The sequence below is a fragment of the Canis lupus genome, chromosome 1, assembly GCF_011100685.1.
Source record: "Canis lupus familiaris isolate Mischka breed German Shepherd chromosome 1, alternate assembly UU_Cfam_GSD_1.0, whole genome shotgun sequence".
In the NCBI taxonomy this organism is placed as follows: Eukaryota; Metazoa; Chordata; class Mammalia; order Carnivora; family Canidae; genus Canis; species Canis lupus.
In genome coordinates, this window is record NC_049222.1 from 23,294,283 (window position 1) to 23,438,461 (window position 144,179).

General features: G+C 39.2%; 1 pseudogene; it reads left to right on the forward strand.

Annotated features, from left to right (window-relative positions):
* The first annotated feature begins 20,872 nt into the window (after nucleotides 1–20,872).
* On the forward strand, nucleotides 20,873–85,794 carry LOC100683470 (annotated as a pseudogene).
* Nucleotides 85,795–144,179: the final 58,385 nt, after the last annotated feature.

The window sequence follows — 144,179 nt, forward strand, 5'->3', positions numbered from 1 at the left end:
AAGTCCAGACTACATGGTTTCATTGGTTTCTTGTTGCAAACATTAAAAAAAAAAAAAAAAAAAGATAATCTTTATCAAAATCTTACAAGTAATGAAATAGAGGGAACACATTCAAAATCATTCCACGAGGCTGGTAATACCCTTATAACAAAGCAGGATAAAAATAATACAAGAAGAAAAAGGTCTAGTTTGCCCAATATAAGGATTGCTACTCAGACTTTCTTTTGATATCCATTTGCATGATAAATGTTTCTTCACCCCCTTATTTTCAATTCACACATGTCTTTAGGTCTGAAATGAGTCTCTTGTAGGAAATATAAATGGATCCTACTTTTTAAATTATTCTGACACTGTATGCAATTTATTGTATTACTAACATCTACTGGAACTCTTTTTATCCCCCAGGGTTCTATTCCTAGTTATTTTGGCATGTTCATTTTTTCCACACAAACTTTAAAAGTAACTAGTCTAGAAAGAAAAAAAGCTAGTGTTTTACTGAATTCGTGCCAAATTTACATATTAACATAAGGTAAATTTATATTTTTACCATCCTAAGTCCTATTCAAGAATAAGAATTGTCTAAGTATCTACTTTTACGTCTTTCAGGACGCACAGCAAATATCATGTATATAATAAATAACAATGGCAATAATAATAAGCAGTAAATTTCCAAATGCTTACATTGTGACAAGCACTGTCCTAAGTGCTTTACTTATATTACTTTGTGTAAGTCTCACAAAAATACTTTGGGCTTTGTATTATCATCCAGATTTTACCAATAAGAAAACTAGTAATTATAAATTAAATAATATTATACAGAATAGATATGCAAACTAATGATTTTTGAAGCCAAAATACCATTTTAATTAATCTTACTGACAAATATAAAAAGTCTAATAATATACAGTGTTGCTGAACCTATAAGGACCCTGGTAGTCTCAAACATTTTGGGGGAGAGCATTAATTGCTGTAACTCTCTGTTAAAAGCATATATGACTTATAAACTGCGGGGATTTCTGATGGGATTTCTCATATAATATCACACGTATACAATTCTGAAAGTATAAAGGTCTTTATCATTGTATTTTTCTGGGTGTAAAAGACTAAAACAGTATCACTGCCCATCGGGTAAATCAAGTAGGTTACATGCCAACAACGAGACACTTGATAGCCATTATTAACTCTGAGGTCCATCCCAGTTTTACTGATTATAGAAAGATCATTAAGACTTCAAAGGGATAAAGGTGCAGAATTTTGATAACAGTCTTCTCTCACTTACCCTCTTAAAATAAGGCAATGCACTTGCATATGCATGTGAAGTTTCTGGAAGGGATAACAGAATTTTGTCTCTGGAGAAGGGAATAAGGGTCTGAGTTAAGAGAGACATTAACTTTTAATTATGCAGCGATTTTTTTTTTGGCCATATTCAAGTATTACCTTTGAGATTCTAAAAGAAAATACTAGAAATAGAGAAAGAAGTGGTAAGATTTAAAACAAAACCAGGTTCTGGGCCAAGCACCTAACCTAACCAAACGTGGCTGTGTTGAAGGGAAAGCCATACTGCTTCCAAAGTTGAAGTTCTGAGCGTTACAGTTAGAGGATGCACCCTTGACACGAGAAACTTAGGGCCTCTCTACCGACCTCTGCCTCTAGGAATGGTTTCCATGAGAAGTGGGAATTGGTTGAGAGAGTGACAAGCATACTTTATATTTGGTTTTACTTGATAGAAAAATCGGATCCTGTGAGGCAAGCTTCAGAACAGATCATGGCAATTGGAACCACGAGAGTGGTGTTTATAAATTGGAAAATGTTTTGAAGCTCAGGGCTTCCTTTGCAGATGGGGAAGCTTGCTTAGCAGGTGGGACTCCACCAGCTATAGGTTCACTTGCAAAGCTTTCTGCCAAATGCAAAATCCACACAATAAGCAGTTTTCAAACTACATCCCTAGAGACTAAGCTTGTTAAAATTCTTCTTCCCTAAACAAATGTGTATTTGAAAAATAGGAAAATACTTATTTCACAGTTATCTTTCTTTGGCTCTAGGGACAACTCAGAGAGTCTCCTGTTGAACTAGGACCAACCTGAGGGACGTATTAGCTGATGCTGCAGGGGATCAGTCCTGGGCCCTGTGCTGCTTAATGATGTCTTGTCCTCTGCCTGCCAAAGGACAGGCTCATCAAGGGTACAAATGGCACAAGCAGTCAGGAAGGAAGCAACATTTTGGACACAAGAACAGAATTCAAATTATGTTAGTAAATTGGAAAGGTGAAGAAGAAAAACAAACAAAAGGAGGGAAAAATAATAAGTATTTAGGAAGGGAAAAGGAGGGGCGCCTGGGTGGCTCAGTTGGCTACGCAAGTGTCTGACTCTTGATTTCCATTCTGATCATGATCTCAAGGTCATGAGATTGAGCCCTGCTTCGGGCTCCACACTCAGCACAGAATCTGCTGGACTTTTTCTCTTCCTTCTCCCTCTGCCCCTCTCCCACTTCCAAAATAATTAAATAAATCTTAAAAAAAATAATGGTGTGGAAAAGGAAATACCCAGAAGAACTGCTCACAATTAAACCCGAGGGTCAGAATAGGAAATAAGCCCCTGGTCCATGTTTAGCTAGAAAACGTATGCTGTGAATCATAGACAATGGAAGAAAATCATTCTTTTATATCAAGGGCCAGTCAGCCATCATTTTGAGATCTCTTTTTATTTCTGGGTTCTAATGTTTGCCTGGAAGGATATTAAATACATCAGACATGGCAGGATGGCTGAGAAATGGGACCTAAATGGAACTATAGGAACAGCAAGTATCATGTACATAGGTTTCTTAGAAGCATTATGTGAGTGGCTCCAGGAAGGGTGCCTTAACCTCAGAGTAGCTGGAAAGTCTACAAGAAAGGTTTGTGTCAGGGCCCACTAGGTTTTAATGGTGACGAATTAAGCCTCCATTCTAATTCAAATATCTCTGGGAGTGGGTTAAGGCAATGACTGCCTCTGTGTTATAGGCTGCCATGGAGTCGTAGACTTCTTATTCGTAATACTGAAATTGCAAATAATTCTTTCCACAAATATTTGAGCACCTACTGAGTGCCAAGCACTATTCTAGGCACTAAGTATATATAATCCCCTAAAATTCTATTTTCTAACCAGTTCTTTGTAAATGTTCATCTTTCCTTAAAGTAATAAATCTTATACAGCTAGTAAAAGCCAGCTGACACTCTCAATTTTGCCTGGAGATCTCTTTGTGAAAATTCAAAACATCATTAGTTATTTGTTCCATCTTCCAAGTTACCACAGGAGACTTGCTTTCTCAAGTACTTCACAATTGTATAGAATGGCTCCAATTTTTCCAGTTTCCTATAGCAATTTCTTTGACATTTTTTTCAGCCTCTGGCCATGTTTAAAGATGAGGCCACTGATGCATTATAGGTTTTAACACCTCACTCTTGGCATCAACTCCTGTAGAATTTATCTTTTGTCCCCAAAAAGTCACATAACAATCAACTGCAAAGCATAGTTTATTCAAATAGTAAGTAAATGCTCATGAACCTGTAGGACAGATTCACTGATCATGACTAAGCACATCATGTCTATGGTCAGCTGCAGGTTGACTACACATCTTTACTGATCTAGAATGGACTCAGATTAGGTCACTGGAATGACCTGACACTCTACCACATGTCTTTTGTTCTCCCACAACACAACCCAGGGTTATACTAAAGGCAAAGAGAAGTAATAGAACAAGTAGAAGTGAGCAAGATTTCTCTGCTTGCCTCATATTTATCACAGCAAATCATAAAGCTGAACTCACAAAGAGAAGGGAACTCTTCCCCACCTCTGGGTGAAAGCACACCCATGTGAAGGGCGTGGATACAGGGGGTATAAATAATTGGAGATATTAACACAGTAACTCTACAAAAGAGACTATGGTCATAATTCATATAAAAATATGTCTTGATGGCAGTGAAAATGAGGGGAAAAAAGTATGGCTCTTTGCAGAGGTTGAGATGATAGGATAGTCTGACTGACCAGATGGACACGAGAGAAAGAGAAAAATTGATGTTGACAAAATTTTGGGCTGAGTACGTGGGAATATAGACTTGTTAATTAATTGAGGTAGAAAGACTGAACAATAAACAGGTGTGAAAGAGACTATCAGGACCTTCACTTTAGAGACTGTCCCAGTTAAAACAATTGCAAAACACATGACCTCAAAATTGAGTGGCTTATTAATAGCAACCACATTGATATTGCTCACAAATCTGTGGTTTGGGCAGGGCTCAAGAGCAGTAGCTCATCTCTGCCCCATCTGGCTTCAGCTGGAGAGGCTTGAATGCAGGAAGCTGGAATCATCTGAAGGCTTGCTCCCTCATGTGTCTGGCAGTTGATGCTGGGAAGACTCAAACAGCTGGGGCCTAGAAGAGCTGCAGATCCTCAGGCATCTCTATCTTTGTGTGATTTCATCACACCATCTCTATAATATGGTGGCTTCAAGGTAGCCAGACTTCTTACATATTAACTCAGGACTCCCAAGATACAGGTTTTAAGAGAGAAAGTCAGGTAGAAGCTTATTAACATTGTCAGTTTTTCTGAACAAGTCTTAGAAGTCATACACCATCACTTCCACCACATTATATTCATTAGGTAGGACTAAGTCACTGAAGTCAGGTCACTTTCAAGAGAAGGGGATTTAGACTCCCCCTTAGAGGAAGGAATTGTCAAAGCACTTGTGGACATCTTTTTCAAGCCCTCACAAGAATGATAAGCAAGATGTTTATCACACTTCCAAGTAGAAATGACAAGGAGAGGCTCATATTTACCAACCTGGAATTCAGAGCAGAGATCCAAGCTGGTAATATAAATTTAAGAGCCAAAGAAGTGATGCATATACCAAGTCTTAGGACACTGTGAAATTTAAAGGCTGGGGTGAGGAGACGGAAGCAGCAGAGAAGGTGAGAACAAATGGTTAAAAAATCATTCTGTGGATAAAAAACAAGAAGTATGATTTTTCTATAACTATTTTCCAGACAAAATGTAAGCTATGTAATCTCTATAATGGCAGAAACTGTTATCTTTCTCTTGGTGAATTTCCAGAACAATGTCTGTAGAAACTCAAAAATAAATAGTTTGGAAATAAATAGATGTTGGACTATAGAAAGACCCACGGCAGGGGCTCAGTGGCTGGGAGGATAGGAAGGAGCTTACGGTGAGGAGTCTAATTCTTGGAATATACATAAAGCAGGTTAGAAATGCATTTCTGGAACCCTGTAGTAAGTCTGAGTCAACTGGTATGCCACAGAAATGGAATGTGACATATCAGGAGAGGATAAGAGCTCCAAAGAAGGAAGGCAGCAGAGAAATCAATGACACAGTCTTGAAAAATATGACTTCTTGTACTGTTCCCCCTACCCCAAGTTCCAAATAATCTCATTCTCATTTAACTTTCCAGCCTCACCTTTTATCTTCCTTCTATCTTAATTCTTATGTGCCAGTCACAGTAAGTACCCTCTCTTTTCCAAAATGACCTTGTTGATCTGTGGCATAATAGGAACCATTTTTTTGGTGTGGTATGTTTTTTTTTAATCACTATCTGGCATGATTTGCCATATTTCAGGTATGTTTGGTCAATGGCCTTACATGTCCCTGATGTTTGGTCTAGAATAAGGAACAAAATGACAACAAGGGAGAACTGAAGTTAGAGTCTATATCCGTCCATATCAGGACCAGATGGTTAAAAGAGGCAGAATGGGAAAACAGGAAGAGAACATATATTGAATGTGTGTAACATGCACAGTACATGTTACATTACCTAATTCTCACAACAACCATGTGAATTTGGTATTGAATCCTCAAGACAAATTTTAATGTTGACAAAAGTTTGGGCTAAGCATGTGGGACAATAGACTTGGTAGAAGAAAAGAAAACAGAAGATAAATTTCTCTTAGATCCCACAGTTAGTGGTTGGATCTGATACTCTGAAGTACAAATATAATAGGTAAGGGAACTCAGTCACAGGAAGACTGAGGTTCCAGCTCAGGAAAGTCAGCTACCAGCAACCAGTGTTCAAAGCACAGATTAGTCATCAAAATCTAGGACCAGCCCTTGGGATCTCAGAGGGCAAACTAGAATCATGAGGGGAAGTAACTGGGAAAGCAACTAAATTTGAGCAAATGAAATCATAGTTGACGTTTCTAACAGAATTATAGTATCTGCATGACTCCTTTTGAACAGCATCTAGAGATAGCATTTGCATTTCATATGTTTGTGATAATTAGCCATTTTGAAAGGTAGTGTTGGTGGAGATATTTACAGAACTGCACATATATTTATAGTTCCCTATACAATCATAGGTGAGCAGAACACTTCACTGCTCAATTAATGACTGTTTAAATAATAGCCTGAATCACTGGATCAACTCTTGTTGAGATAATATAGCTTTGCAAAATAACAGCGGGAGTACAGAGAAATGCTCTTGGAAACCATGCTATAATGTCTAATAGTAGGAAATTTGGTTCACAATAATGTGACCAGAGGTTAATACACATAAGCACGGGAGGTCTTCCCTTTTATTACAATAGAGGGCTTGAGGATTCAAACAAGTATTTGTTGAGAATTATTATGTGTGAAGTACCGTGGGGATAAAATGATGAAAAGAAATAGGCTTTGTCCTCAAAAAGCTTACAACATGTAACTGGCAGTCTCAGGTAACAAACTTACATGTAAGAGCAGTGTAAAACACATGGTAATTACCCTCTCCAAACTCCCATAAAAGAAAGAAACTACTGTGGATTGGAGGTAGTTTGGGAAGAAGTCCCACAGACTGGGAAGAAACAAATGAGCAAAATTCTAAAGGAGAGAAGGGGCAGAGTGGGTTCAGGGTGTGGTGAGTGGCCCAGTCTAGCTCACAGGGAAGATTAAAACTGCACATCAATAGATTTTAAGATTTGAATGAGAGACTGGGCCTAGCTTTAGAGTTTGAATTCAATCCGTTGAAGAAATTTACGTAGAAATTTATGAAGAAATTTATGTAACATTTTAAGAAGTGTTTTTGGTAAAATATGCAAAAAACGATTTGGTCCTCCTAGTATTTTCTTTACTCTCCCCCTCCCAACTAGAAAAATGATATAACTTTAATTTATGTCCCAATGAAATGATTGTCAGTTTCTGTATAATAAGACTCTTTTGGTTCAGTGACTCTTCAAGATCTAAAAAAGATGTATTTACTAGGTTAGCCATCTTTGCCACATTATGGAATTCTTAACCTCCGTAGTCAATTCTAATTTTATATACCAAATTCATTTGTGTATAATCAAACTGGTCCATCCACTGGCCTTACATTACAAATGATATCAATCCAGGGCATCTGGGTGGTATAGTTGGTTAAGCATCCAACTCTTGGTTTGAGCTCAGGTTATGATCTCAGGGTCCTGAGATAGAACCCCACATCAAGTTCTATACTCAGCAGGGAGTCTGCTTGGGATACTCTCTCTCTGTTCTTCTCCCTACTCTCTAATTAAAATAAATCTTTTTTTAAAAAGTAAAAATGGTATCAATCCTTTGAAAAAACGCTGTGCTTCTATGAAATTTTAGAAAACTGTATAGGTTAAGAAACCCAAAGTTATTTTACAACTTCAGGAACTAGTTCCAGCCATCCATCTATCTTAGGTAAGGATCCATGGATACTGAATTTTTTCTACAGCAGATTCAAATTGGAACTGTATCTAAGGGAATGGGGAAAGTGAATAACAAAAGATGCGTACAAAATATAGAGCCAATTCCTAGCTCATAGCAAGGATTACTGATGCCACCCTGAGCACAAAACTCAGCCTCAACTAGCCAAACAGTTCAAACAGTTCCCTCCTGTGTTGCGAGAACCTAGGACAGTCCTAGATAATCTTCTCATGCATGAGAAGCTCCTAAGAAATGGCCAGGAGTACAGGAAATTGGAATAAGCACACATAGACACACACACACACACACACACACACACACACACACACACGGGAAAAGAGAGTAGAAATAGATAGCTGGGGCACTTCTATAACAATTTGGTCAACAACACATCATTTTTTGGTGATGTGGCCTGCTTCCAAGTTTTGAAAATCTTGTCACATATGTGGTTTGAGTATGAAAAGAAAGTGGAATAACCAGGAGTACCACAAAGTGAAGGTCAAAGCAGGATGCAGTAAACATCAGTTTCTTTGGACACAGGGGGCACGGAGACGTACAGGCTACTTGGGTGTCGTGACTATGAGTGAGGTTATTTTTACTTGTCATGTATGAAGTCTTTAAAAAATTAGCTATTGACATCTGAAGGAAATAAAGGCAAGAGTTACCCAGAAAACACAGGATTTTTTTTTTCTTTTGAAAGTAGATAACTTGACTTTATGATCCTAAACCCTGATGATATCCTTAAATTCTTTCTGAGTAAAACAGAGCAGAAAACAAGAAATAGTCATCAGTTGCTAGCTCAGAATTATGTCAGGCTTCAGACTAACAGTTTTATCAGCTTTTACATAAGACCCTTCTGCCTCAATTCCTGTATAATCATAACCACCACTACACTTCTTCCATATGGCATACATTGTGCAAAGCACTTTATATTATTAACATTATAATTATTATAGTATCGATATTCCCATATTATACTGACTTTCGTTATTTTCATCTTATCATTGAGGCTTAGGTAAAATTAGTGATTCCCAAAGGCACACATGGGGACATGGGGCATCCGACATTCCTATCTCAAATGCAAGCCTAGCTCTTAGAATTACCCAAGTTGTAGATTAAATTGAAAAGATTCCTTGGCTCTACACAGACTTGTTATGCTAAAGATGATCAACTTTGGGTCAAAAATCTACTTGTTTAAAAAAATATTGTTTTCCAGAAAATTAAAATGGAAAGGATTCAAAAATTAGGTTACTTGCTCAGTTAGTAAGTCATGAAGCGAGAGTTTAAGTGCAGGTTTCTCCTTGACAGCCCATATTCTATTTAATGTAGTTCTGTTTATCCTGCTTTCTCTGGTATGTTCTCAAGCCACTCCCATGACTACTTGGACTTTAGATATATTACCTTGGCTCCATTTTGGGCCTCTCATCTTCACTTTTGTAACCTGACCTCAGGAGAGCTATCTGGTCAGTATTCACCTAAAGGCAAACTTGTAGCCTTCTGATCCAGAGACTCCAATTCTCCACGTGACTCTGGGTGACTCCATGTAGTTGGTCACGTGAAGTTAAGCCAAGATGTCTCCATTTGCTCCTTTAAATAACCACCAGTGAAAACATGAGAAGAAAAGAAGGAATCCCACCAGTGAAACATATTTTAAGAATCAAGAAAAAATCTGAAATGGATATAATGTTGAGGCTTATGATGTTCTCATTTCTGCTAACATTTTGGATAAGGGATGTACTGATAACCAGGGAGAAGCAGGAGGCAGGACAAGAGGCTGACACACAGGGCAGTCTAGCCACACTGTGTAGAGGACTCTTCAACACTGGAGAAAGTCTTTTTTTTATTTTATTTATTTTTTTTTTTGGAGAAACTCTTAAAGATGATGCCTGGGGCTTTGTAAACTCAAAGGACACGATCTTATTCCTTCATGAGAATATACACCTGGTCCACATTGCACTTCAGGAGAGAGTAACTATGTGACCAAAAATATCCACAGACTATCAGAGAAGTCAATCACATATACGGGTATATTTTTCAGGAATACAGTTCTTCTAGGGACCCATGGTCTTTATTCGGTAATTCAGAGACTGAGAAAACAGAGTAATTATCTAGGCATCTGCTCTTCTCCTACACTGGGAAATAGAAGCAGCAGCCTTTTATGTGTATTGCCAATGACATTCATCAGAGAACTGGGGGAGATATCTTTTCCAAATTTGCCATTGGCAATGACATTGACTTTGAGCAAAACTTAACAAAGAGTATCAGCACAAGAGGACATGGTAAAGTCCAAAAGAAGAACACAGGAGAGGTGGTGTTAAAAAGTAGTTTGTCAGTCAGCGAAAGACAAATACTGTATGATTTCACTCCTATGTGGAACTTGAGAAATGAAACAGATGAACATAGGGAAAGGGAAGGAAAAATAAAACAAGATGAAAACAGAGAGGGAGGCAAACCATAAGCGATTCTTAACTGTAGGATACAAACTGAGGGTTGCTGGAGGGGAGGTGAGTGGGGGGATGGGGTAACTGGGTGATGGGCATTAAGGAGGGCATGTGACGTAATGAGCACGGGGTGTGATAGGCAACTGATGAATCACTAAATTCTATCCCTGAAACTAATAATATAGTATATGTTACCTAAATTGAACTTAAAAAATATTTTAAGTACTTTAGTCAGTAAGATGGGTATGGAAGCCAGAGGACTGCCAAGAGGAAAGGGTATCTGCAGTCTAGAACAATAGGCAGATGGAACTGAACTGTGAAAAAGACAAGAAGTCTCAAAAGAGCTGTGATTCTCTGAAAGCACTGTTACTGGTTTCATCCAACAACCTCAAGTCCTTCATCTTCCATTTTCTCTCCCACTGATACGTCTTTTGACATCCCTTCTTGTATTTCCAAAGAACACTGGAGGGTATGCTCTATTGTGAATTTTCATAAATAGGCTGTAATGTGAAGCTTTAAAATTGTACAGTGATTAAGAAAAAACTCTTGCAAAAAAGAGCTTTTCCTCACTCGTCTATAGTCGATTGCAAGTAGAAATAACTATCTACATAGCAAGCCTATTTCTCCAAATGCTGTATGAAATTAGACAGCTAAAAATATATCCCATCTTTTTCAAGTATGTCAAGTAGTTACAATATGTCAGGTTGTTACACTGAAAATGATTGTGATATCAAAAATGAAAGATGAGGATTTCAGGTAGGAAAGAGACAGTGATAGCCAGGGGAGATTTTATCTATAAAAGATATTATCTCCATGTTAATAGCCTCAAGAGAGAAAAGGAAGGGAGCCCATGGGCAAAAAAAAAAAAAAAATCACTTGATATGGAAGAGATTATGGTCTGATATCAAGGGCTTTACAGAGTTTTAGATGTCAAGTCAACATCTCTTTAACCCTGAAAAGGTAGAACCACAGTGTAATTGATTAAGTCAAGCAAGGGGGCAGACCCTCCTAGAAGGCCTTTTCTACTAGGCAAAGAGAAGGGAGCCAACATAAACGGGGGAAACATAATGGTATATTTTTCTAAGAATATAATAAAGAGAAATGAAAATTAAGGCACAAAGCATGCTAACAGTCCAAACCACCAAATTCTGTCAGCTTTTCTCCTCCCAAAGGGAAAAAATAAAGGAATCATAATAAACAGAAAGTAGAAAATGCTTACAAGTCGGAATGCAGTATCTTTTGAGATGTAAAGGAAACATTCTCCTTAGAGGAAGAGAATTGCTCCTTTAATACGAACTAAAGATTTTCAAGGGAAATAATCTACCAAGCTTATATTTTTGTATGCCAGGTTCTGGCTTATTTGAGGCAAAATATTTTAGCTGTTGTTGGGTGTTTTTTTTTTTTTTTAATTAATTCTGAGAAACGAAGAAATAAACAGATGTAAAAACTCTGAGTGAGGCATTTTAGATTCAAATACATCAGCTAATAGCTTACACATGAGTCAAGACGGACTACAAAGGAGAAATTTATTAGTTCAAGAATGGACAGCTCTGAAATCCACTGTAATTTGTTGTTAATTTCTGTCGCAGGGTGGCCTGCAATTCACACAACTCTCTATCCTTATCTCCCTGACTGCAAAAGAATAATTTTCTCAACCCCAACCTTATAACCATATAATAAGACTTAATAAGATAATGGTTCTTAAGGGATTTCAATAACCTGAAAGAGAGAAGCAATAAAACATATCTTATTATCATCAACATATGCATTTTAGAATAATTATTTTAATGGCTCAATTTTCTCTCATAATAATGAGGACTACAATCTTGGCTAATTTAACTGAGGAGTGTCTTTCATGCTTGAGTTACTATACATGAGAATCAAATAAAAGGCTTCCCTCCTTCCTTCCTTCTTTCCCTCCCTGTTTCCTTCCCTCTTTCCATTGTTGCTGCTGCTTTTGTTGTTGGGTATTCCCTCTTTGGAGAAAGGGCATTTTCACCTCCTGTAACTCTCTACTTGCTGAAATAACTTTATACTAAACTTTCTCATGTCTTAAGGTCTCAGGTTTCAGCCCTTTGGAGATATCTCTACTGATTATTAGCACTCCAAAAGGCTACCTCTTTTCTCATTTAGCTTCCACATACTATCTATGCTAACAAACACACATTCAGAACAGCATCTGTGGATTGTATTTTTTTTAGCTTGGCTTTGAAGAAAGGGAAGAACACAGTGGTATAAGCCAGAGGGCTAGCTCTGCCAGTCAAACAGCCAGTGCTTTGAAGGACTGAAAATGATGATAGTTTTCAGAAAGGGGTGACAAACGCCCCCAAATATTTTGTAATATTCAGGAGACATGATTACCAACATGAAAAGGAAGTTAATACAAATTTTTGGCATCAATTTATTTCCTTACGATGATGGAGTTGGCTCTGACATTATGGAAACAACTAGACCAAAAAGAAATGGGATGATTAGAGTCAAGGTATATGGTGGTTGGAAAACACTTTGCCCAAAGCTTGAGGAAACTCAAGGATTAGAAGACACGAGTTCCAGTCTCTTCCCTGTTGCTGACTTTCTGGATATTCTTGGACTTTTAGTTCAACAAACATTCATTGAACTTCTTTTATGTGCCAGACAATATGCAAAGTGCTACGAATCTAAAGAACAGAACACATTTCTTTCCTATGCCAGTCACTGGATGTGATTCTGTATGCAATCCTTTTAAAAGATAGCACGTGCATTAATCCAACAAATGATCACCAAGTACTTTTGTAGATCAAGAGATTGTGTTGGACAATTTCAAAAATACAGACTTTTTTGTTTTAATACAATTCATGCACTCAAATCACTCAAATACTGTATACTAGAGTAGAAGATAAGTGCTAGGTGGAAGATGAATAATATAGTAATAATAATTATTATTAAATAATAGTCCAGAGAATAAATAGATGGTTTCCAGCCAAGAAGACTCATACATGTCTCATGAAGAAAGTATAGGTTGTTGACTCTCCATTTAAAGATCGACATGATTGGGCAGCCTGGATGACTCAGCGGTTTAGCACTGCCTTCAGCCCAGGTGTGATCCAGGAGACTCAGGATCAATTCCCACGCTGGGCTCCCTGCATGGAGCCTGCTTCTCCCTCTGCCTGTGTCTCTGCCTCTCTCTCTCTCTCTCTCTCTCTCTCTCTCTCTCTTTCTGTATGTGTGTGTGTGTGTGTGTGTGTGTGTGTGTGTGTGTCTCATGAGTATATAAACAAAATATTTAAAAAATAAAAATAAAGATAGACATGATCATGGGTTCATGGATTACAAAAAGAAATGCTCAGCAAAGATATACATGGGGATACATACAGCAGAAGTCAATAACAGTATATGGGCTATTTGGATTGGTTTATGGGATTTATAAAGAGAGCAATGAAAAACTCTGAAAAATGATGGCTTTATTTTAGACAAGAAATCTCAACTCAATTTAATAGAAAGAAATAGAGTCCCATATCATAGCTGGGTACTTCTCAACTCTTAGGTCTCTCCTCAGATATCACCACCTTCAGTCACAGTTATTCTCTATTATTCTACTCTATTTTGTCTTTCATTGTCCTTACTAAATTAAAATTAATAATTTTATTATTATTTTTTTTTACTTTTCATTGCCTGCCTCTAGAGACAATGCTTCTTTTGCTTATCATCCCATAACAGTACATAACATGGTACCTAGAAGCACATGTAGGACACTTAATAAATATACCTTGAATATATACTGAAGAAAAAAAAATCCCTGAATGAAATATTGCCATTTGCAATAACATAAACAGACCCACAGTGTATAATGCTAAGTGAAATAAGTTGGAGAAAGAAAAATACTGTATGATCTCACTTATATGTAGAATCTAAAAAAACAAATGAACAAACAAACAAAAAACAGGAACAGACTCATAAATACAGAGAACTAGTGTTGCCGGAGGGGAGCTGGGTCAGGAAACGGGTGAAGTAGGTGAAGGGAAGTAAGAGTAATTTACAGTTGTAAATGAATTAGTCATGGGGATGTACAGTATAGCAGAGGGGATGTAGTCCATGGTAATAACTTTGTATGGTAGATGGTTACTACACTTACCATTGCGAGCACTAATTAACGTAGAGAAGTGTCAAATCACTATGATAAACCTGAAACCAATACAACCCTGAATGTCAACCAGACTTCAGTTAAAAAGAAGTCCTCCAAAGTGGTGTTTTAGGAACTTCTTCATGGCCATCAGGTAGACTCGATGAGAGGAAAGAGCCTGAGGCCAGGCAGGCACACAAGTTGTAGTCCCACATAGTATCAAGTGTTCAGAGCCATAATTAGGAAACTGAAGTGGGAAAGAAATCAGACTGATAGATTTGAGAGGGAAAGGGTCAATAAAACTAGATTTGGGCAGCCAAGAAAATGAAAGAATACAAGATGTCTCAAGCTTCAGCTTTCCTCACTTGGGGGAAAATGAGAAAAGCCTGAAAGGGGAATGATATAGAGGATAAACCAGTGACTATAGCTTAAAACACATTGAGTTTAAGATGCTAAGAGAACTTGTGAGTGGATATGCTCAGTAAGCAACTGGAAACTCCAGGCTGGGGCTACGTAAATGAGCAAGACTAAGAATATAGGTTTGTGGTCACCTGACCAGAGAGGAGATTTTGTAGCCAGTAAATGATACCTCCAAAAATGAATGTAAAGAAAATGGAACAGAAGCCAATAGACAGCCAGGATCATGAACATCCAAGTTGAGGAATTGGGAGAAAGAAAAAAAGACCAACACAAGAGACAGAGATCTAACGTGCTCAATCAATTACAATACCTAAGGTTCTGGATCAATCATCTACAGTTTACAACAACCTGTGATGAGAATAGCTTCTGATATCCCACCCCCGTGGCCTGCATCCTGCTCTCTGTTCCCACTCACATTTTAGCAGTTCCCAACTACAAGTTCAAACATGTGTACCAAAGTAACTGTACCAAGAGGCAGTTTATGATTCTCAACCCCTCCATAATCATCATTGGCCTTTCCAAGACATTCCCTGACAAGCATACAATCTAAACAGTACCTCATGCTTGTTATGCAAATGCAACTTCCAAAAAGAAAAAATATAAAATCTCCTGGGTGCCAACCTTCTCACCCAATTGTGGCTCCTGGCATACTAAATGAAAAATATTCAGCTGCCGCTGGAGCACACCAAGGTGCAGCTTTATCTCAGCAGGCCCAAGGGGCTCTACGAGGAAGGAACAATCCCTCTCTGGTAATGATCTGTGCATTTTACAGTTGACAGAGGTAAGATGGCCTTATTGACCATTTTCCCTCAGAGACTCCTAAGATCAACTTGCCTGAGTATGTACATGTCTTTCAATTTAACCCCCATTAGTTATATAGTCTCTCTTAGACCAGGAGACAGGTCACTTGTGGTCCATTGTTACTAAATTCCAAGATGAGTCATCTCTTCTGTTTGTTCTTCACTTCCTTTATTTAGAGAAAATAATGAGTTCTTTTTATGGAGGCAACTTAAAAAAATGGCTTCAATTGGAAGGTAGGAGAATTTTCATGGGTGAGTGATGATCATGGTAGAGTAATTCATCAGGTTGTGGTCCTCTCTGAAGGCAAGCAAAGAAACTATGAGGACTCCTGAAGGCTCCTTCCCATATGATGGCTTTTCATGAAGGGTGATAAATCCTTAGGAAGCCCTCTTAGTAATAAGTAAGTTAATAAATCAAATTGAGTAATAATCAATATATCAAGCCAAACCATTGACCTCATATTTGAAACAAGGAGGGCTTAACCAGCAAATCTTTTACAGTATTCTGAAGCTTTGTTCCAAACTACAATAGTTCACAGTCTCGTCAGGCTACAATCAATTAGTTCATAGATTTAACTGGTATGATTCCCAGGAAAACACAGTGTCAGTCTGTAATCAAGGAGTTTCAATAGCTAATCAGAGGTTATAATTTAAGAAAATCAGGGTAAGGCCTGCTTTTGACAAGGAATGATATTTTGCTTTTAAATTTTATAGAGGTGATAAAAATAATTTAGAGAAGTTTTAAGCACTTCTTGCAAAAGGAGCTCAAAGCCCTTAAGCAAAATCAATGTATTATTCCTAAGAATACTTACAGAGGAAGTAGAGGAGAAAGCAATTATTGGGTTGTATAGTTTATAGATTCAACAGAAGAAATGTTATATACAGAGTTCCTTTTATAAAACATAGCACATTTTATTCAGGTTCATGCAAGCACTTTGGAAATAATCTGTAAGCTACAAAATCCACACTAGGAATACAAGCATGAAGCTAAAGGTCAAGATAATTCAGCTAAGTCCTGACTGGCAATGGTGCCACGCACTAAGTCACTTTATCTTTCTGCACAATGAGGGGACTATTGCGGAAGATGTTTTCCAATATTGTTATTATTCATATTTTGAGCTGGGTAATGTTTTGTCATGGGGTGCTTCCCCACGCATAGAGAAAATTTAGTAGTATCCTTGGCTTCCACCAAGTAGATGCTATTAGCAACCTTGCAACCAGTTATGACAACCAAAGCCAGCCCCAGGTTTCCAGACATTGCCAAATGTCCCCTGGGGGCAGAAGGTAAGAAAGAGCCGTGGTCAAGAACCACTGCTTTAAAAGACCTCAAATTCCAACACGGTCTACCATCCTATCTTTTCTCTCAAATGGTCAGATTATACAATAGGAGGATGTGATCCTAGGAGCAAACATATGACCTTTGACAGAACTCACCAGAACACCACAAGACTGTGCTTGCCCAGAGCCAATACCGAGCTACGTGGCATCTTTCCCTGTAGTTGATTTAGATCCTCTTGCTCAAAATCCTGTTGTTACAAACGTCTGGCTCTCTCTCTTCTTGGCTTTACTGATGTGACCTAGTGCAACCCAACAACTAACTTGGCTTCCAGAAGTTCGGACCTCTGGTTAGGATGCACCTTCCAATCATTCTCTGACTCCTCACTCTGAGTCCTTCTGGGCAACTATCATCTAGAGAGCTTTCGGTCCAAGAAGTCCTCTGTCTCATCCCAAAAGAAATGTATGATTTCTGGAAAATTTTAGATCAAAAAAACAAAATATTTATATTAAAAATAAAAGAAAGCTTTCAAAGTTTTGTTCCCTTTTCATTGGTTGTTTCCTTATAGGAAAAAGGAAATGTGAGGAACAACAAAAATTTGGAAAAATTAGAGATAGAGAACTTTAAAAGTATGATTACTTATTCAATAAATCATTCCTTTAATTAGTAATTTCTGAACTAAGCATTGTGCTAGGCACTACTATAATAACAAAAGCTACCCAAAGGAATTAAAATCAGGGAGTCAAAAAAATTTGCATATCAACATCTACAGCAGCATTATAGCCAAAAGGTGGAAACAATCCAAATGTTTGGCTATTGACCAAAGAATCAAAGAACAAAATGCCATATAGCCATACAACAAAATATTATTCAGCCTTAAAAAAATAATGAAATGCTAATGTATGCTAAAATTTGGATGAAACTGAAGGACTTTATGCTAAGCGAAATACATCAGACACAAATACTGTGTGATTCCATATGAGATACCTAAAACAGGCAAATTCACAGACACAGAAGTAAAATAGAAGTTACCAGGAGTTGGGAGAAGGGAAGAATTAGGAATCACTTTCCAATGGATGTAGAATTTCAGTTTAAGACAAAGTTCTGGAGATGCACGGTGGTGATGGTTGCATAATACTGTGAATGTATTTAATACCACAGAATTTTATACTTAAAAATGGTTAAAATGATCAATTTTGCGTCATGTGTTTTTTTATACTTACAATGGTTAAAATGATAAATTTCATGCAATGTGTTTTATAATTTAAAAAAGACAAAATTTGAAAACAAAGATACATAAGGTGGTTTTTGCCCTGAAAGTGTACATAAAGAGAGATTGTCACATATACAACTATAAAAGTCTAGGAGATGCATGATAAACTGTATTGGGGGCAGCAAAGGAGGGAGAGAATCTTTTTCATAATAATTTAGGGCTGAGAAGAGAAAAAATCAGGAGATTAAAAAGCTTCACAGCAAGGAGAATCATAAATCAAAAGGCAACCTATTAAATGGAAGAAAATATGTGCAAATCAAATGTCTGACAAGGAGCTAGTATCCAAAATATATGAAGAACTAATATAACTCAATAGCAAAACAACGGGCAGAGACATTCTTTCCAGAGACGACATACAGATGGCCAACGCACATGAAAAGATGGTCCACATCACTAATCATAACTGCAAATCAGGGGTCCCTGGGTAGCTCAGCAGTTTAGCGCTTGCCATCGGCCCAGGGCATGGTCCTGGAGACCTGGGATTGAGTCCCACATCGGGCTCCCTGCACGGAGCCTGCTCCTCCCTCTGCCTGTGTCTCTGCCTCTCTGTCTCTCTATCTCTGTGTCTCTCATGAATAAATAAATAAAATCTTTAAAAAAAAAGAACTGCAAATCAAAACAACCAAGAGACATCATTTTACACCTGTTTGAATGGATATTATCAAAAAAGACAGGAAATAACAAATATTGGTGAGGATGTGGGGAAAAGAAAATCCTTGTGTACTGTTGGTGGGAACATAACCAGGTGCAGCCACTATGGAAAACAATATGCAGTTTCCTCAAAAAATAAAAAAATAGAACTACCATTGATCCAGCGATTTCACTTTGGAGTATTGATCTGAAGAAAATTAAAACACTAATTGGAAAGGATATATGCACCCCTACATTCATTGTGGCCTTATTCACAATAGCCAAGATACAGAAAACCACCTAAATTTATAGATGAATGGATAAAGAGGATGTGGTATGTATATACACGAGGGAATGCTCTTCAGCCATTAAAAAGAACAAGATCTTGCCATTTAAGAGAACATGGATGGACCTTGAGTCCTTTGTGTAAAGTGAAATAAGTCAGAGAAGACAAATGCCATATGATCTCATCTATATTTGGAATTTAAAATAACAACAAATTGGGCCTTGGTGGTACTGTCGGTTAAGTGTCCAACTCTTGGTTTTGGCTCAGGTCATGCCTCAGGGTCGTGAGATCGAGCCCCATGTCAGGCTCCATGCTCAGCATGGAGTTGAGATTCTCTCTTACTCTCCTCATCCCCCTCCCACTCGTGCTCACACTCTAAAATAAATATATCTTTAAAAAAAAAAAAAAACAGCAACAAAAACCAAGCTCAGAGATTCTGGTGGTTGCTAGACTCAGGGGGCAAGCAGTGGGAGAAATACATAAAAAAAGAGTCAAAAAGTATAAATTTAGGGATCCCTGGGTGGCGCAGCAGTTTGGCGCCTGCCTTTGGCCCAGGGCACGATCCTGGAGACCCGGGATTGAATCCCACGTCAGGCTCCCGGTGCATGGAGCCTGCTTCTCCCTCTGCCTGTGTCTCTGCCTCTCTCTCTCTCTCTGTATGACTATCATAAATAAAAAATAAAAAAAAAGTATAAATTTAGATATTAAATAATTAAGTCATGGGGATGTAATCTATAGCATGGTGACTATAGTTAATAGTGTATATTTAAAAGTTGCTAAAAGATCTAAAATTCCTTATCACTGGAAACAGACATGCAGCTCTGCATGGTGAAGGATGTTAACTGGAGTTACTGTGATCCCTTCACAACACACACAAATATTGAATCATTACGCTGTTCACCTGAAACTAATGTTTATGTCAATTAACCTCAATTAAAAAATGTTTCAGATTTGAGACAGCTAATACTGCATATTACACAGCAGCTCCAGGAGCAGTTAGTCAGCCTATCACAATTTAACGGAAGGTGAATATACCTACTATGTGAAAAAGAAAGTACAGACCAAGACAAGTCAGTTCAATTATGTATGTAGATCTCTATCTCCCTCACCCCGTATGGGCTGGGTGCGATCGTTTCCTAATTGGGGCACTGGTTTGTGTGTGTCCGAGGCTGACCGTGGGAAGTTAATCAGAGAACCTGAAAGTAGAGAAAGGTGGAAGGCGAACTGAAGCCCTGAGCGAAGCATGAACGACTCAGGCAGTACAGGCAAGGCAGCAGGAAGGCGGAGCGTGAGAACAAATGCACTAAGTCCCACGAAGACAAGGCAAGGCCACCCACGGTCATGGTGCACACCAGAACGTGCTGGGCGATCTCATCCTCCTCATCTAGAGCTTCTAGTAACCAGTTGTCTACGTACAGTCACCAAAGTGATTCATTGGGTTAGGTATCCCCAGAGGAGGCACTACTTGATCTTAAACTGAAGTTGGCTAAGTGATAAAAGACAAAAGCAGAAAAAAAAAAAAAAAAAGACAAAAGCAATGGCCTGAGTCAAGTCAGGATGATGTGAAAGTACACAGGGGAGATCAAGAAGTCTACTATGAAAAAAAAAAAACAAAAAAAACAAAAAAAACAAAAACAAAAAAAAAAAAAAAAAAAAAGAAGTCTACTATGCCCGGGCTTCGCATAGGTGTGCGTGTGTGCAAGGACACTGGGGTGACAGGTCTCGAGGCAACCTGGAAGACAGGTTAGGGCCACATTATGAGGAGTTGTTACACCTTTGCCTCTTACCTCTTGCGGTCGCTTCACGTCAGGCTCTTAACCAAGTAGATGCACTTCCATATTAAATCATCAGGATGCGCGTGTTCCTCAAGTGGGGTTTCAGGTTTTGTTCTTTTTTTTTTTTTACTTTTGTGTTAAACACATTTACAAGACTGTAAGGCAGCTCATATTGGACAGCCTGTGCTGGATGTTAGAATGCGGCAAGATGGGAGAACAGAGGAAACTAAACTGTATTCCTCAGCCCAAAAATGAGAATATTGATGCTAAGTCCAGGACTCTTGTGAGAATCGCTACCATAAATGCTAGATGCCTCTCGTATCATCACGCCTGGTGCGCAGCTGATGTGCCATGCAGGGTGGTTGTTAGTACGGCCTCTTCACCTGCCACAGTCAAAGCTAGCGGTCAGTCTAGGGCGCCTGGGTGGCTCAGACGGCGAGGCATCTGCCTAAAGCTCAGGTCATGATCTCCTGGTCCTGGGATCAAGCCTGGTGTCAGGCTCCCCGCTCAGCACGCAGTCTGCATCTCCCTTTCCTTCTGCCCCTGCTCATGCACGCATGTGCACACTCTCTCTGTCTCTGTCTCAAATGAATAAATAAAATCTAAAAAAAAAAAAAAAAAAAAAACACCCAAAAAAACCTAGAAGTCAAAGTTCATGAAAGCAGGAATTCATTAAAAATGATACATATAGGTATCTGATATTTTAACTGAAACAGGTAAATGTTGATTTCTCAGGAAATCTTTTTTTTTTTTTTAGGAAGTCTTTTGATATAAACATACTTTTGAGTGATAGACCTCTGATTAGAACTTTAAACCACCTGTATTGATTGCATACGCCATCCCTCAGGATTTCCAGTTCAGTTTCTTTAAAGAAGAATTTACTGTTTAAAATCACCGGCAAGGGGCACCCGGCTGGCTCAGTCAGCGGAGCATACGACTCCTGATCTCTGAGCTGTGAGTTCCACTTCCACACTGGGTGCAGAGATGACTTAAAAACAAAATCTTTGAAATCTCTGACAAAGCATTCTGAGAGCAGAATCTATCTAGATTATGAAGATCCTGAATGACTTGCCCACACTCAATCAGACCATTTTTTTTTCCCTCTAGAATCATTTGCTTTTAGGATTTCCAAAAGTTCTCAAGTCAGTTTTCAGAGTAGCAAAGGGAAAGAGTAAAACACCTTTCTTCCTACCGTGATATTTTATTCCTTTTCAAAATATTTAACAGAATTGCGAAGCCACACCTGCTACGAACAGGTTGCCCTCTTTGAGAACTAACATAGTTGACCCTCGGTTGGCAAAAGCAGCAGGGAATGAGCCCATACCAGCTTCAAGCACCCATGGTAGGGAACCAGTAGGCAGTATGCCTTAGGGCCTGGGATTGAGACGGAGTACGGTCCCCTCACCTGACAGAATGGCATCGCCGAGAGCCCCTTGGGACGCAGGATCCGGGCCCCCATCACAGCCCTGCCAAATATGACCTGCATTTTAGGTAAGGTTCATGCACATTGCAACCTGAGAAATTTCTTTTCTTTTTATTATTATTATTATTTTTATTTTTTTAATAATAAATTTATTTTTTATTGGTGCTCGATTTGCCAACATACAGAATAACACCCAGTGTTCATCCCATCAAGTGCCCCCCTCAAACTTCTCATACTTTAATCAGCATGATTTTCCAACTGGTGGCTACCCTGCTGTACTTCAAAATTCCCTTAGAGCCTTCTTAAAATCCCTGGGGGCTGAGCGCCAGACCAGGTTCTTCAAAACCTCTGGGGAGTGGAGATTCTCCATCCTTAATCCCCCAAACTCCACCTCATCAGGCGTTTTCAATGTTCAGCCGAAGTTGACTTCTCCAAGCTGAAGTGCATCAGAACCCTCCGGGGGGCTTCCGTTCAACGCGGATTGCTAAGGCCCCGGCCTCAGACTTCCTGAGTCTGGTCTAGCAGGGAGCCCAGCGGATGCTCCTAACTCCCCTTGGGACCTGCTTGCGGGGAGAGCAAGCGTTCGTTTTAATCTGATAAATCTGGATTAACACCGGTGACTCGATTTGGTGGGGTTGATGTCAGCTTCAGCTGCCGCATGCTTTTGAAATTAGGGTCCACTCCAGGCAGACACATTTCAGATAGTTTTGGGGTTTTGTTTTTGAAAAAGATCCAGTGGGAGAGGAAAAGAAGGAAAGATACATGCCAACACAACCCTGCCCAGGTTTCTGAAAGTGTGCGCGGAATACACCATCTCATCGGGCTCATTCTCTGAGCTGGCACTCCTGACATTTTCTTTTTCTTTTTGAAGCTTGTGATCTCAATTTTCTTTTTCTTTTTGTTTCTTTTTTTTTTTTTTTTATAAAAGTGTATATCTTTTTTAAATTTTTTTTATTTTAATTTTTTTTTAATTTATTTTTATTGGTGTTCAATTTGCCAACATACAGAATAACACCCAGTGCTCATCCCGTCAAGTGCCCCCCTCAGTGCCCGTCACCCAGTCACCCCAACCCCCCCACCTCCCTTTCCACCCCCCCTAGTTCGTTTTCCAGAATTAGGAGTCTCTCATGTTCTGTCTCCCTTTCTGATATTTCCCACTCATTTACTCTCTTTTCCCCTTTATTCCCTTTCACTATTATTTATATTCCCCAAATGAATGAGACCATATAATGTTTGTCCTTCTCCTGATTGACTTATTTCACTCAGCATCATACCCTCCAGTTCCAAATTTCTGAAAAGTTAAAACTTTGTCCAACCTAAGAAAGTCCCCTGCATCTCTATATGGCCGGCGGATTTCTGAAGCAGCGTGTTTCTCAGGCTGTAGCCGGGGAGGCCAGAAGCGGCTGAAATGCTCAGTTGCCCGTTCAAAGCACTTGCCCCAAATTGCCCAAACAATGTGCTGGATCTCAGGCTACATTTTCACATCAATTAAAGAAATGATTTTTCAAACATACCTCTTATTTTTTAATTCTCCCAAACTTAGCCTACGACAAGCCTTGTGGAATATTTCTTCGGATCTCGGCTCTCAGATTTAAAGTAGCATGAATTTCTGGGAAATAAATGTTCTCTGATTTTCAGCAGAGTTTCAAGGAAGTGTAGCACAGCTAAAGGACAATCTAATGGATAAAGGATCCCTGTTTACCGTGAACAAATCCAATTTTACATATAAACAAACAAAAAAAAAAGAGCTAAGTCACCGCAAGGGTGTAATGCTGTACTGCACACATACCTGTAACGTGATCACTCAGGAACCTTGCCTACCAGGTGAGTACGTTTGGAAATAAAATCAGTTCAACTACATTTACTACAGAGCAATAAGCTACGACCCAGCACAATGAGAGTAACCCGGAGAGCTGACTGTTGGCACCTGTCCTTCACACACCTGAGCCCACCCCAGGGGCACTGCCCACGAGTCCTGTGCTGTATCTAAAGAGCACGTCGCACGACCAAAGGAATCGAGAGGAGTGAAATGCTTGCCCAGCGATAGCAGCTGCTCTGAGCCAACAAGGCCATGAGCGAGAGATGCTGAGAAGATCAAGGGAGAGCAGGCTCTTAGCAGCTAGTTCTACACCTCGCTGCTCTGGGCAGAGCAGGGGAGGAGCAGGCAGGTCAGGATGGAAGCAAAAATATGCGTGGTCAGACACACAAAAATTGCCCGGCTCATAGGCTTGGCGGAACCAGAGTCTGGAGGTACGAAGAGTCTGGGCAGGGCACGGGACTAGAGGCGAGGCAGGAACCAGGAACCCCTACGGGACAGCCTGCCACACTGCCGGGCTTCCTCGGAGCTCCAGACAATAGGAAGAGGATCTGCTCTGGAAGACGAGAGGCAATCCTGAGAATCAGAGCATGGTGACTCAGAGGCCTCGGATCCTGGATAAAGGCCTCCAGAAATCCATTTTCTATGGAGACTTTTCCTAAACTGTGAGAGAGAGAGAGAGAGAGAGAGAGAGAGAGCACACGCCAGAGAAAAGTAGATTTGAAATACCTCTTGGGAAAGCCACGGGGAAGTAACAATTATGTCATTATCCTGGGTTTCTAAATTAATTGTCAAGACCTTGCAATCTCCTCCTTCTTGCCGTCAAGGACCCAATTATCTCCCCTGTTCTCTGGGATCTGAGCTGTTCTGTCCTGTGACTCTGTTGCACACCAGCAAGACATAACAAGAAGCTTTCCTGGCAGTGAGGGTATCTGTTCTTAGAATAAGCATATCCCTGTGGGAGGGTGCTCAAGCCGGCCTTCCCGACTCCCAGCAAACCGTGGGCTGTGCGAACGGATGCTGCCTGGCTTGAGGGCCTGTATTTGTGCTTCCGAGATGCCCGCAGGTTGCTCAGCTCACGGCCCCCCTGTCTGCCCTGTCCACCCTGTCCCTCTCCCACTGACGGGCTATACGACTGTCACCAAATATTCTTTCTTCCAACGTGGCTCCTGGCTTTATAATGTGGCTCCCTGAGAGCCGGGGAACAGCACTGAGTGTTGCCTGGACTCTGCATCCTATCTGCCTGGGTTTAAGCCTGCTCTGCCACTGACCTGCTGGCCAACCTCTCTTCGTCTTGATTTCTTCATCTGTAAAATGGGGCTAATGTTATAACTTTTCACACAGTGTTCTGATCATGGTAAGATAATTAGTGTCTTTAAGGGATTTACATGTGACCACGGGCAGCAAGCACTATCTAAATAAGTCCCTGGGAGCCCTTCTTTTTTTTTTTTTTAATAATAAATTTATTTTTTATTGGTGTTCAATTTGCCAACATACAGAATAACACCCAGTGCTCATCCCGTCAAGTGTCCCCCTCAGTGCCCGTCACCCAGTCACCCCCACCCCCCGCCCTCCTCCCCTCCCACCACCCCTAGTTCGTTTCCCAGAGTTAGGAGACTTCCATGTTCTGTCTCCCTTTCTGATATTTCCTACCCATTTCTTCTCCTTTCCCTTCTATTCCCTTTCACTATTACTTATATTCCCCAAATGAATGAGACCATATAATGTTTGTCCTTCTCCGATTGACTTACTTCACTCAGCATAATACCCTCCAGTTCCATCCACGTTGAAGCAAATGGTGGGTATTTGTCGTTTCTAATGGCTGAGGAATATTCCATTGTGTACATAGACCACATCTTCTTTATCCATCATCTTTCAGTGGACACCAAGGCTCCTTCCACAGTTTGGCTATTGTGGAAGTTGCTGCTGTGAACATCGGGGTGCAGGTGTTCTAGCGTTTCACTGCATCTATATCTTTGGGGTAAATCCCCAGCAGTGCAATTGCTGGGTCATAGGGCAGGTCTATTTTTAACTCTTTGAGGAACCTCCACGCAGTTTTCCAGAGTGGCTACACCAGTTCACATTCATCCTATCAGCAAGAGAAAGACCAAGAACCATATGATCCTCTCAATAGATGCAGAGAAAGCATTTGACAAAATACAGCATCCATTCCTGATCAAAACTCTTCAGAGTGTAGGGATAGAGGGAACATTCCTCAACATCTTAAAAGCCATCTACGAAAAGCCCACAGCAAATATCATTCTCACTGGGGAAGCACTGGGAGTCTTTCCCCTAACATCAGGAACAAGACAGGGATGTCCACTCTCACCACTGCTATTCAACATAGTACTGGAAGTCCTAGCCTCAGCAATCAGACAACAGAAAGACATAAAAGGCATTCAAATTGGCAAAGAGAGTTAAACTCTCCCCCTTTGCCGATGACATGATACTCTACACAGAAAACCCAAAAGCCTCCACCCCAAGATTGCTAGAACTCATACAGCAATTTGGCAGTGTGTCAGGAGACAAAATCAATGCCCAGAAATCAGTGGCATTTCTATACACTAACAATGAGACTGAAGAAAGAGGAATTAATGAGTCAATCCCATTTACAATTGCACCCAAAAGCATAAGATACCTAGGAATAAACCTAACCAAATAGGTAAAGGATCTATACCCTAAAAACTACAGAACACTTCTGAACGAAATTGAGGAAGACACAAAGAGATGGAAAAATATTCCATGCTCATGGATTGGCAGAATTAATATTGTGAAAATGTCAATGTTACCCAGGGCAATTTACACGTTTAATGCAATCCCTATCAAGATACCTGGGAGCCCTTCTTTATGTTAATCTCCAACCCTGCTGCTGGGGTCTGAATATTTGTGTCCCTCTCCACCCAATTCGCATTTTAAAAGCTATTCCTCATTGTTATAGTATTGGAGATTAGGGCCTTTGGAAGGCAATTGGGTCATGAGGGTAGAGCCCTAAGGAATGAGATTGCAAATGAGACCCAACAGAGTGATCTGGCCCCTTCTGCTATGTAGGGACAGGGAGAGAAGATGGCTATGAACCAGGAAGCCAGCCCTGACCAGCCACTGAATCTCCTGGCACCTTGATCTGAACCTTCCCAGGCCCCAGTAGAACGAGAAATATATTTCTGTTCTTTATAAGCCACCCAGCCTACATCATTTTTGTTGTAGCAGCCTGAACCATCTAAGACACCAGCCTTTCTCTTATCCTAGACTTCTGTTCTCACTTTTCAATCTTCTACTGCACATGGAAATACAACTCAAGCCCTTTTTTCTGAAGTTTTCATTTCAGGGAATTCTTCAATATACTTAGTCAAGCACTTTTCCCCTGGAAATCTAAGACCTTGTTAAGAGAACATTCTTTCATAGTATACTGAGCATAATGCACAAAGCTCTTCAAAATACTTCTCTGGAAAAGTTGTTCAGAGACAAGAACCAGGGACAGGCCATTCAAGTCAGCTACTGAGGGTACCAGATAACTGAATTTGTCCTCGGGAAGCTACAGTCACATTCAACCCTAAAACTGCAGGCTCTGAAACTTTTTTTTTTTTTTCCAACCAGTGCCATCTAACATTATAAAGGAAGCTTGACCTGATTAGAAATTCTCAAAGAAGCAGCAAATTCTAACTCATTCAGGAGATGGAGCCAGGTCAGTTGAAAACCCCTCCATATCCCATAAATAATATAATTTGTACCTATTAAAAAGCACCAGGCATTGGATGGCTCAGTGGGTTTTGGTTGCAGAGACCTTCATCTCAAGGTCATTAGTCTGGAGTCAGCCCACTCTGAAGGGAACCCGGCTATCCAGGCTTCCTTGTGAGCCAAAAAATGTATTTTTGGTAATTAGTACTTATGTGAGTCTAAAGGATAATGAAAATGTATCTGTTCATTTTCTCACCGAACACAAAGCTAATACAAATTACCCTGAGTGTCCATGTTCATCTATGCCACAAATAGAGCTTCTGTGAGAAGGAAGGAAAAATGACAACAAAAGAAGAGAGAAGGCAAAACTAGAGACAATAAAAAAGACCAGGGGTTGGGAGGGAGGGATGTATAGTCAGAGCACAGAGGATTTTGGGGGATGGTAAAAATACTTTGTATGATGTCATGAAGGTGGATACGTGCCATGATACATTTGTCCAAACACAGCGAATGTACAGCACACCAAGGGGAGACTAATGCAAACTATGAACTTTGGGTGATGAGGACATGTCAACACAAGTTCATCAATTATAACAAATGCACCACTCTGGTGAGGGGTGTTGTTAATGGGGAAGACCGTGCATGTGTAGGGAGAGGGAACATACGGGAAATTTCTGTATCTTGCCTTCAATTTTGCTGAGAACCTACAACTGCTCTAAAAAAGTAAAGACTATTAATAAGATAATAAATTCTAAAAGAAAAAGAACAAAAATCAAAGGCATTGTCCAAAAAAGGGGAAAGAGTATACTCTGTTTATGTTCTGCTCCACCCACAACCCGCACAGACGCCTCTCTCCTATAAAGTTGAATGGTGCAACGTCGTGGATGGAGAAAGACGGAGGAGACCCCAGGAGTTAGGACTCAGGCAAGCCAAGGGGCCTGATGTGGTAGGCCACGATGGCCAAGGCACTCCTGTCCGCATCTACACAAACTAGGACTACATCCAAGAATCCCTCTCAGTTTTGAAAGACTAGGAGGACCTGCAGTAACCTACGTGAAAAATGGGAGCGATGCTGCCAGAGTCACGAGTAGATGCCCATCGGTAAGTAAAAGGGAAAGCTGCCAAACGTTACATCAGCCTCGCCCTCTTGTGAGAGCTCGTCAGTGTGCACTAAGCATGGATGTGGACCCGTTACACGTGACGCGCTCTCAACATCTGAACTTTGGTTCTCTCATGTAAGGTGGGTCCTCACATGTCACCAGGATCCTTTCCCTAAATCCTTACAAGCACCATCTCTATCCTAACGATACTTACGGTATATTGCTCCGGATTTATGTGTTACTAGTTTTTATGTGAAGTTACCTTGTCTTTCTTACTAAACTATAGGCTGTTGATGGATTTAGCTAAGCCAAGTAAGCAAATCTTGAGTTCTGCCAAAGAGCTGTCACTTCTCCTTGACTAGTAAAATCATCAAAGCAAAGTCTTCGAGTTCAGAATGACTCGTGAAGATGTCCTAATGTTTTTTTTTTGTTTCGTCTACTTAGAGAACATCACAAGTAACCCTGACTTGCATATTATGAGTATCACCTTTCAAAAATGACTTACAGTAGTCCCCAACAACTTTCCACCTTAGTCAGGGACTTACTCGCTCAGGCTTTCTAATAGATGGGTTTCTACAGTGTTTATCATGCAAATAAAGAGAGAGCCCAGCCATGTGATTAAACACTCAGCTGACTTACAGTATAAGCAGTAGACAATCAGACGGTCTCTTCTTCTGGTTGCTTGGAAGGCACCCGCCAATTCTCTCTGCTCTCAGGGAAGAATGAAGTTGGAGAGTCCTGCACAGCGGCAGTCAGTAAAAAGAGGAACTAAATCAAACAGAGCCTGATAGATGGAAACCCGGGTGGGCTGGTGAAAATCCGGTCAAATTGCCAGATACGTATGTCCAGCTGCAAAGGTTAATAGTTAAACACACTTGTTATATCACTACAAGAAATCACGCCTTGACAGTAAAACCTCAAAGGGCCAACACAGAAAAATTCAAACGGCAGCTGTTATTGCCTAAATGACTAAATGCCCTTAATAAAAATATCAGATAATCCAAACCCAATTAATTCAGAGCTCATTTTTTCTGGTCCCTTGCATTTCAAATTAACAAAGTTTTGACTCCACCTGACTGGTAAATGTTTCCTATCACATTCTATTTGCATCTAATTATTTCTCAAGGCCTCAGATTTAAGCAGTCTATGGAGCATGGGTTATTACACACTTTCTCTACAGGTGAAGATATCAACATTGTCAGACCTCACCTGCTGGATTAGTGGTCCACTGTATCAGTGTCACATGGTCATGACATTACACTACAAAAGCCCCATGACTCCCTTCTAATAAGATACATAAGCCTGTGCCATGTGGATATACCATCACGTGCATCTGGAACACCAACTAACTCCATTTGCGTTGAGTATCTGCTGGGCCCTGAGGGCTAAGCTATGTTGTGTAGAAAGGCCATGATGTTCCCTGCCCTCAAGATCTCAGGACGTGTGTATATGTGTATTCAAGTTGAGAAAAAGCACAACTCAAGCACGTGCTACCAGAAACTACATGTGAAAATTCTACTGCGCAGTTACAGAAGGCAGAATTTTGCTTTATTCTTCATTATCTGCCCTGATATCTGTAGCAATTCCCTATACACAATAGCAAACCATAAACATTTGTTAAGGAAATAAAATCATGAATGAAATTTTAAAATGCTAATTAAAGGATAAACATTAAAAAGTCTATAAGGATTTACAAAATAGATATACAGCTGCAGGTGGGAATATAAGCTCTAGGAAGGAGGCGAAACTTGAATTGGTTCTGGAGGCATAAACGGATTCTGAGAAATTCAGCTATAATTCACATAATTCAGCACTAGGTTTCTACTATCTATTAGATAAACTGTGTTAAACACTTCTGAAAATGAAAATATGAATAATTCCAGGCTCCTATGCCCTGTGACCTTGTAATTTAGTAAAGGGCATCCAACATAAATTATAAAACATCTGAGAAAGTACCATGATACAGATAACATGCGATGTAATGGGAAGTTAGAAGGCAGCTTCCTAAAGGCTGTGTGAGAGAAAGGCATTCAGTTGAATTTTAGTCCATTAATGGTACCCAAATTTTCAATGAAGTCAGATGGGAAGAAAATGTCATTCTAGGTGAAAAGAGAAGAGCTGCTTCTCACTAAAAGTGAGAAATTCCAAATTTTAAAGCATTGAGTAACAGGTCTACTAGGGTGAATTTTAAATGTGTTTAGCAACAGAATCTTATTCACGTATTCATCCAATGTATATTTATTCAACACTTATTATATCCCAGATGCTATTGCAGGAATCAGGTATGAGACAACCAGTGAGACTAGACTAGGCTCCTGAAGAAAGATCATAAAGAAGACAATTTCAGGTAGTGAGAAGTTTTTTGTTTTTTTATTTTATTCATTTATTCATGAGAGACACGGAGAGAGAGAGGTGGGGGAGGGCAGAGACACAGGCAGAGGGAGAAGCAGGCTCCATGCAGGGAGCCTGATGCAGGACTCGATCCCAGGACCCCAGAATCACGCCCTGGGCCAAAGGCAGGCACTAAACCTCTGAGCTACCCAGGGATCCCCGTGAGAAGTCTTTAAAGAAGATGAAATAGGGTAAATTATCCTTTACTTCCATCCCTGTATCTTGCCCCTGAAGCCATAAGAAAACTCTTGAACTTGAGTCTCAAGTTTGGGAAAAAGAATCTTGAGACATCAGGTTTGAAAGGATATACCCTAAGCATCCCTAAGGTTCCTAAATGCCACATTTAGGATTTTGCTTGTCTCATGGAGACTCACTTATGAGAAAGACAATGACAATAAAGCTGTACTTTATTATAATGCTACTCAAGCCCTGTGGCCCAGGGACTGGTTCTGGTCATGAACTGTGCTCTGGGTCCCCAATGTGACACTTCTCTGACAACCAAACACCCAAGCAATGGATTAATCTTATTGACCAGGTTATAGACCAGTTTGCATATTGCTAAACTCTAGTGTTGAGTTGCATGCTGTATGAGCTTCATATAACGCTTAAAAGGGCCACAGATAGACTCATGATGTATTTGAAATTAAATGAACAACAACAACAAACTGGTGTATTACCACAGAAAGTTTGCGGATCATTGCTCTATAACAATGGCTATTATTATTGGTTGTTTCTTATAAGTCGAGAATTACTGTCAGTGCTTACTTGGATTGGTTCATTCCACCCTTACTGCAAACTTACGAAGTGGGTACTCTTAATATCCCTATTTTGCAGGCAAGGAACACTCAGATTACCAGTCAGATGGCTTGGAAGGGTCAGAGCCAGGACTGGAATCCAGTCCCTCTGACTCTACTATTACCCTCCACTATCCCTTTGTCTCTGTCTCATTTGAGCCTGAGTCCCATGAGGTGAAGATCCATGATTTTTTCATCTTTATTCACTTTCTTCAGCTGATACATAATACAGGTTTAACGAACGTGGGCTGAATAAATCAGAAAGCCCAATAGGTAAGAAATGTGTAGGATGGAATGGAAGGGAGATGCTAGTGGAGAAGAAAACATACTTTAAAAATCAGTGGTGCTTTCAAGAAACAGGATAAATACCAAGTGGTAATGATGGAAATGGGGAGGGAAGAAATGTATGAAAAATATTACCAAAGAAAACCCACAGGACTTGGTGATAAATTGGATATGAAAGTCGAGGAGATGAATCAGTGATAGCACCAATGATAGGTGCTGGGCAACTAGGAAGAGTGAACTAGGAGGACAGCAGCTGCTAAGAGAGGCCTATGAGGCATCTAGCAGAAGGTATCCAGATATCAGATATCCAGCTGAAAGTATCCAATGCCTGAAGAATAGTACTTTATTTCATGCGCACAGAATTGCATTAAGACCTTTTGTAATGATGCCAGAATTTCCTCGGGGTCTTGGCAATATGGAATGAAGGAGACCAAAGCAGGGACACGGACCTGAGGCTGTGCCTCACAAAATTGAGAAAATGTCCTCAATCGATCCCATTGCAGAATGGGGCATGGCTGAAGAGAGAGATAGTATATGGGTGGCTGGACCTTCCTGATTTGTTGTGTGACTCCACCATCACTGCATGTGAGGGTGGTGCAGCCTGATGCATTCCAGCAACCAGGAGCTTTTGTTTCTAAATGGAAAAATCTCTTTCCTTCCCAAAGTTCATGGTTTTTCTCAGAATTCGTGCGAGTGTAAATATTCTTGGTTCTCTTTGGGTAAGAATGAGTCTATGTCAGGTTAAGAATGGATGATTTCCCAGTACACAGTGTCTGGGTCAGAGACATACTCTTATCTATAAAATGAACAGTCATTTAATTATGTCATGACTTATAAAAGAACTATGTGGGATTTATCCAGCCTTCTAGTCGGTTGTACCTGTAATTAAGATGACTTCTGTATTTTCTAAAATTAACCTATTATTCTACTTCATAGTATTTAGCCTGCTGATCTTTTTATTCATTTAAAGTGTCCTTAAATTTAGCAGAATCTCATTTTCTTTCACAGGACAGTTGACGTGGCTCTTTTTCTCTTTACTGTATCATAAATCTCAGCAAGGACACTCACTGAAAAGGAACGGTCTGTGGAGGGAACCCTGGCTCAGAGACCGTAGGGAAGGTGAAACAAGCAGACAGAAGCCTGGCCTGTGTCTCCAGGGAAATTTAACTTAACCCTCCAAGCCTTAGGGAGAATAAGAAACAAATACTGTCTGAGCTAATAGAGCCCTTAATTCATAGGGAGAATTTTCTGTATAAGGATAAGAAAATTTTTAAAAGCTGGAAGGGTCAGGGTAAGAAAAACTAGAATGGCCACTATATCTCCAGACTACCCCAGAGATTTTTTTTGTATTCTACGAGCTGAGGAGGGCAAGAAAGCACCGGATGGGCAATTCCTTCAGGGCACATCCTGCCAGGGGCAATATTAAATTGCCTGATGTTTGCTATTCCACTGGGAATCAAGGAACCCACATTCTGGCTCCCTGTTAATTTCTTCTGTGAGCTTCAGAGGTTCTCTTCACCCTTGGCCTCCATTTGCTAATCTGTAAATCAAGACGTTTTTACTACATTAAACTGCAAAGCCTCTTTCATTTTTAATGCTCCTTGATCAATCACCCTCGGCTCCCTCCACCTAGACCACAACTGCTTGAGATGGGGAGCTGGGAAGAGTGATGGGGAGAAGGATGGAGGCGGTGAGCCACAGGAGGTGTAGGGATGAGATCTGGGTGGAAAGCACAAAAAAAAAAAAAAAAAAAAAAGAAAAGGAATAGTCTTCATTCCATGACACTGGTACGTACCGTTACCTTCCTTTCTACTACTAACATCAGGAACAATCCAAACTATGTCATGTTTTGAAGACGCTTTTCAGAAGCCAAACAATGGATAACATGTGGGGGAGGAAGATAAAATAGATAGCCTGAGAGTGGATTTCCTTGAAAAGTAAAAATAAAATAATAAATGAGACCATAAAAAAAAAAGAAGAAAAATCCATTTGAAATTCATACGAGAGAATGGTTTCTGGAGGTACCTACAAACATAATTTTCTCTGAAACCCTACTCAAGCACATACATATTCAAGCATTCAACATATATTTATTGAGCACCTATAATGTGACAGGCACGATTCTAGACATTAATACACAGTTTCACACATATGTTCATGGATCCCACATAACACAAACATCTGATTATCTGTTATTCACCTTCAAAAACATTTTCTTACATTTCACGCACTTTTATATCAATGTCCTCCATATGGGACACCTACTGAATTTAGGATAAATGTAATATCTGATGGGTTTCTGATATGAAGTATGGGACAAGAAAGTATGGGACACTTGCACTTATCAAAAGGTTTTTATTATTATTAACTTGATCAAGAATTCATCCAACCTACAGAGTCAGTCCAAGGATCTGTCTGCCACAGCCTCCTCATACTATAAGAATCAAGCTGCAGAGAAAAGTAACATGAAAGGTATTCCTATTCGATTCAGTCCAGCAAATATTTTTATTTTTTTATTTTTTCTCAAAGATTTTATTTATTTATTCATGGCAGACACAGGGAGAGAGGCAGAGACATAGGCAGAGGGAGAAGCAGGCTCCATGCAGGGAGCCCGACGTGGGACTCGATCTCGGGGCTCCAGGATCGTGCTCTGGGCTGAATGTGGTGCTAAACCGCTGGGCCACAGGGGCTGCCCCAGCTAATATTTTTAAACACCCTTTGTGCTTCAGGGGTTTGGAAGAGATTCAAAGATGAAAGAGACAGCAAGAGATATACAGATTAGTAGGAGAAAGCAAACTCACAAATAATCAACTACTGGGCAAAACATGCTAAATTTTCTGTTAGAGACACATAGATGAAGTGCTACGAGAGAAAACCCCTATCTGAACAGGGAAAAGCAAAACTCCATGAAGTAGAGTCTGCACTGAGTTTTGAAAAATATTTAGAATTTCAAGGGGCAAAAAAATAGTGATGCTGAGAATTCACAATGGGGACATTTATTGAGCACTTACCCTAATAACAAACCGTACGGGATTTTCTTTAAATCTTACAAGATCCTTGTAAAACAAATAAATCAGGTCTGGACCAGTCAAGATCCAGCTAGGAAAACAGACTGCTTCCAATATTTATAACTAAGGCCATGTAAAGCAGGAAACTGAGGCAGCACAAATACTGGCTAAAGCAGGAAGATGATGAAGGACAAAGGGAGGAAGGGGAGAGATGGTAGGAGCATGGGGCACTCAGAATCACAAAGGAGACCCAGCTTCTCTAGAAACAGCACCTGAGGGATAGGAAGATAATCTCCCCACCTCTCTCGTCTCCCCTCGATCTCCTGCCAGAGTCCCCAGTAGCCAAACCCGGCCCCAAGCCGGCTGAGCACACCTCTTGGGAATCTGCCACCTGTGGGGTGAACCCCCCCCAAAAAATATAGCAGAACAGGGGCAGGGCAGGAATATGTCTGTGGACAAAGGGACACAGGCTGACACAAACTCACTTTGCAGGTGAGAAATCCAAGCACAGATAGATGGAGGTGACCCGACCCAGGTCACGCAGTACAGGGCAGAGCTGATATGTGCACCTGCTGCCAAGTCTAGTCTTTTCTGAACGTCACAGTTGCCAATTTCATAAATGCACAGAGCACTCATCTGCAGCAGAGATGGAGCTGCTTTGGTGAAGGAATCGGCCTGTTCCGAGGAATCAGAAATCACTTGTATTGCTTGGAAACTTCATGGGGGAATGGAAGCTATGACTTGATGGAAAAGAAAATAATCAGCCTTAAAACCTTCTAGTCCGTGTGAGCGAAGAGGAAAAGAAACTCATTCTTCTCCTTGGCTCTCCTTCTCTTTTCATATAACTGATCTGCTTTTACTCACTGACAAGGAAACGGGGCATCTAGGCTAAAAGGTTCAAAGAGAGGCCGTCAAGGCCCCTGGCAGGAGTCGGTGGGACGAACATAGCATCCGTCATCTCTACACCCAGGTACCGTTAGGACTAGGCTACTTGGTGCTGTTGTGCGGGTTGGCTGAGACTCCAAGGCCTTCTTCATCGCCCGGGCAAACGCCAACCACAGTATTTAATACTCTCACAATACTTTGTGGCTGACACCTAGAGACAGCCTGAGCTGGCAGTGTAGATCCTCCAAGCACCATCCGCGCAAGGGCAGGAGGCAGAGAGGACGAGCCTACCTGCATCAGACCACTGGGCACTGAGAGGTTAAAGAACTTGCCCTGGGATCCCCCACAGCAAGGAGGAGAGGTAAAGGGAAGGCTCCTAATTTCTCCAGCACGGGGCCCTGTTCTGCTTTAGAAATCTCCTAGAGGAAAACAACACTCCTCTGGAGAAGCTGGACTCTGGCAGCCCCTCAGAATAGCCTGGAGATCGATGCTTATTAACACTTCTCTGCAAGCGCCACCTGCCCAACACGAAGCAGGCAGGCTAGAGAAATGCCCTGTCCCTGATTAACTCTTTCCACTGGGTTTCAATCCACTTTCCCCACAAATAAAACACCTTGAGCATCAAACTTCCTACAGATGTGAAACACCACAGACCAGCAAGGTAACTGCGGGAAATCACATGACTAATTAGCGGATTGTGGTTTCTGTTCCAGGCCAGCAAAAGTTTAACAAGTAGCTCCGGGTGGGGTGGGGGGCAGAGATCCTGAACTGCAGTTTGCTGGGTTTCCACGGTGAACTCCCACAGTGAGGATTTCAACCAAGTATTGCTCGACCTCCCTGAACACTTAACAATTGGCCCTCCTGAGCCAGTAAGAGCTAGTTCCGGCACACCGTGAACTACTATATCCCCAAACCCCAGATCCCATTTGCTGTACGTCCAAACTCAGCTTCTCTCAAGATCCAGCCTAAATGCCAAGCACAGGGCCTGCATATGGTTGCCACCCACCAAGAATCTTTTCAAGAAATCAAATGTATGGAATGCCAGCTATACAAAGGAACCCTTCCCAGTCTGCACTGTTCTCCCTGGCAGCTAGAATTAAGTTTTGCCTTTTGTGACCTTAAGTAGCATTTCTTTTTATGTCTCTTTTATGGGATTTTTGTTGTTTTATTCACCTTTTCCAACCCACACTATTCAACACTTATTCAACACTTACGTATCTGGTACATATTTCATCTCGCGAGCTAGATGCTAAACTCCTTGAGGGTAGGAATCATGTCTTGTTCATCTTTGCATCCCTGAAGGGTCCTTGCCTGTGTCTTGCACAAAATCAGCACTCAACAAAAATTGAATGAATGACTTCTGATGAATCAAGGTTTGCCCTGGGCTGCTTATGGATTGAAAATAGCTCAATGCTGCTCTGTGTAAAACAGGAAACTTTGAAATGTTAATGACTTAAGCTATGATGTGCCTACAGGAAAAATGAACACAAGTTGCCTGTCTTGATGAAATTGTACTCCTTACCGCAGGAAGGTAGCAGAACGAGCTTTTCTTTAATCAGTGAAAAGAAGCCCAGGGGGTTACCGCATAACGAGGGAACCACGTGGCTGCCCCACGCCCTGCTCTGTTGTGTCTTGCCAATGTTTCTATCTTTCTCTTTCATGCATGCCCTTCCCTTGACTACTACCCATTTCTGAGTCTGCAAAGATAGCATGCTAGCAAAATTGGGCAGGGGTTAAAGCACGTGTTGGCCGCAACACTGGTTCCAACACTTTGGGCTGGGGAATGTAGACCAGCAGACCTAGGGCAAACTGGTGAAAATTCAAAGTTTTCTAAACCAATAATAAGTATATTACAAGAATGCTTTTGTGCTAATATTTTCAGAATTACTGTATTTTTGTTAGTATTTTGGACATTACTCTTTAGACAAAGAGTATAAAGAAATGTTGGGATTTCTTCAACCGAGCACCTGGGTGGCTTTGTCGGTTAAGCATCCAACTTGATTTCAGCTCAGGTCATGATCTCAGTGTTGTGGAATTGGGCTTGGTGCTCACAGGGAGTCTGCTTGAGATTCTCACTCCCTCTCCCTCTGCTCCTCCCCTTGCTCACACTCTCTATCTCTAAACTAAACAAAATTTTTTTTTTTAAATGTTTTGTTACAAAAAAGGTTTCAAATAGTGGTTAAAAGTCGATTGTTTGTAGACTGGCAAACAAATGCAGTATAATTTGACATCAAAAAAATTCTGCTGGTATAGTTCATGACATTCAAGTGAATTATTTTAATATTTACAGTAGAACTTACTGGTTAAAATTATATTCTTATTTTAATTTAAACTAGATACAATTTTTTTCCTTAGCAAATCTCTTCTTTGGAAATGATAGCACATACAGCACTTTATTTTTAACATTGTCTGTCTTCATATCACAAAATACAATATAAAGCCTCCGTGTAATCTCTGCGGTTAGTCTTACTTCAAATTCTGTGGAAGCAGTATAAATGGTATAAATACTCTGCCATAGAATCCCTTCTGTCTACATACTTTCTCAATTAAGAATATCAAACTGCATTTGCTGGGTCTTTAATAGCAGGTGTCTCATTTTTATCCACTACTCTTTATTTCATGGAGTCCTATCAACTATGAATGCAAGTCTTATATAGAACCAGAAGGTGTTTGCACTTCTCAACCTTTGGTAGGACTGATGGTAGCGCTGGTATAAAAGGCTGAACAAGCAAAGCAAAACAGGGAGCACATGCAGAGACTCAGGGGCACAGAGACTTGAAAAAAAAAAAAAAACTTATCCAGATGTGTCTCTCAAATCCATAGTCTCGATGAGAGAATTTATAAAGAGCAACAATACCAAATAACATATGGATGTTCCTTGCATTCGAGGGGCATCCATATTTGTGGAAAGATTGAGGTTCCCCCCCCCCCCCCGGGTAACTAAATTGGTTAAATGTGTTAAATGAAATAATGCTTATGTTACCCTCTTGTCAATGCCATCGATGTTGCATGGATTACTGTCATGTTTTTTATACATAAATGTGGTTAGTGAATTGGTGCTGATGAAGGATTATAATTGAGAACACTGGCTGAGTTAATCCTGGCTTCGATGAGAAGTTCACCAGCGAGTTTAGCATGTGTCTCAAGGGAAGAGGGAGTTCTAATGAGTTTAACACCCACAAGAATGCTGTTTGTGGCAGTTGAGTTTTGGAATTAGATGCTTTTTATATGGTTGTTAATGTTGAAAATTCTTTAAAAACTTCTTTTAAAGAAGGAAACCAACTAGTCTCATTTTAGATTAGAAGCTAAGATTCAGAGATATTAGGTCATTTATTCAAACATCCAATGACTGGTAGGTAACAGAGTTAGGATTCTCAGGTAACTCAGTGATTTCACATTAACAATTCCCTGAACACTTTCTTCCCCACACCATATATATAGGGCATGCATTATACCTTTCTTCTGCTCCATTTGTAGTCCCCCCCCCCCAACTCCTTTTTTTTGCAGCTACCCCTATATGGCTCCTACTGTTGGGTCTGTGAATTAAGTAGTCTTATTTGAACGACCTCAGCTGAGGTACATGGCACAGGCACATCTTACTACCTTGGATACAGCAACTGGTTCTCAAATGGGCAGATAATTCAGTAAGACCAATCAGTCCTTTTTAAGGGACTAATGTTAAGGATGGCAGAGAGTAAGGAAACTTTTCTCATGTGTATGACCTGTAAATTCCACATCAACTGAAACTTCTAGATGCCATTTTTCTATTCTGGAGAGATCTTGCTGAGAATGAAGCCAATACAAAGAGAAGCAAAATAGAAGTATCAAGAAGGGGACAATATCAAAAGAGTCTCTGGATCCATCTACATCTGAAGTTAAGTTAAATCCTAAAGCCTTGGATTATTAAAGCTAAAAATGTTCCTCTATTGCTCAAGCTAGTTTGCCATTTTCTGCCAAGTTGTGATTTTTACTTCACCTCTGCATTGGACACCTCTTGTGCTCTCTCTCCCATCATCCATGCTAAGCCTTTCACATAGCTATGACTTTAAGGTCCATGTAGATAAAAACTCAAAGTATCTGGAAAGCATCGCTCTCCATACACCATGAATATCTCATTCTCTGAGAGGGAGGTACTGGGAACCACTCTGTGCAAACTTAAAAATACAGGGGCCTCCCCATCTTTCAAGGATAAACCCTGAGCAGTGGAGGGCTGGAGCTAGTAGGTTATCACTTCCCCTTTCCATCCATCAGGCAGTCAATTCAAGGTCCTGCCTCATTTGTCCAGTGAGGGTGAGCTAGATAGTTTACCTGATATTGGCTTCCCTCCTTCCTTGGCATTCCCTCCCAAAGTAAACTATCTGAGTGGCTAGCTCATGTTTCAGAATCTACTTTCTAAAAGGAACCTAGGCCGCTATAACAACCTCTTGGTGGCATATTAATAGACCCCATTATTCCTTTCTTGGAACTTTCACTCCCTTTACTTCTGAGATACTGTATTTTTTCTGGTGTTGCCTTTTCTCTTCTGACCCCACCTTCAGCACGTCCTCTATGGGCTTCTCTTCCTCCATCTGTCCCTTAAATGCCAGTGCTGCCCAGGCTGCTGTGCTCCATCATCTCCTCTCCGGCACTCCAGAGCTCTGCCAATACCAATAACTTCACAAACGACTTACAATCACTCTTAAACCTCAAGCACAGATCTATATGATAACCAAATTCACAGAGGAAAAAGATCAGACAATGCCCTATATTTTAATTTTGAGACTAATATGATGCCTAGCCCTAAGCGAGTAACAGCAACATCATGGTCAATAGGATGAGAGCCTTTCACTCTTTGTTGGCTCCATAGGACCTTATACTTCATAATTGTATGCATTTCCCAAGAGATGTTAGAGTCCATTCTCCTCTCTTCTATAAACATAATTTTAAATTATTTTTAGAAAGTTGGGAATTACAGTTTATACTGCCCTTTAGGAAATGTAAAAAGGCAATTTTTTTTAAAAGATTTTATTTATTTGAAAGAGAGAGTGTATGAGCAGGAGGAAGCTGAAGACAGATGCTTAACTGACTGAGCCACTCAGGTGACCGGCAAAAAAAAAAAAAAAAAATTAAGATTGACTGACTGATTATTTATTTGATAGAGAGAGAGCTCGCACAAGCAAGTGGGAGGAGGCCCAGAAGGAGAGAATCTCGAGGCTGAATGCCTGCTGAGTGCAAAGCCCGATACAGGGATCTCAGGACCCCTGAAGATCATGACCCATGAGATCATGACCTAAGCCAAAACCAAGAGTTGGACACTTACAAGACTTATCCACCCAGACACCCCAAGGCAAAACTGTCTTTGATCTTTCTTAGTGTGGGGCATATTTCCTTGACAAGGACAGCTGAGAGCTAGAGGAAGGGACAGAACATGTGTTCAAATTTTTGCTACTGTACCTCTTGGCCCCAGTCACTTCTAACCCCCACTGCCTCCCTGAGTCACTGGGCAGGTGTAGCTTTTGGTTCTTCATTTATTTTCAAAGCCCCTGAACAATAGGACTTTGGAATTCTGGTAATTCTATAGAGCATAATAGATCTTAAGTCCAAGACTCTGAACACCTAGAATTGTAAGTGACTAGGAGAGCTTAATTGAGCTCACAACTTAGTTCTCTTCTGTAATCTATAAATATAGAGCCCTACTCACCAACTTTGTTCTCTATTATCTTGGCCTACCTCCAGCACCTCGGAATCTATGCCCCAGAGGAAAAGAGAACCGGAGGCCAACTGAGCTGCCACTTTACCACTTAGACAGCAGAAAGGTGTGTGTTTATGCATCTTGCCAATATTTTTTTCCCTGATCCCAAAGTGCTAGTTCTTGAACTTGATCACGTTATAACCAATTGCTGTCTGCATAATGTAAATTCCAACCATGTTCTCTAATTAATCTATTGTGTTCTATCCAATTTGCATCATAAGTTGTAGGAGCAATGCCTGTAATTGCCTTTCTCTGTGGCTAGACTTATTAGAAACCTGTTTTAGAAAGGTGATCTGAGTGAGAGAGAGATGCTGTGACGTACTTCTAGTACTGCAATCTTGTCCTTTGCACAGCCTCCCCTCTGGCTGCTCAGAGGTTAATGGAGCCTGAGTCTTTCTGTTAAACTCTCTCTAGCTAAAAGTCGGTCTTCTCAGTTCTGAGCAGCTAGAGACAGAGCAGTGGAAAACTGAGAGGAGCTAATTATATCAGGATGTTCCAACTTCCTTTCCTAAGACCCAGGGTTGAAAGTGAAGAGAGAATTTTGCATCTGACTCAAAATTCTTTCCCCTGGACAGCATGATGACAGTGTGTGTGTGTGTGTGTGTGTGTGTGTGTGTGTGTGTGTATTTGTTGGGGAGGCAGGAGTTTCTCACTCGTTACTCTATACTCAGCCTCCAGCTATTCATCAAAATTGCTGTTTAAGTGTGCCTAGAAGGGTTGGCTCCAGGTAACTGGATCTCAATTCTGATTCTCTTGGATTCACCTGTTCACTAGATTTCAGGGTAACAGTGTGCCCTGAATCTCAGTTCTCCAATGAATCCAAGAGAAGTCACTGAATTTTTATATTGCCCAGGTTTTTTTTTTTTTTTTTTCTTGTTGTAAGAATGGGAATGATAAATTCCAAACTTTTAGCATGTCACTGCTGGAAACAGAAGTATTTATACACATTTTGACATTTTTTGTTATCTTCTATGTTAACGTCTTAGCCTTATTTGCCAAGTGAAACAAATGTCATGCTGTTTGGCTTATTGTAAAAGAACACTGTGCCAGGAGACGTACACTCTACACCTTTCCTGTGCCAGTGACTCTAGGTCTCCATTTTCAAAATGTGAATCATCACCCACAAAAATGGCTTTACAATACAGAAAATAACAAGGTTGGCCAAGATAGAGGTCAGTCCAAAGTTTCATCATATATTGCTAGTAAGGAGAATTAAATAGGATTTGCCACTTCTGTCAACTGCTGGGTAGCTTATTTTAAATCTGAAAACATGCATAGGCCCTATTACAACTCAGTGATTATATTCAAAGGTATATAACCAGAAACATTAAAAACTAAAATATGTTCCCAATAGAATTGTTTGTAATAGCCATGAACTAGAAACAACTCACATGTCGCTAGAATGGGTAAATAAATTGTAGGGTATATACTGGAATATTATACAGTGATGAGAATTAAGGGAAACCTCACAAATACAATGAGGGAAGGAAACCAAACAAAGTACATACTATATAATTTCATTTACTTGTAGTATAAGAGCAAACAAAAGTAAGCTATGGTATTAAAGATCAGGAATGTGATCTCCTGTTATCTTGAGGGTATTAGCAATTAAATGGACACAAAGGGGCACACGGTGCTGGCAATGACCTGTTCCTTGAACTGCTTACATGGAGCATTCAATACATGAAGATCTAAAGAGCTGTAGACTTATGAGCCTTTCCCTTTCTTCCATGTATATATATATCATACTTCACTACAAAGTTTATAGAAACATGGATAATGAAGCCCAGCAATCTTATTTGGTTTGTGTTAGATTCTAAAGCAATGTATGTGAAAAAGCTTTGAAAAATATCAATGTGATAGTGATATAATGAATTACTATCGTCGTCACCATTATCATCATCTATTTTACATACTTTACATGCAGTATAACCCCAAGTAGTTACCACCTTTCTAAATCAGAGAAGATTCCAGCCTATTTAAACGTATCTTAGAAGAAATGAGAAATCTGATTTCAATTTGAACAGTCTCAATACTCACACACTCCTGGATTTTCTCCTTTTACTGCAACATTTTATGGAACTGAACGGTAACCTGAAGCCAAAGTTGAAAAATGGCTTTAGAATTATCAAGCAGAAATTTCTTCATTAGGCAAGGCCTCACTGGATAAGAAACACAGTCCTTCTCAACTCTACACATGTGGCTTATTATTATCACTTGTACTAGAGAATCTGTTTTCTCCATATCCTCTCCAGTCTCTCACTCTGGTTTATAATATGGAGGCTATTTGGATAACTTCTATGGTCAAGCCAATTTTGACAACACCTTTGATCCTTTGTGCAGGATTTACCTTGCACCCCTACTTTTCATGATCCATGTAACTGTTCTTAAAACAGTTCAATCTACAGACCAAAGCCCAAGTCCTTTAAAAAAAGGGGGAAATATATTAGATTAAAGCTATAAACATCAAGAGGCACTTGGAATGGATTAGAAAATGAGCTAATTGCATGCAAAAGTAAATGATTTAGGTGGTAATTTTTAGCAGTAATATAACATCTTAACGGTTGCCTAAGGTATTTCTCCCACCATACATTGTAAGTTCCATGAAAGCAGGAATAAGACTGCACACTGATCATTGCATCCCTGCTGATTAAGCTCAGTACATAGTAGGTGCTCAAATGAGTGAATATGATAGCTGATAGAAAGGTGGACATTTATATGGTTAAAACTATCATGATGACAACTTATTAGGCCGACCACAGAGGCAAATATCAGTAAAGAAGAAAAGGAAAAAAGAGAGCCCAATAAAATATGTTGATTTAAAACAACCCACAGAATGGGGGGAAAATTGCAAATCATGTATCTGATAAGAGATTTGTGTCTAGAAAAATCTAAAGAATGATTACAAATCATTTGTAAAAAGGACAAATAATTTTATTTTTTTAATGAACAGGTTAAATAGACGTTCCTCCAAGAAAGATAACACAAATGGCTGGTGTGTGGTGAAAAGACACTCAACGTCATTAGCCATCAGAGAAATGCAAATCAAAAGTACAATAAGATTCGAACTTTATACTCACTTGGAAGGCTATAATCCAAGAGACCGATAATAACAAGTGTTGGTGACAACGTGAAGAAATTGAAACTCTCACACATTGCTTGGAGGAAGCAAAATGATGTAGCTGCTTCAGAAAACAGTGTGGCATTTCATTAAAAAGTTAAAGACACATACCATATGGCCTAGTAGTTCTACTCCTACATATAAGCCCAAGAGAAATGAAAACATATGTCCTCAAAAAAACTTGAACAAAAATGTTCATAGCAGATTTATAATGGCCAAAAAGTAGGAAAAACTCCAAATGTCTGTCACTAATGAATGAATAAAATGTGGTATATCCATATAGTAAAAGACATTTGACAATTTTAAAAATGAAGCCCTGACACACACCGCACTATGGATGTAGCTTGAGAGCAACAAGCTAAATGAAAGCAGACAGACCAAAAGGACCACCTATTGTAGAATTCCATTTCTATGAGATATCCAGAATAGGATAAAAAAAAAAAAAAAAAAAAAGGATCAGTGGTTTCCTAGTCCTGGGAGTCTAATGCCAGTAGGTAACAGCTTATCTGGGGAGTAATGGAAATGTTCTAAACTGTGGTGACAGATGAACAATTCTATGAATACAGTAAAAGTCACTGAACTGTACACTTTAAATGAGTCGGTTTCATGGTTTGTGAATTATATCTCAATAAAGCTGTTCAAAATAAATTAAAAGTGTGATGATTGAGATGAGAGAATAGGCACTTTTGAGAATGGCAATCGCAACAGAGAGGGTAGTAAAAAAAAAAATCAGTGAAAAAACTTCATGAATGTAATTCTCTATTTTGCTTACAAAGGGCCTCAAAATAATCCTTTAAGACTAATTCCTCCTAAAATTTGGGAGCTTATTTTTCCTGCATATATGCCACTGTAAATGGGCAAAAAAAATATGAATAAATCAGGACACGTAGATTATGGTAAACCCTTTAGTACAGATTCTAATTTAATCATGCAAAACCAAGACCTGTAAATCAGAGAAATTAACTTCTCAGGAAAAAGCATCCCCTGGCTGGTCCATGGCAATCACAACATCACTTTTGCCAGCATGTATTTTCCTTCTCTAGGTAGGTCTCTCAAAAAGCCCTTAAATATTCCATTAAGAGCATTTCCATTTATGCATTCCTTTGTAGTTCAGTCATTGTTGCTGATACAATGCTAACAGACCTTTTAAGTCAGACTTCCACTTACTATTAAAGGGTGAGACAAAGAACAACATGTCCACAAGTCTGACAATTTCTAGTCACTTTTTCCAGACATGTCTGCCATTGTTAGTTTTGTTTCTTTCACAAATAAGATGTCTGCAGAGTTACAACAAAGCATAATGTTTCCTGTCTTCTAGCTTAAAGTATATAAAAACTCCTAGCATTTTCTAGACAACTCCAAAAGTTCATCTGGTATTAGAAAAATTTTAAAAACTTTCCATAGAGATCTATGGAGCTTCTCTGGTTTATAATAAAAACTCTTGTGTTCTTACTGGGAAAACCTATGAAACTTACAAAGGATCATAATTTAGATTGATGTCCAGTAGGAGAGACTATTTGGGTCTCTCCTAGACTATTTGGGTCTCTCCTAGACTATTTGGGTCTCTCCTATTTTCAGTTTGCTCTGCTCTTCTGACCAGGCTGGTACATAAACCTATCCTGACTCCTTAAAACCTACCCTATTTCATGCATAGACATATGCAAATTCTATATGATAATGAGAAAAAAGTTGGCGAATTGGTACATTGTAGTATTTATTATTACTTTCCAGATATGACCTGAAGGTTGGAAATGATCTAAAACATCGTATAGTCCAACTGTATACTGATGACATTTGAATAGCTCCCACCAACTTATAATCCAATTCCTCAAAGAGAAACAGTCAATTCCATTTCTATATAGCTTCCACTGACTGACTTAAAGTGCTCGATAATTAAAATTATCCCAGATCTCTAAGAGTTATATATAAAAACAGCTTATAGATTATTTTATTATACTTGATATTTTCTTATTGAATCCCCTCAAAAGTATAATAAATTAAATAATGTTATCTCTATTTATTACCTGTTGAAAGTAGCTTAATTTTTTCCAGGCCCATGCTGTACATGGAGTGGCTGAGCCAAGATTCCAAAAAAATGAGGTTTACACAAAAGTCCTTGCTTTTCCATTTTGTTTCTGGAGACCTCTGATTCTCTTTACTGCAAAGGCTACTAATCCCCACTTTTCTCTCAACATACGGCATTCAGAATTCCTGGAATGGTCTTCTCAGGACAACATAGAACAAAACCATCACCCTTCTCTTTTTCCACAGTTATATTTATAAAATATCAACTGCACTTACAGATTTTTATTGATGGTAGGAGTTTGGGTTGTTTTGTTGTTTCACTAATAGTATTTCAACCCATATTTTGGGAGTATTCAAAGTGCCTTTCAAGAGTTCACAACATTCACTTCCATTCCCTTGATTTGCAAATCAACCGTGTAAGGCAGACTGGGGCAGTTATTAACTCTATTTTACAGAAAACGGAGCCACAGTTGAGAGAAACTGTCATAAAAACACTGCAGAGAGAAGTGTGACATACGTCTATTCTTTTCTCCTGACCCCAATCTCATGTTCTATTTACCACACAACGCTGAGAACCAAAACTGAGTACTCGACCCTTTCAAGCTCTGCCTCATTTTCACATACATTATTGCAACTTCCTTGTGAGCAATTCATTGTTTTTAAAATTCAGCTACTCATTCTATGCTTCACACTGTTTAGCATCCCCCTTTTTGGTACAATTACCAAGATCTGTGAAGTTGGCTTCTATGTGCTCCACAACAACAAAAATCTCATAAATGGCAATGAAAGCAATGCAGAATTAAAAGTCTCAGAGCTAGGTTGAGTTTTCTTTCTTTTTTTTCAGCATTTTAAAGATGTTGCTCCATTGACTTCTAGCCTCCATTATTTTTTTTACAAGTCTGCTGACATTCTTAATATCGCTCCCCTAAACACATCATTTCTGCTTTCCTAGATTAGGGGTTGACAAACTTTTACTGAAAATGGCCAGATAGTAAATAATTTATACTTCTGTGGTTCTGCTTCTGGTCATATTTTCCTGCTTCTTTCCTGGTTATTTTTATTTTATTTTTTTGTAAACCAAACACTGGGTATAAAAAAACAAAAGACCAGTAGCAGAGACTGAAGAAATAATGTTTATCCCCAGATAAGGTCATACAACTTCCTTCCTCACATCATCACTTTGGTGAAGCTGACTCTAAAATCTATTACTGGGCTGGGTTTGGGCTCTGCTGTAGCTTTAGAAAGATTTAGACTACCACTGTCTTCAAATGTCTTTATGGTGGGAGCGCAACTTTCCCTTAGTAGAGCTTAGGATCTAAACACCACCAGGACTCCAGTGATTGTTTTGTGTTTTACAGCCAGTCACCAGCCTTCTGAGCTATAGCCGTGGTGGGTATGAACACTCCACTCTATAGCTCAATCATCACCTTTTGGGTTCATTGGAGAGTCTCACTTTTCACTTCTGCACCTGGTTTTCAGTGAGTCAGGAAATCTCTCCACCTTGCTGCCCTACTCCTATCTTTTAGTGAAGACCTTGTGTATCTCAGGGGATTCTCTCCCAATACTTTTGCCTTATCACCAGCCAAATTAAGTGATTTCCTTTTTTTTTTTTTTTTTTTTTGCTAAGGCCTCCTGAATCCTGGGGGAGGAGTTGAGACCTCTCCTAGTTCTCCTGCCTTGTTTTCATCCTTTGGGGGTGTTTCTTTCTTTTAGTCATAAAAACCCCAAGCACCTCAAGATGGAATGAGGATCTTGCTCAATTATTTTGCCCTCTTTTGGCTAACTGCTAACCTGCATTCCGTGAAGTAGCCTTTTGCCTCAGGGATGTCCACTCTGGCCTCTGCCTCTTCTTCCCTTCAGGGATGTCCTCTTCTCTGCCCCTAACCTTTGGCATTCTATTCCCATGCACTCACTTAAAGCACCGTAAGAAATATGCAGATTGGATGCGTATTTGCTTTACAATCATGGATCTGTGGGATTCCCATTGATCATGCCTGTCCACATTTGAACATTAAAAGATAGTCGGAAATCAGGTTGATTTCTCCTTAGCCACAGAGGGTTTAATTCTTTCATTTCCCTAGGGATGACAACACCCATGAGACTCTTCTTTCCTACAAAGAGCCTATTCCTTTCTGAAATTTAGTTGATTTGTATTGTTAGTTATTTTATGTGTTTTAAGTTATTTTTTTAAACTTACCCAGTTTGTTCTTGTTAAGATATAAGTGATGGTCTTTGTCTCCTGCAAACATCTATTCTAACCTGAGCTAAAATTCTGCTAACCATTCCCTAGTTGTATTAACTTTGTTCAAGTTACATAAACTCCATTATCTCAATTTTCTCCTCTATAGCATGGAGAGGATAATAGGTCTCATTTTTTAATAAAAATAAAAAAGAAAATACATGCACAAGCATTGGTGCCTAGTAATGCCAAGTAATCATTAAAGAGTATATCAGGGATTATACTAAACATTTTCCTAATCACATGCTTCTTTAAAACACACAAACTTGCAAAGAAGTCTTATTGCCACCTTATATATGAAGAAACTGAACCTCGGTGAGAAAAGCAAGTATGTGACTTATTAGAGTATTGAACCCTGATTTTTCTCATTCCCATCACTCTGTCTCATCATCAATAAATGGGCCAAAAGGCCATCTAAGACATAAGTGTCCAAAAGGTACAGCAAGCTTAAAGTCGTGAGCAATTTGTTGGTGTCAAGAGTTCTAATTTGGTAGAAGCACCCTGTCATAGCTCAATTTCAGCTTGATTTGAGAATGAATTAGGCAATGGGAGATTGGATCAAAAGTAATAGGATGACAAGGTGAGATGCCCTGCTCAACCTCTCCCCATGCCTTCTATAGCCCAGTCTAGGATATGATGATCAGACAACTAATCCTTTTGAGGAAATCTCATCTCACCAGGAAACGTTAAGGCCAAGATCTGATCTGTATTAATTGCCACAATAATGCTGCCTACCAAACCCCAAAACACCGTGTCTTAAGACAGCAACCATTTATTTTCATACCAATGGATCTGCAGATTGGTCACCATGGCTAGGCTTCATTTTAGGTTTGTCTGCAAGTCTCATTCTTAGGCCTGGGCTAGAGAAGAAGCGGCAACCTGAGAAATGTTCTTCTCATGGAGGGGGTCAAAGCCCCCAGAAAACTCAGCAGAAACATGGGAAGTTTCTTAAAGCTTTGACTCAAAACTACCACTGCTGCCTGTGGTCAATCCCAACAGGCATGGGGTGGGGACAGATCCCCCACACAGGTTGGGTGAAGGAAGCAAATATTTGCTAGGGATAATTTAGTTTGCCATGCTCAAAGACCAGTAATGGCTATTAGCATTCCTGATGTGCTGAAGTATGACCCTATCTCTATATCCACCAATAATTGAGGGGGGAAAAAGCCAGGTTTTCATAAGCCAGGCTCATTTGAGATAATAACCCACAACACAAGAAAACTCCTTTATGGCCTTTATAATCACCATTTAGTTCTTGTGACATTTGAAAAGTATATATTCCAATGTTTGTGGGATTTTGGTTATGAGATATTTGAGGGGAGGACCCTTCTGTGTGGGTCTGATGACAGCCTATTGGGCATTTTTTTTTCCCTGAACTTACTTTAGAGAATATTTCTACATTTTATTATTTTAAGTTGTAAATTATAAGGGCATATGAAAGGGATATTCAAAGTCATAGATCATAGTTCATTTCTCTAGAGAATTGCTATAAAGGTAGTTTAGCTCATTAGTGACTGCCCAGATATCCCAGGGGCATGGTGGTTGCGTACTGTAACACAAATGCTTCCCACAACTTGGAATGAATTATTTCTAATACGTAAAGGCAACTCCTTACTTACAGATGCTTTATAGCATGAGACCTTAATCTACCTGATTAAATGCACTGGTAAATCAACATTTTTGAAAAGTACTAGAGTGACGTGAATCATTTTCCAGATTGCCACAATGGCAAGAATGTCTGTTTGTCTCCAGAGGAAGGGGGGAAAATACAAATAAAACAGGACAAATGAGAGGTCACACCAAGATCTCCCATAGGACTGTACTGTCTGGGAGCTATTGACAAATCCATAAAGTGATGGATAAAATTCACTAGGATGGAAGACTATCATGCATAGATGTAGAAAATGGCGAGTGTTTTCATTTGCCTTTTAGAGGTGGAAGAAACAGTGCTGAAAAGCACACAACATCAAAAAACAAAGACCCTGGAATATGGTTTTTACTATACGATCTTATATTTTTAAAATTTCTCTCTGTTTTGAGTTCATGACTATATTTCAAGCACATTAAGGGACATGCCATTAGCATTATAACATTTACAGTAGCCCTTATCTTACATGGGGCAGGCCCCTACAAGCTTTATGTAAATCAAGTCTGTTGATTTCATTATTGCCTTAAAGTAGGTTTCCTTACCTTCCCATTTGGCTGGATGAGCCAACACAGAAACAAGAAGTAAAACTTGCCCAAGATCACACACAGCGAAGGAGCAGAGCTAGAATCTGGACCTAAGACATAAACTTTCTGACTCTAGAGTCCATGATCCTAAGGAGGTCCCCTACAGCTACCAGCTATATGTTGGCCAAAGAGAATCTTTTCAATATGTTCCTTTTGAATGAGATTCTTACTATAAATAAATAAATAAATAAATAAATAAATAAATAAATAAATAAAGCAAAATTCATCTTTTCTCTCCTGTTCTTAAAATTCCCTACATCTCTACCTCAGATATTCTATTGGACTCAGATACTCATACCTCCCTCTACTCATCTTTGTCAGAAATGCCAATTATGTCTCACATACTATGCCTGGAAAGTTCTGTTCAAAGAGATTCTGTGGCTGCATTCTAGCTTAGTAAAAAAAATAGTACTTTAATCAACTAGCAATATCTGCTTGGTATAACAGTATACACACCAGTAGTAAAATACTGTCTCTCTTTCAGAATGCAGACTCCAAATGGCACCATTAGTGATTGTCCTCCTAATCCTAATGTTTGTACTTGCTCTATTTATAACATGCCACCATAAACACTACAGAAATTGCCATGCAGTTTAGCAGAATGAATACAGACTTTAAAATTATTAGATGTAAGATTAAATTTATCTTTAGGTATATGTGTGTGTGTGTATATATGTTCATATACATATATATGAAACCCCTAAGCTTTTCTAAATTACATGGAGTACTTATAATGAGTTAACGATAAAGCAAAGGACAGCAAGCTTTGTCTATAAATATCTAGACAGTATATATTTTAGGCTTTCTGGGCCATAGTTAGCTGACAACTGAAATACAAGAATGTGAAAGGTTATTCTACCTAAGCAGTCAGGAATGGTAACTTTCTTCAATGCTTAGAGATTCATCTTTTAGTATAAGACATTGGAATAGTTTAGTTATTTCATTTAAAATGCAAACATATAAAATGAAAAACATAAGAAATAACAAGTGTTGGCAAGGATGGGGAGAAAGGAACTATTGTGTTCTATTGGTGGGAATGAGAACTGGTGCAACCACTGTGGAAAATAGCATGGAGGTTCTTCAAAAAGTAAAAAATAGAGCTACTCTATGATCCAGTAATCACACTACTGGGTATTTATCCCCAAATATAAAAACACCAATTCAAAAGATAACATGTACTACTGTGTTAATTGTAACATTATTTACTACAGCCAAATTAAGGAAGCAGCCCAAGTGCCAATCAATAGATGAATAAAGAACATGTGGTATATATATGCAATGGAATATTACTCAGCCATAAAAATGAATGAAATCTTGCCATCTGCATCAACAAGATGGAGCTAGAAAGTATAATGCTTAGTGAAATAAGTCAGTCACAAACAGTCAAATATATAATTTCACTCACATGTGGAACTTAAAACAAATGAGCAAAGGAAAAAAAAAGTAACAAACCAAGAAACAGACTCTTAACTAGAGAACAAACAAATGGTTACCAGAGGGGAGGTGGATGGGAGCATGGTTGAGATAGGTGATGGGGATTCAAGTGTACATCTAATCATGTTGAGCACTAAGTGACATACAGAAGACGTATACTAAGTAATGTCTAGAATTGTTGAATCACTATATTCTACAGCTGAAACTAATATAACACTATAAGTTAATAACTATACTGGAATTGAAATTTAAAAACTTAAACATTTTTTTAAAAATTTAAAAATGCAAACATAGCTTGATGATCTATAATAAATTATTGTTAATTAATGCCTTAAAATGAATATGTCAATCATACTTAGGTGAAATTATTTTGGGTAGGTCCTCAGTAATTTTTTCTTACATCCCAATAAGTATAGATATGTAAGTTATATGCATTACAACTCCATAATTGTATTTTGTACCTTATAAACATACTCAAAATAAATATTATTTAAGAATAAAGATTGAAAGAAACTCTAATGTTGCCTTCCCACATTCCTTGGATGATTGGAGATCACTATCCTATAGAATGGGGAAGAGAATAAGCACTTCCTTTTGTTAGTTGGGTGAGAGTTTTAGATACACACTTCTCTCAACCAGCCAGTATGAAAGGTATTTCTAAACGATTACCCTATTTTGCTACTGAGAACACCAAAAGGTAAATTACTGCCAAGACTACAAATAGTAAGTGTCAACCTGAATACAGTTCTGTATGAATCTCAAAGTCCTGTGCTTCTTTAACAAGATAATAAAGGGAACAAAAATTGAAGCATCTTCTATAGAAACCATGTCTGAAGGGAACATTAAAGGAATGACCTTGCAGGAACAGGCTCCATACACAGGGGAAATCTGAGTAGCATAAAGCTAAGGCTGGAAATAATTTGGATGGGGGTGTGTTGATAAATGTTTAACTACAGGCTCTCTAGAAGAATTGAGAAGGATGTCTGATTTGTAGCATTTGCCAATTCCTGAGATGCGCACAACAGGCCTCCATGAGCCCGTAGGGGCTGGCCCCACTACCAATGAACTTGGGACAGGCCACCTGGATGAAAAGGAGCCCAATGTGAGGAAGGTGTTGAACCAATAAGACCATCTCTGCTTTGCTCACTCCCAGGTAACAAAGCTGTCACTTACACACTGGATTTCTTTCCCTACTAAGGATGGGGTACCAAATGCACAAGTTAGGAAGAAAAAAATAGGGTGTCAGGCATTCCTTAACTCTCTGACATGAGAAAAGGCTGCCTGAATGTCCATAATCCAGGCCTTGGAACAGCATTGGGTCCACTGGGTGCATGAGACATGGTAATGTTGGTTTCTCCTTCCTGGTTATTCTAATTATTCATTGAAGTTAAGAGGGAGAAATTAATTCTCATCTTATGAATCACAATGTATTTTTCTAAATGCCATTGCTTCTATACAAAGAAATATACATAAGGTATTTATGCAAATGTATCTTCTTGGAATTACTGTATTTACCATAGCAAAATACCATTAGCACCAACTTGTAAAAACCGAGGTGCTCAGGTAACCTTCAATGTCTAGAAAATGTGGCTGGTTACTTCCAGAGAAAGCTAGAAACTAGTTAAGGCTAGTTTATCTTCACAGAGAGACAGTGGATCCAGATATATCGTACCCTGTCCATGTCTCAGCGCCTCTCCCCCTATCAGCCCTAGATCCTTGAGAGAGAAAAACATGCTCCATAGAAATGCAAAGGAAAAACCTCTCCTTGCTTTCCCAGATCCTTTGCAAGAGGCAGACGAAGCATAAAATCATGGACTTCTCTCTGGCACCTCTATATGACTGCTGATAACCCATCCTCCTTGCTCTTAATAATCCCCTGTTTGTCATGGGATTCATGCTTTTCCAAGTGTTTTTCAAATGCATCTGTAATACAGAATCTCACTGTTAGAAGTTGCCTCAAGTCATCCCATCCAAACACTTGCCAAGCCTTGACATCATCTTTCATGTATGAATCACAGTAACCCTGTGGGGTGGGAAGGACACATGCTCATGCCCCCATTTCACAGATGAAGAAACAAGACCTCATGGGAAGCCAGTGATAGTACCTGTGTGGGAGGTCAGATCTCTGGAACTCTGAGACAGTATTGATCATTCTCTCAAATCTCAGATTTCCATCTAAATAGAAGAGCCATTATTAACCTGAATTGTCTCTGAACCATTATAAAAATATCCAGTGCCCCACAGTCCTCTGATAATAAGGTGAGGAATCCCAAAACAGAGCAGAGACCCAGATAGCCATCCCTGCCTTTACAACCCTTTGGCTTTATCCCCTTCTCCCCCATCACATTCCACTGCCTGTGCAAAACAGGAGGCTTTGAAGCCCAGAAGTTGCGCTGGGCTTGAATTCTAGCTCCACCCCGTGCTATTAGCTTAGGACCTTGAGTAAATTATTTTGTCCCCTGTCAGTCCATTCCCATAATAATACTTCACTGGTGATTGTGAGAACCAAGTGAGATGAGGAACATAAGCACACAGGAAGGACTCAACAAATGCAAGCCACCTCCCTCAGATAAATCTCCAGAGGGGTAGATTCACCATCTCCAGCCTCAGAGTCAGAAAGTTGTTACAGAGGAGCGTGGGCAGGAAACCATGCAGCTTAATTTCCTTTTAAACTATTGGCAAATAAGTGTTTTCTGACTCCATTATTAATATCATTATTGAAATAAAATGTGTTGCATTAATGTGTTCCATTGTACAAAGACAGAACTGCTGCCCTCAAGGCGGAAAAAGGAGAAGTCAACAGCAGATGATAAAGAGGAACATTGGGATGATGTTTAGTAGCTTTTTCTCCCTTTGCCAATAAATAAAAGCTGTTTTATGTGGTTCCTCAATTCTAATCTTACATTTCTTGCCATTCTCGTTGAGTTCCCAGAGGGGAGCCATCCTATTGTTGACATTTAATAATGCCAAACAATAATCGAGGGCTCATTAGGCCAGAGGAGGCCGGAGGAAGTGTTCAGTGTTGGCTGCTTCTGGGTAGAGTCCCATTTAAACCACTTCAGAGAGAGGAGGCTCTGTGCCATTTTTAAAACTGTCATGATGAAGAAAATCCACAGCCAACATTCCAATTGTGAATAAAAGATAAAGACAGTGGTAATATGGCATCGTATATGGGCTCGGAAGACTGAGGACAGCCAGAACTCAGAACTTCAGCTTGACCTTGAAGGAAGAATAATATTCACAGAAACTGAGAGGATTTCTGGATGCATTATACACTGGTACAGAGTAAGGAACCTGCACATCTTGCTCAGGGCACAAATGGACTATCACAAGTTACTACTTCGGTTTCCTTTTTCCAGGTTAAAATATTTCTTTTGGTACAGAAGACAAAGGTTTAAATAGCATTTTTCCCATTTGCTGCAGTGAAAACTTATATTACCCAAGGAAGTCATTTGTCTTCCCTCCATTCAAAGCTTTATTTACCAAGCAGTATCCACATGCCCTTACCCACACACTGCATAAACCTCCTCTGTAACCTCCCTGGCTCCAGAAAGGTTGGACGCTGCCAGCATACAGCTATCCATTATCCATAAATCCTGCATCCCTAATGGCAGCAAATTGCACTGGGCCAAAACACTTAGAGAATGGGGGACCTATGTTAGTTTTAGGAAGGAGAGCTCTTGATAAACTGAATTGTCTGCTCAGAGTTAACAAGTTGAACAAGTGACACTGAAAAATCTTTCAGGTAATGATAAAGTCCACCCTTCTATCTGAAAGGACAGGCTAGTGAAGGGAACTGAACCCTTTCTTGATCATCTGGGAAGCCATATATACCTATGTTAATCATTTATTTGAATATCAAGTATCATAGCTTCACACTACACAGATTAAAAGCTGAGTCCATGATGAATATCAAGAAATCCAGAGGATCTACTGCTTTTCCTCTTTCCTTTTAAAAAATAAATTTATGATTCTATTTTGTTTTCATGTAACGTGTCTCTTTTCCTTGAAAGACAATAAAAGAAAAAATAGTTAATTATGATTCTTAGAAGTTGGTGCATGGTTAATCAAGATTTCACTATATTTTAAAATTTCCTCAAAATTCAAGATCTGGGGCTTCTGGCAAGATGGTGGAGGAGCAGGGTCCTCACCTCACCTGCCCCCCCCCCCCAACTTACCTGGATAACTTTCACACCATCCTAATTAAAATGAAGATACAACCATTCAAAATATTTGGGATACAGCCAAATTGGTCCTAAGAGGGAAATACATCACAATGCAAGCCTCCCTCAAAAAATTGGAAAAACCCCAAATACACAAGCTAACCTCACACCTAAAGGAACTAGAGAAAGAATAGCAAGTAAAACCTACGCCAAGCAGAAGAAAGGAGATCATAAAGATTCAAGCAGAATTCAACGAAACAGAGACCAGAAGAACCATAGAACATATCAATAAAACCAAGAGTTGGTTCTTTGACAGAACTAATAAGATAGATAAACCATTAGCCAGTCTTCTTAAAAAGAAAAAAGACTCAATAAAATCATGAATGAAAGAGGAGAGATCACAACCAATACCAAGGAAAGACAAAAGATTTAAAAAACATACTATGAGCAGCTACATGCCAACAAATTAGGCAATCTAGAATAAATGGATGCTTTTCTGGAAAACCACAAATTACCAAAACTGGAACAGGAAGAAATAGAAAACATGAACAAGCCAAAAAACCTAGGGAGGAAATTGAAGCAGTCATCAAAATCCTCCCAAGACACAGAAGTCCAGGACCAGATGGATTCTGAGGGGAATTCTATCAAATGTTTAAAGAAGAAATAATACCTATTTTACTAAAGTTGTTCCAAAGGATAGAAAAGGAAGTAATACTTCCAAACTCGTTCTATGAGGTCAGCATCACCTTAATTCCAAAACCAACAAAGACCCCACCAAAAAAGAGAATTATAGACCAATATCCATGATGAACACAAATGCAAAAATTCCTAACAAGATACTAGCCAATAGGATCCAACAGTATATTAAGAAAATTATTCACCATAACCAAGTGGGATTTATCCCTGAGATACAAGGTTGGTTCAATACTCATGAAACAATGAACATGATAGATCATATCAACAAGAGAAAAAACAAGAACCGTATGATCCTCTCAATAGATGCAGAGAAAGCATTTGACAAAATACAGCATCCATTCCTGATAAAAACTTCAGCGTGTAAGGATAGAGGGAACATTCCTCAATACCTTAAAAGTCACTTATGAAAAGCCCGCAGCGAATATCATTCTCCATGGGGAAACACTGGGAGCCTTTCCCCTAAGATCAGGAACACGACAGGGATGTCCACTCTCACCACTGCTATTCAACATAGTCCTAAAAGTCCCAGCCTCGGCAATCAGGAAACAAAAAGAAATAAAAGGCATTCAAATTGGCAAAGAGGGAGTCAAACTCTCCCTCCTTGAAGTTGACATGATACTTTACGTAGAAAACCCAAAAGACTCCACCCCAAGATTGCTAGAACTCACACAGCAATTCGGCAGTGTGGCAGGATACAAAATCAATGCCCAGAAATCAGTGGCATTTCTATACACTAACAATGAGACTGAAGAAAGAGAAATTAAAGAGTCAATCCCATTTACAATTGCACCCAAAAGCATAAGATACCTAGGAATAAACCTAACTAAAGAGGTAAAGGATCTATACCCTCCAAACTACAGAACACTTCTGAACGAAATTGAGGAAAACACAAAGAGATAGAAAAATATTCCATGCTCATGGATTGGCAGAATTAATATTGTGAACATGTCAATGCTCCTCAGGGCAATTTACACATTTAATGCAATCCCTATCAAAATACCATGTACTTTCTTCAGAGAGTTGGAACAAATAATCTTAAGATTTGTGTGGAATCAGAAAAGACCCCAAATAGCCAGAGAAATATTGAAAAAGAAAACCAGAGCAGGGGGGCATCACCATGCCAGATTTCAAGCTGTACTACAAAGCTGTGGTCATCAAGACAGTGTGGTCCTGGCACAAAAACAGACACATAGATCAATGGAACAGAATAGAGAACCCAGAAGTGGACCCTCAACTTTATGGTCAACTAATATTCAACAAAGGAGGAAAGACTATCCACTGGAAAAAAGGCAGTCTCTTCAATAAATGGTGCTGGGAAAATTGGACATCCACATGCAGAAGAATGAAACTAGACCACTCTCTTGCACCATACACAAAGATAAACTCAAAATGGATGAAAGATCTTAATGTGAGACAAGATTCCATCAAAATCCTAGAGGAGAACACAGGCAACACCCTTTTTTGAACTTGGCCACAGCAACTTCTTGCAAGATACATCCATGAAGGCAAGGGAAACAAAAGCAAAAATGAACTATTGGGACTTCATCAAGATAAGAAGCTTTTGCAAAGCAAAAGATACCATCAACAAAACTCAAAGACACCCTACTGAATGGGAGAAGATATTTGCAAATGACGTATTAGATAAAGGGATAGTTTCCAAGATCTATAAAGAACTTATTAAACGCAACAGCAAAGAAACAAACAATCCAATCCTGAAATGGGCAAAAGACATGAACAGAGATCTCACAGAGGAAGACATAGACATGGCCAACATGCACATGAGGAAATGCTCCACATCACTGGCCATCAGGGAAATACAAATACAGATCCCACCTCACACCAGTGAGAATGGGGAAAATTAACAAGACAGGAAACCACAAATGTTGGAGAGGATGTGGAGAAAGGGGAACCCTCTTGCACTGTTGGTGGGAATGTGAAGGTGCAGCCACTCTGGAAAACTGTGTGGAGGTTCCTTTGAGTTAAAAATAGTTAAAAATAGATCTACCCTACGACCCAGCAATTGCCCTGCTGGAGATTTACCCCAAAGATGCAGATGCAGTGAAAGACCAGGACACCTGCACCCCAATGTTTATAGCAGCAATGTCCACAATAGCCACACTGTGGAAGGAGCCTCGGTGTCCATCGACAGATGATGGATAAAGAAGATGTGGTCTACGTGTACAGTGGGATATTCCTCAGCCATTAGAAATGACAAATACCCACCATTTGCTTTGACGTGGATGGAACTGAAGGGTATGATGCTGAGTGAAGTAAGTCAATCGGAGAAGGACAATAATATGGTTTCACTCATATGGGGAATATAAGAAATAGTGAAAGGGATTAAAAGGGAAAGGGGGGGAACTGAGTAGGAAAAATTGGAGAGGGAGACAAAACATGAGAGTCTCCTAACTCTGGGAAATGAAAAAGAGCTGTTGAAAAGGAGGTGAACAAATGAAAAAAAGTCAAGATCTTAAATTTGCTTTCTATATATCCACCCTTCATATATGGCAATGCATAGTAGCTGAGAAGATATGTTACTTATTATAGTAATACTTCTTTTACCTGACAGGAGTTATTTTGGTTTCGTTTTTACTTAAACTTTTCTAGTTAACATACAATATTGGTTTCTGGAGTAGAATTCAATGATTCATCCCTTACATACAACACCCAGTGCTCATCACAAGTGTCCTCGTAAATACCCAACACCTATCTAGCCCATCTCCCACCCACCTCCCCCCCGTCAAACCTCAGTTTGCTCTCTATCATCAGGAGTCACTTTTGGCATATTTCCCTCTCTCCTTTTTCTCTTCTTCCCCTTCCCATATGTTCATCTGTTTTCTTTCTTTTTTTTTAATAATAAATTTATTTTTTATTGGTGTTCAATTTGCCAACATACAGAATAACACCCAGTGCTCATCCCGTCAAGTGCCCCCCTCAGTGCCCGTCACCCAGTCACCCCCACCCCCCCCCACCTCCCCTTCCACCACCCCTAGTTCATTTCCCAGAGTTAGGAGCCTTTATGTTCTGTCTCCCTTTCTGATATTTCCTACCCATTTCTTCTCCCTTCCCTTCTATTCCTTTCTGTTTTCTTCTTAAATACCTCATATGAGTGCAATCATATGGTATTTGTTTCTGACTCATTTCCCTTATCATAATACACTTTAGCTCCATTCACATCATTGCAAATGACAAGATTTCATTCTTTTTGATGACTAATACTCTATTGTTCATGTGTTCCATTCATCACTCCATTCGTACATTCCATTCATCAGTTGATGGATATTTGGGCTCTCTCCATAGTTTGGCTATTGTTGATAATGCTGCTATCAACAGGGGGGTGCATGTACCCCTTCAAATCTGTATATTTTACCTTTTGGATAAATACCTGGTAGTGCAATTGCTAGGTATAGGACAGTTCTATTTTTAACTTTTTGAGGAATTTCAAACTGTTTTCCACAGTAGCTGTACTAGTTTGCATTCCCATCAACAATGCAAGAGGATTCCCTTGTCTCTGCATAGTGCTAGAAGTCTTAACCTCAGCAATCAGACAACAACAACAACAAAAATGAAAGACATCCACACTGGCAAGGAAGAAGTCAGACTTTCAATATTTGCATGATATTTTTTATATAGAAAACCCAAAAGGCTCCACCAAAAAATTGCTAGAACTCATACATTAATTCAACAAATTTGCAGGATATAAAATCAATGTGTAGAAATCTGTTAGGTTTCTATACACCAAAAACAAAGCAGCAGAAAAAGAAATCAAGGAATCGATCCCATTTGCAACTGCACCAAAAACCATAAAATACCTAGGAATAAACCTAACTAAAGAGGTAAAAGACCTGTACTCTGAAAACTGCACAGCACTTATGAAAGAAATTGAGAAAGACAAAAAGAAATGGAAAAACATTCCATGCTCATGGATTGGAACAACCAATATTGTTAAAATTTTTTATACTATCCAAGGCAATCTACACATTTAATTTAATCCCCATCAAAATACCACCAGCATTTTTCACAAAGTTAGAACAAACAATCCTAAAATTTGCATGGAACCACAGAAAATCCCAAATAGCTAAAGCAATTCTGAAAAAGAAAAAACTGGAGGCATCATCACAATTCCAGATTTCAAGCTGTATTACAAAGCTGTAGTCATCAAGACAGTATGGTACTAGTATAAAAACAGACACATAGGGCAGCCGGTGTGCCTCAGCAGTTTAGTGCTGCCTTTAGCACAGGGCCTGATCCTGGAGCCCCAGGATTGAGTCCCACGTCGGGCTTCCTGCATGGAGCCTGCCTCTCCCTCTGCCTGTGTCCCTGCCTCTGTCTCTCATGAATAAATAAATAAATAAATAAATAATAAATAAATAAATAAATAATCTTTAAAAAAAAAGACACATAGATCAATGGAACAGAACAGAGAACCCAGAAATGGACCCACAACTATATGGTCAACTAATCTCTGACAAAGCAGGAAAGAATATCCAATGGAAAAAAGTCTCTTCAACAAAAGGATGTTGGGAAAATTGGATAGCTGCATTTTGAATAATGAAACTGGATCACTTTCTTAAAACATACATAAAAATAAATTCAAATAGATGAAAGACCTACATCTGAGGCAGGAAATCATTAAAATCCTAGAGAAGAACAGAAGCAGTAACTTCTTTGAGCTCAGCTATATCAACTTCTTATTAGACATGTCACTGGAGACAAAGGAAACAAAAGCAAAAACGAACTATTGAGACTTCACCAAGATAAAACCTTCTGGGGATGCCTGGGTGGCTGAGCGTTTGAGCATCTGCCTTTGGCCCAGGGTGTGATCCCGGGGTCCAGGATCGAGTCCCACATCAGGCTCCACGCAGGGAGCCTGCTTCTCCCTCTGCCTGTGTCTCTGCCTCTCTCTGGGTCTCTCATGAATAAATAAATAAAATCTTAAGAAAAAGATAAAGCCTCCTGCACAATGAAGGAAACAATCAACAAAACTAAAATGCATCCCAAGGAATGGGAGAAGATATTTGCAACAGTGCAACAGACATATCTGTTAATGTGTTAGTATCCACAATCTATAAAGAACTTATCAAACTGAACACCCAAAAAACAAATAATCCAGTTAAGAAATGAAAAGATATGAATAGACACTTTTCCAAAGAAGTCATCCATATGCCTAACAGACACATGAAAATGTACTCAACATCACTCATCATCAGGGAAATAAAAACCAAAACCACAATGAAATACTTCCTCCCTCCTGTCAGAATGACTAAAATTAATGATGAAGAGCAACAGGTTGGCAAGGATGCATAAAAATTATTTTTTCCAATAAACAAAATTTTTAAATTTTGCGCTTTTAAAAATTGCACTATTTTTTATTAAAACTGCTTTAAGTGTATCCCTTTACTCTCTGCCTTGCAGAACAAGCTTCACTTAATACTATAAAATAGTGACATCCTCAAGAGCCTTCTTGGGTAGGAAGGGTAAGTCACTCTACCTCCACTGGCCACTTAAATTACACTAATATATTACAAAATGAAAAAGAGATACTCAAGATTATCTGAACTAAATATAAGAGCAAATAGTTTTAAAGAATCTGAAAAAAATCATATTAACATGACATATATATATAAATATATATATTTAACATCCGATATATCTGAAAATGAATCGAGGTGTTGTCAGTGATTCTAACAAACGTATAAACAAGTGCTCTCCAGACTAACACGGTTATACTACATAGACAGCGAATTGCGTTTGTGCCATAAAGTTTCTTCTTTGAATTCCAGTCTGGCTCCTGACAGTTTTTCAGAAAGCTTATTTGTTCATCCATCCATCCATCTACTCATCCATTCTAAGCTAAAGGATAATATTATCTAAGTCTTTTCCATGTGTGAGGCTTTGTGCTCGGCGCTGAACGTATGTGAAAACGGAAACTCATACACAGAGAGAAGATCATAATAGTTCAGGCTGACAGATATAAGTAAGTGAGGTGTGTCTACACCTAGTTCTCAACTTATAAAGAGATTCTTGGCTGAACTAGTGTTAGATTTCATTACTCGAAGGCTTTGATTCACCCTCCCAAAGAGATCAGTTAACTGAAACTTTGGAACTAACCATGGGCTACAACAGGGATCCAAAGACACAGAGTATTAAGGAAATGTAATAGCAGTGCTAGGGCTTCCAGAAAATATTCAGGGGCAGGTAGCAGTCACCAGAATTTTACCTTTCATTCTTAAGGGGTTCAAACAGTCTTCTCAGCCAACAAACGTCAAAGTCTTAGGGACAGAGGTCAGGAAATTGAGTGTTTCAAGCCTCATTAAAGACTGACAATTATAGGAAGAGAGAGATATGTACTGAAAATAGGCCAGGACACTTAGCCCCAGCCATAAATGACTCTGTGGTTATCTCAACTGGTTAAAACATAATTACCATCCGAGGAAAAGACACTGTCATGGAGAGACTTGGTCTACATAGTGAATGCAGCCAATTTTTGCAGAGAGGGCAGGATGAGGAGGAAGCTTGAGGGGCGGGGTCTCAAGCATCAGTATTCACTCTACTAAGAGCTCTGTGCACGGACCTAGGGTCTGCTTTTTCCCTCTCTCCTGAGAGGGAATCTTGCCAGGCCCTTCCTCAGAAGCTCACCCTCTGCTACGCTACCTCAGTCAGCTCTGAACTCAGTTACAGCCAAATGACACAAAATTAAGATACAACTGAGGAGATCTCTGATTGATGCCATAGAAATGCAAGCTAGGCTCAAATGCCTGACTGTGGTCACTTCCAATGGATTCCCTGAACTTTTTTGCTGGAGGAAGATTCTAGACTACACAGCTTCCAATCTCTCTGGTTGCCAACCCAAGGAGTTTCTGTGTTTGTCCCAACATGCTAAGAAAATGGTGGGAAGATAAGGAATCTGGTGGCCACGGTAGGTTCTGATTCTCATCCTTGGTGACTCCGTTCTCAACACAAATTCTGGAGCTGATATGGCTGCTTCTGCCACTGTTGCCCATAGCTCCAGTGAGTTTGTGTTTCCCTTCATATATGCATGTGGACTACTGTACGGAGAAATCCCCTTCCTCTTTGTTCAGTCTAGATAGGTCAGGGAGTTTGAAAATAAATCTTTTCTATGAAGTGAATAAAACAATCCTGAAACAATGAAATACCACAAAAGCAGAGTTTTATAGAGCAACAGTCCCGATTATAGTGTTCATCAGAGTAACAGGAGAACTTAAATACATATTCCCAGACCACCACACCCAACCTAAAAATTAAACTTTCAAGGGGAAAGCCCTAAGAATCAGCATTTTTATTAAAATACTTAGATGAGGGATGATTGGGTGGCTCAGTAGTTGAGTATCTGCCTTTGGCTCAGGGCGTCATTCCAGGGTCCTGGGATCGAGTCCCACATCGGGCTCCCCGCAGGGAGCCTGCTTCTCCCTCTGCCTCTGTCTCTGCCTCTCTCTCTGTCTCTCTCATGAATAAATAAGTAAAATTTTTAAATAAATAAGTAAAATACTCAGATGATGTTTGTTCATCAGCCAGCACTATCTTTGGGCCAAACTTGGGAACTTCTGCTCTAATTTCCTGATCCCATCCAACTTGGTCTAGCCAAATCCTCATTGATGCAATTTTGCTTCATGGCAGCCAGCAGCATCCATACCCTCATCAAGAGGAGATGCACAAAATTGTAGATAAGTTACTACAAGCCACGTCCCTTTCTGGGTAAATAACAAAACATATCCTAGCTCAAAACACATGTACAGATATTCTGATTATTTTTGATGTAAAATGGTAATATAATCTTAACCCTGGGAGGATTTTATAGACCAAAATTTTATGGAGTGAAGAAATTCATCACAAAGAATTTCTGATTCTTGGGCTTCTGGCCTCAGCATGACTATTTCCACTATTCATAAGCTTGCAATTTCAAAGGTAGATTTATCCACTTATAAAGAGCTCAAACTGATAAAATAGTTTTTGTTATAGTGAGTCTGTATATCTCTTTTAATTTTTTCAAATTGGCCTTGTTTCCACCCTCTTCAGTAACCCAGAACAAGTTGATCCCTCTGTGATGATTTTGCAAATACCTGAAGACCACAGGTACACTGGAATTTATCTTCTTCAATCATCCCCCTCCCCCATAACCTTTTATATGAGCTACTATCAAGCCATCCCTTACTCATCCTGAATTATGTTGGCCTGCATACTGGACTTTATATATGTGTTTTGAGCTTTAGAGATCATTGCAATATTAATTTTTATTTATGTGCATTAATCAGGACAGTCTAGACTACAAGTTACTACACAACTCTGAAATCTCAGTGACTTAATACAATAGTGTTTATATCTTGCTCACATTTATCCAACATGGCTAGCAAGGGGCTCTAGTCTACACAGTCATTCCAGGATCCAGGCTGGACCATGTAAAGTCTCAAGCATCCGCAACTGCTGTAGCAGGATACAAGATAACTAGAGAGTCTCAAATCACCTCGTAAACATATTGCTCATAATCACTTGGCTGAAAACAGTTGCATGGCCTGTTAATAGCAAATGGTCTGAGTGATGCAGAGTAAACATTTAGGAGTAAGTGAGTATATAATGTTGGTAATCCTTCTCAATTTTTTCATTTGAATTATAATAAGCATATCTTTTACATAAATCTATAAGACACTGATAAAAGTTTAGAGGAGGATAAGTCATGGATAAGATATGAGTGCACCACTCCAGAGGCTCCTTTACCTTGACTTAGCATCTTTTGGCTAAAAGTTCTGTGTTGATAATAAAGAAATCAAGACCAACCAGGAAGAAAATAATCCAGAACTTACAGATTTCCCTTGCTTCATCTTACCCTAACTTGAGTCCATATAAAATCATGTCACAAAAAGCAACCACACATGGATAACAAAACTAACCAAATATAAGTTCACTAGCCCTGTTGAGCGGAACACACTGAGTATTTTTGAAATCAGAGGTGTGATGGCTATTTAGTCACTACAGCCCACAGATCACCGGGACGGCTTCTCTCTCCAGGCCATTAACTATTACATGAACTATTATCATGGTCACTATCAATTCTATGAGATCCTGAACAGATCATGGTCACTATGAGATCCTGAACAGATCTTGGTTCATGTAATATTGTCCCTAGAAGTGAGAAATAGAAGAAGCCCTGGAGATGGAATGGTTTGACTCCTCAGTGTTAAACCCCAATGCATGTACACATGCATCTGCATACACGTGCACGAAGTTCAACCATACAAGGCCCGGGGAACAGAGATTACATGGTTAGTTAATGGCACAATAGGCAAGCATCCAAGGCTCCTCTCAACTTTGTGTCCAACTTCCTGGCTCTTTCCTAGGTAATGGTGGTGATCATACTAGGTAATTTTAAGTCAAGGTAATGTCATGGTAATCAGGGTCATGACTTCAGTCATGCTCTTTCTGCTGTCTAAAAGCTTCCCCTACATTTTTCTCTGTGAGTTGAAAGTCTACTCACCCTTAAAGATTAACCACTACCTGGCCAATATAATTTATTCATTTTATTATCTCTATATTCCTTAGCACATAAGGACTTAAAACTGTATGAAATCCAAAGGAAAAACTTCTGCAAGAGTCTGAGTGGATAGATATATTAGCTTTCAACCACAGCTCACAAGTTAACTTTCAGCACTATTTTCACTCCCAATTTGATGGGCACCGTGAACCCTAGAGAATGCCTCCAATACTCTCAGGACTGAACAGTACAATAGCAGTGGTCTCAACATTTGCCTTTCTGCCAACTAGGAGACACATCCTGGGTATACCCAAGATCTAATTAATCTCACTAAGGAAAGTTTCATTGATTACAATGGATTTTGGAGTATTATTACTATAAAACAATTCTAGAAAGTGGACTGTATACCCTCTAAATTCTTTCTAATGTTAAATATTTGGAAGTCACATTTATACTGCCCCTATTCTCAACCAGAAATTCCTAGAAAATGAGGATTTCTACAAATAACCCTTGGTCAATTTTCATTCAAAGAATTCAACCATAAGTATCAATAAGGACTACTACTAGCCTGTATTGAACTATTAATCATGCTCATATCATATACTCTCTGAACCAAATCAGACAAATTCCCTTATAAGATAAAATTTATAAAGATAACTTAAACCCTCTTCATAGGGTTAAATCATGCTCATATTATATACTCTCTGAATGAAACCAAATTCCCTTGTAAGACAAAATTTATAAAAATAACTTAAACCCTCTTCATAGTACTCCCACAATTAGTAAGGTACAGGTGATAGATAATTTTACCAAACTAGTCTTCCAACCATCTTATCATTTCTAAAATTAAGAATATTTAAACTTAATAGATCAGTTACTCAGTTATCCCTATCCTTTATGAGTTTTTTGTTTTCGTTTCAACTTTTAATTTAAATTCAATTTAGGGGACACCTGGGGAGCTCAGTCAGTTAAGCCTCCAACTTGATTTTGGCTCAGGTCATGATCTCAGGGTCCTGAGATCAAGCCCAGCATCGTCATGCTCTGTACCCAGGAAGGAGTCTGCTTTCTCTCTCTCTCTCTCTCTCTCTCTCTCTCTCTCTCATGCTCTTCCATGTGTTCATACTCTCTTACTCTCTCTCAAATAAATAAATAAATCTTTAAAAATAAGTAAGTTCAATGTCGTTAATATATGCTGTATTATTAGTTTCAGTGTAGAATTTAGTGAATCATCAGTTGCATATAATACTCAGTGTCAAGTACCTCCATAATGTCCATCATTCACTTTCCCCCATCCCTCCACTCCCTCCCCTCCAGCAACCCTCAGATTGATTCCTATAGTTAAAAGTCTCTTATGGCTTCCCTCCCTCTCTGTTTTTATCTTTTTTTTCCTTCTCTTCCTCTATGTTAATCTGTTTTGTTTCTTAAATTCCATAAGGAGTGAAGTCATATAGTAATATATTTGTCTTTCTCTGACTGACTTATCTTCCTTAGCATAATACTCTCTAGTTCCATTCACATCATTGCAAATGGCAAGATTTCATTCTTTTTGATGGCTGAGTAATATTCTATTATATATATCTGTAAAAATATATGTATATTATATGTATACACACACATACACCACATCTTCTTTCTCCATCTGTTAATAGACATCTGGGTTCGTTCCATTTGGCTATTGTGGGCATTGCTTCCATAAACATTGGGGTGCAGGTCCTCTTTGAATCACTGTTTGTATCCTTTGGATAAATACTTAGTAGTGCAATGACTGGGTCATAGGGTAGTTCTATTTTTAACTTTTTGAGGAACTTCCATACTGTTTGCAGAGTTGCTACACCAGTTTGCATTCCCACCAACATTATAAAAGGGTTTTCCTTTCTAAGCACCCTCTCCAAGTTTTATTGTTTCCTGAGTTGTTAATTTTAGCCATTCTGACAGGTGTGAGCTGATATCTCATTGTAGTTTTGATCTGTATTTCTCTTATGAGTGATATTGAGCATATTTTCATGTGTTTTAATATGTCTGTTACCCATCTCTATGTTTTCTTTATAGAAATGTCTGTTCATGTCTTTATGTTGATTTTTTTCTTTATGTTAATTTTTTAAGGGCAGACATGTGTACCTTCTTCCAAGGTAAATTTCTCAAGACTATTTTAAGAGGAAGAGTTTGTGTGTTTACTTTTCTTTTTGCAACCTTTATAGTTTATAGTATTTAAATGCCAATGATAAATGTATAAATGCCAATGATTTTAATTTGTGTTTACTTATCTTTTGTTTCCTATTGTATATTTTTATTTGAGACAAAACTGAGAGCAAAATTTCTTAGCCTAAAAACTTATTTTATATCATAGAATTTAAAGAGATAAATATAATATTCTAATTAGTTTTATTAATTCTGGCATATAAAATTACTAAGACCTCTGTCTGCAATTAGATATTTTTAAACAAATTTATAGCAGTGGAAACATTCGGGAAATGGGACATGACATTCACAGACACATTTTTCCAAATACAATTTGTTTATTTCCACTAACTATTTTATGACTCAAAACTGAGAAATCAATGAAATAGATGATGGCAATAAGAATTAAACTGTTATTCAAAGAGTCTCCATACTTTCTAAAGGCTTCAAAAGCCAGGAATTGTTAACTGGTCTTCATGCTCTTTTTTTGAGGGGCTTAAAATCTACTAGCCAAAGAGAGATACATTCACAAATTTGTGTAAATGGAGAAGTACCAGAAAGGAAATGAGGGCATAAAGCCCTCATTTAGGGAACAGTTAGCACTTCAGTGTGACTGGGGCACAAGGTGAAGAGGAGAGCAGGGAAAGAAACGAGGGTAGAGACTGACAAGTATTCATCATAGAATGCCTTGAGCTGCCATATAACAGCACCTGGACTTCATCTTAAGAATAAGGAACCCATTAAAGAGTTTTAAGGGGAGAGGAGATAACACTGTTGATCTTATTTTTTTTAAAGCTAATTCTTGTCTATGGTATTCTAAATTGCTAAACTGCATGTACAGTAGGTCAATGTTATAAACAAACCTATAGGTATTTGTATGTGATTTATATTCATAGGAAAAAGAACACATTCAAAACAACCTCAGCAATTTCTACCATTGAGTGGTTTTGGAGTGATAAGACAGGAGTTTTAACTTTATAAATATATTATTTGAATTTTTCCAATGAGCATCTACTTACTTTTTTAAATTAAAAAGAAGGCTCAATGTGGCAACAGTGTTGATGTGCAAGACCAGAACTGAAGATACCAATTAAGAGGCTGTTGCAATTTAATTGTCCAAATGATAGACAATGAGAGTCTAAACAGAATCAGTGGCATCAGGCACAGAGAGGAGGAGGTGGATTTGAACTATTTTAAGGATGTAGACTAAAGAATGTGGTGATGTTAGCTCTGGAATGAATGAACAAGAGGAGATTAAAATGACTTCCTGGTTGCTAACGTGACTCAGTCACCAGCACAGGATATAAAGGGTGAATAACAAAATCTGTAGTAACATACATTCAGGTTTGGTAATGTTTGAGACATCCGTGGGTTGTCCAGGCAATACTGATATCATTACATCATTGATTTATATACCCAAATCAATAGCAAAAAGCAAGGCTTGTTAGTGGCAGAGCTAAATGTAGAATCAAGCATGCTAATCCTATCAGGTAGTGTCCCGGCAAGAATCAGAATGAATACATGGTTCATGTGGAAAGAATTAATGACAAGGATGTGAGGTTAAAACAAACCAAGGAAATGAGGCACCTAGAAACCAGCAACAATGGGGAGCTGCTACTGCTTGCAATGCCAAAGGAACAAAGGGAAGAAAGAAAGTACTAGAGACTGAGAATGGAAACCATAGAGGAGGGACATCAGTTGGAAATTTGAGTAGTGGAGGGATGCAGTGACTGACGAGCTTAGCCCAAAGCAGAAATGAAGCACGGAAGAAATTTTCTGGCCTACCTTTCCTCCATTGTCCTGACTCTTATTGGCCAAACCCAATCAGAAGGAAGCCAGAGCTCAAGGGAATTCTGGATAATGCAAGTTCACAGAAACTAGCCTCCAGGGACACAGAGGTAAGTAGAGGAATACAGAGAACAAATCTGTAAAAGAACCGTCATCATCACACTGACTGCTGTTCAAAGATCTCCTCTGGGGAGTTTACAATGACCTGGAGGAGGAAGAACAAAATGGCACATGTGAAATAATTATGAAGAAGCTGTCCTGGACTTGAGATCATTGAGATGTGAGTTCCAATCCCTACTCTGCCACTTACCGGCTCTGTGACTAGACAATTTATTATATTTCTCTAAGTCTCCATCTCTAAAATGAAGATTAAAAATACTGAATTTAGAGAGTTATCATGACAATTTGATATTTTATGTAAATGTTTAACCCAGTGTTTGTTGTAAGTTAAGAACTTTGTGAATGTTAAGAGGAAAGGGGGATGATGACAACAAATGGCAATCATAAAAAGATTAGTATGAGCTGGAATAGAGAGGGGTTTGCAGGGTACAGCTGAATGAGAGGCAAGATACAAGGAAGTGCATGGAGAATACAAGCATGCTTGATTGAGGACATGGAGTTGTGAACAGCCTGGTGTATGGATGACTATGAGATAATTGATGGAGTTGAAAGGCTTACTTGATCTCATGCCATCTGTGAGTGCCAGCAGCCCAGGACAGGGACATATCCCATACTTTTATCACCCCAATCTTCTCCTGTCAGCTAACCTTGTGGCCATCAGCTCTCACTTCTCTGCTAAATAATTATTTTTGAATGCCTTAGGACACTTTTCCCTTGAGGGGCTAAATACAATTCTGCAAGCGGTAAGTGATGTTAAAAGAACAAATCTGAAGAATATACATTCTCCTGATTCGAGTCAGAGCAGAGAATACAGCTCAAAGAGGCTGAACCAAGACCTAGTTTTCACAAAGTGTTCCTTGGCAAAAATCGGCTTCTTGTACTCTCCAAATGCCTTTGGTTTCCAACAGCAAAATTCTAATCTGCTCCTTATATTCTAATGTCTCTTAATACCTGCCTCATCTTATGTCCTAGTTGTTATAAGTATGTTGGTAACACCCCTAACACACTATGAGGTCATTAAAAGAAACCATTTCCCTCTTATCTATTGCAGCAATGGTCCCCCCCAAGTACAAGCTTGTACCAGAATCACCTGGGGTACTTGTTAAAATAGACTCAAAGGCAAGGTGCTTTAATTCCATCAGTCTAGGATGAGACCCGGAGGTCTAATTTCTTTTTTAAGTTTTCCAAGGAATTCAGATATGCATTCATTTTGAGGAACATCTGGTATTCAGCTACTAGGACATTATCTCCAACACCTACACCCAATGGCTAGTAGAGAGAGGAGGAAAAATAAGTGGCTCAATTAGAAGAATCTTCTTATATCCCATGCCAAGACATTTTATTCTGAAAACAGAGAAATGGGGAAAATGTTTTAAAAAGAAAGGGACACAGGTTTTACACAAACCATTCTGGCCACCACAGAAAGGTGATGCTCTAGAACTAAAGAAATTTCTGAGGCTGAGCAGTAATTCTGGCAAACTGTGAGGTAGGTTTGAATTGAGGGCAGTGGAAGTGGAGAGAAGGGAAGAGAAGTGAACATCTCAGTAATAAAAAACAAGAATTAATGATCAAGTAGATGTGGGGAGGAAAGGCAGACAGAAGTGACCACCCCTGTGTTTCTGACTTGAGCGTATGGGTAGAAAGAGATCAGAGGGGAATTATAGAAAGTATAACAGATCTGGAGTTGGGGAAATTGTCTGTAGGAAGGTTGTTAGCCAAATGATTGAGTTGACTTTCATGATCCAATATGATGCCCATGTTCTACATCATGACATATTAATCTCAGAAGAACCATTTAGGGCCCAGGTTTAAATGTGGGAATTTAAAGATATTCAGAGGTTTTAAGGTGTTAGATGAAGCCACGTATGTATCACAATACTCCAGGGAGTGTTTGCTGATTGAAAGAAGGTGTATTGAGGAAGGAACACATCTGTGAAATAGGTTGAAAATAGAGGACCACCAAAAGGAGATTGGGAAACCAAATGAGTTAAAGGAAAATCAATGCAAAGAAAAGGCTGTAAAGTCATAGGTAATGAGCTCCCCATAATAGGAGTTATTCATGCATAAGACACATGGCATAATCGGTTAGTAGTTGCATCAGGAACAGAGCCGAATCCAGAGCAGAGGGAATAATATCAATACAGAGATATCAGAGAAAAAAAAATCAAGTGGATCTATTTTTCACCACTTACTATTTAAATGATCTAGATGGATTAAATGATCTCTTGAAGCCTCATTTTTTTTTAAATTTGTGCTATAAGTATCCATTTCACAGAACTGTAGTAAAGATGAAAATAATATTAAAGGGATTCTTTAAGTGTCCATTCCCTCTCCTATGTTTAATCCATATATAAAAATTTCAAGAAAGTATGACAAACTGTCTTCTTTCATTGGGTGCATGTCCAAGCTTTCCCATTTTACCACTCAACTTTAAATTCTGTTGTCATTTTTTTCCTATAAATAATGGGTATATTTTTGCATGCTGCAGAAGAGGTTGCCCTGTTGGGAGAGGATCGGACAATACCTCCAAATCTAATGTTGTTAATACTGCATTCTAGAAGATAAGAGGGCACTGAAATTAAGCTTCTTCCCAGCAGCTTGTGAAAGTCATTCTTTTTATCCTCTTGAATTTTGGGACCGTTGCCCATCTCTTTTTCTGGCATCTCTCCCATTCTCTTGATTTCTGAAAGACTATCAGTAGGTCATATACAAACCATCATAATTTTTAAAGCAGAGAATGTCTTTTCCTTCTAGGTAAAACAACAAGCTTGAATTTTCTTTTACCTAAATGCCAACAAAGGAAAGAAGCCACTTAATTATTTGTCTTTTAAAACATGTTTTTCATTGCATTTGCAAAGGTTTACAAGGAATACATCTAGTGCTTAATTGCTTGTAGCTAGGGAATACAATTATTCTTCTGGAGTCTACCAAATATTTATTGTGATTGCCTCCACCTAGGTTTCAGGCTCATACCACAAAGATTGAAACTAATTGAGCCCAAACCCCAAAGCTATTAAATGATGGCAGATTTGTGTTGAAAAACAGGAGTAACGTCAGGCATTTGACATGGGGGGCTGGAAGGCAGGGGAGTGGTGTTAATGTATTTTTCTGTGCTGCTAGAAAAAAACTGATTGACAGAACTCATTCTTTGCCACATAATTATGTACTTCTTTGTTGACCCATCTGGTCCCCTTAGCAGTGTGCTAATACCATCATAAAGCAATCAGATTAAATTGGTCTTCTGGTGATCAATGGTTAATATGGTTTCATACAAATTATTCTTAGACTGGGAAGCCTTTCCTATTAAAAATTATAAACAGAGCTCTGCATATTGACAGGGCTTTTCTCAATATTTGGGTATGTGGACTAAAAATCATAAGGTCTTACAGCATCTTTTTGACAGCAGTTTTTACAGAGTACTATTTAAACTCAAAGGCTCCTGGGTAACCCCTTGCTTATACCTAACATCCCTTACAGATACATCCATCCTTACTGTTTTTCACTGTCACCTCATCTCTACTTAAACCACAGCAGTTCATACTATTAGAATAAAAATCTTACTAAGAGTAAATAAATTAAGGAATGATGACAGAAGTACATATTAATAGTTGTTAAAGGGAAGAGAAGGGAAAAGTAGAGCAAATTTCAAAGTTCCAGAAGTCAGAAAAAGGGCCCGGATTTACAAAAGGGATAGCACTTACTCATGGGAACTTCAGCTATTCTCTCTCCTAGATAGCTCTTGATTTCCATGCTCAATCCCTAAGTCAGAATCTCATTTTCCATCTTACCCAGCATCCAGTCCATACTGACTCCTCTTCCTAAGGTACAGAATTAATCTCGTTACTCCTCTACCTCAGTTTCTTTGGTGACGTCCCATGACTTATAACAAAGTCCCAATTTCCAAGAAATGTATTCAAGCTCTTCATATTCTTCTCCCTGCCTATAAAGTGTGACTTATCTATTAGTGTAACCCTCATACACTGAAAACCCTAGCCACCCTAAAACATGCCTGGTCCTAGAGGATGACAGGCTATTTCATCTCTCTGCCTCTTCACCATGAAATTTTTTGTCTCTAATTCTCTTCTCCACAATTTTTCATTGCTGTTGTTAAATCTGTTCAATAACCACCTTGGAAAACAGTTTGACAAATCAAGTGGAGTTAATCATAGGCATACTCTATGGCCCAACCATTTCATTCTCAGATATATATCAAGAAAATCTATATACATGTGCATCAAAAAGCATGTAAAAGAAGTTTTCTTAGCATTGCTATTTGTAGGAACCAAATGCAAGTGGAAGCAAACTTACCATCAACATTCAGGTACCTAAGGACAGTATATACATCAAATGGAATAGCACAAAACAATCAAAATTAATGAAAAGCTATAATATGCAACAAACCTTAGAAACGAAATATTAAAACAAAAGAGCCCAACATGGAAGATTACATGCTGCATGACTATACTTTTATATAAAGTTCAGGTATGGATGAAACTAGCGTGTGCTGTTAAATGTCACAATGGTTACTTTTGGGGAGGAAGGAGAGACCGTGACTGGGAGGAGGAATGATGACTTCAGGGTGCTCAAAAGGCACTTCAAAACAACTCCTCTACCTGTATTCTTAAGGTTCATGCACGTTCCTGTCTGTGTGTTATACAGAGTGAGGTTTTTTTTTAATTCCTGTTTTTCAAAGTCAAGATCAATTATTACCTTTTCCTTAAAGTCTCAGCTGATCGCTCTCATTCAGAATTATTTTTTCTCTGAGTTCCTTATGGACCTAATTTTTCTCTCCCAAGGCATTTAATTAACATGCCTTGAATTTCAGGCATGATGACTACGTATGACATGGGTTAGGTAATTAAAAAGAAAGACTCTTTTTAAAAAAGCAAAGAAATAGAGAAAATTGGAAAGCTGTGATGACTAAATCTGGGTTTTGGTGGACCCCTCAAACTAACAATAGTAACATCCTGACTAGGTCCATCTGCTGAAGTCAAAAATTCCTCCTCCTCACACTTGCCCTTTCTCCAGCTATAGGACGGTGTTTTTTGTTTTTTGTTTTTTTCTGGGTGCAACAGGATACAATGTGTTTTATGTTTCTAAATATTAGAAAGCAATGAGCAAAGAAGCCACCTAGCAAATGAAGCATGTCACACTGACCCAAAGTTGTTCCTCACAATACTTACAGGGACATGATTCATGAAAATCAGCTAAGTCATCTCCCAGAGCTCAGCAATAACGTTCAGCCCTCAAATTCGAGTTTTCCAGGAGCATGAAGTGAAGCTGTCAGCTTCATCTATACTTAGCAAACCTAGACCTGTAGACTTTCTATTGCTCATAGCCTAACAATCAGCCATGCTTCTGCAGGACAATCCATTTCACTGCTTTTTTGTAATCCCAGGTGGCCAAGATGTCAGCTTCCCAAGGGCATTTGTAAATTGCCTTGAAGCCAGTTAGTCCTGACCCTCTTCCCCAGAGAAAAGAATCTGAGGAAGAACAACTGAGTTTTTCATAAAGTCACAGAGCAATCCTAGATGGCTACATCACTTAACTCTCTGTGCTCATGAGTGTGTTTCCCCTCTACCTGTATCCCCCCCCCCCACACACACACACACACACTCATGTATTATGAGCTTATTAAGGACAAACGGTGTCATTCCCCAAGGCACTTTGCCCATTGTGGATAGTTGTTTCTTGACCACCTGGATGAAATATGGAAGAGCGTGGAAGTCATTTTCATTCCTCTGGCTCAGTTTTTCAAAGTATATGGAATGGACCATTATTCATCTGAGCCAGAGAGACGTTCTCAGCTTTTAAACGCCCAACTGTAATTTTTCTCTTTACTCAATTCCTATTTTAAATGAAGGAAGGAAGAAAAGGAAGGGAGGAGACTTTCAAAGTTGCATTTAGACATACTCCCCAAAGCCTGGAAGCATGTATCGAGCACTGGAAATATGACCTTCACAATATTTAATCAACACAGGAGAAATATTCATTCAGGCTTTCAACAATACTGTCTGGTCTGTTTCTTGCTCGATGCCACAAACTCCTGACAACTACTACCTACTTCTTTTTAACAAATGTAAAGGCTATCTTGATGTTTCTTCTTTTGACTCTTTTCCATATAGAATGCTATAGTTTGGATTCCCACTGGTAAGACTAGACTAGTTGTTTTGTTTCATGTTTTTTGTTTTGCTTATTTCAGTCTAATTTTTTGATAGAGCTCCTAGTTGAAATGTTTAAGTTTCTAAGCTACTAAATCTTATTCATTATTCACTGGAGACTTGGCTATCCCAACCCTCTTTTATTATTTTTATTGTTGCTGCTGAGGCAAGTGTGTATGTCTGTTATTTCTTTTTTTTAAGATTTTATTTATTTATCCATGAAAGACATACAGAGAGAAAGGCAGAGATGTAGGCAGAGGGAGAAGTAGGTTCCAGGCAGGGAGCTGGATGTGGGACTTGATCCTGAGACTGAGGATCACACCCTGAGGCAGGGGCAGGTGCTCAACCGCTGAGCCACCCAGGCATCCCTGTTATTTCTAAACAGACCTGGATCTGGTCTTCCCTTAGGCAGTAAAAAGGCATTGGGCTTTGTGCTTAGGCTAGCTGTTCTAACCAAACAACTAAACCCCAATTTTCAAAGACTCAGGGCTACGAATGTTTATATTTCATGCATATACCATTTCCCAGGGCCTGAGAGACCTGTCCATCCCATCAGTGGAAGCAGAAAGAGAACAGAGAAGGCATGGTGCCTTCATTCAAAACAAAAGCAGGCCCAGAAATTACGGGCGTCTTCCTGTCCACAAGCCCTGGCAATGGATTGGGAAATGTAGTCCTAGGAGGGGTCACTGCCTTCTCACAAAAACTCCAAGTTATGAGAGGATGAGCATGAAATTTTGGCGGACAGTTTGATAACTGGCTAACCACTCAATGGTGTCCACAAGGTTCTCCCTCAACTCATTAGGGATTCATAACATCCTCCTCTCCCAACTTTATTCATCATTTAACACATTTAACAAAACACTTTTTGCAAATTATCATATGTTAGGTGCAGTTCCAGGCCCTGAGAATATAAAAATGTGGTCCTTGCCCTCAAGGATCCCAGGTTTAGTCCTAAATCGAGAGATTGGATCGGTAAAGCAATATATCTGAACATCTGTGGAAGACACATATTAATTATTAAATGGATATCTAAATACAAATTATTAAAGTTCTTAAGGGAAGAAATATTCAGATGTATGGAAGGAAAACAGAAGGATCAAGGAGAGGATGCAGGAGACACTGATGAAGCAATTCTCCAAAGAAGGACCAATCTTCTACTTGACTGGTCTTCAATATTTTGTTCACTTTTCCTCAAAAATAATTTTGAATTACTATGTACCCAGTCCCATTTTAAGTTGATACCTGAAGTTTTTCATTTTAAGTTGGCATGAACAGGTTTATATATATATATATATTTTTAAACTCACATTTACTGAACTTCTGCCTTAGAATTCCAGGTTGTTTTATGCTTGAAATCCTTTTAAATTTCTCATTCTATAATATATCTCTGCAAAAACATTTACCTAAAGTCATATTCAACTTTTGAAGTATTTTAAGACTTTAGTTGTTAATGGTTGTTTTATGGATGGTGATACTATCAGCATATAATTGATAAAGGAAGAGAACAGAACAGCAGTTGCCAAGGGTCAGACTGTGAGGGGATGTTCTACTACAAAAGGAAAGCAAGGAGAGAATTTTGAGGGATGAGTAATATTTGAATATCTTCAGTTGGTGGCATTTACACAAGCCTTTGTATTTATCAAAATTCATAGAACTCAGTAACAAAAAGTCAACTTTAAAAATAAGTGTATACAAATTTAAAAAAAGAAATAAAATTGACGTTTGACATTTTTTTCTTTGCAGCTCCTCTCTTTTTCCCTTCTGAAACTCCAAAGCTTTCATTTTAGCCAAGTATAAATTTTTCTCTGAAGATATCTTTCCTTGATATCTGTATCTCAAATCCCAGCTACCATCTTATTTAGACTGCAAATTTTGAAAGGCATTATACTTTTGATACTGTCCAATTGAGAAGTTTACTTTCCTCCTATTTCATATACTAGCATTTGCAAAGACTAAATAGTATCAGTGGCAAAGTATCATGCCATAAAGGAAAAAAAAAAAGTATCCAAGTATGCATAGACATTATCTTTATTGAGGACTTTCCAGCAAATTTCTCTTTTAAATCCCAAGCATTAAGGACTCCAGATATTTGATATAAGTCTATCCGACTTCTATTGCACAATTTTTCTTTCCTTTTGCTTTTATATACTTCAGGCTTCAGACAGTTTGTAAACAAATAAGGACTCTGGCTTGTTGTGAAGAGGCGGGAACAAATACTGCAGTAAAATAACCTAATATTGTATAACAGCATAATGGCTCAACTATTTCACCACCAGAGAGCCCATACCAGCATCCACATCAGTCAGCTGTCACCCCATAACCAAAATACTATCCTGAAGATGGCAGCGTAGGAGTATCCTGAACTCATCTCCTCCCACAGACACACCAAATCTATAGCTACATATGGATCATTTCCCTTTGAAAAAGATCTGAAAACTACATCAACTGCTTCTCTACAACAACAAAAAAAAGCAAAAAGACCACATTGAGACCAGTAGGAGAGACAGAGATGGGGTTACCAAAAACCCCAATCCCAATTGAACAACATACAGTAAGGAGGAATTTCAAGAGTCTGGCATTTCTCTTGGAAGAGCAAGGTGTTAGCATTCCATATCAAGCACCCCAACCCCTGGGATCTGCACGACTAAGATGAGCCCCTAACACATCTAGCTTAGAAAAGCAACAGGGCTGATTGTTCAGAGGCCTCAAAGTGCCGAAGGAAACTGAAATTCCCTTCCTGAAGGACTTGCATACATCTCACTTGCCCCTAACCCTAAGGAAAAAACAGCAGTTTAAAAAACACTTACTATATGTAAAAGAAATTCATTTGCTAACTAAAAGCATCTACTGGAGAAAGAGGGTACAGTTGAAATTATCCTTGGAGATGAAGCCAATGGTGCATGCACAGGTAAGCTAGCTTGGACATGGCACTTCCTGCAACCTTGATAAAACAGGAGAGGCAGGCACCACTATCCTGCTGCTTGCTGAAGCCAGAGAGTATGTGTAGTTGCAGCACTCTCCCACTTCCTCACTGGGGCAGGCAAGTATGAACCATCATGGCATTCTCTTGCTCCCTAAAGGCAACAAGCATGGGAAGTTGTAACGTCCCCTGCTCCCTGGCTAGGGCTGGTGAATGGAAGCACTCATGGCATTCATCCACTCACAGCCTATAGCAGGTGCATGCACAGAGATAAGGAACTCTTTCACTGTATTCCTAAAGCCCATAGGACACCATGAAAATAAGACATTTTCCCACTTCCATTCTGAAGCCAGTGAGTGAGCCCTGTCCCTCTACCTCTATCTCACTAAAGCTAAAAGGCATTCATACTCCACAAGGGATATCTTTGATTGTCTGGCTCTGATGGCCAACGGGGCTGGCATTCCTCAGCTCCTCAGAAAGTAACAATGGGAAAGACTATTCTTGGCAGGCCACAATACCCAGGGCACTACACAGACAGCAGACTGAAATACAATCCCAGGTTCCTGTGAAAAGGCCTACTTACTTAGCCTGGAACTTCAACCCTGAGAGACAGACTTCAGGTTCCCCACACATCTAGAGGCTAACAAAGTGCCCCATGCCCCCCTGGGAAGATAATCAGGGAGAAACAATCTCTGCATACCCTTCTAGCATTGCTACAATATGATGAGAGAGGAGACTTTACAGAAAGGAGTTTCTACACTTATTTCTACACTTCTCCGATTTTTACAATTGTTGCCCGGGATACATATCCAGATCTCCTGGAAGCCAGCTGTGTTTACAATTCTGGGCCCATAGGATGGTATATATATTTGCATACTTTGAAAGCTGCTGCTTCAGTTAGGCTTTCAATCAGCCTGAAACTAGAGGCTAAGTAAGATTCTTCCCCTTGGAATGGTCACTTTGGACAGGTCTCAGCACACCCTCAACAACAAGGATGTATCAAAAATAAATCAAGAGGTTTAGACAATCACAAAGGTTTGAGAAACAACCAAGAATTAGGGCAGGCTGAATAATAAGTTTCATCATCTAAATGAGGCCACTCCTTCAAGACAGAGGTAGCTGCTTTACCTTATACATAGAAACAACAGAGTCAGGCAAACTGAGGAAAGAGATATATGTTCCAAATGAAAGAATCAAAGAAAACCTCAAAAAGACCTTAATGATACAAAGGTATATAATCTGCTTGATAAAGAGTTCAAATTAATGGTCATAAAAATGTTCATTGATCTTAGGAGAAGAATGAACACATTGAGAACTTCAGCAAAAAGAGAAAATTCAAGGAAGTACCAAAGAGACATCATAGAACTGTAGAACACAATAATTGAACTGAAAATACACAAGAAAGGATCAAAATCAGATTGGATGAAGTTGCAAAATCAGTAAGCTGGAACACAAGGCAACAGAACTCACCTAGATAGACCAGAAGAAAGGAAAAAAGAATTTTTTTAAAAAAATGAAGGCAATGGAAGGGACCTACAGGACAACATCAAGCAGATTAACTGTGTTATAAAAGCCCCAAAAGGAGAAGAGAAAGGAGCAGAAAAGCTGTTTAAAGAAATAATGGCTAAAATCTTTCCTAGCCTATGAAGGAAACAGACATGCAGACTCAGGAAGCCCAGAGAGCTCCAAAATAGATGAACCCAAAGAGAACCACACCAACCACATTATAATTAAAATACCCAAAGTTAAAGAGACAATTGCAAAAGCAGAAGACAAACAAATTTCTATAGACAAGGAAAACCCCATTAAACTATCAGCAGACTTTTCAGCAGAAACTTTGCAGGCTAGAAGAGAGTGGCAGGACATATTCAAAGTGCTGAAAGGAAAAACTTGAAATAAAAAATAGCAAGGTTATCATTCAGAATTGAAGGAGAGATAAAGAATTTTCCAGATAAGCAAAAGCTAAAGAAGTTTATCACTTCTAAACTAGCTTTATAACAAATGTTATAGGACTTCTTTAAGCCAGAAAGTAATGGAACTAATTAATAACAACAACAAAAAAAACATACAATAGTAAAAATCTCATTAGAAAGATAAACATAGTAAAGGCAATAGATTAATCATTTATAAAGCTACTATTAAGGTTAACTAAAACCACAATAATTAGTTAAAGGATACATAAAATGAAGAGATGTAAAATGTGACATCAAAAACATAAAGAATGGGGCAAGGAGCAAAAATGGTTTTCAAATGTGTTCAAATTTAAATTGCTATCTACTTAAAATAGACTGTTATACACAGGATGACATATGAACCTTGCCTAGTAGCCACAAAGCAAAAAAAAAAAAAAAAAAAAGAATAAATAAACACACAAAAGAAAATGAATGAGAAAAGAATCTAATTACATAACATTAAAAAAGTCATCAAACCACAATGCAGGAGAGAAAGAAAAAGAAAGGAACAGAGAGGAGGTATGAAAATAGCCAGTAATAAATTAACAAGCACATATCTGTCAATAATTACTTTAAATATAAATAGAATATATTCTCCAATCAAAACAACAGAGTGGCTGAATAGATAAAAAGACACATCTATATAATACCTACAAGAGGGGATGTCTCTTGAGCATCTGAGGGAAGCTCAGTGGTTGAGCATCTTGCCTTTGGCTCAGGGTATGACCCCAGGGTCCTGGGATCCAGTCCTGCATCAAGCTCCCTGCAGGGAGCCTGCTTCTCCCTTCGTCTGTGTCTCTACCTCTCTCTGTGTGTCTCTCACGAATAAATAAAAAAATATTTTTTAAAATACCTTCAAGAGACTTATTTTAGGACATATGCAGACTAAAAGCAAAGGGATGAAATAAAAGATTCCATGAAAAAGGAAACAAAAGAAAGCTAGTATGGTCATATACAGGTTTGACAACATGGACTTTAATACAGGTTCAAAAAAAAAAAAAACAAGGACAAAGAGGAGCACTACATAATGATAAAAGGGTCAATCTATCAAGAAGCTATAATGTTTATAAACATATACCTATCCCACATAAGAGCACCAAAATGTATAAAGCAAATACTAACACACTTAAGAGAGAAATTGACAGCAATACAATAATGGTAGAGGACTTAACACCTCACTTACATCAATGGATCGATTGTTCAGACAGAAAATCAATAAGGAAACACCTTAAAGAAACTAAAAAAAAAAAAAGAAGGATGAAGTCCAAAGAGTACTAAAGATCAGGGTGAAAATAGAGACTACAAAGACAACAGAAAAGATCTATGAGGATAAGAGCCTGGTTCTTTTTTTCTTTTTTTAGATTTTATTTATTTTGTTTCCTTATTTATGAGAGAAACAGAGACACAGAGAGAGAGAGAGAGAGAGAGGCAGAGAAATAGGCAGAGGGAGAAGCGGGCTCCATGCAGGGAGCACAATGCGGGACTTGACCCCAGGTCTCCAGGATTACATCCTGAGCTGAAGGCAGATGCCCAACCGCCAAGCCACCCAGGCATCCTGAGGCTGGTTCTTTGAATGAATAAACAAAATTGGCAAACCTTTATCTAGACTCACTAAGTGAATAAAAGTCCTGAAAAGAAAAAAAAAAATCCAAGAGAAGTCATAACTGATGCAACAAATACAAAAGATAAGAACTGCTATGAACAATGAAATACCAACAGGTTGGAAAACTTAAAAGAAATGAATAAATTCCTAGAAACTTACAATCTTCTAAGACTGAGTCATAAAGAAATGGAAAATGTGAATAGACCAGTTATTAGTAAGGATATTGAATCAGTAATCAATAACCTCTGAACAGAAGTCTGGGACCAAACAGCTTCAATTATGCCAAACATTCAAAGATAATTTAAAAAAAATCTATCCTCCTCAAACTTCTCCAAAAAACTGAAGGGTAGGGAATGCTTCTAATCTCACTTTTCGAGGGAAATATTACCCTGACAATAATATCAGACGAGGATGTCCCAAGAAAATTATAGCTGAATAGTTCTGATATTCAAAATCTTCAACAAAATATTAAGAAACTGATTTGAGCAATATTTTATTAGGATCATAGACTATGATCAAGTGGATCTATCCCAGGGATTCAAGGATGGTTCAACAGCTACATATCAAGCAGCATGATATACCACAGTAACAGAATGAAAGATAAAAATATGATCATTTCAATAGATGCAAAAAAAAAAAGCATCTGACAAAATTCAATATCCTTTTATGATGGAAATTCTCAAAGTATAGAGGAGATGTACCTCAACATAACAAAGGCTATATATGACAAACCCATAGCTCATGTCATACTCAGTGGTAAATACCTGAAACCCTCCCCTCTAAGTTCAGGAACAAGACAAGGACTCCCACTCTCACTGCTTCAATTCAACATAGTATTGGAAATCCTAGCCACAGCAATTAGACAAGAAATAGAAGGCACACAAATTGGAAAGGAAGAAGTAAAACTGTACTATTTGTAGACACTAGTACAGAATTCATAAAAAAAAACACTAAAAAAAAACCCAGCTAGAACTAATAAAGTCAGTAAAGTTACAGGATACAAAATTAATATATAGTGGGTGGGGAAAGATCACTGGTGAAATCCCCTGAGGAGACTCACACGCTGGCCCCCACCCAGTCAGCCTAGCTCCCTGGTAATGAAGACGACACTCATCTTCAACAACCACAGGAAGCTGTGGCTCTCCATGTTCTGCTAACCTTACAATGAAGATAGACAACAACAAATCATCAGGGAGACATTCCATTTGGTATCTAAGGGGTAAAAATGTTTATAATTTCCAAGGAGGAGGATTGTTAACTGGAAAATCTGACAACAAACTGGTTTACAAACATTATACACATGACGTTTTGTCTTCTGTGTGTATTCTTCAGAAAGTGAACTTGGCATTTGGGATCTACTTCAAGTATCTGTGGAAACATTAGACAAGTGTTTTGAAAATGTCTCTGAACTGGGTTTAATTTTCCATGTAGACAAGGTTCACAATATTCTTAAAAAAAAAAGATAAGAAGATAAGAGAGAGAGAACGAAAGAGAGAGAGCAAGCAGGGGGAAGGGCAGAAGGAGAGAGAATCCTCAAGCAGACTCCCTGATGAGTTGTAAGCCCAACACAGAGCTCAATGCCAGGACCCCAAGATCATGACCTGAGCTGAAACTAAGAGTTAGATGCTTAGTCAACTGAGCCACTCCTGTGCCCCAAGGTCCATAGTACTCTTGGAGAAATGGTGATGGGGAGATGGTAGTGGAGACCAACATGAATGAGACTGTTACACAAACTGATGCACAAAATAAACTGGAGAAATCTGTGGCTGAATAAGAGCGAGCTCTGGTCTGTGCTATATCATCTGTGAAGAATATGAATTTTCCTGAAATCCCAAGAAATATTAATATTGGTGACGTGAGTATAAAAGTGCCAAACCTGACCTCTTTTAAAATACAAAATTAAAAAGGCCACTCCCTGGTAAAATCTGAGGGAAAAGTCATCTAGATTTACTATGCAGTTGTTTACCAAAGATAGAGAATGAGAGTCTTAACTTTTGCTGTTGGATTTAAGTCAGGGTACTATATAGAGGTTGTGCAAAATCAATGTGGATGTTCAATGCTGATTTTCTTGTTCAGTGATTTTGAAGAAATTGAGTAGTTCCAGTTTCCCATATTTCTCTTTTCTGAACTGCATTCCTATGCCCACCTAAGGCATGCCTCTCTATATTGGCTACTACATTATTTCAAAAGTTTTTGAGACATTTCCTTAAATTCTGTACAATCCAAAATGTTAGTGTTTTCTGTGGATCACAAGTGCAGCATTCCATAATTCTTTCTGCTGTTTGTCACAACTGTTATTTAAAGAACCAACTATATATTGCATGAAAACTTTAAGGCCTTTTCTCTCAGTTTAAATAAACTCCAAAGTAACTGGACTTCTAAAGCACCTTTTTACTTGCCTGATACCTACTTTAGCAATAATTTTTATGGCCCTCTGAGTTAATAAAGAAAAGTATATATTATCACTGTTAAAAAAGTTAATATACAAGGGTGCCTGGGTGGCTCAGTCAGTTGAGCATCTGACTCTTGATCTCAGCTCAGGTCTTGATCTCAGGGTCTTAAGTGTATGCTCCATACTGGGCATGGAACTTACTTAAAATGATAATAATAACAACAACAACAATAATAATAAACAAAAATCAGTTGCATTTCTATATATTAATAACCGTCCAGGAAGAGAAATTAAGAAAACAATCCCATTTACAATTGCATTTAAAGAATAAAACATCTAGGAATAAATTTAACCCAGGAGATGAAAAGTCTGTACATTGAAAACTTTAAGATATTAATAAAAGAAACTGAAGACACAAATAGATACTTAAAGAATATTATTTAATCCATGAGTCTAGAATATATATACTATTCAGAGGAACAACAACAACAACAAAAACCCCAATGCAATCCCTATAAAAATTCCAGTAGCATTTTTCAGAGAAAAATTCTAAAATTTATTTGAAACCACAAGGCCGTAAATAGCCAGAACGATCTTAAGAGTAAAGAGTATCATCACTCTAATTTCAAACTATACTACATAGCTACAGTAATCAAAACAGTATGGTATCGGCACAAAAGCAGAACACAGATGGGTACAAGAGAATAGAGAGCCTGGCAATAAACCCATGAATATATGGTCAATTAATTTATGACAAGGAAGCCAAGAATATATACAGGGAGAAAGGACGGCTTCTTCAATAAAGTGTTGGGGAAATTGCACAGCTATATTTAAAAGAATGAAATTGGATTAGTTTATAACTCAAGATGATTACAGGCTAAAAAAAAAAGATGATTACAGGCTTGAATGTATGACATGAAACCATTAATCTAGAAGGAAACACAAGCTGTAAGCTCTTTGATCTTAGTGATTTTTCTTGGGTCTATCTCTAAAGGCAAGAAGAATAAAGCAAAAATAAACTAATGAGACTATAACAAGCTAAAACCATAAGGAACAACAATGAAGGCAACTTCTTGGATGGGAGACAGTATCTACAAATCATAAACCTATTAATATCCAAAATAACTCCTATAACCCAACAAAACAAAAAAAAAACTGATTAAAAAATGGATCTGAATATTTTTCCAAAGATATATGTGAAATCCTATCATTTGTCACATATAATAGAATGCTACTAAGCCATACAAAGGAGTGAAATCCTATCATTTGTGACAACTTGGTTAGACCTTGAGGGTATCATGCTAAGTGGAATCAAGTCAGAAAAGACAAATGTCACATGATTTCACAAGTATGTGGAATCTAAAATACAAAACACCCCAAAGCAAAACCCAGATTAATAAATATATACAACAAACAGATTATTGCCACAAGAGAGGGCAGTTGGGAGTGCAAAATGAGTGAAAGGGATCAAGAAGTACAAACCCCCAGTTACAAAATAAGTCATGGTGATGCAATGTACCATATGAGGAACATAGTTAATAATATTATATTAACTCTGTTTGGGGACTGGTGGTAACTAGACCTACTGTGGTGATAATTTTGCATCATATGTAAATGTGAAATCACTACGTTGTACACCTGAAGCTAACACTGTATGTCATGGTATAACTGACAATAAATGCAATTATTTGTTGTGTGTCAATAATAAGTAGGCCACTCTGCAGGATGATGAAAATAATTTTAAATTATTCTGTTTCTCCATTAAAAAAAAAAAAAACACTATCCAACTGATTTGTAAACATGCACTGCCTATTTCTCTTGGTGCAACACTTTTGACGGACTGTACGTCAGTGTGGTGGCCCGTGCTCAGCTCTAGTACACTTTCCAGCAGGATCATATGGAAGAACAAGAGCTGATGGGGTGGGATCCCATTTACTGGAGTTCTAGTTCTCAGCTCTGTAGATCTTAACAGGAGGAATTAGCTACCAGTTATATGAAGTGATTTTATAGGGTCAATAGAGCTTCCACCTAACTACCAAACAAGTCCAATTTACTCTTTGATACTTTTGAGTCAAACATTTTATTTTTTTTCTTTCTTTTTTTAATTTTTTAATTATTTTTTTGAGTCAAACATTTTAGAGCTGTATTCCTTCAGCTTAACTTTACCCCTCTCTTAAATTTGTGGCACATGTTTGGAGATTGGGGTAAGTCTTTGCCACAGCGTCATAGCCAGGAAAGGCATTTCCCAAGAGGGCACAGTACCTGAGAAGTAGTATAGGCATCATTACAAATCTAAATAGAAAGAACATGACTTGGAAATAAACTTGGCATATTCTATAGTTTATTGTTGACTCACCTTAAGGCACTGCCAAACCTGATTAAGGAGAGATTAAATATTCTTCGAGCAGGTGCTATGACTATTAGTCCCCTCTAATGGGCTGCTCTATATTAAACCTTCAAGGAGTCCTTTCTCTGATCAACAATATGCCAATTATTTCCTCTCTTCGCCCTCTACTCTTCTCAGCAGGTTACAATGCACCATTATTTCCTACAAAATGACTCCACTTTAAAAAATCCCCTAAGATTTTTTTTCTCCTTAGACACTTAAAAAACGTAACAGTGAGCACCTATTTTCTACATTCTTCTTCTCATACCAAGAGCAGGTTTGTATTCTCTCCTTTAACTTACCTTTTAGAGCTTCATCGATCTTGGCTGCATTTCTAATATGAACCTTAGAAGTACAGTATAATATTGGTTTGTCAACTACTGCCTTCCAGATCTATTACCTTGAACTATAAACCCCCAAATCCTTATTCCATAGGTTTACACACTTTGCTAAACATAATATAAATTCGGCAAAAACATTAAATCACGTTGAGGTTAAATTTGGCGTCAATGAAACTAATTTGGACAAACAAGATTCCTAACATATTAGTATCATATTGTGGGCAGCAAGGCATGCTAAGCCTTGATAGATGCAGGGTAGGTGTGAGGACAAGGAGCTAGAAATAAAATCAGTGGTAGGAAAGAACGCTGGCTGGGTTTAAAGTGGCCTTCCCCCTAGGAATAGAAGATAATTTATAGCATACTCCAAAAGGGCGGTGTTAGTTCCAAGCATCTCTAATGTTAATAAGGATCCCATCTGCTGGACACCAGGAGTCATCAGGCAAAGGCAATGCACAAAGTCAGGTGGGTGGCAGCCTCAGAGTTTGGGTGGTCCATTTAATTTGGAACAAGACCTCTTTCAGTGGCTGGAACTTGGGGAAACAGTATCCAGCTGCCAAATTACAGGGAATGTCAAGTACTAGGCATGTTGACAAGATCCTAGTCAGTTGGGCTGGAGTTCAAGGCAAGCCTCCAAATCCAGCAGGGGAACTGAATTATGAAGCAGAAATAGAGATGAAACCCATCAGAGAGACTGTCCCACACAGTTTCACACAGCAGGCTAAGACTAGATGGACAGGCAGCTGCTCAGCGCAGGGAAGCCAAGCTTATAAGCGGAAGACTAACCCTATAGAGTTAGGCGAGGGCCTTTCAGATATCACCCGTGACTTCATCAAGATTGCCAAAGGAATTGGGAAGAATGGAGCCTCGGGGCTAAAGGCATGGCACAGTGCAGATGAACGGGGATATAGAAACCACTAGTAGACCCTTAGTTGGCAAGGGCTGCATTTTGTCTTTTCTGTAAAATTTAACTCTTGTTTTTCAACAGTCACTTGGGATTCTGAATTAGCCGGTTTTCTTGTCTACCCAATTAATTTTGAAACTGCCAGTTACTCTACTCCATCCCTATTAGACTTAAACTAAACAAAAGGCTCAGTTGACCAGTTACTCAAATATTCTGTGTTTTCGCAAGTGTGTAAAGGAAATGAGTGGAAAAATCTGGATCAAAAACCCCGTTGTGAGAGGTGAGAATGACGAAATGGCAATATTTGACATTTGATGTGGTGCTATTTGAGGGGAATATCCCTCTGTTCCCAAACCCGCCTTCTCCACTCAGCTGCCAGTATCTGCACTTCCACCCTCAGGAGGAACCCCTTTGGAGTTCTTTTCCTGGGATCTTATCCCAAAGGCTATCACTGAAATACAGGTTAATTTGCATGTTACTAAATTATCAGAGCTTTTCCTTCCAACATCAGGAAACTGGCACTAGGAACTGGGGTCTTAAGAAAGCAGTGTTGAAAGAAAACTAAAAGATGTAGACAAGTAATGATATGTCAGAGTTTACCTGGAAAACAGAAACTTCCCCCCATAAGTAATAATTAATGCTGAGTGAAATAAGTCAATCGGAGAAGGACAAACATTATATGGTCTCATTCATTTGGGGAATACAAATAGTAGTGAAAGGGAATAAAGGGGAAAGGAGAAAAAATGAGTGGGAAATATCAGAAAGGGAGACAGAACATGAGAGACTCCTAACTCTGGGAAACAAACTAGGGGTGGTGGAAGGAGAGGAGGGTGGGGGGTGGGGGGGACCTGGGTGACGGGCACTGAGGGAGGCACTTGACGGGATGAGCAATGGGTGTTATTCTATATGTTGGCAAATTGAACACCAATAAAAAATAAATTTATAAAAAAAAAAAGAAAGGGGGGAAGAGGACAAAGAGAGGCATAAGCCCTAAAAATCAATAGCTGCTCCACAATGTTCCTAAGTGACTCTGAAAGCAGGCATCACACCTGAGGGTTTGGTGGGAAATTTTAAAGGATGTTTAAAAAGCTGTGATACACCTTGACTCCTACTGATCCGGCCTTACGTGATACTCAAATTACATCCTCAAATTAAAATAACTAAGTGAGGAGCGCCTGGGGGATTCAGTTGGTTGAGTGTCCAACTCTTGATTTCAGTTCAGGTCAGGCCTGAGATCCAGCCCCACCTCGGTCTCTGTGCTCAGAGGGGAGTCTGATTGAGATGGTCTTTATCTCCCTCTGCACCTCCCCACCCTCTCTAAAATAAATCAATCTTTAAAAAAAAATAAAGTGACATTCCATAAGGTATAATTTTTACTTGTTCCCACTCCAAATATTTTCTTTCAAAGCCTCCCTGCTTCTGCACTCTGGCCTAGGGGCAACCCTCACCTTTAAGTGCCTGGACTATAGCGACTGCCTCCTGACTGGCTGTCTTCTTCTCTCCAGTTCTGCTGGATTGAGCTGGAAAATGCGTATCTCATTTTTCTTTTTAATAATAAATTTATTTTTATTGGTGTTCAATTTGCCAACATACAGAATAACACCCAGTGCTCATCCCATAAAGTGCCCCCCTCAGTGCCCGTCACCCAGTCACCCCCACCCCCCTGCCCACCTCCCTTACCACCACCCCCAGTTCGTTTCCCAGAGTTAGGAGTCTCTCATGTTCTGTCTCCCTTTCTGATATTTTCCACCCATTTCTTCTCCTTTCCCCTCTATTCCCTTTCACTATTATTTATATTCCCCAAATGCATGAGACCATATAATGTTTGTCCTTCTCCGATTGACTTACTTCACTCAGCATAATACCCTCCAGTTCCATCCACGGCGAAGCAAATGGTGGGTATTTGTCATTTCTAATGGCTGAGGAATATTCCATTGTATACATGGACCACATCTTTACCCATTCATCTTTCGATGGAAACCGTATCTCATTTTGTCATTCCTCTGACCCAGAGTCCTTTGATGGCTCCCAAGGCTCCCAATTGTGTACAGAAAAAAAAATCTTATCTTTTTTTTAAATTTTATTTTAGACTTTGAGAGCAAGAGAGCATGAACCAAGAGTGGGGGAGGGGTGCACAGAGAGAGAGAGAGGCAAAAGGAGATTCCCCACTGAGCAGGGCACCTGACATGGGACTCAATCCCAGGACCTCAAGATCAGGACCTCAGTTCAAGGCAGATGCTTAACTGACGGAGCCACCCAGGTGCCCCTAAATTCTGGGTGTCCTAAACATATTTCATGAGGAAATTGTCCTCTGGTGCTTCTGATCCTTTTGGCCTCTTCTCTCATCATTAGGGGCCTCATACTTCACCCTGAAACATCAGCAAACTGTTTGTAGTTTCCTGTACACACCACGCCAAGTCTTGCACTCTTGAATCTACCAGAGCAATTTATCTCATAGAAAATTAAATATCACAATATCCTGAAGATGGATGAAAGGCATGAAGAAGCGGGGGCCAACCTCCAGGCTCCAGTTGACATACTCACTTCCCTTCCTGCTTTGAAGTCAGTTTCACTGTAATGACTAAAAATGCAGAAGCCACAGATGTCTTGGCATTATCAAGCATTTACGGAGCACCCACGGGATACCAAGGTAAACATGCAAAATAACCACTCATTTATGAATTATATGGATTCAATTATATGAATTTACAGATTATATGTATCCAGTTATATATTATAAATTTAAAAGATTACAAACATAAATATTAAATATTTAAATGTATATAAATTTTAAATATTTATAAATATATAATTGAATTCTGCATTCGACATCTTTGAGTATCCTTAAACACTACATAAAATGAAAAACTACAAAAATTATTTCTGGATTAATAAGATGAATCTTTGTTACTACTCCAAAAGCCCCATTTAGTATAAGGAATCGTGGAGAGCTGTCTCCCGAGAACCACCCCAGAGTGATGATGCTCGAGTCCTAAGTCTGACCTTCATGTTTTCAGAGGAATTTAAGTGACCAGAGCAGATCTGTCCAGGATCCGGACTCATTTACCAAGCTTCTGAGACTGATGTATAAAATCAGGAGGGTATTTCTCTCATTAATAAGAAATATAACTGCAAAAACAACTATCAATTTTTAAATGCCACTCAACACATTCTTGCCCAGAATGCAAAGTATAATCAAGATCCTGGCTTATTAATTCATAATGAGAATCAAAACTGCTGAGACATCAAACCAAGTTCTCTGCCTCGTACATGTTTTCCCTATAGGCATAGAAGGAGCAAGTGAAGGAGTTTCTTAGGAAGAATGAAATCAGATTGTTAACAGTGGCAGGATTTGAATGTTTGATAACATTGACCTAAGATAATGTGTTGATAGGGCTAAGTCTATTCTCAAGACCCCAATATTGATTGGTCTGCCTAAGTTTGATGCTTGAATTCACTTCCATAGGTTATCTTAAAAGTGCCATATATTTTTTTAGATATGGTGATTAAGTCAATAATTCAATCAACTGTTGACAACCATTTTCTCTTAAAGCTAAGTCTTCATCTTTCTATTCCATTATTTATTAATTCCTAAACTGAATCCTCAGAATAATTTCATTATTGCTATTTCTAAAAGGCAAATATTTTAAAAGCTCTTAAAAACAGTAAAAATAAAAAAATTAAAAATTAAAAAAATTTTAAAAAATTAAAAAAAACAGTAAAAATTAAGATATCCTGTTTAAAAAATGATAAAAGACCATCTAAAAAAATAAAAACATTCAGAAACAGGAGCACCTGGGTGGCTCAGTTGGTTATGAGTCTACCTTTGGCTCAGGTCAAGATTCCAGGGTCCTAGGATCAAGCCTCCTGTTGGGCTCCCCGCTCAGCAGGGAGTCTGCTTCTCCCTCTGCCCCTCCCCTTACTTGTGCACTTGCTCTCTTTCTCTAATAAAAAGATCTTTTAGAAAAAAAAATATTAAAAATATTCAGAAACAATACATATAAAGATATTCATTCTCTGTAAGGTGAAAAGAAATGCAAATTTCAATTACATCAAGATATCTTGAGACTTATCAAGATGTCAACATATGCGTACATAAATACACATTAATTTTTTTTTTTTCCAGGATTGGTAGAAAGCTCCCTCTGGTAATTCTGAGGTCACTAGTGAATGGACTACTGGTTTGGAAACCATCCCTTATAAATTTTCCAATTTGTATACTATTTACAGTTATCAGATTTTTAAAACTCCCAAGCTCTGATAGTGATAATGAAGAGCTGTATTAACAATCATACTCCTATAACCTCTGGGTTGCACCAAGTGACGAGGCTGCAACAAACTGAACCAGTACCTTATTTTTCTCCCTTTCGGTCCTGCTGAACTCTGTGCCAAAAGGCATAATAAACACAGCCTTTGCAGCCAGGAATAAACCCCACGTTGTTACACTGATATCCTGAGTGATGTTGATCTGGCCAGACTGTGCCAACCTTCTTAGCATCTTAATTAACCTGCTTTTTTTTTTAATTATTTTTTTAATTGGAGTTCAATTTGCCAACATACAGCATAACACCCAGTGCTCATCCCGTCAAGGGCTCCCCTCAGTGCCCGTCACCCAGTCACCCCCCACCCCTGCCCACCTCCCCTTCCACCACCCCTAGTTTCATTTCCCAGAGTTAGGAGTCTCTCATGGTCTGTCTCCCTCTCTGATATTTCCCCATTCATTTTCTCTCCTTTCCCCTTTATTCCCTTTCACTATTTTTTTATATTCCCCAAATGAATGAGACCATATAATGTTTAATTAACCTGCTTCTTAGGAAGCATTCTTCATGGAAAAGCAAGAACTGTAGGGAAATGGACTTCATTTATTAATTCTATCCTATATCACTGTTAAGTGATAGGAACGTATATTTCCAAAATGCATTACTGGCCAAAGGGCCAAAGCTCATGAATTGGGCCTTGCCTGCCCACTCTGATCTGCTCCTTCCTTTGTATCAAATATTTCTGTACTTCTCGACTTGGCCTCTACGATTTTCATTATTCATTCAACCTTGAAAGAAAGCAATTTTGCAATGATATCAAGAAGTCCTAAAATGATTTATATACTTGAGTAAGTAGCTCTATTTTTAAGTATTTATCATAAGGAGATAGTCAGTATTTTTATGAGGGAAGGACAATTATTGCTACATTACTTATATAACCTCTGATTATGTAAATAGATATATAATGTTTATGTAAAAGGATATTTATTGCAACATTATAATACTCCTGAGTTTGGAAACACCTTAAATATTCAACTACTGGTTAGCAGTTAAATAAAATCTCAACGGTTAGATGCTAGAAAACTGTGAAGACATTAAAATGTGTGTTTGATTTATAAGCTAGAAAGCAGAAATGTTTATAATAAAATTTTAGGCATTAAAGTTTCAATGCAATACAATTTAAATTTTGTTTAAAAAAAAAGTTGTGTGTTTTATAAATGAGTTGAAGGGATATAACCAAAACCAAACAGTCTAGGAGGTAGAATTAGGGCAATTTTTATTTTATCATTTTCTACAATTTCCCTTAATTAGCACGTAACTCTTGCCACTTAATTTACTTTAATTTTTATCTCAAAGTAGTAAACATCGTAATAAATGAAAAATGACTGTCCCTTGAATTAATCCACAATTACCCCAATCCTGCTGCCCAGATGCAACCACTATGCATTCTTTAGATTTTTTTTTTATCTTCTCATGGTTTTCCTCTATATTGCTAAGCAATGCTCATACTGTTAATTTTAAATATTCTCTTTGCCTTACTGTAATAGTTTTCAGTTTAGATATCTTATACAATGTATCTCTCTTTGCTCTACATCCTCCTAATACACTTGGACCATTTTCAGTTAACACTATAAAAGCGTTTGATATTCTAAGTAAATTTTATTCTCTGAGAATCAAATAAGATATCAAGAATATATTCCCTTTCTTTTTTGATGTTTTCTTTTATAATTGCAAGTTCCTTATTTTCAATCTTCCTCTTCTTCCAATGTCTTCTGTACAACAATATTCTTGGTTCTCTGGCTGGTAGTCTATCAGTTGCCACTCTGTCTTAGAGATGTCTTCTCCTAGAGTTGCTGTCCTTCTCCAATCCGGGAGGTCGATTCCAGGTCTGCTCACCACTGTCCTCATTACATACTTTTCCTGAATCCCATGCCATCTTCTGGCTTGGACAGCTTTCTAATTTTGTTTGAGTTCCTACTACCCCAAAGTAAGAATTTATAAGAGAAAGATTCTAAAATCTTGTGGTTTAAAATGTCTTTATTATATCTTCACACTTAGCAGTTGGTTTTGGTTTGGGCTTAATATTTTTGACTTATTAGGTGCATAAAAATTTAGGATTATGTTTTCCTGTTGGATTCAGCACTGTATTATGAAATAGTAAATTCTTAAAATTGACCTTTACTTTCTATTAATACAAACATAGCTATGTTTTATTTCATCCTTAGTATTGACTTCGAGTTTTTTTTTTATTTAATATTTGTCTTTTAAGCAACTTAAAGGTTTGTTTTGTTTGTTTCCTTTTATCCACCCTGATTATATTTTTCTCTTAGAAGGAATGGTCTATAAACATTTCATGAAATTACTGGCATATTTGGGTTTAAATCTATTATACATCTAATTTTTTTTAATTTGACTCATCTGTTCTCTCTCCCTCTTGTTTGCTTTTACATTAACAAGCATTTTCATTATAATTTTCTATTTTCTTCTTAAACATTTTTTAGTGGTTATACTAATGACTATAACACATCGCCTTAAGTTATTGGAGCCTGCTAACACAGTAATTTCTAATAAGAACTTGTAATAATGGTACACAGGCCACACTGTCAAAGTTATCACTAAACAGAGAATCCAAGATGCTAATACACTAACTCTATTTTGTTTTCCTTTATTTTAATTCTACACTATAATCTAGAAAATTAGAATTTTACATAATTACTCTTACCCAGTGCTCTTCACTCTATTATGTTAACAAATCTTCCATGTGGAATTCTTTACTTTTTGATCTGAAGAACTTTTAATATTTCTTTTAATATGAATCTACTGACCAGGATTTCACTTTCAATAGCTGGAAAAATCTTTATTATACTTTTATTTTTAAAGGATATTTTAAGTGGATATTGAATTTTACAGTGTTGGTCATTTTCGTTCAGCATTTTAAAAATTAAACATATCATCTATTTCTTTTGAGAATTTAGCTGTCAATTTTGTTATCAAAATTAACATTTTTCTCTGGCTATTTTTAATATTTTATATTTCATTTTGGTTATCAGCAATTAGATAACATGTCTATGGGTTTTTTTGTTTGTTTGTCCTACTTGGGGTTCACAGAAAGGCTACAATATGTGGCTATTTTTCTTTATCATGATTTTGTCAAATAGCATTTCTTCAAATCTTAGTTTTTCCCATTGTTTTTCCTTTACTTTGGGGAATCTAATTTTCTGTATATTTTCACCATGTCACTAGATCTCACTTTTTATCTATAATTTCTATCCCTTTGTTCCCTCTAAAGACATTTTACTGACTTAACCTTCCTATTTTGTAATCTCTTAACTGTGCCAAATCTGCTGTTAAACCAATCTATTAGAATCTCTGGATCAGTTATTAATTCTCTTCTAGCATTTAGATTTTATTTTTTATAAACTATGTTGGGTAAAATCAAGATCTTTCCATCTATTTTAATTCTTTATAGTTAAAGACTATATCTGATAATTCTAATAGCTAAATCACTTGTAGGTCTGTTTTGACTGTCTATGTCTTCTCATAGTTGTTTTTGCTATGCCTGGTAATTATTGATTGAATCTTGTTTATATATGAAAGTTTATAGAGGTTCTGGATAAGTGACTTACTCTAACTTCTAGCTGTAGTAGGAGTACAGATTATTTTTAATTCTGATCTGGTATTGAGATAAATTAAGGCCAACCTGTGTGTTGTAAGGTCAGTGTATTTCTGGATTGTCCCTACTCCAAACATATATCCACATAGTAACATGAATAGTTTCCTAGGGTTCCTCATTTATGATGGGTTCTGAACTCTAATTTTTATCATCCAAGCGCCATGAGACTGCTAAAAACTGCATACTACTTTGGTTTTTTTGCTCTCTGGCCATTTAGTCTCATGCTCTGCTAAGATAAGTGAATTCTATTTCCCACAGAGCAATGAATATGTAGTTAAGTGGAATCTTAAAAGCTAAAGATATTTGAGAAGGAGGTAGATCTTCTAAATGGTAGGGAGCAATAGGAGCGAAAGATACAGAGACCAAAATGCAAATGGATGTTTCTGGGGGATGGTAATTAAGCAGCGTAATTAGAACAAAGAGTGTGTCCTGAGGAATACTGGCATCAAAATTTTAGGAAGATGAATTGGCACCAGTCCGTACAGGTTTTGGAATCCAGAGTGGCACATTTGGACTCTACTTTGGATGTGGTGGAGAACCATGAGAGTTTTATAATAGGTAGATGAGATTGCGGAAGCAGGATCTTGGAAAGATTAGTTCGATGAACCTGAAAAACATGATATGCATTGAACACATTATGTTTTTAAAGGCAGGAGAAAAAAATATATTTTGGATGGGCAAATAAAAGTCAAATAGATAGTTTGGGAAATGCTACAGCAACCAGACTTACATAACATTTGGATCGAATAAGGAAATCACAAATTGCAAACAAAAACAATTTACGCCTTAAGTTGAGAACGGTAATTATTTCCTACAGCTTCCCTAGAACAGTATCTATCAGAGAGTCTTAGGGTATAAGATAAAGACCTTCAAAGGTCTAGCTATGCTTCCCTCATACTCTCTGCTACTGTCAAGTATATAGGAATTTATGTGCTAGGAAGAGGATGCTAATGTTGATATTTACTTATCCCCCTTTTATTGGGTAGGGGGTTAGCCAACTGTTTATAAAACTCAGGTATTTCATATGAATCAACCCATAGTAAAAGGTTACAATATTATGCACTCATTTGAAAATTAGCTCTTCTAAACTTACAAAGTCTAGAGTGCTAGAAGCTATGTATTTCAACACTAGCACTTAGGGGTATCTGTCCAGCATGGGGGTGCCTGCTAACTACATTTTTTAACAGTCCCATGTATATGTGCTATCGGTAGGCTGAACGTAGGCAGGACATAGGGTATGCTACAGTATACGGAGATTGAAGAGCTACTCTAGTCATAGCATGGCGCTGCTGACAATCATAGGGTGACCTGCAATCAAAATGTCTGCTTAGGGATTTTTTTGAGAAGAGAGGTGTTTTAATATCAAAATGGAGGCAAATCCTCTCCCTAACCCTCACTTTCCTCTTCTTGCTATCAAGACCCTCAAATCCATAAAAAGTCCTTTCTCAAAGATATTGGCCCTAGAATTGACTCTAGTAGTAGCTTCAATTCTATTATTTCACTGTATTTAAAGTTCTTGGAGTCTATCTAATGATGTCAACCTCTTTCTGTGACCAACAAATGCGATGTGTGGCTTGCTCTCTGTAAGCCAAAGATCATACTTGGGGCCTGCTGTATCTTCCGGCTCCTCCTTGATGAGTTCTTCCCTTCCAGCTAGTTCTGTCACTCTCTCTCTACTGCCTGGAAATGGTGAAGAGGGTTGCTCCACCTCTCGCTATGGGAGCGTTAGAGCTCATATTTTGGCAATATAGTACTTTGGGATGCAAGATGCCTTGTTATGCACATCCAAGCTATTACTACTAATTGTTCAATTAATTTGCTATTGTACATGGATAAAAATAATGGGTTTGCCTTCTTTGTCAAAATGCCCCCTTAAGCCCAATTACATTGCAATATCTGTGCAAAAGCAGTCCACATGCATCCTCAGGTAATTGTCACTGGAGAAGGCTCCATATGCTAATGAATTCTCTTTATCACTGAGAGACAAACATCCCCGCAAGACTTCTCTAAGGCACATTTATATATCAAACTAACGATAGGCCTTGCCACATCACAAGAAGAACTGGAAAACTCCAAGCGCTAACATCATCATCTTCAGCTCATTTGAGGCATTAGCATTTTGCCATTATCATTTGTTTCCCTGTTGCACCTTCTCTGGGGTAATAGATGTGCTGTGCCCTCGGGGTGCCTCCCACCCACAGACTTCAGAGTATGCCTCCAACACCGAGCCACAGATTACATGAATGAAGGTACAGATTACAGCTGTTACTTCATTAAAAATATCTGGTGGCAGAGAGGCAATAAAGAAGTGTGACCAGAAAGGACAGCGTGGTTTCATTATGATGTGTCCTCATCTCCTGGCTCTGGATCCACAGAAGCAGCTGAGATGCTGGTGAGACACTTGATTCATTATATTATCTATGGGGATCTACAATTTTATATTAAACTGATAACAGTCGGGGATCCCTGGGTGGCTCAGCAGTTTAGCACCTGCCTTTGGCCCAGGGCGCGATCCTGGAGTCCCAGGATCGAGTCCCACATCAGGCTCCCTGCGTGGAGCCTGCTTCTCCCTCTGCCTGTGTCTCTGCCTCTATCTCTCTCTCTGTGTCTCTCATGAGTAAATAAATAAAATCTTTAAATAAATAAATAAACTGATAACAGCCTATTAAGTTCCATGTATATCAGTTTATAGCAAAATGAAGTCAAGTGAGTGTGCCATTTTAGTGGCCAGAAAAAATTAATTGGCTAAAAATCAATTTATTTTATTCTTTAAATCAATTTAATAATAAATGATAATATCAGTGACAATACTTTCCATGTTTTGATAAAATATTCAAGCTGTGAAAGCACTTCCATGACCTAGTGGCATCTGCATTGCCTGGCAATGACTGATGAGTAGGGTACCCTTGTTCATTACTGCTTATGGTTATATTGAGCTCCCACTCTGAGAGTGTCAGACACTCTCCTAGGCACTCTGAATATAAAAGAATTCCTACCCCAAAGGCTCTAAACCCAGTAATTCTCCCACTATGCTACGCTGCAGAATAGGCTAAAGATCCTCCCCAATGAACCATGTTTTGACTGTGATATCCAGGAAATGAATTGGTCCCCCACAGCTCAAAGATATGCTTCTAAGATATTGTACCTTCCTGGCCCACCACCCACAACAGACTCTCAGTGGTTCCCAATATGGCCCCCAAGAAAGCATTGTTTCAGAGTGCTGCTGTTCACTCCATACATCTGGCACATGTTCCGTCTACACCTTGCGACTGCCAGACGACAAAGACTAGTTTACAAGTCCTTTCTACCTTTCAATTCATAGCATACTGTTGTGTGCACATATTTTACCATGATTTTCCAAATATGATCATGAAACCAAATCATTGGGTGAACTGGTTAAGAAGATACAAATTTCCAGGACACATTCCCTATGCTCTGAATCAGACTGTAGGGATAAAAGCCTGAAATCTGTACTGTTTTTAAATATCACAGGTGCTTGTCGGGGCACTGGGCTATGGCTAGAGAACTATCGATATCTGGGTAGACATTTCCTCTCACCTTCTATCATAAAATTCCTGACTGATGTTCCACTGGCAGCTAAGAATTTGGTTAAAGGCATGATCGTGTGAAAATGGATAATTACATCAATTGTAATCATAATCTTTTGCATATCTGTACAGATTCATATGCATTGGGTTTGTCTATTCCCTAGGCCCGGAATCGCATGACAAGGCCGTGGCAAACCAAACTAATTAAATTCTTTTAGTCCTTTCGGACTCTGCCCATTTGTACACGCACAGTTTTGCACGCAGGAATAAACACCAGTTAGTTACACAGAAACCTTGTATGGTGTTAATTTGCTCAGAAATTGTGGCAGCAGTTAGCATCTTAATTAATCTGCTTCATTTCTCTGAATATTCACCCTACGAAATGCAAAGCAGCAGAAATTGCTCAAGACAGAGTCTCCTCAATTCTTGGTTTTATTTGGCCTTACCGGTGAACGATAGTGATAACCAGCATCAGTTCCTCCATGAAGTCTAGCCTTCAGTCTCCAGTACCTGCTTTCCCCTGTATTCAGTAAAATAGACTCTCAGAACCATCTGATGTGGCCCCGATAATGCATTACTTCTTAGTGTTGCTAAGTGTGATCTCAGAACCAAAAGCAGCACTGGGAACTTGTTAGAAATGCAAATTTTCCAGCCCCATCCAGACCTACTGAGTCAGATGCTCTGAGAGGGGGCCCAGCAGTGTGCGTCAAACAAGCCCTCCAGGTGAGTTTGATGCACTCAGAGTTGGAGAACCACTGCTCTAGAGAGTGACTATTATATCCTCTTCTACACTGGACACTAAACATTTTGAGGTCAATTCCATTTTTAAATTGTCTTACTGGTTGATGCCAAGTGGTAATTTTTATTTGGCTTTATCCTTTATGGTCTAATCAATTTGGTCATCAGAATCCACTAAATTGAACTGATCATCTAGTTTCTGAGAATGGGTCAGACCACCAATCTGCCAAGGGTCAATAGGACTGAACATACAACCTTTTTTCGTAAATTATTTATACCGTGTAATAGGAAACCAAACTGGAAGTAAAATTCTTTGTCCTAATGCACAGGATGGATTTTAAGAAATAATTCCAACTGGATAATGAACCCACTGGAAAAAAAAGTTCAGTTCACCAATATTTATAAATACTCTTAAGAGTCCCAGAATTTGAGCTTTGTAATGATCCACTCATTCACTCTAATTTCACAACTTTTCATTTATTCTTCTTAGAGATGCAACATAAGGCATAACAGTAACATGACTGAATTCTTAAACATTTGGGACACTGTACATCCAAAGAAATATTCTCACCTTCACCCTTTTAAACTTCTTTGGGAAGTGTGTACCCACATTCCTACATTCCCAGTGTTTAAACTTCAGCTGTCCGAGATCGAGTTTAGAAGAAGCCTTTCACTATCCAAAATACATTTATTCAAACAACCCATCAATGGACCAATTCTTATATCCAAGGGGCAATGTACTTTTATGAAAATGTTCATTTAATTAAAAACAATCCAAGTGTGGCGAATGAGGTTCATGATCAAAGCCAGGTGATCACACTTGGGCATTATAACTTTTATTGATCTAAGAGGACTGGCTGAGTCTTAGGATTTGAAACCTGGATCTGAAGGTCATTCTGACATCAGTGAGGCTACATATAGCTTCTGTTAAAGTTGACTCAAGTCTCTAAGTTTCGGTATACTGGTGAAACTGCGCGTGTATTCATTCACCAAATTTTTATTGAGCTTCTACACTAAACCTGATGCTGACCTATGAAAGCAATAAAAATAGACACAGTACCTCTCTTGATCAAGCTATTATTTTTAGTGACATTTTTATCATTCTAAGTTTCAGATATCTTTAGACTGCTGGTATATTTTGCTGATTAATGGTGAAATTATAGTTGTGCAGTTGTAATCATCCCTCTCTAAATCAAAAGATATACCTCAGTCCCATTGTAGCCAGTGATTACATACAGGTAGATTTAAGCAAGCTGTCATTCTCAGTCTAGACTTCAAGGTGTGTGAACAAAGATAGTAAGGTTCATACACACTCTGGTATCGTGCTAATCCGTAAAATGCTAAGCTTCCTAAGTTGGAACATAACCAGAAGGGATTAATGTAAGTAATGTCTGTATTATCTAAATGCTTTAGCTAATTAAATTGCACTATAACCCTAGGATCATAATAGCACACCTCTCCTATTTTATAGATGGGGAAATGGAGGCCCGGAGGGATGAAGTAACTTGCCAGGGGCACACAACTATCAAAGCCAGGCTTCTAACCCAAGCAGGCTGACTCCAGAGACAGTGCTCTTAACTGTTAAGCCACTATTTCCTTAATAAAATGGCAATGAGGACATAAAACATTCATAGCTAAAAGGGGTTGTACTGCTGTATGTGTGATTAAACAAGGAAAAAATCCCACCTCATTCAGGGAACTGGCACAACAAATGTCGGTCCATGAGCCAAGGAGAGCGAGCTCTGGCTTCGCCTTTGATTTTATTGTCCTTGTCCCACAGATCAGTGCTTTTCAATGGCTTTAGCCACTAACTCTCACAACTTTGAATCCTTGTTCTCCGGGTAAATTAGCTGTCACACCTTTGAGACCTCTGTCTTGTGTTTCTATCTTTCTGTTTTCTGGTTTGGGGGCTTTAAAGCGAGTCTTCTGCATACTTGACTTTCCACTGTGACATCACCCACGTCTCATTCACTCTCTGGGACGGTGCCCTTCTCTCTATTTCTGCTACTGAATTCACTGCAGCAGAAGCTATCTTTTTACTTCTCAACTCCATCCTTCTGCAAGATGACTTGCTTCACTGGGAGTTATATTAATAAATCAGTAAGAAACAAAATCTTGGGACACCTGGGTGGCTCAGTGGTTGAGCATCTGCCTTCAGCTCAGGGCCTGATCTCGGGGTTCTGGGACTGAATTCTGCATCAAGCTCCATGCAGGGAGCCTGATTCTCCCTCTGCCTACATCTCTGCCTCTCTGTGTCTTCCAGGAATAAATAAATAAAATATTTTTAAAAACACACACACACAAATTCTCCATGTCTGTTGTGTCTGCTTTCTGAAACCAGGAAAAGTGAGTTTCTTCACCACAAATTATCTCATAGCCCTAATGAAGAGCAAACAGAAATAGCACAATAACCTCTACCTTTTCTAATTCATTAATATTAATGAATTCAATATAATGTAATGTTTTATCATATATGCACAATTGTATAATATTACCATGAGAACTATCTTCTAGAGATCTTCATGGTTTGCTCATTTTCATCAGCTGTCTGTTCAAATGTCACGTATTCAAAGAAGCCTTCCTTGTATAAACTAAGATACACCTCTCTCCAGTCACTGTCTATGCCTCTTACCCTATTTTATTTTTCTTCATAGAATATACCATCATTTGAATGTTTTTATTATATGTCTTCAGCTCATGTGGGACCTGAAATTTGCATATTTCATTTAGTTTCCCAATGTCTAGAAAAAGGCAAGAATATAGTCATTGGTCAATAGATATTTTAAAATGAAATAAAGATCTTATTCTTTAAGAATGTTCAAAAAATCAATAAACGCAAGCTTTAAGATGTATTTATTGAGTGCCCCTTATGTTCCTAACATTCATCTTCTGTGGATGTAAAAGGTAGAAATATGAAAAATTTCATGTCACTTTATACTAATTTATCAAATTAAACCACTTGAGTAATATATAAGCATTATAGGAGCTCAGAAATGGAACTGAAATTGGTCAATAAAGCTTTATTGTAATAAATTTTGAATTTTGTCTCGAAGGATGGATGAATTCGGATAGATGGAGAGGTACAAATGTCAGAATCAACATCAAGGTTCTTGCCTACCCATACTCACACGCATTTTTATGTAGCTAGGGAGATCAGTTCTCTTATTCAGAGCCATTTCATGAAAGCGAGAACTCTATTTCTAGTCTATATTCTATGAAATATGATCCCAAACAAGGAAGCTGGTTTTTGTGCAAGATTTCCTGCCTACAATAGGATGGCTTTAGAGAACATGTACCCTTACCTTTAAAAAGCACTTGAGTCAGAGGGCTTGGATTCTTTAAAACAACTCAGGGGTGGGTATGGCAACTGTCACATAGGAAGTGTGATCCAGTAAAAGGACACTGATGTTAACGCTGAGCGACCTCACATCTTATCCCAACTCTTTAGAGGTTCAGATGTACCTGAATCAGAACTACTTGAAAGCCTTGTGATTCGGTCCCCCTCTCTCCCTCTCCACCCCTCCCCATCAACACACACACGTACAACAATAAAATGATTTAAATCATACACTAAGCGGCATGTGATATCCAACGTGTCTAAGAGTGGTTGAATTAGGCTTTGCTTGCACAGGAGACTGAAACGATGCAACTTTATGACTCCACGTGCTGAAAATATGTCGCCTGCTCCCTGCTTTGGTCTAACCACAAGGACGCTTTCAAGAACAAGTTCAAACTCTACAACTCTAAATTGAACACCAATAAAAAATAAATTTATTATTAAAAAAAAACAAACTCTACAACTCAATCCTCTGCTTATACTTAGAATCGTCACTGAAGAACATAATACTCCCTTCTTCTTGAATTGTTTGTTAAATCCAAATAATACCTGTACTATAATTATGCAGATAAAAGATTAATACAGCATCAATAATCTTAGAACAGACTGTGGACCACAGAAATCACTAGTTCAGCATCCTTATTTTATAGACAGGAAGTGCAGAACCAAAAAGATCCAGTGACTTGCTCAAAGATCACTAAAGCTAGAAAATGGCATATGGGATCATGGCGTAAGTCTTCAAACATCTAAGAAAAAGAGTTTGGTTTTAACCACTTAAGAGTATTTATATATACTTAGAAATAACCTGACAAAGTAATTTCCCATAAGTTCACAGCATAATCATGGCTCAGTTTCCTGTTATAAACTAGATAGTATAGTTAAGCCACAGAAAATATCTTACTCTCTATCAGTATCATCCAAAGCATATAAAGCAGAACACAATCCTCTGAGAACAGATGTCTTTCCAAAACAGAATAATGACTAGGATACAGGAAGTCAGGAAGAACATTATTCCCACCATGATAAAAAGCCGCTTAATCTATAAAATTATAAATTTTCTTAAGCCCAGAAGGTTCATGTTGGGGAGCAACCAACTAGTAAAATCAGGCACTAGTTTATTTGTGGCCGAGCATAAGACGGTGAGGCCAGCACACAAGTGAAATCAAAGAATTTGGTTAATATTTTTAGTTAGTTGCTACATGAACACGGAGTGGCATGAGGGTAGAGAAACCCCGGTTTGGGGGAGCTACAAATGCAAAGTGGGCTGTCACTCACAGGCTTTTCTCTATAGGACTCTACTGGGGGTGCATACAAAACTGGAAACAAGATAGGAAATTAGAGAAAACCTTAGCAGTGTAAGCCCCAGGGAAGGAAACAAGAACAGGTATGAGAAAGTCAGAAAAGCTCTGCTTGCACTCTTTTCCCCTCAGAAACAAAATCTTTTAACTGCTGCAGGAAGGGCATCAAATACGGTTGCCCCAAAGCACAGCTGAAGCAGACTTGCAGCTGCAAGTAAAAAACAGAACAGAAAACAGGTAATAAACCATCCTGGGTTCAGACCCTACTTCTTGGGGGAAAGACAAGATTATGAAAATGGCCTACTCCTGAGACCCAGATAACAGGCATGACCGAGCTGAAGCTGGACCTGGATAACCAGGAAGGCCCCTGGCCCTAACCACTGGGATAGCAAGTACAGAGTAGTATCTACTGCCACGGGAAGACCAGAAGCATAGAGCAAATGACTGTCTATGAGGGAAATAGAAGGGAGGCTTAATTTTGAGGATCAATCAGGAACATTGAGGAAAAGCCTCCAGCAAACCAGACTCCATTCTCGTACAAAGGACTGAGGCATTTGAAGTCAATGGTCCACTAAAAGTGAGCACATCAACAGGAAAATCCCAATCTAGCTCAACTACTAACTAAATTTAGCCAACATCCCACAATGGCAGCCTCGCAAAGTAATAGGTGTGCCCCATTGAAGGCATACATATTCCTACCTTAGTCCCCACTGTTCTACACAAAATATCGTACATTTGCTCAAAAAAAAAAAAAAAAAGACAAAAACTAAGTGCCACCAGGTCATTATTTCGAGAAAATTTTTAAAAATCAGAATCACATATGATCCAATGTTGGAACTTTCAGACATAAAATTTAAAAGAACAATTATTAATATAATTAAATATCATGAATATGTTAGTGGAAAAAGTAGATAACATGCATAAGTGGAAAAAAATTTTAACAGGTACTATGATAAAGAATAAAACACAAATGCTAGGCATAAAAAGCCATGGTGACAAATATTAAGCATGTCTTCCACAGGCTCATCAGTGGACTCAAAACAGCCAAGAAAAAAAAAATCAGTAAACTTGAAAGAGGTAACAGATACTACAAACTGAAAAAAAAAAAAAAAAGAAAAAGAAAAAGGAAAAAACAGTGTGAGAGTAAAACGAATGTAGTTTCTACATACTACTGAGGAGCAATGTCAGATGCATGTGGAATCAGGATTCCAAGAGCTATGCAAGAAAACTAAAAAATAATAATAAGAGTTGAAGGAATCATAGTTAAACTTTTTTTTTTTAAATCATAGAGCCAAAATCCAGATAACAGTAAAATGAAAAACTTTCAATGTGGGACACCTGGGGGGCTTCATGGTTGAGCATCTGTCTTTGGCTCAGGTAATGATCTTAGGTCTCTGGGATCAAGTCCCACATCAGATTCCCTGTTCCGTGGGGAGCCTGCTTCTCCCTCTGCCTAGGTCTCTGTCTCTCTCTCTCTGTCTCTCATGAATAAATAAAATACTTTTAAAAATTTTTAAAATTTAAAAAACTTTCAATGCTTCATAGCCAAACTACTAAAAAAAACAAAATAAAAATAAATTTTTGAAGACAGAAGTGCTTGAAGCAAGAAAAATAAGTAAGAAATATAGCATACTTCTTGTCAAAAGTTATGCAAGCTATAAAATAATAGTATAACTTCTTTATGGTGCTGAAAGTATTTCAAATTCAGGGAAAATATCTTTCAAAAACGAATGAACTCTTTTTAAAAAAAAATTTACGGAATTCAGTAGTAGGAGACCTACAGAAACAGGAATCTATTAAAAATAATTACTGAAGATGTTTCAAAAGCAATTAAATGTAAAAGACCCATTTTTCTAACTTTTAATCATTGTAAAAGAGAATTAACTGTGGCAAAAAAAAATAGTCGCAATGAATTTGGGTACATAGAACACATGAAAATGAAATGTATGACGGGAACAGAAAAAGGGAAGAAGATGGACAATTAGAAGCAAAATAAAGTTATCCTACTATATGTAAAGTGGAATAGTATTTGAAGGTAGGCTGTTAATAATTAAAGGCATGCTATTCACTGCAGGGAAACCACTAAAAGAATTTTCCAAAGTGTATAAATGGGCTAATCTTGAAGATAAAAGACTTATAAGAAAGAAACCCAAAACCCTGCAGAAAAACAGAAAAGGGAAGCAAAAAGGCAGACTGAACAAACAGAAAACAACTGGCAAGAGGATTTATCATCCACATCAATAAGTTTAAATGTTGAAACATACCTAAGGCAGATTTTCAGAATGAATTAAAATGCAGCACCCAACTATATGCCATCTTCAAAAAAAAAAAAAAAAAAAAACAACCTTCAGATACAGACATATAACTTGTAAATAAAACCATGGGAATATATGCATACATATATGACACATATATATTAGGGCTGGGATGGAGTGTAGACCGTAGTGGCACCAACTGAAACACACATACCCAATAACTTCTGTTGTTTATACCAACTTCAAAGTAGTTTTGTGAGACATACCTACGCTGGAAAGCCCTGAACTGATATACCTTACATGGATCTAACTCACTAATTAGACTTTATCTCTTCGTCCTCTGTACTCTCATGATACCCACTTTGAGGCCTTACGATAGCTCTGCCTGCCTCTGTGGTAGGTAGGGTGGGGATCTATGGCTAATTCCAGCCAATAAATTGTGAGCGGAAATAATGTGTGTCTCTGAGGGCTCCGAGCACTTAATTGCTAAGCCCAGTAAAAGAGCCCTCTCCTTTTGTCTGGCACAGCAACAACCAATGTTCAAGATGATCACAGCTCCATCTATCTGGATTTCAGGAAATTATCTGAGCAAGCAAACAAGGACTCATAACTGGCGACATGAAAAAGAAGTAAGGGAAGACCGTGCCCCATGGGCCAATAGAATGTCATTGCAACACAGCCAGAGCTATTCCCTATACACGGTCTATGGGTGCTTTCATGCCACGTGGGCAGAGTTGAACAGTTGGGACTGGACTCTATGGCCCCCAAACAGGCAGTACTGAGTAGCTAGTCCTTGAAGGCCAGGCTAGCACTAAGGTGAGGTAAATGAAAGAACAGGGGCATAAAACAGAAGCAGGCATTACCCTCAGGGTTACGCACGTACTAACTCTGCTCTAGGACTGGCTAACTGAAACTGCCAATTTTAAAGCAATAGTTAGGTTCAGAAATGCTGAATCCTTGCTACCATGTTTAGATATGGTATGGTTCACGGGGACAAAATCATGCAAAAATATTACATTTTTAAAAATCTCTGCGGCTTGCCATGATTTTCACTATCACGTAAAGCTGTCTCTAAGCCCGTGGAGTAAAGAATCAGGATCATCCTCCATGCGCAGTATGTCTAAGTATACTTTAAAATAACTTTAAAATGTAAGTAGTCCAATATCACCAAGTGTTCCGTTTTCATGTATTCATGAACACAATCTGCAAAGGACATTGTGTAATCCTCGAGTACTTCTAGAGCTACAGCTCAGGGCATGAAGAGAAGGAAACGGACTCATGGCACTCCTGGGAAATGGTGGTTCTTTATGCAAGAATTTATTGCATCCATGCTGTCCGAGAGGAGAGATTTGACAAATTAATTTGTCTTTTCTCTTATCTAAGCACCACTGCTCAAGTCCTTTCTGCATTCAGAAACAGAATCTATGACACCAAGCACATCATGACCAAAAAAACAAACAAACAAACAAACAAACAAACAAACAACCAAACCCTTCTAATACTCTTTTGTAGTCACTCTGTTTTGAAGATATGGTGCAAGGATGTGGAGAAACTTATCCCGTGGCGCCTTATCAGTGATATAGAACAGATATTTACAATTACAGGTCATGCGGGATCTTGGAGGACAGAGGTAATAAGGTATCTAATTAAAAAAAAAAAAGTGTGGTTAGTTGGGGAGCTCTCAGGTGCAGGAGCCTGGGCAGGGGCCTCCTTGGACTGGACAACAAGAGGGGACTGGTGTGAGCAAGGAGCAGAAAGCTTCCCGGTAGAAAGGGCTAGGCGTCTACTGAGTATTCAAGAGAGCTGGACCCGTAGACGAGGGCCCAAGGTCACACCAACTGCCTACCTCACTATTCAGTAGATCTTGTCCCGGAAGGCTCTAAAAAGGCTTCTCTTCTAGCCAGGTGGCAGCACTAACTCACCATCGCACATCTCCATCTTTCTCCCGGTTCTGTTTTTGAAGCTTCCGGGTACTGATGCCCTTCTGGACTCCACGGTGAAAAGCCCTCTGTTAGCTCTGCCTTCTGCTCATCTCCCCAAGTCTGACCTTACTCCGCCTTGCGCCCTACCTCTGAAAAAGAGATAGACTTCCATTTATTCATTCAATTTGCTCATTTGCTTTCATCAACAAGGATGTTTTTACTCTGTGTCTTTCATGTGTAAGAGGAAGGCACTGGAAGGGAAACAAAATGGACAGAGTATCTATCATCCCTCTCTCTAGGGCAGAGAGGGAAAAACGGGGAACCAGCAGCTCCTGAGCACCTGTCTCGTCACTGCATTGTGCTATCTCAGCTTAAGTCTCAGGACAACCCTATCATTTTATGCTTAAGGGAAATGAGGACCAAAGAGGTCAAGATCACACAGCTGACATACCTAGTCTATGGCTTGACATGGAATTCCTAACTCCAAAACTTGTTTTTTACACCATATTTACAGTTTATTAAAGATAAGGCATATACAAATAATGTACTAAAAATCTATGTGTGGGTGCTGCAGGCTGGTTGGCGACAGGAATTCTCCCGATCTTCCAAATATCTTCCCATAGTACCAGAAGGAAAGAGAAAGAAACGTCTGCTTCATGCTGAGTCACGTGAACAATCTGAGACCAAGCACTACTTCTTAGTTCACCTTCTTAGTGCTGAGCAAATAGATATTCACCAAGTGCTATAGAAAGGAATTAAATGCCGAGAATGGCCAAAGGATGAAGTAAATGGGCAGGAGGAAATGCTGGAGACAGAAGGAGCTCTGGGGTTTAACCTCTTGGGGTTCAGCAAGCAGAGAATGGACAAACCTGCACCAGAAAACACCCCGGCTGGGCCCCAGGGGACACATTACGCAGATTAACGAGTCTCTTCCCTTCTCCCTTTGTGGGTTCAGTGATTGACAATCTGCACAAGGCCCTTATCCCTCTCTGCTTTCTCCTTCAGGGATATATCCGGCTGCAAATAGGACCTCCCGCACTAAAGGGGCAAGGGGTGGGGTGCGGATATCCAGTTGAGCTGCCCATGAGCCACTTGCTGGGAGGGAGACTTGGGGAGCTGTCAGCAGGGTTTATTCTAAAACAGCCAAAGACATGATTCTACCAATCACTTGGGCAAGTTTGAAGAACAGTTGTCCGGAGGTGCAGACAGGCAATTCCACTGTCAGCTGCACGACTGAGTCAGGGAGAAGGCAGGCTTCCATCTCGAGGCAACAGAACCTGCTTCCCGGCCCCGTTCACCCTACAGGTCACCTGGCCAGGCAAAGGCATAATGCAGGTGGATTCAAACTCAGCTTTGGAACCCCCCACTTAGTATGATCTATCACTCTTTCCTTTTTTTTTTTTTTTTTGCCTTGTATTTCACCTAAGTGTACAGAGCTCATGAGGCCCCATAAAGTATTAGTTCTTTGAAGGAGAAGGAAGATCAATTCTGCGTCTTCTATTTTCCTGTGTGAAGCCTCGCACACTGCACGTGGTAGATATTGAAAAGATACCTGAATAAATGAATGAACAAATGAGCTGCAATGTAGCAGTCATTTCTCATAAAACTCACGTCCTTTGGTGTTTTCAAGGGTTCCATTTTAGGGATTGATCTCATTATTTTAATACAAAAGAGACACTGAATGGAAACCACCAATAATCAATACTGTGCTCAGATTTCTCCAAAACTCAATGGCTTCCTCTTCTTCTTCTCCTTTAAAAGCAGGCTTCCACTATGCCCCAATCCTTACCTAAATCACACTCCTGAGTTCAGAGGTAGCCGGGTAAAGACTGCTCAGGTGTGGTACGCCCTGTGAGTGGGTTCAAGAGTCTAAGTATGTGTGGCTGGAACATGGTAGAAGGAGACAAGGCTCCAGTGGGAAGGAAACCGTGACTAATCCAAAGGTAACATGTAGTCATAGAAAAAGAGAAACAGAGTTGACACCTGAGAATATCAAGTGCAGACAGGGAGACAGGTCAGGAACAAGTCAGATGGAGCCAGTTCTAGAATTTTGCCATGGAATCCAGACCAGCCTCTATTTAGAGCAGGTATATCTGAGCATGCTGTTTAGGAATTTAGGTCCGGGAGGAACAGCATCTTTAAACCCACCTGTAGTGGGGGCCCATCTATACACTAACCAACTCTGCCCTTTTGTGCCTCCAGCCTCTGCTGGAACCTCTGAACTATCCTTTATCCCCTATGCTTAAAACGTTCTCAAAGTACTCACTAAATCCTGATACCATCTGACACTGGGGACACGGCAATGACACAGTCCCTGTGGCAGACACAGTCCCTGCTTGCACAGGTCCCTTGGATCCACGGAATCTTTTGTGCTCTTCTCTCAGGCTTCAAGCATCTGCCTGGCACCACATTCCTCCATCGAGCTGCCTGTATCTACCTTGTTCCCAGAGTTTCTCATCCAACAATGGAGTAGGAATCTGACTCCCCTACTTCCACATCCACGAACTCAGCGTCTTCACCCTTTAAGCTTTCACTGCCACACAGCCCCATAAAATGCTACAGTTATTCTTGGCCTATTAGTTTCAAACACTCTTTAGATGGTATTTTGTTGAAGTTTTACCTTTATATAAGAATCTTATGGGGGCCTGTACTGTATGCCTTATGCTCCATCAGACAGATGCCACTATTTTGTGTTAATAGTTCACTTTTAGAAGGTCAAATTTTGTTCTCATTCAAGGAGGCCAAGTCCAAACTCCAGCATCTCCATGTGGCAACCTGTCCTCCAGCTCTCCCTATCTATTCTTCCTTCACCCCCCACCCCGCTCTGGATATACCAGCTGAACCCTCTTAATCTCCTTTCTTCCTGACTCCACTTAGCTTATGAGTAAGTGAACAAAATCCACGGAGATGATCGCTCACTGGTTTATAAGCCAAGTCGCCGACAACTTCCGAAATGCTCAGTGGCTCTATTTTCTATTCCTTTGGTAAATATGTAAGGACCTCCATTTCTCAAAACGCATCTGGTATTCCCTTTGCTGGGCTGGAAGGAAGTATCTACTCAACAAAAACTGTTCAGGACACAGCAACCCTTTGCTCTGGCTGTGGCCTCTGCCCAGAATCCCCTTCCATGTCATTCTCATCCTCTAACATACAGGTTAAACTCTGCATTAACAATAATTATTTAAATTCCTGTGTTTCATGTTTCACTTAGGATTGAATTCCCAGATCTGTAGGAGACTCATTAATGCCCCCAACAAACCATGTCCACCTGGAACTTCAAAATGTGTCTTTATTTGGAAACAAAGGTTTTGCAGATATAATTAGTTAAAACAAGGTCATGCTCGATTATGGTGGACCCTGAATCTAGTGACTGATGTCTTTACAAGATGAAAGAGTGGGCAATTCAGACCCAGAAACATAGAAGACACACACAATATAAAGACAGACTAGAAGGATGCAGCCAAAAGCCGAATAACACCAAGGACTGCCAGCAACAATGAAAGCTATGGAACAGATTCTCCCTCAGAACCTCTAGGAGGAGTCATCCCTGCCAACACCCTGATTTCAGAACTCTAGCCCCCAAGAAATGTGAAAGAAAAAATTCCTGTTGTGCTAAGCCACCTAGTCCATAGTTATTTATTATAGTATCCCTAGAAAACTAATATAGTATCTCATTCCCCATATCTAGAAATGGGACCTACTATTTATGAAAAGTTTGACTTGGAGCAGATCACATTACTTCCAACATTAAAATGGAGAAAATAATGAGAGCTTTCCCCAGAAATGCTGTGAGAACAAATGTGGTAAAGTTATTTTAAAAAAAAAAAAAAACACTTTAAAATAGATGCCATAAGGGACACCTGGGTGGCTCAGTGGTGGAACATCTGCCTTCAGCTCAGGGTGTGATCCTGGGGTCCTTGGATCGAGTCCCGGCATTGAGCTCCCCACAGGGAGCCTGCTTCTGCCACTGCCTGTGTCTCTGTCTCTCTCTCTGTGTCTCACATGAATATATAAATAAAACCTTTCCAAAAATAGACATCATAAATATTAGCTGTTGGAATTGCACTTAGGATTTCAAGTTTAACATGAGGAAAGGAGAGAAAGGGAAGATGAGTGAGGGCAAGGAAAGGAAGCAAGCAAGCAAGCAAGCAAGCTCATTCATTAGTCCTAAAGGGTAAAGCCGTTTCTATTAATCCCTTTAACCTTTCTTTTTAGAAATGCAATATTTTACTAATCTCAGATAATTTTAGTTTAAAGACACTTAGAAAGGGAGCCAACAAAACCCTAGATTAGATCTGACCCTCTAGCGCCAAGCAGTTAAAAATTAAGAGCTACTGTCTGCTGCATATCTTTTAGGTGTTAGAACCCGACCAAATATTTTGTCTGCATCATCTTGGTTTGCACGGCTCTGAGATCTGGACTAGTACCTGTTATACATGAGCAAACAAAGGCTCCGAGAGGCTTCACCATCTGCCCAAAGTCACATGGTCAACCCAATTCTGACTTTTAAACTTGTGTGCCGAACCACTACCCACTAACTACTTTGTTCTCACAACCAGAAAAGCTGGAAAACACACATGCACCCTGCCAGGCCAGCCCCAGCTGTGGCACTTCCACAACCCATTCCTTGGCCTCCTCGTGAAGATTCATGCCTTTCCCCAAACCCACAAGTTCAGTGGCAGGTGCATCACTGTCCCTTCACTAATATATATTTCAAAGCTGTTATTAACCTGCTGGAATCTGAGTTGCTACCTCCTACTTGGGCAATTTTCCAACCATTTAGTGGCATAATCATCAGAAATAAGGATGTAAACATTTCCTCCCTGCAGCCTGGGAAGAGGGCCAGAGGACTCAACCTTGGTGAGTTCCCTGTGGGAAGCTGCTCTTTGGGCAACTCTGTAGAAGGAAGCTCATCAGATGGCAAATTTAGAGAGACTGAAACCATTTCTTGCCTCCCTCTCACTTTCCTGTTGCATCAATAAAACCTACATTGAAAGTCCACATAGATTCACCAATAAAGAAAGCACATGCTACGACAAGGATGACTTTGAGAATATTATGCTAAATCAAAGAAGCCAGACACAGAAGGCCACATATCATATAAACTCATTTATATGAAATACCCAGAAAAGCAAATCTACAGAGAGAGAAAGTAGATTAATGGTTGCCTGGGGCTCAGGGAGAGAAGTATCAACCATACGGTACAAGGGATGTGCATGAGTTCATCAAAATATTCTAAAACTGGGTTGTGGTGATAGTAGAACAACTTAATATATTTACTAAAAATAACTGAATTGTGGGGCACCTGGGTGGCTCAGTTTGTTAGGTCATGATTTCTGGGGTCAAGGGATTGAGCCCTAAGTCAGGCTCCCTCCTCAGTGGGGAGTTTGGTTATCCTCCCTCTCTCTGTCCTCCCCCTGGCTCATACATGTATGCAAGTGCACTCTCACAAGCTGTCTGTCTGTCTCTCTTTCACACACACACACACACAAAATATTTTTAAAAATAATTGAATCATACACTTAAAAGAGGCAAATTTTATGGTATATAAATTATACCTCAATAAATTATTATTATTTTTTAAGGGAATAAATTATTTTTTAAGCCAACTCTGGCTTTCTAAAAATCCTAAACTGATTACTAGCTGGAAATTCTAGAAATGGCTCAGATATCAACTAGTAAATATGTACTCCAAAATCCAAAAGGTAATACTATTGTATTTTCTCCAACTTTGGAAATATAAAAGAAAATATCTTCCACTTTGATTACATGATTTACCTGCTACGTAGCAATAGGACATTGAGTTCTTGTCCTTGTTATTTCATGGAAATCTCATTATTTGGAGTCTAGTCCCAACTATCATTGTTTCATCCCTCTGGACCTCAGACTTAATCTGCAGAATGAGAAAACTAGTGTATATTATTAACTCTAAGATTCCTCTGGTTCAGACATTTTATAACATTTGTTACATGCCAGATATACCATGCTAGGCAATATCTACACTCATTTAGGCTTCTCAACAATTAAGGAGGAAAAATATTAACCTCATCTTATTGATGTAGAGGCTGGGCCAAGTTGTTGCATTTTATAATCAAGGATACAGGGATCCTTGGGTGGCGCAGCAGTTTGGCGCCTGCCTTTGGCCCAGGGTGCGATCCTGGAGACCCGGGATCGAGTCCCACATCGGGCTCCTGGTGCATGGAGCCTGCTTCTCCCTCTGCCTGTGTCTCTGCCTCTCTCTTTCTCTCTCTCTCTCTCTGTGTGACTATCATAAATAAATTTTAAAAAATAATAATAATAAATAAAAAATAAAATATAATCAAGGATAAATGGCTAGTAAACAAGAGATCCAAAATTTAAACCAGGATCTTTCAACTATAAACCACAGCGTTCCCTAATTCCCTTTCAATCTCAAAACAGACAATGGCACTATGCTGTTAGATTTCCAGAATGGGGGAAACTGGAGGCTATTTCTCTTTAGAATTCCATATGCTTATCATAGAGGCACAAACACCAAGAAAGTCCCTTACACTGCACTAAATACAATGTTTCACAGGTAAATTAGAATGCAAATTCAATAGCACCCAAGACCAAGGATTCAAAATTTAGGTTTAAGTTTTATGGCTAAATGAGACGATATCAATGAATATAAGTATATATGCATGTGTGTGATAGTTGTGTAGCTGACATTAGGGAGTATAATGAAATAAAGCATTTTATTGTCTCCTGTAAGATACAAAAGTCTGCTTGCAAAACACAGATTGACTGACAAAATGCAAGAATTTCTCAAGTTGTTGATTTATTACGGATAGCAGGATTTTTTTTTTTTTCATTCACAGCTATCCTGGAAAGAAGTGAGGCCTCATTACTCTCAGCTCTGAACTCCATGGAAAAGAGATATTTCTACCTAGTAAATGCTGAATCCCTCTGGTGCCATTACTTAATTACATTTTCTCTAGGGATTTTATAAGAGCAAAGTTATTCTTCTGGGTAATACCTCACACATACTTTCCAGATGCCACTGCTGCCCCATTCATGACTACCAGCCTAGCTAACCATTACCACCATCAACACAACCATCCCACAATGCTGACCCGACAAATCAATCCATCTAGTATAGCTGTCTACCTCTCACCAGAGCACCTGTATTTCTTTAATGAGAAATGGTGGTTACCTCTACCAGTTCCTGGCTTTTTTAGGTCAAATTCCAGGAGGCCACTGGGCTTTCAGTCACATACAGGCTCAATCCTTGAGCCCTGAGGCAACCAACATAAACCAGACCAACCAAACAATCCACTAGGTAAACTAGACCTAGAAATAGACAATGAGATGGTTCATTATTGTGAGCTGTTGTGTTCCAGGAAGATCCATGTGCTGGTAAAGACATGATTCTGCAGCCAGCTCATTTAACAAGAGGACATGTCTAGACTGCCTACCTGGCAATTATCCCTGAGCCATGATAAGGGTCCTCTTCATCCTATAGGAAGTTCAGTGGTAAAGGGACATCTAAAATACTTGGCATGGACTCACTCTAATTGCTAAAATCTTGGCAATTTTTTAAATATCTACCCAGTTTTCTGCCAATATCCTCTTTGAAAGTCCCACAACATTGCTAAAGTCAGGAATCTTTTGATAAGAGGCCAAATTCTCACCCACAATATTTCCTCTGCTCTGGCCCTTCTAGCTCTTGAGATCTGTCTCTTCCTCAAATCATGATCCAGACCTGGAATGAACTGGACTTTTTCCTCACCTATTGCATGACCTTGGACAAGTTACTCAAACCGTCTGAGGCTACGTTAACTATCAAGCAAAGATAACAACTCTCTAGTTAGAGCTACTGAGAGAAGTTAATGCGTGTAGCTCTTCAAAAGTATATAATGCATACTTAATAAATGTTGCTTAAAACTCTTTTTTTAAAGATTTATTTATTTATTTGTTTATGATAGACAGACAGAGAGAGAGAGACAGAGGCAGAGACACAGGAGTAGGGAGAAGCAGGCTCCATGCAGGGAGCCCGACGTGGGACTCAATCCCGGGACTCCAGGATTAGGCCCTGGGCCGAAGGCAGGCGCTAAACCGCTGAGCCACCCAGGGATCCCCTAAAACTCTGCTTTTCAGATTATGTGCAATCTTAAGGCAAGTAGTGAGTACTCTCCTGTGCCTTTCTCTCATAATCCCTCATGTCTAGAGGAGAAATATATAGGAAACAGCAAACACATATTTGTTAAATGAATAAATAGTACAGTGCCATGAAGTGCAGCAAAATTAGCCTTCAAGAAGCAAAGGTGATTAACTTAAGCTCCCAAAATACAGGGTGCCATGCTGAAAGCCTTTAAGCAATTACTGACCTGGTCTGTTACCTAATTTTCACAGAACTGTCACTCATACATTTTACACTTTCGAGAGTTTGTTATATGTTCACACACCGTGTAAATGTTTTATCAAATTTTACCTCATGTGGTATTTCTGAACAAATCTCTGAAACCATTTCCAACTTTGAAAAGTGAAAATGCTAAATATTAGTTTCCTTTGCTCCCACACTTAGAGCACAGGCAGGTAAGCCAGGCTATATAAATCCTATGTATTCACATCAAACTAGGAAACCAGCGACCAAAAAACAAAAAACCAAAAAAACAAAACAAAACAAAACAAAACAAAAAAACCCAGACACTTGCAAGGATATGGTGACAAGTATCACTTTCTCAAAACTGCAGTGACAGTGGTTCTAGCAACATTGTTCTATGTCAGTTGGTCAACTGGTATATCAAGAGCAATAATACAATTCTGACATCAAATCTAACTGTGGCAGCTTAGCCTGGTTCCCTGAGCCTTCTAGAGATTCTATGGCTTGCCCAGTATATTTTAGTTAATTCTTTTTGGTCTTAAGTTAGCTTATTTTGATTTACGGTGTTTGCATTTTGAAAAAATCTGACCGACACAAGCAACAAGGTCTCAAGGATAAGGGAAAATAGGGTCTCAGGGAAATGATGATTCATAAGTGTGGCAGTCTCTGACATGCAGTATAAAAATAGAAACTGTCTCCTATGGTCACTTGGAGTGATATCCCCATTGAAGGCAAGACTTGAGAGAGCCACGTGGATTCTAATATTTTTTTAATTAAGAGTTTGAATGGGGATCCCTGGGTGGTGCAGCGGTTTGGCGCCTGCCTTTGGCCCAGGGCGTGATCCTGGAGACCCGGGATCGAATCCCACATCGGGCTCCCAGTGCATGGAGCCTGCTTCTCCCTCTGCCTATGTCTCTGCCTCTCTCTCTCTCTCTGTGACTATCATAAATAAATTTTTAAAAAAAAGAGTCTTAAAAAAAAAAAGAGTTTGAAGGGATGCCTGGGTGGCTCAGTCGGTTAAGCATCTGCCTGCAGCTCAGGTCATGATCCTAGGATGGTCAGGTCATCCCTCCTGGGATGGAGCCCTGAAGCCCATTGAGATTCCTGCTCAGCAGGGAAGTCTCCTTCTTCCTCTGCCCCTGCTAGCATTCTCTCTCTCCCTCTGGATCTCTTTCTCTCTCAAAATCTAAAAATAAAAGAGAAGCTTGAAAAAAAATCAAGCACTTAAAAATTGAGGGGGTATACTTCTAACAATATTGGGTAACTTGAAGAAATAGCATAACAAGTTCAAAATACTAAGTTCTTAGCTCAAGGAACAGGGCATAAAAAAATCGAGAACTCTCTGTGGTCATACTAAAATAATCTCTTACCTCTTACAGCCTGAGGGTTAAGAGAGTTGAAAAATCAAACTCTGTTTGATCCTGTAGGTTGCTGAAATGTGCCAGATGATCTTGTCAGGTCATTTTAGGGAAGTTAAAATCTTAATAGGAAAAAAATGGAATCTTAGGGAATTGTAATGGGGGAATATGAGAGGAGGTACATGACCCACACAAACCCTAGCACTCCATATCTACCATGACTCCCCCGGCAGGAGACTCTTTCCCCTTGCCATTTCAGTGATGTCTTTCTTGACTGAAGACCAGGTAATGATCCAGGTTGTGGCATCTATCTTACAAAAGGGATGCAATTTCCATCAGGTTCCACCCAAATGCCCCATAGCTCTAAGCACTTAATTAGGAGGACACAAGTTTAAGACAAAAATCACACACTGGAGGAAAATGGTTTAGTCACAGAAAGAAACTTGCACATATTGACAATCTAAAAACTTCAAGAACATTTATGAGAATGTATTCTGAAGACACTGAACAAAAGAGTAGAAAGTTGGCTTTGAAATTGGGATGAATGCATCACTACTGGTGCAGTTCTCAGATGCTGAATTCAGCGTGTTGGCATATGCAACTGGGAGCAGTTCTACTCATTTACTCGGTGGTTAACCAAAGCCTAGATTCAAAAGTGATCTAAGGCAAATGAGGTTGAGATGCCATAAACTCCTTAATATACAAAAAGAATGCAGATTTCAGAGACAGGAATGTTGGAGCGATTATATCCCGTGTAAGCCACTCATTCTTCTCTTACATTCCCTAAAAGGACCCAGAAGACAGTTTTTTCCAACAATGCATTGGAAAACACTTTATAGGGTGCCTGGGTGGCTCAGTCAGATGAGTGTCTGACTCTTCATTTTGGCTCAGGTAAAGATCTCGCAGTGGTGGAACTGAGTCCCAAGTTGGGCTCCACACAAGGCATGGAGTCTGCTTGAAATTCTCTCCCTCTTTCACTCTCTCTCTCCTACTCATGTGTGTCTGGGTGGCTCAGTGATTGAGTATCTGCCTTTGGCACAGGTCGTGATCCCAGGATCCTGGGACTGAGTCCTGCCTGCATCGGGCTCCCAGCAAGGATCCTGTTTCTCCCTCTGCCTGTGTCTCTGCCTCTCTCTGTGTGTTTCTCATGAATAAACAAAAATATCTTTTAAAATAAAATTAAAATGTATTTTTTAAAAAACCCACTATTTTAAAAGCCATCAAGATCTTGAAAATTAAATGAAATTATTTCCTACATGCCGTGGATGCTGAGAAAGTCCTTAATGCTTGTTTATTTCAAAAGAAATGCTAAATTAAGATCTCTCTGTGACCAAGGCCACGTACCATACATGTACCTTCCAGAGGCAAGATAGGCTGAGTAATGTAACCAGTGGCAGGACCTAAAAAGTAATCATAGGTGGCTTCCCATAGAAAAGACAGAGGGTACACCACCCCTCCCCATCTTGCAGAGTTAGGTCTTCTATCTGGTTCTGTGCTATAATTTAGCTTGTAGGGACTTCATCATCTTACCACAGGACTACAGGTTCATGCTGAGAGATGCTAGATAAACTGGAACTAGAAGTCCCCTCAGTGCCTTGATACAACACATACCTACCAGAAGGCGGGAGATGATCCCATGAAAATACAGGGGCTTGACATTTCAGCAGTCTCTGGGGGAATGCTCTGGCCAATGCCAAGAGATATACTCGGAAGAGAGAGATAGGTATCTCCTATGCCACACTCTACAATTTAAACACACCATTTTTAGGTTATGGTACCGAAATACCACATCTGAACATGTTTCTCTGGCCTATTTATCAGAGGATACAAAAAAAAAAAAAGTCCAACAACTTCCGTATCTAGACAAGTGATTTTCAAACATTAGCCAACATTCGAATCACCTGGAGTGTCTGTTTAAACAGATTTCTGGTTTAAGCATTTCTGATTCTTCCTATCCTAGAATTTCTGATTCAGTAGGCCTGGAGTGTGGCTTAATAATTTGCATCACTGATTGGTTTTCTTTTTTTTTTTTTTTTTTTTTTTTTAATTTTTTTTATTTATTTATGATAGTCACACAGAGAGAAAGAGAGAGAGGCAGAGACACAGGCAGAGGGAGAAGCAGGCTCCACGCACCAGGAGCCCGATGTGGGATTCGATCCCAGGTCTCCAGGATCGCGCCCTGGGCCAAAGGCAGGCGCCAAACTGCTGCGCCACCCAGGGATCCCCACTGATTGGTTTTCATGTGACACTGATGCTGCTGGTCCAGGGATCATAGTTTGGGTACCACTGTTGTAAAAGCAGAGAAACCTCTTCAGTTCAGACTCTAATATGTGAATCTTTGCTACTTATGATCAAACAGATCAGTGATGTTTAAAAAAATTATTTGTGGCAAGCTAAAATGCTGTATAGAACATGTGGCAAGCCACAATGAGAGAACCAACAAGATGGTTCCAAGAGCTTGAAGATAAAACCATGCCCTCTTCAGCATTTAATAATTCTGCTATTGTAAGGAAGCTCTTGAATCCTGGTAATAACTGTACACTTGACCAAAGTCAGGTAACTTCATTTAAGTTGATGAGGAATAGAGCCAGGACTTGATTCTGAAACCATGCGATACTGGGCTTGGCTTATACTGGTTTATATAGATATAGTTCACTCTAAAATCTTTTACATTTTGAATAATTGCAGTCCAGATAAAGGTGTTAGGTCATTCATGTCTGGGCTGCGCTTTCCTTACCTGGAAAACCACAAGTTAAATTCAGTAATTGTAGCTTTTCCCTAGCTCTAAATTTTTATAAGTATATGTCTTATATGTATCCTATATACTCCCCCCCAAAATCTTAGGTTCCCCATCAATACATGCAATGCTTCTAAATGTTATGGAAGCAATTTATATTTAATTCTTGCTGCACCATATTCAGTAATAGTGACAAAGTATAAAATGAAAAAAAAAAAGGCTAGTTTTCCTGTAGTTTTCAATTACATTTAATTACCTTTCTCTAAAAGCTCCAGTGAGTTTTTCTATATTTGAATTTAAAATAAATTTATACTTTTTCTTTTCCCATAGACTTCATATTTTAGAGCACTAAATCTATTACATTCTCTAAACTGCCACAAAAGACCTTCCCCACAAAATGAGCTAAACAATGCAACAATGACACATTCTATTCTGTGGGTTGTAAATAGTTGCTAAGTATTAACAAGAGCCTCGGATGCCTCCACTCAATAAGACTCAAGACAAATTCAGATGGTGACATTTTCCTCTGTAATTCTTTTATTTCTGTACCCATTTAAGTGATTTCCAGAGCCTGTTAAATGTCATCTAAGTTACCTAAAGCTTGAGAAACTATTTTGAAGAGATTTTCTTAAGTGCAATTATACCTCTATTTGACAACACCATCTGCTGCCAGCATCTCACTTCCTCAGCTTCCGGTCCAGTTAACTCCTACATTACTGCAATTATCTGAATACTGTGAGCTCTTTTTAACCAATGGGATTACCAAGTAGTATGGACATATATCCCCTTAGAGCAGTCAAAACTACCACCGAGCTCTATTATATCAACTAATATTTGTTTCTAATACGTGAAGATAATAATTTAGATATCCATTACTTAGCAATTAGGGCATGATTTTACTTCTACATTATTTTGAGAGGTTGATATGTTGGTTTAAGGAGGCCTAAATGAAATACTATTCATTTTTTGCAAGAAAACTACTAATAAAAAATTCTCACTTGAATCTAACATTCAGAAGTATAGCAAACTACCACACCATCACCATCACAATAAAGAGAGTACATTCCCAGTTCACAAAGAAGAAAGAATTCCCAAGTCCTGGTTTTCCCAAAAACATCTCTTCAGACCAAGAGATTTCTGAATCTTAATACAATCATAGGGAGGACCGTAGAGCTTAAAAATCAAGCTGTTAAATATCACATACCTTTGAGGAAGACATTGTCCCTTAAGTAGCCCTACTAAGTTCACAGCCCTTAAGTGCAAAAACGAAAACACTATTATTTCTCATGGACAGTTTCAGGAACCAAGATTACCTTGTAGAGAGAGAGTTTGAGCACTGATAGAGGAATATTTAGCCATGACTTTGGGACTTGGTATCAGGCTTAATTTCAGAAAAAAAAAATTAACTTCCATACTTTGAAAAGATAGGAGCATAGCTTTACCAGAGAAGCTTAAGTTTCTCTAAGATGGATGTCAGACCCCAGGGCACTTCTCACTTACAGTCTATAGCCAAGGACTGCCTCAGCATGGATGGACAAAGTTTACATCATTAAGAAGATCACATCTCTCTCATTTAAACAAAAAGAAGCTCAACAAGAACATCCAAAGAGATAGGAGGATTCAGACAAATAGTTTAATTATTCAAAATGTAGAAAGTGCTCCATAGAGCTCTCAAATTATGAAGAAGTAGACATCAGCAACTAGGACCCTGTGGTATTAGAAAAATGCATCACTACAAAATGACGAAAGCCCCAAATTATCCAGTGAGATGCCACTGATGAGTCAGACACAAACAGGGCTATTACAGGTAAAAAATACTGAAGTCTGCTTCTCCATAATTCTATGGCACTATCACACACTGGCCATTTAAGGCCAAAGAGTCATCCTGGGGCAGAGAACTGAAAAGCCCTATAGGACCCAAAAGGAAATGTTTGTATTTTCTTCAGGTCTCAAAAAAAAAAAAAAAAAAAAAAACAAAAAAAAAAACAAACAAAAAAACAAACAAAAAAACAGCCAACTGGGAATTCTCACTTACAGTTTGTATGTGTTGTTTTGTTTTGTTTTTAATTTTGTTTTAACTCTCTTCCTATCTTGCTTCAACATGACTAAATCTCTAGCCTAGATTTGCTGAGGCAACGGAGACAGTGGCCACCTAATTCTCCTGCCCAAAGCTTCCCTAAAACTATTACCCACTAAGATGTGACCTCTAGGTATAGGTACCCAGTCTCTATTGTAATCACTGGAAATCTTACACAATACTATTAAGTGAACAAGGGCCTTGGCATCGGTCAGCCCTAGATTTAAATGCAAGCCACAACACATGATTGACTGTGTGACTCTCATTTTTTGGCCTATTTTCTCAATTATAATATTCTATATGGTCACACAATCTGTAAATCCTGATTAGATTCGTTTTTTTTTTTAATCTATTAGACATTCTTTAGGTGGAACAATTGGGGAAATTTGAACATGGACTGAATATTAGAGGATGTTGAGATATTGTAAATTTTCTTCAGGTATGATAAGAGTAATATACTTAGGGTAATATATTTTTGTTTTTTGGACATTTCAGGACATGTATCAGGTATATTTAGGGATAAAGTATCATAATATCTGCAATATATTTTTACATGATTCAGAAAAAGAATAAAAGATGGGTGAGTGGGGAAGAGGGAAATGTGAGAAGAGGGAGAGAATGACAAAATGTTAACTGCTGGTGTTAACTGTTGAAACTACTCTAGTGGGGTACACAAAGTAACAATTATGAAAAACTGAACTGATCCTCCCTAAGAAGCATCATGACTTCAAGATTTTGTTCAGTCCCACTTAGGTTAGAAAGCTACACCCACATCCTGTACAGTGGACACTATTGATCTTGCACCTCCAAATGTGTATCCCTAAGAAATGTATGCATTCACCACTAAGATTCAAGACCCGGGATGTTGAGATCTCATATGCAAAAATATTGAATGTAGACTAATATTAAATGTAGACTAAATTTCTCTTCATAGAGATCTAAATATATTTGTTAAAATGGTGTAAGGCTCCATCCTAACAACTTCTGGACATTCAGTCTATTGAACAGCCTAACGCCCAACTTTTTTAAGAATGTAAATTCTGCTTGAGAATAGAAAGACAACTTAGAAGAAGACCAAAACTCAGATACATTATTGTTCCTTTGAATATACTACAGTGTGTTTTGTTTCAATAATACAATATAGGTATTTCATGAATGATGCATTCTTTGACCTTTTAGATCACATAGTTGTGTATCTAGAAGATATTTTAATGTATCCTGAGACCCTGAACAAAATATTGCTCGTGCTCATTTGGTATTGGCCTGCTCCCCAAGAATGTTGACTATATGCCAAGGTTGAGAAATGTACATTTGATTTAACCCAGATAGAGCACTGAGACACTTCATCTTCCTTCGGGGTGTCTAGATGCTTTCAAAAATGTCAACACTATCTTGAGTTGACATCCTTATATTCTGCTCTAGGGATATTCAATCCTTCCTAAAATTTTTCAGGTTTAAATCTATATCCAATATATATTTAAAGCATAACTATTGCTTTATTGTATATTTTCCCAACTTACCTACCCATAAATGTAAGTAACATATATGCAAACATAAGCATATCATTTATCTAAAGAATATAATAAGGTCTTCAAACATTAAAAGCCAATCTATGACTGCCCCATTCATAGTTTTCCTATATTTGCAGTTGTACTTTCCCATTTATATTTGTACTTCATCATTTAAACTTCTATAAAGTTGTGGGTGTCATGTTATTCTGGTGAGGCAAAAAAAAAAAAAAAATCTTACCTGTTATGGTCCAGTAGTGTTCAGGTAAACTAGAACCAAACAAAACAAAAGAAATACACTTATATTTGTAGTATTTAACAATTTTTTTGTTGTGTATATACTTCCCACTTAAAGTCATCAACAGTTTAACCACCAGATCACAAATGCCTTTCCTAAGGTGACATAAGATACCTACAGTGCTCAATTGGCCTTGACTCTACCTCTCAGATGAATTTACCAGTGCAAAAACCAAACCATAGAATTTAAAAGCTATTGTCAATAAACATCAAAACCATATTTTAAATAGTTCTAAATACCTGGGAATGCCCAGGCACCTCAATTTATAGTCATTCAAGCATTCATTCATGCTCTTACTCAGCAAGTATTCAATGAGTCTTTGGGTCTCAATATGATTAGCATTAGTAACCAATACAGAATCCCTGTGAATCATGGAAAATCTTCCCTAGCTACAGGGTTTTTCCCCTTCCCTGTCAGGTTCCATACAGTCAAGTTAAATATTTAAATAGTCTCAGTTTTGCCTTATGTAAAATGAAATGTATTATGACCTATCACATAAGGATAAAATGGACTGGAAGAGTATATATTTTCAAAATATAGCCACAATAGATAGATGATAGATAGATAGATAGATAGATAGATAGATAGATACAGATAGATAGATATAGATAGATATAGATATAGATATAGATATAGATATAGATATAGATATAGATGAAATAGATATAGGTATATCATGCTATATGCTCACCTACGATGTGATCTTTCTACTCAAGATCACACATAAATATATAAGGTCTTTGACCTCTCCTCTTGACTCTAGCAGGATTGTGATCTTCTTGGATCAATACAATATGGTAGAAATGACACTGTACAGTAGCCTCTGATTGGGTTTTGATTACTTCACTTTTCCTCACATTCATCATCATAGGTGTTTGAACATATAAAAGGCTTAATGGTTATATTGATAAGTGGCCCAAAGATAGAGAAATCCTTTCTACAAGATTTCAAATGAAGAGGTGTTAAGTACTCAAATGACTCCATTTTTAAGGGACTGCTTGACACCTGGTCCTAAAAAATTATGGAACATTTCACAGTGCTAGTCCTTTGAGGTCTAGAGATTCATGGGACAAGATGATACACGCCATGTTCACCATTGTGACCATAGGGTCTAACATTATGTCTGGCAGTTCGTGGGCAACTGGGAAATATTTGATTAGTATAAGAGTGAACACACACACCCAAAAAGTAGATTCCAACATAATACTCTTACACTTTCGGGATGGGAATACTGCTTTATTTCACTGTACCGCACCCCCCGTGATCTCTCCTTGGTGCTGAAACCTACGCCTTGCCTGCAGTACTGGCATCATTACTAGCTTAGGAGTACATGGAAGAGATGGGTTCTCCCACAGACTCCTCACGAGTGCAGTTGTGGAGTTCTCGTGGCAAGGGTCCCACGAGACTTGCACTGTTGTCAATACACCCACCTAATGCAACTGTGCATATGTAAGAGAGAGAAACTCAACAATGTGAATTTTACCCTCATTCTAGCACAGAGAGGCGGTAAACTGGGTGAAGGCAGTATAAATTCAAGCATGAAAGATCAATGGCAATAAAATGATAATTTCCAGTGTACACACTATTTACTAGAAAAATATTATGTATGTCTAAATCTTAATTTTGTGGTTACCTTTTCCTTTCTTTGGGGAAAGCAATATACTCTGGGTCCTTGAGTGACTTGCAACCAGCAGTAAGAGATTTCTCTTATGCTCTTTGGTAGTTTTTCCTCATAAAAGGAGAAAAATCCTTGACTCATCACAAAAGGGTCATGACTTTATTTAGGAAACTCAACTTCTCAACCTGAGAAAGTTTCTACTGTTGTTTAATACAAAGAATGGTATCATAAAATTTATGGGAATGTGATTTTTTTTTCTATTTATACCACTTAAACCACCATCATATCCAGGTATTTACACCTTCATCCCAAGCTCATTACGCTACCACCTATACCTCAAGCTTAAAATCACAAATCAAGTACTGACCTTTTTCATATTATGAAAATGTCTTAGACCTTCAAGGTATTGAGATGGTAAAGATTGTATAGAATATCAAAGATATGAGTAGAGAAGGAGAACAAACACCAAAGAAAATACAACATAGGACTCTAAGACAAAGGAATTAAGGACCACAAGAATAGTAAGAACAATGATTTAATAAACATATGTACATGCCAAGCTCCTTGCCCCTTTCCACATTATCTCATTTATCATCACACCAAATCTACATCTTATACCTATCTCAAAATAAGCAGGTACAGAGAGATTAAATAATGTATCTTTTTTTTCACCTATCTAGGGAAAAGAGGGCTAAAATTTGAGAACTAGCAAATCTGATTCTAAATTATGTGTACTTCATCAGCCTAGACATAAAAAATCTATTCAAAATTCAAATTTCCAATATAGATAAGTTTCTACTAAATTCCAAAATTAATGAGATTCATATTTTATATATGTATTATCTTGAAAGACTAATTGGTTTGAAAACAGGTCTAGGACTATTCTGTACCCATACTAGTATCTAGAATTATATATGGTCCCTGATGAGTGCTCAATGAGTATTTACTCAGTTAAATTTTTAACCAGTTTTGAGTTTTGAGTATAAGGGTTTTTTTTTTATTTCCAATTTTTAGAACAAGGGATCACTCAATTTTTTGAATTTGACATTTCAGATCTGGAAAAAAAACTGAGAAAATAGCTAGTCACTGAAAAAAAGACATGACTTGTTCAAGGTCACACAGCCAGTTGGTGGCAGAGCTAGAAAAATCATTGGGGGATCCAGCCACTTTAGCAGGAGGTGAACAACAGTTTCCCCTCTTGCAGATAAGGAGAGAGGAGTTATGAATGCATCATAATGAAGAAGAAAACAAGTGATTACAACTGGGAGCACTTGAGGAGAGACAAAATGGGGACCTGGAGGAAATGCTTGATAGCTGGCATGTCCCTGTCATGGAAGCGGTAAAGTAGCACAAGAAAATGACAAGCTAATGGGAACCCTGGTGGGAAGCAGCTGGCACATGTTTTTCCTGAACTGTAGCTTAAATTATCATTGCCATTCTTGTCAGAATGGTTTGGTATATTCAGACAACCACAGTCCCCAGATTTCTAGTGCCCTGGGTAGGAAAATGGGTATGTCCTAAGCAAAGGTGAACCAATAAAGATGGCTGAGTGAGAAACCTTAGAGAATCAGAAGAGAATATTTCAACATGGATTCCAGAGATGGTGGGGTAACCACTATATGGATGTCACAGGTAAGCAGATATCAGCTTATCACACGTAAGAATGTTCCAGCAACTAAAATATTATCACCAGGAGGGTGATTGCCTTCCAGGGGATCTGAATGACTTTCCCTACAACTTGGAACACTCAAGCAGAGACTGAATGTCAAAATATACTGAAACAAATTTAAATGTCAAGTAGTTGCTATATTATATTACTTTTTAAAAATCTAGATTCTAATACTTTAAATGAGCTCATACTATAAAGTGCATTCCAGAGCTGCCCAGAAGAATGCCTCTAACCCTCCTGAATTTAAGGCAAAGTTCTGATCTTCACTAAACTTAGACCACAAGCTAGAGGTAGTAACACATCCCACATGTGTCTATAGTACTTGATAGTTGATGCAGGACTTTCACTTTTAAGCTCTCATGTGACCTCCCACCCCCAGAGCCCTAAGAAGAGCAAGGCAGAGGCATTTCCTATTTGATACAGGGAAACAGGGATCATTCAATTAGATAATGGGTTATGAAATTCCCATTACAAAGTGGGCACTTTCCTAGGCACTGGAGATACAGACGTGGAAAAACTCTCCTGGTGAAGTTACATTCTTGTGGAGAGAGACAGGCAATAAAAAATAAGTAAATACATCTTATATCTTGAGGGGATAAATGCCATAGATAACAATGTTGCAGATAAGGGAGATGAGCACTAACAGTGTGAAGGGTGCCATTTTATAAAGGGGGTTGAGGGAAAATATGAAATCTTTAGGAAATGATAGAACAAGACTCGAGGCTACCCCCCCCCCCAAAAAAAAGAAAGCATCATGGGTAAAGGGAATGGAAAGCACAAAGACCTCAAGATGAGGGCATTTCTGGTGCTTCCAAAGAATGGAAAGAAGATCAGGGTGTTGGACTGAACAAGGAGGAGAAAGGTAGGAGAGTAGATCAGATTGTGTAAGGCATTGCAAACCATCTAGCAGACTTTGGCTTTTGCTCTGGGTGAGGTGAAAAGCCCCTGAAGGCTCTGAGCATAGAAACCTATGACCTAACAGTTTAAAGAGATCACTCAAAATGCTACGTAGATTACAGGCCAGAGGACAAACAAAAATAAAAAAAAAAAAAAGTGAGAACTGCTAGAAGGTACTTGCAAAATGCAGGCAAGGAGGTGGTGTTGGAACGGGCCAGTGGAGGTGGAGAAGGTGGGAAGTGATAGGGTCTGCGATTTATTTTGAAGGAAAACACTAGAATGAATGCTGGATGAACGAACATCGTAATACCAGTCTCTCCCTCCTAATCTAACTTACATAATGCAAACCGTTGACCTTGGACAGGTCATTTAACTCTGCATCATCTTCATTGATTTAAAATCCAGACACTCGTAACACTTGCAAACTTTAGTGTCGTAATTTTTTCAGTTTAACACTGAAGTGTTAGCTCTGGAGGGCTCTTCTTATAGAATATGGGGATGACGGCATTGATACATCAGACCTGCTTCCTGAAGATTTACTAATCTCTGCCTGCTTAGAAAGATAACCCCTCCCACCACTACACACATATGCACCTGGAGGCACACCGTTACAGAGTTCTCTACACGTTCTTGGCATTGAGGTTGCCTGCTCTTGTCTAAATGTGTGTCTATAATACAGGATCCCTGGGGGGGTCAGTTGACTCATGGAGAGACTGAGGCAATGAGACATGAAAGACTGGCCTACAGTCACTTGAGATCCTGGTAGGATATAGTCTTAGTCTCATGTTCAGTACTATCCTCTCTTAGTCATTCAGCAGTGCTTTTCCTAAAATGCTCCAAAAAATATTCATGAGGAGGGCCAGATGGATTCTACAAAACTGACATTTTTGGGTTTAAAAGTAACTGAGAGACAATTTACACATTCCATAAAATGAGGGGGCGTTGGACTTGAAGACTGTGAAATGCTTTGCTGGTGGCAGTTTGCTTTCTATGCAATTAGAAATTGTTTTTATTGTTGCAAGTGAGATTTACAATCTGTACTTCTGAATACGGTTTCAAAAAATTATGCAGGCCCCAGTGCAATTTAGAGCTCGTGTTAGCAAACTGGTAGGTGGAGTTCTTTGCTGGGGTGGTTAACTGCCTCTTCTATCCCCTTCTGTGAAAGCTTCTCAAGAGAATATATTCTCAGCAAAACCTTTATCCAAACTACAAATTAATTAAAAATTGTGTTCAATTCCTTCCCTCCCATCTGGCCTTTCTGTGTCTCATCTTCATTCCCTGCCTTCTTCCAAGACTTCTGGGATCCACCACCCAGAATAAACTACCCCAAAACACATTCACAAGTCTTTCCTAGGAGAATTTGATTGTTAAAAGAAGAGTCTGGATGGAGCAAGTCTTAATCCAAAGGAATAAATCTTGAGTGTAGTGTCCTATAATCTTCTTTGGAAATAGAGTCTTTACAGATGTAATTAGTTAAGGATCTGAAGACAAAATAATTACAGATTTAGGGTGGGTCCTAAATCCAATGACTAGTGTGTTCTTAGAGAAAGAGAAGAGGACACAGAGCAGGTCATGTGAAGACGGAGGCCGAGATTGAGTTATGCGGCTCTAAGTCAAGAACACCAAGGGCCAGGAGAAGGTGCACAAGGGGGGTGTCCCTAGAGCCTTCAGAGAAAATATGGCTCCATTGCTATCTTGATTTCAGACTTCTATCCTCCAGAACTGTAAGCAAATAAATGTGTGTTGTTGTAAGCCACCGAGATTGTGGTAATTCATTATGGGAGCTCTGGGAAGCCAATACAGTGGGATTTGAGTTATCATGACACCTGCAGAAAGAACATTATGGGCAGGTGACCGTCAGTGACCCCATAAAATCACAGCATTGTGTAGAAAACCACCTATAAGCCTACATTCAGGAATTCACAGAAATCTCTACTTAATAATATAGCCTCTGTTGTCAGACTACTTGAAATGAACCTCAGCCCCACCACTTCCTAATCATGGGGCTGGGGGCAAATAACATCTGTACTCCCCAAGTTTCTCCATCTGTCCAATAAGGTTAATACTTTACCTCTCTCAAAAAGCCATTGTGTAGATTAAATGAGAGATGGCATGTTAAACTCTTAGAACAGTGACTAGCACATAGTAAGTGCTCAAAAAATAGATAATTTTTACTAAAAGAGGCTGGGAATGGACCTTTCAACCACTCTGCCTTCAGGAGTCACTCTATTTGAAGTGAAACTGTACTGTATAGTTTTTTCCTAAAAAAAAAAATAGAATCGTCCTCTTTGTTCTTCTCAAAGAATGGCCACTGAAGGTCAACAAAGGAGAAATTTCCTAAGAGAAGAATCAAGAACCTCCAAATTAGCTTAAAAAGGCCTCTTGCCTTCCAGCCAGGAGGCAAAGGGCCACTCTGCATTCCCTCTGTAAATCACAGGATAGTGTTCAAGGCAAGCAGAAGTTATAAATGTAAACATCAGTTTAATCTCTTTTTTAAAATAACTGAAGCAAATATGGCAAATTGGGCAGCCCGGGGGGCTCAGCAGTTTAGCGCCGCCTTCAGCCCAGGGCGGGATCCTGGGGACCAGGGATTGAGTCCCACGTCGGGCTCCCTGCATGGAGCCTGCTTCTCCTTCTGCCTGTGCTTCTGCCTCTCTCTCTCTCTCTCTCTCTCTCTCATGAATCGATAAATAAAATCTTAAAAATATACAGTGAATAATATTTGATAGTAAATGTGTCCATTCTCTGTTCTTGTCAGGAACATTTTTACCCTTATTATTTGAAAAAGTGATGTAAGTAAAAATTTAAGAGAAGTAATGAAATGAACTGAGTCAACATGAATCAGGTTATAAATACTAAGAGTCAGGGCGAACTTTGTAGTCAAAGTTTCAGTTGGGCAGAAAAGAATAAAAGACACCAAAAACAAACAGAAACAGAAACTTGCGGACGAAAAGCAGGCAAGGGAAGACAGCCTATATCAATGCCAAGAGTACCTTAGATTTTCCCAGTGAGAAAATTTTCATGAACATCTTTCTAAGACAGAGACTGCTCTCACTATATGGCCTTTTGAAAACTGAAGCATGGAGATGATGGAGCACAGACTCCTATTTTCAGAGAATATGCCCTATTTGTCATATCAACACAGAGTGGGTCCTAATTAAATGTTTCTCAAATCGAAGTGAGTACCTGTGAGAGTAGACAGCCGAGTCAGCCATGAAACATGGCACCAAAATATGCTGACTCTAACCAATGGCTTACTGCTTTGCCAAAAAAACCCCATCTCGTTCCCCCTTGCCCTGGGGTGAGGGTAGGCTCGCTACGACTGGAGTTCTGTAGCTGGATGGCATATGGTCACATTGCTCATTCACTACTCTTTACATGATCTGCTTCTAGCGCCACACTTGAGATCACACTGAGCAGCTGTTGGGTTCCTGCTGTGACTTCTCAGAGCAGTAGCTCTGCAGAAACGTGTGGAGTCAGAGGCATGGCCTTAGGGTGTGGTGCCCGACAGCAGCCAGGGCTCTGATTGGTGGAAACCCTTTCTTGCCGAATCCTATTAAGCATAATTTGTAAGGGATGCTGTTGTAACTGCTCCAGAAGCCAGATGGGACGTCTGCAGCCAGCAAAACCTCTATCCCCAGGACTCAGTCAACGGGGGACAGCTCGGAGTCCGGCCACACGGATAGGTCTTTACTCCAGGAGCTCAACCGCTTAGAGCCAATACATAGACTGAGAATCAGCTAGCCTGTCCCGACTTCCCAACACAGAAAGAGAAGCCTCTCTCCTCTCTTCCATATCCCGCAACTGTTTCTCATCCGTAAAGCTACCCTGGTTACCCCTTGAGTCTGATTTCACTGTGTAAAATGATAGGCTAAGGGATACATGGTAAGAGGCCTTTTGCCCTATGCAACGTGCTGCCATTCAAGGCACTTGTAGCAGTGCTTTATTCGAGAATCTGTAAGAAGGTGGACACGATAAGAGGCCTCACACACCTTTAGTCTGTATGGAGCAGGGCCTGGGAGGTTGGTTATCCATATGGATCCCCCATGGGCAATGCAGAGCCCAGGGATGCCGCTCCTCGCACCAGAACATGAAGCAGCAGAAAGTCTCTCTTACGTGGTAGGGACGAGCTGGTGACCTCTAGCACAAAGGCTTCAGTGACTTTTTCTTTTGAAAAGTTTGTAACAGCTTCCTTTGCCTCCGGATTGCTGATGCCTTTAGAGTTCGGGGAAATATGTGTGGCTAGACCTACCCATGAGTCAGATGACTTGAGCAAACTTCCCCTGAGTTGATAAGAGATGCACTGTCACTTCCGCCCAGGCCGATACTGAGGCTGGGGAACTGACCCCTCAGGAGCCACCTTTGTGAGCAGAGTGCTTTACTTTTTGTAATCAGACAATCCGCTCAGAGCATCACTGGACAGGACTCCCCAGAGCCGCCCGCTTTCGGCTCGACGTGCAAACTGCCTCCAGCCACTGCAACCAAGCCTACCCCTTCAGCAGTTCAAAGGTACTAAACCCATATACTTAGCAAAGTAAGGGGGGCTTGTCAAGAACCCAGGACTTTCATTCCCATAGCAAACTACTTACAGCTAGTTCAGCTAGGCCTACTGCATCTATTTATTAGGGTGGATTCAGAGATCCTCCTCTCAGGGACAAAAACTTTCAGCAGTAAGAGTTGAGTGTAATATACGATATTTGAAACGTGCCTCCTACCACTTTTCACTGTCCCCAAATCACAGGGATCTTGCCTGAGACGCTTAGGTATAGATGCACATTTGTGTGTCCACTGGATTGGGTATGACCTTCCCCTGGTGCCGCACTCTTCAAGAGGCCAGGGATAAGAGGTATTAGCTCATTTATGCTGCACCTTGCACGTGCTAGCACTCAAATATGTGATGGATGAATGGCGGGGGTGGGGGGGAAGCAACAGCCTAATAATTCTGGGTTGAAATAGAACTAAAGTCACCAAGCGTTAGTTTGATATTTTGCTTTTGCATTTCTTCTACTTTGAATAGGTAAAACAGCATTGTAATGGAAGTTCAAGTTTGGTAGGAAAGAAGGCTGCAGAACAGAGGCCCACCTGACTGCAGTCAGAGCTTGCCTGCCAGAAGCGGAAGCCAAAGACACTCCCCCATACTTCCCTTTGCCTGAGAATACACTTAAAAACAGTTATTCCACTATTTTTAGCCCTGCAGATCGCCAGACGTCCTTACTTGGACGGACTTCCTCCCAACACCACGACTAGGCGTGATCCTTTCACCTGTGGATAGTTTCTGCATCCCTTCAGGTGCTAGGAGAATATATTCCAGCTTCAGCTTCAGTTCTCCACCATCATTTGTGTGGCCTAAGGCCGAAGGCTAATGACAAAGTCCCCCAAATAGCCTTTTTTAGCCATTTTTGTCAAAAGATGCTCTTGTAAGAGAAACCGTGCATGGGCCAAGCCCTCACACAGTCGCTGGTTGCAGCATCTAGGCAAACGTCGGTTTGAACCCACCATCCTCCAAATGCACAGTTAGCTCAAGGCCTCAGTTCATCTACTGGGATTACAGGAGGGACTGGAGAGGAGACACAGAAAAGCCACGCGGTGCTCAGGAGTCACATTGATCACATTGATCACATTCTGGCCCCTGCCCCATGGTGCTCTGCTGCCTGGCGTTGAAGGAAAACACAGGATCAGACAGAGACAGAGAAGGGAAACATGAGAAGTGAGCAGAAAAGGAGGCGGTAAGAGGATGAGAAGAAAAGGAGTTCAACACAGGCCAACCCTCTCTAGTTCCTTCCCAACCCGTGCTTCAAGCTCTAGGGGCGAGCTCTGCCTAAAAACAGACCTGAGGAGAACTACCACCAAGTCACACACTCTGTTAACTCACTTAGTGACTGCACATCCACCCAGGGGGTGTCTTGTCCTCTCGCCAACATTCATCAGAATGGATACTTCAGATATGTCACTTATTTTAACATTTATTTTAGAGAGAGAAGTCGAGGAGAGAGAGGGTGCAAGCACGCAAGCACGAGTAGGAGGAGGGGCCCAGGGAGAGAAAGCATCTCCAGCAGACTCCAGGCTGAGCACAGAGGCCCATATGGGGCTCAATCCCATGACCCTAAGATCACAACCTGAGCTGAAGACCGAGAGCCAGACGGTTAACTGACGGCACCACCCAGGTGCCCCTGCTTTTGTTATTCTTTCCACCTAGTGCTTCCACACATTAGCTTATTCCACTCCCTTAACAACTCTGTAGGTCCCACAGGGCCTGGCGCTGGGGGTGGGGGATGGTCTCTCTTTTCAAGAAGAGGAAACCAACAGCCACAGATAGAAGTTCTCACCCAAGAGCTCATAGCTGTGGCCGAGTGAGGGATAAAATCCAGGTTTCCTGGCTCCAGCCTGGATGTTTTTATAGAAAGAGAAGGGAACTCACAGAATCTATGCAGGAGTCCTCAAGACACAGTCCTCAGCCACTGTCATTTATCTCGATTTTTGGCTCAAACCACGAAGCTAGCTGCTGTGTCACTTGTCGCCGTGGGCAGAGGTGGGAAGGGTACAGCAGCTACCTCTTCCCTAGCCCTCAGCTTTTAACACTGATTGCTCTATTGGAATACTTGTCACCTAAGATGGTTCCAGAAGTAAGAGAAATATAGGTCTTTATGAAGGTCTTGGATAGAGGCACTATGAGGTATGTGCCAAAGAAATACGGGGACTACCCCTAAGATAAAGGACCCCAAAGATGGGCAGTTAATGCAGGGCCCTGTTTTGAGGAAGGGGATAGAGAACATAAATGCCCCAGCAAACATCAGTGCTCTGCCTTTGATTTGCAAGCAGCCATGTTGGGGAAAGGATCAGAGCACATGGGAGTCCTTCCCTCTCCCCTGACCCCTGTCCCCAGGGCCATGAGCATGGGTTCTCCACATAGTAAGTGTTTACACATAATTCTATTGCAATTTGTTTTTTGTTTTTAGAGGGGTCAGGGACAAAGGGAGAGGAAAAGGAGGAATCTCAAGCAGACGCCCTGCTGAGCATGGAGCTAGATGTCAGGACCCTGAGAGCATGACTTGAGCTAAAATCGAGTCGGATGCTTAAGCAACTGGGCCACCACCAGGAACCCCAATTCTATTGTTTGCTACGTTATATTTGTGTATGTACCTAATGTCTTTCAAAAGTGGCAAAGAAACAGGAAAGTTCATTTGCCCAGGTGCATTCAGCATATTCAGTATTCCAGATGAATAATGTTCAAACGTTAAAGTCCGTACCACGATATTTATATTAGTATCCCACATAGTGTATTATGACACTACAATGATGTTGTGGGGGGTTTTATGCCAAGGTCTAGATCATATGCATCTGTCCCATGTGGCCTTGGAAGTTAGACGAAGAGGAGCTCTCAGCTGGGGAGGAATAATTAGGCTCCACTTAGCTCTGCATCCGTGGGCCAAGCACATCTACCTGTAGACCTTATTTTCATCATCTCTAAAATGATGAGACTCTGTTTATAGGACCTCTTGCAGCCTAAGATTCAATGATCCCATGGTACTTTGTCTTTCTACTCCAACCCACATGCAGAGCACAATGAGAAACAGGCTCCCTCTCCATGGGCAGCCCCATCCATAATGATTTAGTAGACAAGGAGAAGGTTGGTTCTGGGAAATGCAGCCCCTGCCTTCCCATCCTCCTCCCCCTTCCCCTACACTTTTCCCATCCACACCTGTCTCCAGGCCTCAGCTTCCTGGTCACAGTGGGAAACTCCCACCTACCAGCTGGGATGGCTTTATTTTTGTGAAAAGAGAACAGCTGGGTGATTTTAAAGATGGAACTTAAGACCCACTTAACTAGTCAACTCCAGTTGTCAGGCCCTGAAGCTGCATTTAAGGACAGGAGTTGTGGATGTGACATGAAAGCAAAGAGGCCCAGATGCTTTGTTTCTGCCCCCAGCAGGAGAGACTGCATACTTTATGAGATTTTTCCAAAGAGCTTCTGCAGGATTGCTTTGGTCTTATTCTTCTCTTTACAAAAGGTTTTCACTACTGTCTGGTCTTTTGAGCATTTTGGCTTAGGGAAGAAAGAGGGTCAGCAAGTTGACAAATTAGTCATGTTCCACCTGGCCAGGCCATCAAAAGCTAATTTTACTCAGTCTCGGCCTAACCTATCTCTAGATCCTGATATGTATCTAAATGATGGAAAGCTCTGTTCAGATTCATAAAATATTTTACAGAGGAGTAAAACAGATCTTATAGACCCATTTCTCATTAAAAAGGTCAATGCTGGGAACATCTGATGCTATATAACTGTCTGATTCAATTTAGCAGGTCAAGCCTGACTAATCCTATCTTCTGATTGGGGTGAATTCATTTCCCCTGAAAATAATTTTCCCACAGGCTGCTGGATTATGTACTCTAAACCTATATTTTTATAAGACATTACTAGGATGTTGATCAAGCCTAACTCATCCATTAAACAAAATGGAGGGGGAAAATAATCTACAGCACAAATTAACACTCAGAAGCCATAAGCAATGAATTCTAAACCCTATTAGAAATTGGATAGTATCCTTAGCCAAAGAGCAGAATCTGAAAGAACAGTTGGAAGCAAATCTGTTCAAAGTTCACATATTCTGAATCCACAGCTGTTAGAGCCGGAAAATAAGAGAACCTACTTTTTCGAACTGTCCTTAGATCAATAAATTAATAAAAAATACTACTACACAACAAAGACCAGGGCATCAGAATCGGAACTGGGTTCTATTTCTGGTTCTGCCTCCCGCTGCGTGATACTGGGGGGGAAAAACTTCTTCCCGAAGCCCAATTACTTTATTTATCACACAAAGGCTTCAAAGCTGTCCTGCTTATTGCGAACAATAGTATTGTTCTTTGGTTCTAAATGTAAGTGTTAATTATGTAGAAAAACTTCTAATGTGAGCTTTAAGTATTTAGGTCTCTATCCCCAAGGTCACATGCATACTCTCCTCGTTAACCCCTAAAGTCATCTTTGAGGATGCTTCACAGCCTCTTATTTTAAAGTGCTGCTTTCTCCTTCTAGCTATTTTTTATGCACAACTCCGTGTTCTGAATCCAATGTTATAATACCCCAAAAAGAGTATCTAGTATAATCCCCAAATATCCCCATTTCTCCCTCTGGGCAGAGATATGATTACATGTCTCCACCCCCTTGAATTTGGCATGATCTTACAATATGCTTTAGCCAGAGAAATAAGACAAGTGACAACAGAGCTGGCTCATAATTTTCTACATTATTTCCCCTTTCCTACCCACAATATGGTAGCCGGTGGCTGCTCCATCACCCTGGGTCCAGGAGCAGACAAAGCAGAGCCCCAACCCAACCAATAACTAACACAGGCCATGAGCATGGATTTGCTTGGTTAAGCCACCGAGATTTGACTGATAAAGCTCCACTTCATGAAGACCATCACTCGAGCGGGCTGTCAGAGGTAGCGGAGTAAGCAATAAGCAAGAGGTACATATTCTAGTTATCTGGATCAGAAATACTGTGCTATGTAATTGCTATGTCATTGCTTTGCAAGTTTTTGCATACGAGCAGCAAGGAGGAAGTCTCGGGATATGGCAAAATCAAGAACCTGAGACAGATGAGGATGGAGTTCAGAAAGGACAACGATTAGGGAGAGACTAAGCCGTAAAACTACAGCATGTGAGTCACAAGAGTAGGTTTAAGTACAAAAGAATTGATTCCAATGTGTTCAAGAGGCAAATTACAAAGGGAAGCCCGGACTGAATGCAGAGAACAAAGAAGTCCCACCCTGGGTTTGTCTCGCTGTTTCACACGCCTGGTTTGCGGCTTTGCCAGGCCTCACTAAAACGGTTATAATTTTTGGTTCCTTTCTGTCAGCTGTAACCCAATGAGCTGTCTTGGGAAGCAGCCATGCATAAAACTAGCTCAAAGGAGGCAAGTCCACCTCATCAGAAGATACATTCTTGATTACTAACCGAAATATTTCCTGTTCTTGCCTGGTGTTTCATAACAACGCAACTGCATTCATTTTCCCCACCAGTGTAAACATCGTTAATTGCTGCAAGGTAAACAAAGTCCAAACAGAGGAGGAACCAACGGAGAGGCATTCCTTTCCGTACCAAAGTCAGCACCAAGGACAAGGCAACGAAGACGGTGTGAGCAGCTTCTGTCAGCAACTTTCTAGCTGCCATTCTTTAGCATCTGTGGCCCACGTCGTATTTACCAACCTATGGATCTGTGAGAACCATAATCAGGGTTATGATACAGTTTCTGAGAGGGAAAACTCAGGGCAGGTGTATAACTGATATTTTTGCTTTAGACAAATGTAATTAGTACCAAGTTCCAAGGCCTACAAAATGAGGTCATATTATCTGAATTGCAGATTTTCCCACCTGCTTCCCATGCAGCCTTGAAGGTGTAACTTTCCATTATTGCCATGGATTTTCAGTTCCTAAAGAATTGTTCTGTGAACCAGAAAATGAGACCACTGCGAGGGCTGCATATGAGAATCACCTGGGGAGCTTTTGAAACCCCTGCCACCCAGCCACACCCCAGACCAATTATTTCAGCATTGATGAGGGCATGACCCAGACATCAGTACTGTTTATCTGCTTAAGCCTCCCTATACCAGGTGATTTTTTACAATCTAATTTGGAGTACTTTCCCCAAAAAATCTGATTTAATTGGTGTAGGGGGCAGCCTAAGTATCAGGATTTTCTAAAAGCTCTCCCAGCTGATTCTATTGCACACTACACTTGAGATCCATCCCTACAGAGGATAGGCCTAGCAGTTGGAAATATTACCTCTTCAAAACTTGTTTCTGAAGATGAGGGATAAAAGGCCCTTGAGGTGGTTATAAAAACAGAATCTTCAGATTAGTTTATTCATTCCAAACATTTACCAGCATATAAGCATGCATCAAACACTAGTTCTTATGGATAAAAAAAAAAAAAATCCTAGAGTTCAAAACCCAGCTGAAGTACTAAAATATATATTAAGTGTGATGGAAGGAGTAAACAAGTATTGCAATGAAATACTGCCTCTGCATGAAAAGGAAATCAGGATAAGTTTAACTCAAACAGAAGATGCCTAGGTGTCTAGAGGAATCAGTGGTAGCAAACCAGTTAGTGTGGGATTCCAATCCATAGGAACAGAATGTGCAAAGGCCATATCTTGCCCAAAGAAGTTTTGCTTCCAAGTACAAAAACTGACTCCGAACTATCTCAAGCAAGAAAAGAAATATACAGGGGAAGAGAGAAAAGTTGGAATAAATCACGATTCCCAGAGTAAGTAACTATTAACTTTAATACTCTCCTCTCTTTCTCCCTGTACCAGTGTTTTCTCTAATTCTTGCCATGACTGAACTTGGTAATACCAACTTCTCCTGAGTTGTCATGTCCTCACTTCTAGCAATCGACATAAAGTAACTGGTGTCTTTGAATCTTGAATCCAAATTCCAGGGAAAGACAATACAATTTGTCCTCTTAGGTCAGGTGCCCACTCTTGATCCAATCAGCTACAGCCAGGATCAAAATACAAACATGGCTCTCAGGGCCTTTCCCCTGCTGAGAGACAGGAGGATACAACTCTTAATAAGTGAGACAATAAGCCCAAGTTAGAGTCCTAAAAGATGGCAAAAAGACATTAACAAAGACTGCATTGTAGAAAATGAAATTAGAGAGAAATTGACCTCAATGAAATATTACTAAATCAAAGTCAGGAATGAAAGAATAAATACATTATGACCATGAGGGGTTCAACCTGGAGATGTAAGACTGTTTTAATTCTTTTTAATCAATAAATATAATTTTTCATAGCAGGCTAAAGAAAATCATGGGATCATTCTAGTAGATGGAGAAATATTTTGAAAAAATTCAATGTCCATTTATGTTTTTAAAAATCTCAGCAAACTAGGGATTAAATAAAATTTAATCAACCTTATAAAAGTAATCTATAAAAAGATCTACAGCTAACATAAACAATGATAAAAGCCTGAATGCTTTTCTCCTCAAATGGGAAACAAAGCAATTATGTCTGACTTACCACTCCTATTCAAGATCATACTGGATGGCCGAGTCAATGCACTAAAAGGTAAAAAAGAGAGGTATGTAGAATAGAAAAGATGGGGGGGAAGCTATCTCTTAATAGATGACAAAATTATTTATACAGAAAATCACAAGGAATCTCCAAAATAAACTACTAGAATTAAAAGCAAATTAAGCAAAGTTGCAGGAGATCAATACATAACATGTAATTGTATTTCTATAGGCAATAATTAGAAATTGAAATTTTAAAAATACTAATTACAAAAGTATCAAACATGAAATGTTAAAGGATAAATCCAACAAAATATGTGCAAGTTTGATTCTGAAAACTCCAAAACATTGATAAAGAAAAAAAACCAATTAAATAAATGGATAGATATACCACATTCATTGACTAGAATTCTTAGTATTCCTAATAATATCAATTATTTTCAAATTGATCTACAACCTCAAAGCAATCCCAATTAAAATTTTAGCAGGCACTGTTGTAGAAAGTCACAAAATGATCCCAAAATGTGTATGGAAAAGCAATGGAACTAGGATACCCAAAATTATTTTGAAAAAGAAGTTGAAAAAACATCCATTGGTTTTATATTTACCATAATCGAGATAGTGGGGTATTGGTGAAAGGGTAAATGCTTTGACAAATGGAATGGGCGAGTCTAGGAACAGAACTGTGTGTTTGAGTGTGTGTGAGAGAGAAAGACTT